This window comes from Peromyscus californicus, unplaced genomic scaffold, assembly GCF_007827085.1.
Source record: "Peromyscus californicus insignis strain IS unplaced genomic scaffold, ASM782708v3 Scaffold_6__1_contigs__length_162567912, whole genome shotgun sequence".
NCBI classification, from domain to species: Eukaryota; Metazoa; Chordata; class Mammalia; order Rodentia; family Cricetidae; genus Peromyscus; species Peromyscus californicus.
This window is the reverse complement of record NW_026294584.1, coordinates 52,387,897-52,529,516: the sequence shown is the minus strand read 5'-3', so window position 1 is coordinate 52,529,516 and position 141,620 is coordinate 52,387,897. Positions and strand designations below refer to the sequence as shown.

At 46.9% G+C, this 141,620-nt stretch overlaps 4 protein-coding genes across 12 annotated transcripts; 2 read left to right on the top strand and 2 right to left on the bottom strand.

The window, feature by feature from the left end:
* Positions 1-10,214: 10,214 nt before the first annotated feature.
* LOC128098780 (40S ribosomal protein S7-like) lies at positions 10,215-10,855 on the bottom strand. Its single transcript, XM_052720198.1, has one exon. It carries the CDS (start codon positions 10,825-10,827, stop codon positions 10,243-10,245), a length of 585 nt encoding a protein of 194 aa, XP_052576158.1. The 5' UTR covers positions 10,828-10,855; the 3' UTR covers positions 10,215-10,242.
* Positions 10,856-21,217: 10,362 nt separating this feature from the next.
* Positions 21,218-44,058, top strand: Mkrn1 (makorin ring finger protein 1). 5 transcript variants are annotated; one of them, XM_052720480.1, is made up of 8 exons: positions 21,218-21,594; positions 30,944-31,072; positions 36,038-36,267; positions 37,121-37,347; positions 40,408-40,622; positions 41,369-41,412; positions 41,973-42,111; positions 42,447-44,058. In XM_052720480.1, exons 1-8 carry the CDS (start codon positions 21,395-21,397, stop codon positions 42,583-42,585), a joined length of 1,323 nt encoding a protein of 440 aa, XP_052576440.1. In that variant the 5' UTR covers positions 21,218-21,394; the 3' UTR covers positions 42,586-44,058. The 5 variants fall into 5 exon arrangements, with proteins under 5 accessions (XP_052576440.1, XP_052576436.1, XP_052576438.1 ...); XM_052720476.1 differs by having other exon boundaries at positions 21,221-21,594; positions 41,369-41,479; XM_052720478.1 differs by lacking the exon at positions 21,218-21,594 and adding an exon at positions 21,642-21,804 and having other exon boundaries at positions 41,369-41,479.
* Positions 44,059-53,638: 9,580 nt separating this feature from the next.
* Rab19 (RAB19, member RAS oncogene family) lies at positions 53,639-60,256 on the bottom strand. The gene is made up of 3 exons (XM_052721218.1): positions 60,037-60,256; positions 56,221-56,404; positions 53,639-54,418 (listed from the first exon to the last, which is right to left on the bottom strand). The coding sequence occupies exons 1-3, from the start codon at positions 60,235-60,237 to the stop codon at positions 54,150-54,152; spliced, it is 654 nt and encodes a 217-aa protein (XP_052577178.1). The 5' UTR covers positions 60,238-60,256; the 3' UTR covers positions 53,639-54,149.
* Positions 60,257-67,525: 7,269 nt separating this feature from the next.
* Slc37a3 (solute carrier family 37 member 3) lies at positions 67,526-108,478 on the top strand. Of its 5 annotated transcripts, XM_052720098.1 has the most exons (16): positions 67,603-67,617; positions 74,733-74,833; positions 79,281-79,439; positions 82,107-82,215; positions 85,822-85,914; positions 87,789-87,872; positions 89,868-90,013; positions 91,888-91,984; positions 94,568-94,652; positions 95,424-95,602; positions 97,514-97,655; positions 98,977-99,078; positions 99,630-99,677; positions 100,475-100,626; positions 105,362-105,427; positions 107,199-108,478. In XM_052720098.1, exons 3-16 carry the CDS (start codon positions 79,351-79,353, stop codon positions 107,289-107,291), a joined length of 1,485 nt encoding a protein of 494 aa, XP_052576058.1. In that variant the 5' UTR covers positions 67,603-67,617; positions 74,733-74,833; positions 79,281-79,350; the 3' UTR covers positions 107,292-108,478. The 5 variants fall into 5 exon arrangements, with proteins under 5 accessions (XP_052576056.1, XP_052576058.1, XP_052576057.1 ...); XM_052720096.1 differs by lacking the exon at positions 74,733-74,833 and having other exon boundaries at positions 67,526-67,617; XM_052720097.1 differs by lacking the exons at positions 67,603-67,617; positions 74,733-74,833 and adding an exon at positions 67,646-68,398.
* Positions 108,479-141,620: the final 33,142 nt, after the last annotated feature.

The window sequence follows — 141,620 nt, the reverse complement described above, 5'->3', positions numbered from 1 at the left end:
AGGGACCAAGCTCAGAGCTTGAAAATAAAGGTTCTTTGCTTTTACATGTGGGATTCTGTTTCCATGGTGGTCTTTTGGGGGTCCCTGTGATCTGAGCATAACAGTGCATGCCTTTAATTTTTACATATAGCACTAGAAGGCAGAGGCAGGTGGATCTCTGAGTTTGAGGCTAGCCTGATCTACACCGTGAGTTCTAGGTCAGCCAGGGTCTTCAGAGTGAAACCTGGTCACAAAAGAAAAAAAAAAAGTGGAAATCACTAAAATGGGATTTATTCAACTTCAGCTGGTTATTGAAAATGGTGAAATCCAGGAAAGTGCCCAAGTCCATGTTTAGACTCCTAGAGTGAGATCAAAGTTTAAGCAAAAGGCTAAGGATATGCACAGTTCCTGTCAGATCTCATCCTGGAAGGTGGTTGGACAAGTTTTTGGAGATCTGCCGCAATCTCTCTGGGAGACAAGTTCCCCGTCCTGCTGGTGCCTTTTCCTTCTCTCAGCATGAGATCCTGGAGAAATTTCCATTTGTTTGGGGTCCTTTGTTTCAACAGTCTGATAGTGAGATTGAGAGACAAAAGTATCTCTTTAAAACCCCTTCATTTGCAGGTGGCACATGCCTAGAGGCAGGTGGATCTCTGAGTTCAAGGCCAGCCTGTTCTACAAAGCAAGTTCCAATACATCTAGGGCTACACAGAGAAACTGTGTTTCTAATAAAACAAAAGAATATCTTCATTTCTGTCAGGCCAGTTACAGAGTGAGCCTAGTGCTGGCATTATGACTATCTATAACCAAGTCCAGCTTTAGGCTGTGTTGGGCATCCTTTGGGGAATCAAACAAATGACTTTGGGCATTTCAGACGAGGACTCTACTCACTGGGCTAATTCTCTGATACTGGTTGTTTTTCTTTTTCTTTTCTTTTTTCCTTTTTTGGTTTTTCGAGTCAGGGTTTCTCTGTGTAGCTTTGCGCCTTTCCTGGAACTCACTCTGTAGCCCAGGCTGACCTCGGGAACTCACAGAGATCCGCCTGCCTCTGCCTCCCGAGTGCTGGGGTTAAAGGCGTGCGCCTCCACCGCCTGGCAATGTTTTGTTTTAGTTACGGGCTGGAGAAATGGCTCGATGGTTAAGAGCACTAGTTACTCTTCCAGAGGACCTGGGCTCAGTTCCCCAGGTGAGACCAAAACAGGAGCAACATACCTTGCAAATGAAGGAGCCCACTGTGTTAAACCCCCATACTTTACAAAGCAGGGCTTCTATTTGAGAATCAGTTTCTGTTTCTTAAATCTGATGTAATCTGTGAACTATGTGATCCATTCACCTGATGTGTAGCCTCGTCCTCCTCTTCCATTGTATTTTTCTACGGTCCCTAAGAGTCCGTTCTGTTGCCCCTGTAAATATGCTTACAGCGGTTAATCTTTCAGCTCTCTTTCAGCCCCAGAAGGGGCTGCTCTCTCAAACCCTGGTTTATGGTGAGACAGTTGGCTAGCCAGCCCTGGGTGCACCCCTGAAATAACTGTGGAACTGGTTTTTCTGCTGGAAATTTTTGGGCTTAAAATCTGCACCCACACTGTGGCTCACAACCATCCAGAACTCCAGTTTCAGGGTATCCAATGCCTCCTCTTCTGACCTCCCTGGCTTACATGTACTGTACATACATGCATGCAGGCAAAACCTGCACACACATAAAATAAATAAATCTTCTAAAGAATATGACAGTTATCTTGTTTATTTTATTTATTTATTTTTTAAATTACACTCATGATATTCATTAGTCACACTCATGATATTAATTACATTTGCGGTATTCATTGATTACATTCGCAGTATTCATTCAACAATTATATTTATGGTATTTATTAATTATTTAATTGTATTGATTTATTACATTCATGACATTATGTCCTGATACTACTGTCCGTTTGTGGGGTTTTTTCATCACACAAAACAGAGATTCTGTACTTAGGGAATCATTGCTCTATATTCCTTTCTTTTCCATCTTGAGATAACGTCTAAACTTTCTGTCCCTATGAATTTGTATATTCTATATATTTCAAGTAATATAATTCTATAGTATTTGTCCTTTTTTAATGTAAAAACATTTTATGTACAACTGCAGGAGAAATAATACACAGATAGCTTGAACATAAAAACAGGTTATAGCACAGGGTTATTTTAAACAGTAAAATCATTTCTCTGGCCGGGTGGTGGTGGTGCACGCCTTTAATCCCAGCACTCATGAGGCAGAGCCAGACGGATCTCTGTGAGTTCGAGGCCAGCCTGGTCTACAGAGCAAGATCCAGGACAGGCACCAAAACTACACGGAGAAACCCTGTCTCGAAAAACCAAAAAAAAAATTTTTTTTCTCTGTAGAAAATAGTAAAAATGAGTTATCTTGTTTATTATGTATATGTGTGTGGGTGCAACATGCCAGTCACCTGGGGTCTCTGGATCTGGTGTTAGACCCCCCCCCCCCCCACTTCCTCTTCCTGTGGCCAGAGAAGAAAGGCCTTCATCTGCATTTGCCTCTCACTTTACTGATGAAAATAGATGTAAATTTTCTCTCATCTGAATTTTCAGAGCCATTCCTGGGTCAGTCTGATGCTTTGAGCGACCCTTTCCATTCAAAATGTGTCAGAAAGCAAAGGAGTTTGCTTTCTTCCTGTACCACCTTGACAAATGTGTGACCATATTCAATGCCCCCGAACTATAGACCTAACAGTGTTATGCAACTTATATTCCCCACAAGGGAACCCTGTGATGAATTATATAGCTTGTTGTTTTGTTTTGCTTTTTATTACATTGATTTATTTTTGTATGTGCATATACAGGTCAGAGGACAATTAATGGAGTTCTCCCTCATACCACCATGTGAGGCCTGGCAGTTGAATATAGGTCATCAAGCTTCATGGCCAGGGTTTTATCTCACCAGCCTCTATTAATATTCTTGTTCGTGCAGTTAGGGTCAGAGTCTGGGCCCTGGCAGTCCTAACATGCTAGGTTCAGGTACCCGTTAGCTATTGGCCAGCTGAAGAGACTGAACGCTGAGGGCAGAGAAAGGAGACTTGATCAATATGGACACGCGGGAGAGAGTAACAGAGACATTCGGGAGCTATCCCCACCCCCTAAGGGATCAGGACGTCAGTTGGGGTAAGGTTTAAGTCAAGGGTCAGAGGTACACATAAATAAGCAGTCCCGTCAGTTGGGGTAAGGTTTAAGTCAAGGGTCAGAGGTACACATAAATAAGCAGTCCCGGCCCCGGTCTAGGCGTGGTCTCACCTATCTTGTCTCAGCTTGTCTTTCTGAAGATGTTCTGACAAGCTGTCAAATTGCATGAAATCTCCTTCCGATTGGCTGCCTGGCTTCAGCCTTTCCCTTCTCCCAGCTGAGGTTCTGGGAGCAGTTCCTATTTCTTTCTTGAGGTCCACGTGTCAATCCCACAGCCAAAGGGCGGGCGCAAGCATCTGTTTAGAACAAATCTGTTCTAGCCAGATTATACTCTGTGCAATGATCTGAACCTTGAATTCGTTTGTTTTGTTTTGTTTTGTTTTTGTTTTTTTGTTTTTTTTGTTTTTTGAGACAGGGTTTCTCTGTGTAGCTTTGCGCCTTTCCTGGAACTCACTTGGTAGCCCAGGCTGGCCTCGAACTCACAGAGATCCGCCTGCCTCTGCCTCCTGAGTGCTGGGATTAAAGGCGTGCGCCACCACCACCTGGCTTAACCTTGAATTCGTAAAAAATGTGAATTAACTTTTGAATTTTATATGTGAAGTCTTTGCCTACATGTATGTCTGTCTGCACACCACCTACAGAGAGAGGTCAGAAGACGACATCAAGTCCCCTGGAACTGACTTTACAGATGCTTGTGAGCCACCATGCTGGGATTTGAACCTGGGCCCCCTGGAAGAGCAGTTAGTGGTCATAACTACTGAAACATCTCTCCAGCCCCCTGAACCTTAATCTTATATCCCTCCATGTGTGTGTTTCTGCGGGGCAAATGGCAACTTCTTCCTTGGTAGTTTTTCTCATGAGACTTGGTTTTAAGGCATAGGCCTGGAAATCAGGCCTGTGAGGTACAGGAACGACACCAGCCAGGGTCTGAGGCCTATGGCAGGTTTCCCCATTTTACTGTAGCTCCGTGGCCTTCAGCCATGTATTCGGTAAACAATTCTTTAATTTATGAATTTATTCTGCAACTAATACAATGTCTTTTGTGTAACCACTTCCATAGAGCAAACATGGTATTTAAGGCAATGTAAATCTGTGTTCCAGCCAGAGTCATTGGTATTTGGTTTCAGAAAAGGAAAAAAAAAAAAAATATATATATATATATATATATATATAATTTTATATATATATATGTAATTTTATATATATATCTATATATTTGTTTGCTTCCAAGTGTGGTGGTTCATGCCCATAATCCCAGCACTCAGGAAGCAGAGGCAGGCAGAGCTCTGTTGAGTTCAAAGGTTCAAAGCCAGCCTGGTCTACATAGTGAGAACTCATCCAGGATTTCATAGAGAAACCCTGTCTCAAACAAAACAAAACAAAAGGCAGGCATGGTCTTCTGTGCCTTCCATTCCAGTCTCAGCACTTGAGGCAGACAGATCTCTATGAGTTCAAGTCCCTGTCCCAAACACTAAACAAAGCAAGAATTACGATTCCATTTGTCTTTGGGAGAAGAAGGGCGCGTGCCACAGTAGGTATGAAGGTTAGTTGACAATACCCGAGTCAGTTTTTCCCTTCAGCTCTGTGTGTCCTAGGAACTGAACTCAGGATGCCAGATTCCTCAGCAAGACCTTTATTGGCTGAGCCAGTGAGATAGTGAGATGAGTGTATGCCCAGTCTGCTTTGTGGTACTGACACGAGCTTTAGGACTAAACATAGGAAGAATTAGAGTAGCCCAGAGGTATTCGTGAAAGAAAAAAACAAACAAACAAACAAAAAAAAACAGTCCCTTCAAGCTCTCTCTGGTTGATCACTATCTCAGAGATGTTCTGGTTCTGTGGGCTGGCTGGAAGACGAAGTCCTTACTGCAAGAGAGAACAGGCTTTTGCCCTGAGATGCCTGCTCTTGGCCCAGGTTGCAGCCTCAGCCAGCAGAGATAATTGCTTTTCTTAGGGGGACTGATCAGTTCTTCTGTTTCTGGAGTCCAAGGTAACTTCACGTTTAGGGTGATGAGTCTGTGCAGTCAGCCTAGGAGCAGGAGGACACGCAGAGCGGAGGTTTTTAGATAGACACTCCTTGAATGACTAACATGGCCACACAGAGTCAAGCAGGCATCTGAGCCCAAAGTAAGGAAGGTGTCAGGGGTGAGGGAACAGGGACATAGTTCTACACTGTCACCTCAGCAGCCTGGTGAGTTCCCTTAATTTTTTAGAACCCTCAACTGAAGCCGAACCAGAATTCATGGCATAGGTGTAGGACAGAATTTTAGGACTAGACAGTACGAACCGGAGTTGGGGTTCTATTAAAAATTGAAGACTGGGGACTAGAGAGATGGCTCAGAGGTTAAGAGCACTGACTGCTCTTCCAGAGGTCCTGAGTTCATTTCCCAGCAACCACATGGTGGCTCACAACCACCGGTAATGAGATCTGGTGCCCTCTTCTGGCCTGCAGTCACATATGCTGTATACACAATAAATAAATAAATCTTAAAAAAAAAAAAAATTGAAGACTGAACTGGCATGGTGGCATACATCTTTAATCCTAGACTTGGGAGGCAGAGGATGCTGATCTCTGAGTGTTTGAGGCTAGCCTGGTCTACATAGGGAGTTCCCAGATAGCCAGGGTTATATAGAGAGTCTGTCTCTCTCTCTCAAAAAAAAAAAAATGCTCAGGAAAAGAACAAAAACATACTCAGGCATGAGCATGGGCTTCTCAAGGAAAGAATAAAGACATATTTAAGTGTGGTTATGGGTTTCTCAAGGGAGATTCCTAGTTAAGTGTCTTAGCATCAACTCTATGTTCGAGTTTCATTTCTGTTGCTAGGATAAAATAACTTTACAAAAAACAATAAGAGCTAGGTGTGGTGGCATGTGACTTTACTCTCAGTACTCTGGAGGCAGGGGCAGGTGGGTCTCTGTGAGTTCAAGGTCAGCCTGGTCTAAATAGAGTTCCAGGTCATCGGGGCTACAGACTGAGACTCAGTCTCTAAAACAGAACAGGAAAAAAAAAAAAAAAGAAGAAGCCGGGCGGTGGTGGCGCACGCCTTTAATCCCAGCACTCGGGAGGCAGAGCCAGGCGGATCTCTGTGAGTTCGAGGCCAGCCTGGGCTACCAAGTGAGTCCCAGGTAAAGGCGCAAAGCTACACAGAGAAACCCTGTCTCGAAAAACCAAAAAAAAAAAAAAAAAAGAAAGAAAGGAGTTTACTTTGACTTGAAGTTTCAATTACAGTCCATTATGGTGGGACAATCAAGGTGAGAACTTCAGCTATCTATATCATATTCATAATCAAGAGCAGAGAGAAATGTATGAACATATTCATGCTCTCTTGCTTGTGCTCAGCTCAATTTTTCTACCCTTAAACAGTTCAGGACCCTCGGCCTAGGGATGGTGCTGCCCGCAGTGGAATGTGTCTGCCCGATTAACTTTAAGACAATCCCCCCACAAATATGCCCAAAGGCCAGCCCAATGTAGACAATCCTTCATTCAGACTCTTTCTAGGTGATTCTAGGTTGTGTCAAATTGACAATTAAAGCTAAACATTACAATGTATATGTATCATGTTGATGCTTTTCAAGTTTATCTCAAAAAATAAGAAGCCTAACATTTCTTCTTTCCTGCTCGGCTTTTGATAAATGAGATTTATAGAATAAGAGCCTTGCATGTGACTGTTGTTTCCTAAGGTAAAACCAGGAGCCCCTAGGCTTAGACAAAGAGTTTCTGGTGAAATTCCTAGAGAGTTGCAGGTTTATAGCTGAGACCAGCTAACAGCTTCAAGCAGTTGTTAATTGTGCTGGAATTCTTGCTTTTCTGCTAGTGAAAGGCTTCAACCAGGTTTCCGGGTGAAGGGCTCTTCTCTTCACTTTTCATGCCCTCATAATTTTCCCTGTCTCTCTATCCTGTCTCAGAGATAAACACAAAATTGAAGGCACAGATGTCAACAAAAAGTCTCCATGCCCCCATACGGGTTGACTCTCAAGCCTGTGGGGATCGACCTGTCCCCTCACCAAGGAACTTCACAGTCTCCACCTAAAGTTCTCTCACAATTGTTGGAGACCCTCTCATCTGAAAAACATCTTTTCATGGCAGCAGCTCTCAGCATTCTGCTGAGTCCCTGTACTCGGCTACAGAGTGGTTTTGATGTGTTCTGCTCACATGAATGCCAGCAGCATCTCTCAGACACACAGTGGAATTTACTGCCGCACTTGGGAGGACAGATGGCGCCTCCACACAAAAGCCAGGGCCACCCTACAGCCCCAACTTTTCCAAGAAGAATGAGAAGCAAGAAGGTTTTTGTTCCTTTCTTACGGTTCATACCCATCCTCGCTCCCATGTGGTAGCTACGTAAAATATCAGCGCTACTTTAAGGAAATAAGAAAATTATTTAGCCTAGCAAGGCACAGTGGTGCAGTTTCATAGGATTACCAACCACGGACTACAGAAGCATGGCAGAATTGACGGCAGCAAGACCATGCTGCCAGACCTCTCACATCACAGTGGCAACAGAGATGGCCAGGTTGCAACCAGGGCTGGCTTATAACCTGCAATGGTACACCCCTGATGCCCTTCTTCTACCAGCCAGGCCTCACTTCTTATTGATTCTACAACCTCCTGAAAGTGTGCCACAATCCGGGGACCAAGTGACCAAACACATGAGCCTAATGGAGGGGTGGGGTGGGGGAACACTTCACATCCAAACCTCAATAGCAACGAAACCTGTGTTGCTACAGCTATTTTGCTTTACTGTTGGTGAAGGTAGGGTGTGTCAAGTTCCTGAGAATTTTCTCTAAAAGTCAAGGGATGGTAGGTCAGATTCAAAAGTTGATAGTAAATAGCTATTCACCGGATGAGAGCTCAAGATAATTTTGGTTGTGCAACCTAGAGCATTCCACCTCTCTACAGCCTAAATGTTCGGCTTAGCCAAGGTCAAGCAGTGAACGGGGTCTAAAGATGATGGCTTCTGCACAGATCTGCCTTCACCGGAAGTCTGGGAAGCACCCTTTGCAGTTTCAGACTGTTCCAGAAGTGGAGGCCAGGACTCCAGACCAGAGGGACAGAGAAAGAGCTGCATAGCCAAGGGGTTGAGGACACAGAACTTGAGCAGAAACACATGCTGACGGGTATGGGTGTGGGTTGCTAGTGATGACCCAAGGCCTCTCCCATGGTATGTAAAGAATCTACCACCGAGCCACACCCAAATGGGACTCACCTAACACTATGGCAGTGAGGGACCAGGAGTAAGATTTCCTGATAGGCAGACGGGAAGAGCTATGACTAAGTAATAAAGGTGTTGAACTTCCGAGACGGCAGGCTTCTTCACCTTCCTGACTTGAGACAAAAACCTGGTAGCCTGTCAGCCTGTCGGGTGGTAGTGGTGCATGCCTTTATCCCAGCACTTGGGAGGGACAGACTGGTAGATAGATATCTGTGAGTTCCAGGACAGTCAAGGCTACACAGAGAAACCCTGTCTTGAAAAACCAACCAACATGGGCTAGAGAGATGGCTCAGAGGTTAAGAGCACTGACTGCTCTTCCAGAGGTACTGAGTTCAGTTCCCAGCATCTGTACCATCTGTAATGAGATCTGGCTCCCTTTTCTGTATACATAATAAGTAAATCTGAAAAAAAGAAAAACCAACCAACCAGCAAACAAACAAAAACCTGGTAGCCTAAAACAGAGGACTCCTGGGCTTTTATTCAGGATGATGTTTGGCTCAAGTTCAATGCTAGGTCAGCACATGTTTACACAACAGTTGTGAACTGATTATCCACCAACCCTAAATTAGGGAAGGAAGACCCTTCAAAGACTCAAAAAACTTGAGCCCCGAGGAGAGACTTGATTTCCAGCATAGTGTCTCTCTCTCTCTCTCTCTCTCTCTCTCTCTCTCTGTGTGTGTGTGTGTGTGTGTGTGTGTGTGTGTGTGTGTGTGTGTGATTTCGTCACTTCTAATAAAAGCCTTTCTTCAGTGATTGATTCTGTCTGCTGTGTTCAGGAATTTTCCTGCTGCTCCCTATCATGTTTGAGACTTTTTTTTTCCCTCTGCCTTTTAATTCTGTAAGTGGTAGAGAAGACAAACCTGACCAAGACCCCTGAACTGTAACAGTAGCAGAAGATGACTTTTTTTAACCTTTATTTTTATTTTATGTGTATGGGTGTTTTACCTGCATCTATGTCTGTGTATCATGTATGTGCCATGACCACAGAAGCTGGAAGAGAGCATGAGCTTTCCCTGAGACTAGACAGACCAATGATGAGCCGTAAGATGGGTGCTGGAAAAGCAGCCATTGAGCTTAACCGATGAGCCATCCAGCACCAGAGGGTGACTTTGAACTTCTGATCCTCCTGTCTCCTTTTCCCAAGAACTAGGGTGATAGGCATGTGCTACCATGCCCTACCATGCCCAGCTTATGCACTACTAGGAACCAAACCTGGGACTTTAAGGATGGTAGATAAGCATTTCACCAACTGAGTGCCCTTTTATTTTTTATTTTTTTTTAAAGGTTTATTTAGTTATTATGCATACAGTGTTCTGCCTGCATGTATCCCTGCAGGCCATAAGAGGGCACGAGATCTCATTATAGATGGTTTGTGATCCACCATGTGGGTGCTGGAAATTGAACTCAGGTCCTCTGGAAGAGCAGCCAGTGCTCTTAACCTCTGAGCCATCTCTCCAGCCCTTCTTTTGTTTTTTAAATAGTGAAAGAACTGTGACGTGTTCTAAAGCTGTTTCAAGACAGACTGAATCAAGAATCACTGGGGCAAGTGGTTTTCCATACAGAAAAAGAGTGAACTCTCTATCTCATTCAAAGAATGTCAACGGGGGGGGGGGGGGGGGGGGGGTGGTGGGGGGGGGGGGTGGGTGGGGGGTGAGGGGATCTTGGGGGGGTGGGGGGGTGGGGAGGTGGTGGTGGTGGTGGAGAGATGGTTCAACATTTTATTTATTTATTTATTTCCCGGAGCTGAGGACCAGGGCCTCTTACTTGCTAGGCAAGCACTCTACCACTGAGCTAAATCCCCAACCCAGGTTCAACATTTTTTTTTTTTTTTTTTTTTTTTTTACTATGAATGACACTTTATTCAGTCATTTTCTTCACAACTGAAACTCTGGGAATTCAAAATTAACATCTTTGCCTGTGAGCTTCTTATACACACCAGAAAAAGTTTCAACCTTGTGCTCCACGTTGTTCTGCTGGGCTTTGTCTAAATGAACCTTTATGAGCCGGCTGCCATCCAGTTTCACGTGGATCCTCTTCCCCACAATCTCACTTGGGAAGACCAAGTCCTCGAGGATGGCATCGTGCACTGCAGTGAGGGTGCGGCTTCTGGGGCGCTTCTGCTTATTTTTCGTGCGGCTTTTCCGAGTTGGCTTGGGCAGAATCCTCCTCTGAGCAATGAAGACCACGTGCTTCCCACTGAACTTTTTCTCCAATTCACGAACCAGCCGGACTTGGATTTTCTGGAAAGACTTCAGCTGAGGAACTGGTACAAAAATTATGATAGCTTTCCGGCCACCACCAACTTCAATTTCCTTGGCCGCGGTGATGTTCAGTTCCCGCAGCTGCGCCTTGAGATCGGAGTTCATCTCCAGCTCGAGCAGCGCCTGGGAGATGCCAGACTCGAACTCGTCCGGCTTCTCGCCATTGGGCTTCACGATCTTGGCGCTCGAGCTGAACATGGCTCGTCCTTACGGAGTGCCGGCTTAGAAAAAGCAGGTTCAACATTTTAAAGCACTCACTGCTCTTCTTCTTTTTTCTTGACAGGGTTTCTCTGTGTAACTGCCCTGGCCGTCCTGGAACTCCCTCTGTAGACCAGGCTGGCCTGGAACTCACAGAGATCTGCCTGCCTCTGCCTCCCGAGTGCTGGGATTGAAGGCATGAACCACCATCACCAGGCTTTCTGGCTCAACCTTGAACTTGTGATCCTCCTAACTCCACATCCCAGAATGCTGTACTACAGGTGTGGGCTACCATGCCATCTTTTATGGCATGCTGGGGATTGAGCCCACCTCCATGTATGGCAGAAAAGCACGCCACCAACCACGCCATAACCCAAGCCCTCATCTCTTCTGAATGGAGCCATAGCTTTGCTGATGGTCTGGAGGAAGGGGTACTTGAGAACCCTCAGTTCCTTTAGAATACAGTTGAAGGGAAAATGCGCAGCAGACTATAGGAGGAAACAGCCCAAGCACTTGGGAAAACTTGACATTCCAGCAAGGCTAAATATGAGCAAACCCTACGACACGGTAATTCCACTTCTAACTGTACACTCAGCAAAAGGCATGCATGTAACTAGGTTTGATGGCACACACTTTTAATCCCAGCACTCAGGAGGTTGAGGAAGGCAGATCTCTGCAAGCTCCAGGCCAACCTGGTCTACATAGCAAGTAGCAGACCAGCCAGGGTTATGTGGTGAGACCCTATCACAAAAACAAAATAAAAGGCATACGTGTGTGCTTTAAAAAAACATATGTAGGGGTCTGAAAATATGGATCAGTGATAGAGTCCTTGTCTAGCATGTGTAAGACTAAGTTCAGAGGCAAACAAAACAAACTAAAAATACATTTCAGTTATTATGTGTATGGGAGTTTTACCTGTATGTCTGTATACTACATGTGTGTCTAATGCCCACAGAGACCACAAGAGCACAGCAGATCTCCTAGAAATGGAATTACAGACTGTTGTGAGTCACCACGTGGGTTCTGGGGATAGAACTTGGATCCTCTGCAAGAGCAGCCAGTTCTCTTAACCACTGAGCCATCTCTCCAGCTCCACAAAAACAATATTTAAAAAAGAAAAAAAAATTAAAAGTACAGATGGATGAGGAAGCAGCCTAGTAGGTGAGGTGGGTTCCTCAAACTCACGGAAAGAGCCAGAAGTGACAAGAAATGAGGGAGACGCAGTTCATGCCGACTCATCCTTTTGCCTTCCCTGTCGTTGACGATAAGGGTTCCCCTCTGCCTTCTTGGAAGAAAGCCACAGTCAGTGACACTTCGTGCTGCTTCTAATTGGATAAAGAACGCCCTGACTGTTGACTCTCAACTGCCTTCTGCTCACAACTTCCGCTGGGCTAAGTTGGCACACTTAGGAGTAGCATATCCTTATCACTCCATTTAAGTTGTGGGCATTAGGGCCAGGAGGATGGCTCAGTGGGTAAAAGCACTTCCTTCCCGCCAAGTCCTTGCGTGTGCATGTGCACACACACACACACACACACACACACACATAAAATAAAAATGAATTGTGGGCATTGATATTTATTCATTGTGTGTGTGAGAGGGTGTTCATGTGGGTGGGTGCATATGTGTGTTCAGGTGCACATACATATGTGTATTATATATGGAGGCTAGGTTCAACCTCTGGTGGTGTTTCTCAGGTGCCTTCCACCTTGGACTGTGTGTGTGTGTGTGTGTGTGTGTGTGTGTGTGTGTGTGTGTGTGCGCGCGCGCGCGCGCGCGCGCGCGTTTGCTAAGTTCTATGTGAGTGTGTGAGGACAGACAGGTGCAATCACAGAGCACATGTGGAATCAGAGGGCACCCTGATATGGGTGCTCACTTTTCCACCTCGGTTTACACGGAGCCTCTTCACTATTGCGTCTACCCTGCTACTTGGCCTGGGACCCTTGGACTCTCCTGTCTCGGACTTTCCTAATCAGTGTGCTCGCAGAGGCTTTTACGTGGACTCTGGGGATCCAAACTCAGGCCTTCAGGTTTGCATGGCAAGTGGCTTGCACAGGCTGAACCGTCTACCCAGACCGCCTTGTTCCGGCCTGGATCTTGCTGACTGGGCTAGGCTGCTGTCCCGCAAGCCCCTAGGGCAGTTGTGTCCATTTTCCCGGTGCTGGGAATACAAGCAGGCACCCCACCCTCTGCTCCTTTATGTGGCTTCTGAGAATCAGACTTGGGCCCTCTTGCTTGCTCAGTAAGCACTTTACCAACAGAGTCATCAGCTCATCCCTGGGCACTGGCTTTACACAATCTTACACACACACACACACACACACACACACACACACACACACACACACACGCACGAGTTTGACATTTATCCCTTCTGTGTGTTATATGCCAGCCCAGTCCAGAAGATTGGAGTCTGTTTTGGCTCAGCCAGAGGCAGGATTTTTTCTGCCTTTACTCTACCTATCCCCATGGAGACCAAGGCAGCAAGAGGCAATGAGTATGAGAGACAGGAAGGCCTGGCACACCCCAGCCCACCCCTGTCAACTGGGTGCTGTGGCGCTTGACAGGACCCCTTTCCTCCCAACCTTCCGTTTCTCCGCCTGTACAACAGGAAAAGTGGCTCCGTCTGACCTCAGCTTATGCTGAGTTTTGACATCCAGAGACGGTGGTCCAGGCTCAGCTCCCAAGACCTTCCAGCTGATGACGACAGCCATGATGATGACATCAGGCAGATGTGAGAGACATGGATGCTTAGGAGTCGTTCATAAAACAGGTGGGGTGAAAGAGAAGACAGTAGACTAGGGAGCTGCTGTCTGTCTCCCAGGCAGCTCACAGCAAAGCTCACCTTAAAGTCAGAGTCTTGTCTTTTGTTTGTTTTGTTTTTTTGAGACAGGATTTCTCTGTGTAGACCTGGCTCTCCTGGAAATCCTTCTCTAGACCAGGCTGGCCTTGAACTCACAGAGATCGACCTGCCTCTGCCTCCTGACTGCTGGGATTAAAGGCGTGTGTCTCTATGACCGGCTGAGTCAGTGTCTCTTTAAGGGCTGTTTATAACTTCTGGGCCTGCTTATCTGGAGCCGACTACCTAGCACGCTGCTGCACCTGTGATATCATCCTTCCCGAAAGGCAGCCTGGCTCCCCATCTATGTCTCACACCGGCTTTATGCCAAAAACCCACTTCGCTGGACGTGTTTTGTGTGTTACAAATGCTATTTACTTATTTAATGCTGTGGATGTTTTGGTTTTTTTTTTTTGAGACAGAGCCTCCGGTAACACAGGCTAGCCTTGGACTTGCTATACAGCTGAGGGTGGCCCTGATCTTCCTGCCTCCTCCTGAGCTCAATCTCTGACTTTCACTCCAACTCTAGTCCCACTTCAAACGACTTCAAGGACAGCTCTTGGGTCTGGAGTCAGTGGAGAAGATTCCTCAAGCATGGGCTGTGGTGGATGGGGCAGCAATCTGCCTAACACAGGGACTGGGCATCCTATTCACCACCCCAGCCCCACACCCACGCCAGCCAGGTCATAGTTCCACCTCTCAAACTATTAGTCATCAATATTCAGTTCAGCATCTACGCCAATATGTAATCTCACCACTTGGGAAGGGAAAGCAGAGGGATCAGGAGTTCAAGGTCAGTTCAGCTACATAGCAAGTTTAAGGCCAGCCTGGGCTACATGAGAGAGATCCTGTCTCAAAAGAACAAAGAACACACACACACACACACACACACACACACACACACACACACACACACACACACATACACACCACTACCACCAGAAAAATGTTTACAAAACAATCAAACATACGGCTTTCAGGGTGTGGGTGTCACTCACCTGCAATCCTTCAAACCACTGGAGGCAGAGGCCGGCTGATAATGACGGTCTGAGATCAGCCAGGACTACATAATGAGTTTGAGGTCAGCCAGAGCTACACATTTTCTAGATTCTGTCTCAAAAAAAAACAACAACAGAGAAACCCTGTCTCGAAAAAACAAACAAACAAAAAAAAAACAAAGACAGAAGCAACAACAACAAATCTTTTTTTTTTTTTTTTAGGTTTTTCAAGACAGGGTTTCTCTGTGTAGCTTTGCGCCTTTCCTGGAACTCGCTTTGGAGACCAGGCTGGCCTCGAACTCTCAGAGATCCGCTTGCCTCTGCCTCCCGAGTGCTGGGATTAAAGGCGTGCGCCACCACCGCCCGGCATCAACAAATCTTAATGTGGTAATAAAAGGCTGGAGATGTAAATCAGTGGCAAAGGACTTACCTAGTCTGTGTGAGGCCCTGGGTTCAAGTCCGGGTACTGAAAAAAAAAAACTGTAAAATGAGCCATGTGCAGCAGTATCTGTCTATAACCCAGCATTCAAGGAGCTAAGGTGGTGGTTGGGGGGGGGGGCATGAGTGAGAGCTTTTCTGGGCTAAGATAAAAAAAATTGTGATAAAATATACACAATATCTTTTTTTTTTTTTTTTTTTAATTTTTTGAGACAGGGTTTCTCTATGTAACAATCCTAGCTGTTGAACTCACAGAGATCCACCTGCCTCTGCCTCCCCAGTGCTGGGATTAAAGGCGTGTGCCACCACTGCCTGGCAAAATATACAAAATTTATACTGTACCATCTAACTTTATGCCACCTCCCTGCTCTGTCTCTCCTTAGTGCCAGTTATCAAAACCAAGACCTCAAGCAAGCTGGCTAAGGAAGCATAGGTGAACACCCTCAGCCTGAGGAACTGCACACACACACACACACACACACACACACACACACACACACACACACACACGGAAGACTCTGCCGGGTGGTGGCATCTACCTTTAATCCCAACACTTGGGAGGCAGAGGCAGGTAGATCACTGTGAGTTCAGGACCAGCCTGGTCTACAGAGCTAGTTCCAGGACAGCCTGGGCTACACAGAGAAGTCCTAACCTCCACCCCCACCCCCAGAAAAAGGCTCATGTTTTGGGGATGACTGTAGTGCCCTGGCCTAGCATGAGTGAGGTCCCGCCAAAGGGAAAAAATTGAAATGGGGCATGGTAATTTGCACCCGTAATCCCAGCACTTGAGAGGCTGAGACGGACTTGATTTTAGTTCAGCCTGAACTAGGAAGTGAGACCATGTTTCCACACAACAATAACAAAGTTGATTATCTCAGGTACTTTATTACCTCATTGAAAACCAGACTAACACAGAACTCTCCTGTGTTTATTTATATCTCAAATGCAGCATTAAAACTAGTCTCCACTACCAGACTGACCTTACAGAGATCCACTGGCCTCTGCTTCCCAAGTGCTGGGATTAAAGGTGTGATCTGCTATGTCCCACTCGGATTGGCCAATTTCATTTTATTTTTTTGTTTTTCAAGACAGGGTTTCTCTGTAGACCGGGCTGGCCTGGAACTCATAGAGATCCCCCTGCTTCTGCCTCTGGAGTGCTGGGATTAAAGGAATGTACCACCACCGCCCAGCTTAAATTGGCCAATTAAAAAAAAAGATTTATTTTTTAATTAATATGGTGAGTTTTTGTTTGTTTGTGTGTGTGTGTGTGTGTGTATGTGTGTGTGTGTTTTGTGTGTGTGTGTGTGTGTGTGTGTGTGTGTGTGTGCATGAGTGCACGTGCATGTGGAGGCTAAAAAGAGCATGGGATCCCCTGGAGCTGGAGAGTCTAGGTGATTGTTGGCAGCTAGATGTGGGTGCTGGGAACTGAATTCCTGTTCTTAGGAAGAGCAGCAAGTATTCTTAACCAATGAGTCATCTCTGGAGCCAATGAACTGAGCAAGTTTATACAGAAAGTCTGTAAGCTTTCATAAAGTAGGGTGGGACTTTATGACCCAGAACAGCTGTAGGAGGAACGGCACTTGTTTGAGCTGTAGGTAAGAAGCGGCCCTAGGGATAATGACGGAGCGGGGGTTCAGGAGTCAACATGTACCCAGTGTAAGTGAAGGCCTGTGGTTATGAACACTAGAGAGAGAAACCGATAGAAAGCAAGGGAGGGGCTGGAGAGATGACTCAGTGGCTAAGAGTACTTGCTCTTGTAGAGGAAGGACCTAAGTTTGGTTCCCAGCACCCACATGGTGACTCATAACATCTGTAACTCCAGTTCTCGGGAATCTGACCTCCATGGACACCAGACATGCATGTGCTGTACATGCAGGCAAAATACACATAATAAAGTTTAAAAGCAGAAAGAAAACAGAAAGGGGCAACAAAGATGAGAGCATGGGAATCTGGAGGTCATGTGACCTACATGTGGCCTTTACAGATACCGAGCCTCAGTTACCAGTTGGCTAGAGACTGGGAGGCAGGTGCCAAGTTGTCTGATAAATAGCTGGTCAGAACGTGTTGATTTCTCTCAGGGTTGATTTATTTTTCAGAAGTTTGGGTGTTGAAACCTTGCATGGGACCTGGGAATATCCCAGTTAGAAGGGAGGATGAAACCCTGCTGGGGTCCCCAGGGTCTGCAGGACCAAGTCCCAGCAGCTGCTGGCTGCAGCTTGCTCCTGCTGGCGGAGGGCTTTCTGCTCTGCAGGGCTGTCTCTAGTTCCCTCCCACACTCTCCTGGGTCCTACACTGTTCACCTGCTGTGCTGGCAAGGGCCCACACCGCCACCTCCAGCTTCTTTAAAAGTCAGTTTGTGATTGTGCCTGTGCTGACACCCTCACTCCCCAGTCCAGGTTCCTGTTGCTCTGTGAACCCCCACAGCACCCAGCAGCCGTCTCTCAAATTGCCAGTCCCCAGATCTAATGCTTCGCTTGCAGATAGGGCTCTTAGCTTCTCAGTCAGCAGACTGGTTCATTCTTCGGAAAAAATCAATACATGAAGATGATCTTGTCATCTCTGCACTCCGTATCTGTTCATTTGCTCACGGAACACACAGTGGGTGAAGTCCACATGAAGTGCTGGACACTGTCCTAGTCTGCATTCAGTGCATGCCTTAGACGGCATCATCTTCATAGTCATACATACGTTCTGTCTATCTTTCTACACATATGCAACGTGCAGATACTAAATAGAACGAGATTGGGGGCAGTGGAGAGCTGGCTCACGGGTTAAGAGCAATTGCTCTTCTTGGAGAGGACCTGGGTTCAGTTCCTAGCACCCACATGGTGTCTTACAGCCATCTGTAACTCCATTCATTCCCAGGATCTGATGCCCTCTTCTGACTTCAACAAATGCAGAAACCACCACCACTACCAAAACCTTAAACAGCCAAACAGGAAAAAGTTTATGAAAAAAATAATGGGTGTGGCACAGGCCTATCACCGAAGCCCTTGAGAGGCTGAGGAGCACATGCTTTCTTAATACTGACAGAAATACTTCTGGCGCACAATCAAGCCCGTCCTTCCAACCAGACTGGCAGTTTGAGCAGACACTGGGCTAGAGTCAGAACCCTGGCCAAAAAAAATGGCTCCAGAAGGCGCTTAATGAACCTACTTTGTCTCCAGACTTCTAGGGAAGGCAAAGGGTTATGGGATTGAAAAAAATGAAACAAGCAACAGTGTTGCCATGGGTGGAGGACAGGAAGTGGGAAAATCCCAGCAAAGGGTACAAAGTTACTGTTGTTAGGTAGGACAAGTAAGTTTAGACATCTAACCTACTAAATGAGCTGTATAACAAATAGCATAGTATTTATTAGAAATTTTCTACAAGATTAGAGTTCAGCTTCTTTTTTTTAACAATTTAATTATTCACTTATTTAGGTTTCTGTGACAGGATTTCACTTTGTAGCACAGGTTGGCCCAGAACCTACTGTGTAGCCTAGGCTGGCTTTGAACACATGACAATCCTCTTGCTGTGCTGATGCTGAGTTGTAGACATGTGCTCCTATTCATGGCTTGCTTTTTTTTTTCTCTCTCTCTTACTTTACTCAGTTTTGATTACTGGACAATTATCAAGCCGGGAGTGGTGGCACACGCCTTTAATCCCAACACTCTAAAGGCAGAGGCAGGTGGGTTTCTGTGAGTTTGGGCCAACCTAGTTTATGTAGAGATTTCCAAGCTAGCCTGGGCTACATGGTGAGTTTAGCTTCTTACCATACACAAAAACACTTGTAAGATGATGGATTTATTATTAATAATGACCCTTTATAAAATAATTGAATCATGGTGTAAACTTGACATGGACACATTTTTAAAAAAAGAATGCATACAGAATTTAAAAAAATAAAGGAGATAACTTGCTGTCTGTTCACGTCTGCTCCTTTGGAACCCACTACTGTCAAGTATCAGCGTTCAGCATCCTACCCCCATTGGCATCCATGTGGGTTCCTCAGGGCCCTTTCCCAGCAAAGCAGCATGGGCTTGGGTAGGGGAGATTACAGCTAGACAGAGAAAAAAATGTCAGCTGCAGAACCAGGAGCACAGGCTGCACCACCTCTGCTGGGCTTGGAGGATGTGATGATTCTACACAAAAGATTCCCCAGGCCCGAAGCTGGCTGGTTCCAGGCCATCACTTCTGTATTTATGTTGTACTTTTGGGACAAGTACACTTGTTCCTGTATTCAGCTACATCCATCTGTCATCTGAAGAAGGGAAAAATACATCTTAGACCTAAAGTAGAGTGATTTTCTGTTCAACTGTATTATTTTACTAGGAACTTCACAAGAATTGACTTTGAGATATCTTTTTTTTTCTGTGTCTAATAAACTTTCGAATTGATTAAAAAATAAAATAGGGCTGGAGAGATGGCTCAGAGGTTAAGAGCACTGCTTGCTCTTCCAAAGGTCCTGAGTTCAATTCCCAGCAACCACATGGAGGCTCACAACCATCTATAATGAGTCTGGCGCCCTCTTCTGGCCTGCAGGGATACATGTATACAAATAAATAAATCTTTAAAAAAAAAAATAAAATAAAATAAAATAAAAGGGGGTTCCTGTATTCAAAAGTGATTGTGGGCTTCCCATGCCCTGGTCTTTGGTACTTTCTTGTGTTCAGAAGGTCCACTCCTGTCCTTGACAAACTTTGATGCTTTGGAATACATCTTCCTTCTCACAATGGTCTCCTGACTGCTGACACCACGTTCACTGGGAGCCCTCTGTCAGCACTGGGCAGTGTCCTCCGAGACTGATAGTAGGGAGGTAGAAGCAGGGCTCTGCCTTGAGGGGTTTATGCTGGTCTAGTTTTGTAAATATCCCATGAACCCCAGTCTCATTCTCCTATGAAACAGCCTTTCCTGCCTTCTGCAGCCGCTGCAAAAGAGAGGCCTCCAGAAGCCTTGTGCCCACTCAGAGTATCATGAAACAGTTTTTGACGATGCTTGGTAATGGCTCAGCTGTGGGAGACTCCAGCATACAAAGTCTTGACACTAACACCTCAGAGGGCAATGTCCTGTCCCTGTGTCCATTTGCTAGTGCCTGGAATGACCACAATGACATCAGCTTTTCCACTGAATTTGTTGCTAACTTTTCTGCTACCTCTCCAACAACTGTGCAACAAATCTTATAGCTTAAAAAAATAAGGGGGAGGCAGTGGCTAAGGCTTTTTTAATCTCAGTGTTCAGGAGGCAGATTTCTGTTCATTCAAGTCCAGTCTGGTAGAGAGAGGGGGGGGGGGAGAGAGAGAGAGAGAGCGAGCGCGAGCGAGCTTTGGATAGAGAATGCTCTTAAAAAAAGTTCATGTAATGTAGTATTGTAGTATTGGTTTCCTTGGTCAATGCCGTCACGACAGTTTTGGAGAAATCATTGGATCATGACAGTACTGACTTAATCTGTTGGTGAATTCGTAACTTGATGGACTTTTGGAAAGTGGTGGAAACTTTGGGAGAACGGGTTTAGTTGCAGGGAACCAGTTTTTGGGAACATGCCCTTGAAGGCTATATGCTTATTGACAGATTCTTGCAGGGTAGCCCAGGTTGGCTTCAAACCTGTGATCCTTTTCCTTTAGCTTCCCAAACACTGGTATTGCAAACATAGGATACATCACATAATTCATTATTTACTTAATTACGTTATTACTATTATTATTTTGACAGGGTCTATGTAGCCTGGGTTGGCCTCGAACTTGCAGCGATTTTGCTGCCTAAACCTTCAGAGTGCCAGGATTACAGATGTCTGCCACCAATGACTGCCTGGCACTTCCATCAGCATGGATTCTGACAGTCTCCGTGAGATAGGGGCTACTGTCCTCCCGAGAGAGAAGAAAACAGATTCCAACACAATAGGTATCCAGTTCATACTAGGGAAAGAGCAGACACACAGCCAGGCCTTCCCCCGCACCTTCTTCTTCACCAGCCATTGCTTTGAGGTCGGCTCTCGTTTGTGGTCCTTTGATGGCTAGGATCCGGAGCATCCCAGCACACCTGTCTAGAGCGCGCGGCCCCGCCCCTTAAGGGCGGAGCCCGAGGGCTCGCCAATCAGCATCGCCGGGGGGAGGGCCGCGGGCGCCCGGCAGAGCCCGCAGTTCCCCAGGCCCGAGCGCCCGCAGACGCGGCGACGCGGCGCGGGGACCGAGAGGAGCTCGGGCTCCACAGCCTCCCTCCCCTCCCCTCCCTTCGCTGTCTTCTCCTTCTCAGCCGGACCGGAACTATGTGATCCCGGAAGTTCCGGGGCCATTGCTGTGTGGGATAAACAGTAATGGCGGAGGCTGCGGCTCCCGGAACAACAGCCACAACATCAGGAGCAGGAGCGGCAGCGGCGGCGGTGGCAGCGGCCTCCCTCACCCCTATCCCCACAGTCGCTGCCCTGTCCCCGGGGGTGGGCGGAGGGGGCGGCGGCAGCGACGGCGGCGGCGGCGGCGGCGGCGGCGGCGGCTGGACGAAACAGGTCACCTGCAGGTAGGACGTTGCGTGGCGCGGCGGAGGGCGGGGGCTGCGGGGCTGAGCAGGAGGCGGAGGCGGGCGTCGCGGGGTCCCTGCAGCGGTCGCCCGCCGAGCATCGCTACGTCAACCCCCGCAGAGGTCGTCCGCGGGATCGCTGCGGGTTGTGGACTGCGGGCTCGGGCTGCGGGGCAGTGCCGCCACCTCCCCTCACCCAGCGGCGCTCCGGTGCGTGCTGTGAGAGACCCGGCGTACCCCACCCCGGCCTCCATCGCCACAGGTTCGGGGATGCGGCGCGAGCTCGCCACTGCGAGTCGGGCTCCCAACGACCCTCCGAGGCGCCCTGAGACCCCCCGAGGGTCCCGGCGAGCTCAGCCGGCCCCGGGGCCTCCGCGCCCGGCCATCCGTTTGTAACGTCTTTTCTGCTCTCGGCGCCGCGCACCCCCGCCCCGCCGGGAGCAGCCGCTTTTGTATTCCTTTGTATGTAGTCGGTGGCTGGCGGTTCCGAGCTTTGTCTCCGAACCGAGCGTTCGGAGCCGGCGTTAGCCTCCTCCACCCTCGATTTTATGAACTGCCATTATTGTTACTGTCCCTTTGAGCGGCGTTCCTCTTTGCGAGAAAGGAGATCCTAGGAGAGAGGTTTGGTTCTGGTTTGGTAAGCGAGACGGAATTATTCGAAAAATGATCAGGTGGCGGTTATACAATACGCATGTAAAATTTTTAACCAGCTATAAATGATGGAGGGTATTTGTTGTGTTAGCGATTGGGACGAGGGTGTTTTATTGAGACAGCCTTGCTGTGTAGCCCGGTTGACCTATATATCGTCCTGACTGCCTTAGAATTTTCGGCAATCCTTTTGCCTCAGCCTCTCCCTAGTGCGGGGATTGCAGGCGTGTGATGATACCACACCCGACTATATTGATTTAGCCATCAGGAAAGATTGTAAGCTTTCCTATCAGGTTAAAAAAAAAAATCCAAAGGGGGGAAAAAAAACCACTTTTCACCCCACAAGGACAGTTTATACGGAAATGCAAGAGGCTATTCCTACAGAAGAACTTGCTGTTGGTATTAACTCCGAAACGGAAGAATTTCTATCCTTCGGTCTTAATTTGAGGCAAGTTCCAGCTTTGCAGCCCCGGTTGTACTAGAAATGTAATGTAATCACGCTGGCCTTGAACTTCCATCTTCCTCTGGCCTCCCATTGCTGAGATAACAAGTTACCACCGGGGCTGATATGAAATTTTAAATGCCTTGATTTTTTTTCTTTCATCTACCATCTTCATCTAGTATAGTTCTGAATACCCATTATCATCTTTATCATCCTGTCAAATACCTGCAATAGACCCAACTTTACATTTCTATGTAAAGTTTCAACATTTTCCTTTTTCTTATAATCATCGGTGTGTGTATGATATGTCTGTGGGAGGCTGTCCCCCGGGCCACAGAGCACCTGTGGAGGTCAGAGGGGACACTTTCAGTGCCTTTCACTTTCATGTGGGTTCCAGGAGTCAAACTCAGCCATCACTTATCAGCAAGGGCGTCTGGACACCATCCTTCTTTATCCTTTTGAGGCGTGTGTGTGTGTGTGTGTGTGTGTGTGTGTGTGTGTGTGTGTGTGTGTGTGTGTGTGTGGCGTGTGATGCCGAAGCTAAGGTAGCTCAGAATGGCTTGGGACGCCGTGATCCTTCCGCTTCTATCTCCAGGGTTGAGATTGATTACAAGCATGGCTCCCTGCTTCCCTTTTACTTTATCTGTTTCCTCTTTTCTAGTTCCGCTCCAGACTATCTCTTATAGCCTACATTTAGGGTCTTCTTAAAATTTAAATTTTTTTTATTTTTTGAGACAGGATTTCTCTGTGTAACCCTGGCTGTCCTGGAATGTTCTAACTGCCTTTGCTTCCCCAGTGCTGAGATTAAAGGCCTGCACCACCATGTCCAGTTTAGGGTCTTTAAAAACAAAGTGAGTCTTATTCAGCACATGGTGACCTTAAACTTCCTATTCGGCCAGGAATGACCTTGATTTTTGTTTGTTTTTGAGACAGGGCTTCTCTGTCTGTCCCTGGCTGACCTGGAACCAGGCGGGCCTCATACTCAGAGATCTGCTTGACTCTACCTCCGGAGTGCTTGGATTAAGGGCATGTGCTACCAGCACCAGGCAATGACCTTGATTTTAAGTGCTGGATTACAAGCATGGGCCAAGCCCAGCTCCCTGAGGCTCATTGAGTTAGTGGAGTTTTCTATGTGCTCCTGGAGCAGTTGTTTATGTCTAATGAGATAGTTTCTTTGGAGTTGGAGAGATGGCTCAGAGAGTAAAGACCTTCCAGCTCAGGCGTGAGGTTCTGAATTTGATCCTCAGCACCCTTGTGAAAGCCCTCTCTGTGAACTCTGGGTTCAGTGGAAGACCCTGTTGAAAAGGCTCTTCACCAAATCAGTAATCCAAATCAGACCAAATCAAACTGAATTAAGAAAAAGCCCAAGTTTAATGGGTGAAATGCTCCCGCATGATTTTCCGGCCCCCAGAGAGGGAAGAGACCCAAAAAAACCACGTGTCTTCTGGGGGGCAGTAATACCCTGTGGGAGTGGTCTTGAACATCTCTAGAGCTGTGTTTGGCGGGCTTTGTGAGATGAGGCAGTTTGGAGAGAGAGAGAGAGAGAGAGAGAGAGAGAGAGAGAGAGAGAGAGAGAGAGAGAGATGGGGGAGGAGAGTTGAGGTGAAGCTTCCACAAGAACACCTATATCTAAAACAATAAGGTGGAAAACATCTGGATTCCTCCCCTAGCCTTGCGTACAAACGACAATTTTCTTGAAATATCCCCCTGGCTTGGGGAGGCTAAGACAGAAGAAAATTGAATTCTAGACTAGCCTGGCAAATGGGACAGTTTATATGCCTGCCCTAGGGTACATGGGGAGGTTCAGTCTCAGAAAATATGGTCCAAGATGGTTTCTCTGTATCTTTGGAATTCACTCTGGAGATCTGCCTGCCTGTGCCACCACTGCCCAGCTGAGGTAAACTTTTTGAGAAAACAATGTGAAGAGCTTAAAAAGGATACAGGCGTAGGATCAGCAAGATGGCTTAGCTTGGGTAGCAAGAGTGCTTGCTGTGATTCCCCAGAACCCACAAGATGGAAGAAAAACTTGTTTTCCAACCTCTACACATGCACCGTGGCACATCTGCTACCATGTACACACATGCAATAAGTTAGAAACAAAACAAACAAGATACAAGCTTAAAGTTGTTTTTGGGTTGTTTTTTTGTTTGTTTGTTTGTTTTGTTTTGTTTTTAGAGACAGGGTTTCTCTGTAGCTTTACGCCTTTCCTGGATCTGGTTCTGTAGACCAAGCTGGCCTCGAACTCACAGAGATCCGCCTGCCTCTGCCTCTGCCTCCCCAGTGCTGGGATTAAAGGAGTGCGCCTCCACCGCCCGGCCAAGCTTAAAAGTTTTACATGATGGCCCACGGCTGTAATAGTGTTTGGGAGGTGAAGGTAAAGCATCAGGAATTTAGGATCTCACTACATAGCACTCGCTGGCCTTGAACTCCCAGAGATCCTCCTGCCTCTGTCTTTTGAGGACTAGTTAGTATCAAAGTGTCTTCTCCATAGCTTTTGCTTAGACTAGTTATCTTAAAATTTGTAAAGTCTCTTGTGGTAGCATGTAGAGGCCTTCATGGTTACACACATCTGTTCTCCAGCTAGTGAGTAGGTTGAGGCAGGATGATATCTTGAGCAGCCTACTAGAATCCACAGGTTATTCGATATGCTTTAGGCTTAAGTGCTTTGACATTGTTTTTTGTGCTAGTTGCCATCGTGACCTCTCTTAAAGTCTTTCTCCTTTGAACAGAGGAGTAACAGCTATGAAATCTTTGTTTTAGACTGAGCTTTGAGAGAAGCAGAGTTCTGTTTTATCTTACCTGCAGGGTTTTCCTCGGTGCCCTGCATAGCTATAATGCTACAGTTCCTGTTGATACAGTTAAAATTAGAACTCTTATATGACTAATAATTTTCTGCCTTTATTTTAAAAAAAAGTACACAGGGCTGGAGAGATGGTTCAGTGGTTAGAGCACTTCCTTGCTGCTCTTACAGAAGATCCAGGTCTGCTTTTCAGCACCCACAGGGTGGCTAACAACTGACTATAACTCAGTTCCAGAGGATCTGACGTCCTCTTCTGGCCCCTATGGGTACTGCTAGCATACAATGCAGATACAGCATGCAGGCAGAATACCCACACATAAAATAAAAATAAATAAAATTTTAAATGTAAGAATTGTTTACCTACAAACATTCCTGCATCCACTCTGATTTTTTTTTTTTTTTTTTTTTTGGTTTTTTGAGACAGGGTTTTTCTGTGTAGCCTTGCGCCTTTCCTGGAACTCACTTGGTAGTCCAGGCTGGCCTCGAACTCACAGAGATCCGCCTGGCTCTGCCTCCCGAGTGCTGGGATTAAAGGCGTGCGCCACCACCGCCCGGCTTGAATTTTTTAAAAGTACACTTGAAGTTGCTAAAGGGAGAGGACCTGTTAGAACATGCTTATCTTTCTGGGACTACCTTGTTCAGACTTTCAGCAAATAAACTGCGTGTGCATTGTGCGTTCACTGCAGAGATGTACCTTTACTGTAAATATTTCAGTATGTTTCCTGAGAGAATGTGCTGCAGTGTGGGTGTCTGCATATGAATACTCGTGCTCTTGAAGGTATCAGGTTCCCCCTTGAACTGGAGTTACAGTGAGCTGCCTCAGGTAGGAACCAAACTGCAACAGCCCTTTGTGCTTTAACCACTGAGCCATCTCTGCACCCAAAGGAAGGCTATTTTCTATACCTAGGGAGTATTCCTCTTTAAAGTGACTTGCTTAGATAAGAATGTTGGTTTTGTTTTTTAAGATTTATTTATGTACTTCATGTATGTGGGTGTTTTGTCTGCATGTACAGCTGCATGCCAGAAAAGAGCCTTGGATCCCATTGGATTGCAGTTACAGACGATTGTGATCCACCATGTGAGTGCTAAGAATTGTGCTAGTGCTTTTAATGGATGAGCCATCTCTCCAGCCGCTGTTTTTTAATTTTTGAAAAGATTATTTTAATGTATGAGTGTTTCCTGAATGTATGTCTCTGTACCATGTGTATGCCTGGTGACCACTGAGGCCGGCAGAGGGCTTAAGAGCCACTGAACTGGAGTTACAGATGGTTGTGAGCCACCATGGGAGCTGGCCGTCTAACCTGAGTCCTCTGCAAGAGCGGCCAGTGCTCTTAACTACTGAGCCAACTCACTAGCCCAGTGATATTCTCTTTGTTTTGAGACCGGGACCTTTACTGTGTAGCTCTGGCTGGCCTGGAACTCTTCCCTCTGTTTAGTCCAGGCTTGCCTCTATCTAATTCACAGATCCTCCTGCCTCCGACTCCCAGTCAGTGTTGGTATTAAAGGCATAGACCTCCTCGCCCAGCTCAGGGTTCATTTTTGTTGTTGTTTTTTGTTTTTTCGAGACAGGGTTTCTCTGTGTAGTTTTGGTTCCTGTCCTGAATCTCTTTCTGTAGACCAGACTGGCCTCGAACTCACAGAGATCCACCTGTTTCTGCCTCCCGAGTGCTGGGATTAAAGGCGTGCGTCTCCACCACTCGGCTTCACAGTTTGTTTTTAATTGCTCAGTCTCGCTTTCTCCTCAGCTACTATTAATGCTCCTGAAATTATCCGTGTGTTTTGTTTGTGCTGCCTAAGAAACAAATACCTCTGCTGAGAAACTGTTATGCTGTGTTGTGCTGCCACCAACAGGCAGGCTTTCATCTTTTAGAGAGATGCTGTGAGGTCAGTCCTTGGTGCTAGCTGCCTTGGGTGTGGGATGAAGACAGTTAATATATATATTGGTTTTTTGAGACAGGGTTTCCAGGCTTTCTTTTTTTCTTTTTTTTTTCTTTTGTTTTGTTTTTCGACACAGGGTTTCTCTGTGTAGCTTTGCGCCTTTCCTGGAACTCACTCTGTAGACCAGGCTGGTCTCGAACTCACAGAGATCCACCTGCCTCTGCCTCCCGAGTGCTAGGATTAAAGGCGTGGGCCACCACTGCCCAGCTCGAAGACAGTTAATATTTATTTATTGGCTTTTTGAGACTGAGTCTCACCATAGCCTTGGCTGACCTGGAAGTCACTGTGTAGACCATAATGGCAAGATTTATCTCTATTTTGTGTGTGTGTCCATCCATCCATGTGAATGTGGTTACGGAGCCAGATGTACACTGTCAATCTCAGTTTTCAGGAGGCCAAAGCAGGCAGATCTCAGTATACATAGTGAGATCCTGTCTCAAGAAGAAAGAAAAAAGTATCGGGATGGGTGGAGAGATGACTAGGTTTAGAGTATGGATGGTCTTGCAGAGGAACCGGGTTTGGTTCATTCTTTTTTCTTTTCTTTCTTTCTTTTTTTTTTTTTTTCTTTTCCTGTGCTGGGAATTGAACTCAGGGCTTTACATGCAGTCAAGCACCTTACAACTCAGCTGTATTCCCAGCCATTTGTTTTTAGTTTTTAGGATTTATCTTAATTGTCAGTTTGTGGGTATGTGTGCATGAGTGTAGGTACCTGCAGGGTCTCTGGAGCTGTAATACTGACAGTTGTGAGCTATCTGACTTGGGGCTGGGGATTCAACTCAGGTCTTCTGCAAGAGTAGTGTGTAGTAGTTTGTTTGTGCTCTTAACTGCTGAGCCATCTCCAACCCCTTGTTTTCCCCTCTAAAATAAAGAGGTGTACGCTTACGTTTTTCTTTTTTCAAAGTCTCATGCAGCCCAGCCTTACTCTATACTCTGTAGGTACCCAAGGATGACTTTGAATTTTGGCTTCCACCTACCCTGGTGTTGGAATTGCACAGAGTACACCGACCTGCCCAGTTTTAGCTTTTGTGGAAATCTTACTAGTCCTTGAACCCAGAACTTTGTGCATGCTAGATTAAACCCTCTGCTGGCTGGGCTACATACATCCACAGACTTTGTGTGTGTGTGTGTGTGTGTGTGTGTGTGTGTGTGTGTGTGTGTGTGTGTGTGGTGTCAGAGGGCAATTTATAAGAGTCATGTCCCCATGTCCATCCCTGGTATCAAACTGATGCCATCAGTCTTGGCACCACGTTATCATATCATCCCTTCCCCCCCCCTTCTGGTTTTTGAGAAAGTATCTCCTCATACACCCAGACCATCCATGAATGCCTGCATCCACCCCCTCAGTGCTGGGATTGTGGACTTATACCACTACAATGGCAAAAAAGTACTTCCATCTTTGGTTTTGGGGGAAATTCTTGGAAGTACATTGTCTTTTCTTTGCCTGTTGTCTGTTAAAGGTTGTACCATCTCATGATGTCTGAGATTTACAAAAAATGGATTTCACTGTGTGGGCTATTTATAATTCCTTTTTGAGTTCTGGCTGACCTGAAACTCACTAATATAAACCAGGCTGGCCTCAAATTCACAGAGACACATCTAGCTGCCTCTGCTGGGATTAAAGACATGCACCCTCACCTGGCTCTATAATTCTGGTTATGGTTCGTATTACAGAATGCTAGTGTCACTCAGAAGAGGCATGTAATTACATAAAACTAAACACTCAGGTGAGCTGAGACTCAGCAGTTTTCCCGCTTCAGCCTCATGGGATTACAAATATGAGCCAACCACATCCAGCTTTGTTTCTAACATCATTATAAATACTTTTTTTTTTTTTTTTTTTTTTTGGTTTTTGGTTTTTCGAGACAGGGTTTCTCTGTGTAGCTTTGCACCTTTTCTGGAACTTGCTTTGTAGACCAGGCTAGCCTTGAACTTACAGAGATCTGCCTGCCTCTGCCTCCAGAGTGCTGGAATTAAAGGCGTGTGCCACCAGCCCGGCTGATAAATACTTTTAATAGTTTTTTAAAAGGGAGTTCTATAGAGTTCAGGCCCTTTAAAGCTTGCAGAAAATAAAACTATAGTTGACTAATTACACCTGAGTTAGGTCAGGTTAGACTTGAGACAGTTGAAATGAAGCTAGTTATGTGCATAATTTTACTTCCTACTGAGTTCTCGTTTGCTCGTTTGTTTTGTTTTTTTGAGACAGGGTTTCTCAGTCCCTGGCTGTCCTAGAACTCTCTGTAGACCAGGGTGGCCTCGAACTCAGAGATCCACCTGCCTCTGACTCCTCTAAGTGCTGGGCTTAAAGGCGTGCGCCACTGTGCCTGGCCCTACTGAGTTCTTAGGCTTTATTATAGCCTGCAATTCTAGGGTGTAGGATCTTGGTAATTGAAACAGTTTCCAACAAGATGTGGATGCTTTTTCTTCTCTTACCTTCTGCTTTTGCAGGTAATCTGTGTAGACTCAGACACATTTGAATCTAGGCTGTTTTTTCTTCATTTTATTTTGTTGTGGGGATCACAAGTCTTATACAAAGCTCACACTCTAACACTGAGCTGCATTCAGCTCTCCTGTATACCCTATAACATTCAATTCAGTGGGATGTGGAATGTGTTGAACTGTCTCCACTGCTCTTCTCTCCACATAGCTGTGGCCCACGGGTATAGCAGAGTCCCGCGAGGCCAACCACATTGACACCCAAGAAAGTCACTGTCTTCCTCCGGCATGCCTGCTCAGAGATGAAGGGGATAGGAAAATGGACTGTGGCAGAAGCAGTGTGTAGATGGAAGGCGGACCTACAAATAACTCTTTTCACGCCCTCACCCACAGTGCAGGACTAGGTAGGGCTGGTCGGCTCTTAGTTCAGAGGTCTAGCAAATGCTCAGGTGATGGTGCTGCTGTTTGTTGGTATCTAGAAACTGCTAATCATGCCTGCCTGTAATCCCTTAAAATTGCTGGCCTAATTTTGCTTGTTTTCATGTTTTAAAGAATTCAAATTGTTTCCTTGACAAAGTCAAATATAAATGGTAGCCCGACACTTAGAAAGTGTCTCTGTGGTTTTGTTATCTTTGATGTGCTTTGCAGATAATCATGGTTAGGAGCCGAAGTTAGTGGAAATACGAAGCTAACCCTCTAGGGCTGTAAACCGAGGACAGTGGTCAGAGTTGACCTTCAGGGAACAAGATAAACGTTTAAAATCTGTAAGTTGGGGGAGCTGGGGAGACAGTTCAGTCAGTGATAGAGTGTTTGTGTGTATGAGGCCCTAATTCATCCCCTACCCCCACCCCCACCCCCCAAAAACAGGAATCCTGTGTAAGCATACATCTTTCTTTTGGGGCAGGCGTCTTGATCCCTATGCTGTCTACTGCAGACCCAAATGGGTCTTCCTGGCTGCCCGGCCTAGACTGATTTCATGTGTTTATTCGATAGTTGTGAACATACAAGGAGAATGTGGTGGTAATGAATTCTTTGAGAGTTCTTTAGTCTTTTAATCTAATCTAGTTTTTTGGTTCTTTGTCTTACAGATATTTTATGCATGGGGTTTGTAAGGAAGGAGATAACTGCCGATACTCTCATGACCTCTCTGACAGTCCATATGGTGTAGCGTGCAAGTATTTTCAAAGAGGGTACTGTGTTTATGGAGACCGCTGCAGGTAAGGGTTTGTTTATAAACTGGCTTTTTTTCAAGGGTGGGCTGAGGAAGAAATGAACATTTATAATTCTAGTAGCTTTGTATATATAATTCTAGCAGCATTATACAGAGTACTCTAAAATACTTAGGCTTTGAAAAGAACTGTGGTGGCCATGCCTTAGACCCCCTCCTGGAGACTGAAGTGGGAGGAGAGTGAGTTTGAGGCTGCCTTACGGTGATATACTTGCCTAGAATGTCAAAATTCCGGGTTCAGTCCCAGGTACTGCTGAAGAAGAGAAATAATAGTTCCTAGGAATGTTAATACACTGGCAGAAATCAATCTAGGGAAGTGTGGTGAAGGTAAATTTGTATGTGTTGGTCTGTGCCTATTAATCTCAAGACTTAGGAAGCTAAGACACAAGGATTGTCATGGCCAGCTTGGATTCTATTGCAAAAAACTCTCAAACAAACAAACCAAAAATGAAGCCCAAGCCGATGTCTTGTGAGTTTGAGGCCAGCCTGGTCTACATAGTAAGTTTCCAGGCCAACCAGGACTATATAGCATGACTCTGTCTCAAACAAGGGGAGGAAAACAAGGCAAAGGTTGGTTGGTGTGAAGTTTGTACTGAGAGTTAGTTTTATTTAGTTGTCCTCTTAGTGTGAAGTATGAGTGAGATGGGTTTTAGGCATTTAGAGTGGGGCATTAGTCCCTTACCTACCCCTTCCTGTTAAGTTCTGGGGCTGAAACCCAGCACCTCATCCTCACCCGTTTGTCTAAAACTATTTAACAGCCTCAGCTCAGGAAACAACCTAAGCTTAGGGAGGAGTGCTCTAGGGAAAATGCTTCCTGGAATACCTCTAAAGTATTTGCACACCAACAGGGATTTGTTACTAAGCAATCTCTGCCAGTAGGCATGGTATTGCTGTCATAATCCTGGCACCTGATCTGTTAGCAGTTGTGGGTTCTATGTAGAAATTGAATAAGGCAGATCTTCCCAGGTCAGAAGATGTCTACGTGTATTATTTATTGCCTGCTGTTAAATTAATAACTCTTTTCCTTTCCGCTCCTTCCTTCCGTCTGTCCTCTCTCTTCCTCTCTCTCTCTCCCTCTCCCTCTCTCTCCCCCCACTCCCAATAAAGCTCTAAAATGTTAAAAAAGAAAAAAATTAATTAATAACTCAAATGTAGCGAGTTAAGACAGTGAGCATTTATTGCCTCTCTGGAGGCCTTCAATCAGAGTGGTTCTAGTTCAGAGAATTTTAGGGGATGGTAGGACTTTGGCCAGGGTGACGGTCATCTACTGGCTTGACAGATGGGGAATCACTTGTGATATGGCTCCTCAGAGAGACATTGGTTCCTTGCCGGTGGACCTTTCCTTCGGGCTGCTGTCATGTCCTTAAAGCTTGGCAGACAGCTTCCTCCAGTGCTGGCAGTCAAGAGGGCTCAGCGAAAGCTACAGTGCCTTTATACAGTGCCTAGTCTCAGGAGTCACACACTGTCAACTCTCACAAATGTCTGGACAAAATAAGTCCAGCTACATTGAAGGGAAGAGGTAGTGGGCTCCACTTTTGGAGAAGAGTCTTGGATATGCTTGAAATTCCCACACTAGGTAAGACTTGTAGCCATGGCCACGTACGAGTGGATGGATGGATATAGATAGATAGATAGATAGATAGATAGATACATACATACATACATACATACATACATACATACATACATACATATCACACTAGGTAAGACTTGTAAATATCACAGCTACATATAGATGGATGGAAGAGTGGATACATGGATGGATAGAGAGATAGAATGATGGTATGGTATCTGACTGTCTATGTAACACTTGTAGTCAGTATCACAGCCACATATAGATGTGTCCAGACAGACAGGCGCACACACACACACACACACACACACACACACACACACACACACACACACACTGATAGTCAGCTATTAGGTTCAGATGCTTACCTGTATTTGTAAGGATTGGGCAAAAAGTAAGTCCCTCCCCCATAACGAACTATAAGGGGGCAGAAATGGATCCCTTGACATCTGAGCCTAATGGTTAGTTTGTTGTTACGGTGCTAAAAGGAGGAGCAGGTGTTGTCGGGATACCGCCCTCTGGGATGAAAGGGCAGCTTCTGTAGATGCCATAGACAGGCTTCTTGTCGGAAGCTAGTTCTAGTCGATTGAGTTATGGCCCACAGTGACTTGGGGAGAGCATGGGCTATTGAGGACAGCAGAGAGCTGTGGAGAGTGGAGCACGGGGCAGACTGAGGGGACGGTGTGGCTAAGGTGAAGCACTCTACTCAGGGTGGCCAGCAGAGGACAACTTAGAAACTTTTTAGAAGAGTAGATCCTTCCATCACGTGGGTCCCAGGAATTGAACTCAGGTCATCAGGGTTGGTAGCAGGCACCTCTATCCACTGAGCCATCTTGCCAGTCCACACTGAAGTTCTTTATATAGGAAGTTATGCTATATTGAGACAGACTATGAAAGAAAGCTTGATACTCAGTTGCTTCCTCAGCATTATTTCATCACTTAGCACACCATACCAAAAGAATCAGCAATTTTGTGACATCCTGTTATAAATTAGTGCCTGTAATCAGAGAGTTTCTTGTCGGTGGCTCTTGATTCTAGTAGATGTAAGAATAGGCTGGATTGGCAAACTTTCTCTACAGGATGGAGTGTACAGTTTTTGGTGACTCAAAGGCATGTATATGGTTTCTTATGCAAAACCAGCCGTAGATAACACATAAACTAATGGATACAGCAGTATTCCCAGTGCAACTTTATCTTGGGTGACTACAATTTTAATTTTATGCAACTTATATTTTGTTAAGTGATATGTGTTGAGCTGGGCATAGTGGCACACACCTTTAATCCCAGCACTCTGGAGGCAGAGGCAGGTGAATAGATCTCTTCAAGTTTAAGGCCAGCCTGGTCTACACAGTGAGTTCCAGGACACGAAAAGCAAAACCAAACCAAAATAAAATATTAAAACCACCAGGCATGGTGGCTCACGCCTTTAATTCCAGTACTCAGGAGGCAGAGCCAGGCAGATCTCTGAGTTTGAGGCTAACCTGGTCTTGGGAAAAAAAAAAAAAAAAAAAAAAAAAAAAAAAAAAAAAAAAAAGAAAGGTCAAAGCCATTCGTACTTGGATATGGGTAGAGGACTATACATAGTGTGCCAGTCCATGCTCTTCAAAGACACCCCCCCCCACACACACTGCTGTATTCTTTATTTTTAATATAGTTGAATTGTATTCTGTGTTCCCAAGTGTGCTTGTCTGAATGTCTTTGTACCATTTGTGTACCTGGTTCCATGGAGCCATCCTGCTGGCCTTGGCCTTTCTTTCCTTGCTCTGGTTTATCCTTCCCGGTATGTGCTCCGTTTTCACTTCAGAAGAAGCATAGTCTATGCAGATCTATAAGGGAATAATTGTCTCACTAGGTACATTTGATAATGTAGCTCTTATTTATTATTTTGGAGACAGTCTTGACTGACAAAATTTGCTCTGTAGACCAGGTTGACCTTGAACTCAGATATGTCTGCCTTTGCCCTCCAAGTGCTGGGTTTACGACACTGGGCCCGTCTTACATGTATTCATGATCATTCTGTTTATTCTTGAATATAACCTCATGACTAGGATTTTTAGTTTTGCTTATTTGGATTTTTCTCCATTTTTTTGAGACCTCAAAGAGGTGGCAGAGACACTGGCTGCTCCCCTGCTTAACTTGTGTCCATTTCCAAACAGTTTCCTTTCTTAAAGAGACCATCCTTCATCCATACTGATTTCACGGTAGATGACACAGTTCTTAGTCCTTATGTTTACTACTAGGCAGTGAGAAGAAACATTAATTGCTTGAACATGTTTAGCTTTTGTTTGTTTGTTTCTTTTAGTCAGCCTTTTTTTTGGGGGTAGACGGTAGGACTCAATTTGTAGTCCAAGTTGGTCTCAAATTTGCAATAATCCTCCTGCCTTAGCTGACCAAATGCTAGGATTATGCAAGTACCCCTTATTAAATTTTGTTTTGAGGGGCTGGAGAGATGGCTCAGTGGTTAAGAGCACTGACTGTTCTTCCAGAGGACCTGGGTTCAATTCCCAGCACCCACATGGCAGCTCACAACTGTCTGTAACTCCAGTTCCTGAGGATCCGACATCCTCACACAGACATATATGCAGGCAAAACACCAATGCGCATAAAATAAAAAAAATGAATCATTAATAAAGTTTTGTTTTGAGGCAATGTCTCAGCAAGTTTCCTAGGCTGGCCTCAAACATGGACTCCTCTTGCCAAGATAGCTGACATTGTAGGTGTGTACCACCATCCAGTTTTACTTGACTTTGTAAAGTTTGCTAAGTCTTGATCTCATGCTTTGATCAGCAGTATGACATCACAGTGAGGCCTTTAGACACACAGTCATGGGCTCCACTCTAGACTTAAGTTAGACATCTGGCTGAAGGCATAGCTCAGTACTTGACTGGATGCACAAGGCCATGGGTTCAATCCACAGCACTACAGGGTTGAAAAAGACAAGGCCAGGTATGTTGATATGCCTGTAGTCTCAGTGTTTGAGGGGCTATGGCAGGAGGATTCATTCGAAGCCAGAATGAGCTACATAGTGATCGGGAGGCTAGCCTGGGTTACCTAGCCAAACTGTCCATCTGAAAGTTATCTGGGGCTGGAGAGATGGCTCAGCGGTTAACAGCGCTGGCTTTTTGAGAGGACCTGAGTTTGGATCCCAGCACCCACGTCAGGCAGTGCACAACTGCCTGTTAACTCTGGCCCTAGGATCTAAATGCCTCTTCGAGCCTCTGTGGAGCTCACACATACTTGTTCAGAGACACACATAAATACGACTAAATCTTGACAAGTTTTCAGGTGTTTCTCAGTCATGTTTGTGTTCACACTGACTTTGAAGAGTCCAGGGGCTCTATGTAGCTGAACAGTAACTGCCTACTTTTGTGTGTGTGTCAGATATGAACACAGCAAGCCACTGAAACAGGAAGAAGTGACTGCTACAGATCTGAGTGCGAAACCGCCCCTTACCGCTTCCTCAAGTCTCTCTTCGGGAGTTGGATCACTCGCGGAAATGGATCCAGGCGAAGCGGAGTCAAGAAACCCAAACTTTGCAACTGTCGGAGCAGGTTCAGAGGACTGGGTGAATGCCATTGAGTTTGTCCCCGGACAGCCCTACTGTGGCCGTAGTAAGTATTGTGAGGACCCTGTCAAATGCAGCCAGAGGACTAAATGACAGGCCACCGTGAACTCAGTTTCAGTTCTCCTGCTTCTAGGGTTTGATTTAACCGACTGTCAACACTTTAGAGTGGGTTATTTAAGGTTTACAGATGAAGTCAAAGAAATTTTTTGAACTCCAATAAAGTGAATTCATGTTTAAAAACTGAAGTGTCTCCGAATGCTGTCCCCCGCCTGCTCCTGGTGGTGCTGGGCTCAAACCCTGGCTTTGCACATGCTAGACAAACTTTGCTTTACCGTTCAACTAACACTCAGCCCACTGCCAGTCCTTTGTTTGGTTTGGTTTTTTGACATAGGGTCTCTGCTAGTTCAGATTCCTCAAGTAGTGAAGGATGACCTTGAACTCCTGATTCTCCTGGTTGGTTGTTGTGCCCCACTAACCAATACTTACTAATATTACATTTCACTCAAGAAATTCACATGCAGAACCGGGCTTGGTGCCACACACCTGTCATACCAGCTTTGGAGAGGCTGAGGATTGCTGAGTTCAAGGCCAGCCTGGATATTCAGATCTTACCTGGGCGGGCAGGGGTTGGGGGAGAAGCTGGAGAGTGGGGGTGCATGCCTGTAATTCCTTCACTAGATATTCGGAGGTAGGCAGATAGCAAGTTCGAAGCCAGTCTGGACTGTATAACCTTGTCTCAAAAAACCAAGGGGAGAAGCAAGTGACTATTTAGGAGGCTGACTGTAGGTTTCATTGAAGTGGGGTTTTTTTGTTGTTGTTTTTTCATTGTTCTCTGTTACCTTAGTTCATATTTGTGCCTTATGTATTTGGACCTTTACTACCATCTTAAACATTTTCAGCTGCCCCTTCCTGCACTGAAGTACCCCTGCAGGGCTCAGTGACCAAGGGAGAGTCAGAGAAGGAGCCAGCTGCGGTGGAGACAAAGAAGCAGCTTTGCCCCTATGCTGCAGTGGGAGAGTGTCGCTATGGGGAAAACTGTGTGTATCTCCACGGAGACTCCTGTGACATGTGTGGCCTGCAGGTCCTGCACCCAATGGATGCTGCCCAGAGGTCACAACACATAAAAGTAAGTGCTCAAAGAAGCTGTTACTGAGTATGAGGAACCAATCAGTGGTGATGTGTTTCTCCCAGGGTTTTGTAGGGTCTTGTCAAAGAAGTCCAGCTTCCCACCGAGCATAGTGATGTACCCTTGTCATCCCGTATTGTGGAGGCCAAGGAAAGAGGGTCTGAAGAGTGACTATAGCAATACACTTCCTAAAGACAATGGTTTTTTTTTTTTTTTGGTTTTTCGAGACAGGGTTTCTCTGTGTAGCTTTGCGCCTTTCCTGGAACTCACTTGGTAGCCCAGGCTGGCCTTAAACTCACTGATATCTTCCTGACTCTGCCTCCCGAGTGCTGGGATTAAAGGCGTGCGCCTCTACCGCCCGGTAGTCTGGGTGTTTTGTTTGTTTGTTTCTTCATCCTTTTTTACTTAAAATTCTTTTGAAATGCATATTTCATTGCTTTTTAGTATATTCATAACATTCTCCAGTCATTACCACAGTTCTAAGGTCATTTTCATCCCCCAGAGAAACATCATACCCACTTATAGTCAGCCTCTGTTCCACTTTTCCTTGAGCTCCTGGCGACAATGGCTTTTTTGTTTCTCTGGGTGTTTTGCCAATTCTAGATGATCTGTGTAGCCGAATCACTCAGTATATTGACTGTCAGTAAGCACGATTTCCCAGGGTTTTCCCTGTTGGCGTGCATATCGGGGCTTCGTTTCGTGGTTGCGTGCTGGTTGTATGGCCATTACACACTGGTAGGTTTACATGTAGGCATGTTTCCACGGAGGCCGGAGGTTAACATTGGTGTCTTCCTCTCTTGTTCTCTGCCTTAATTTTTGAGGCAAGGTCTCTCGCTCAACCTGGAGTTTACCAATTGGATTGCCTATCTATCTCCATGTCTCAGTGCTGGGATTGCCAATGCACATTGCTGTGCCTGACTTTCATGCATAGAGAGTCCAAACAAACCTAGGTGCCTATGCTTGTATGTACACCGAGCAGTTTGCCAACGGAGTAATCCTCCCAACCCCAATACTCTGTTTTTTGTTCATTACTTGATGGACATTTAGATGGTTTCATATTGCTTTTTTTTTAACTTTACTTTTTTTAGTAGGTGTGGCTGCTATGGTGCTATGAACATTTCTATTTTGTGAACATGTGTCTTTATCTTAGATATTCTTTAAGAATTATTTTTACATTAATTTACTAATTGTGGGAAGGGTTGCATGTCATCTTGTCAAGCCTGGCAGTAGATGCTCTACTAAGCTGTACATCAGGCTGGCCCTGCGTCGGTTATCCTTTGGAACTGTAATCACTGGGTCAGCTAATAATTCTGCTTAGCACTTCTGAGTATCTGGCTGGGTTTGTGTAGTGCTGCCCTGTTTACATTGCCGGAGGTGATGCACAGAGGTTTATCATTTTGTGTGTGTGTGTGTGTGTGTGTGTGTGTGTGTGTGTGTGTGTGCGTTCACTACATGCATGTAGTGCCAACAAAGGCCAGAGGTGTCAGATCCCCTGGAACAAGAGCTATGGAGCTGCCTTATGGTTTCTGAGAATTGAGCCAGGTCCTTTGAAGGAGCACCTGGTACTCTTAAATGCCAAGCCTTCTCTCCAGACCTACACTCAATTTTCTTATTTCATGTGTGCTTGCACAGGCCACAGCCCTTTGTAGAAAAAAGTCAGAGGACAGTTTTGAGGTGCTTTATGTGTGGGTTGCTAGGCTTGTGTGGCCAGTGCCCTTTGATAAGAGCATCATTCATACAGTCTCAGAGTGGGGATGGGCAAAGAAAATAGGTGCTAAGAACTCAGACTATTACTCAGCAGTTAAATAAACAGGGAACCTTGAAAATAGATAAGTCAATTAAGCTAGTCTCAGAGCCACAGCTTTGGCAGACCACACAATAATGGTTGTCCGCATAGAGTAACTGTTAGGAGTATGGGGTTGTGAAGGATAATGAGCACATTCTGATGATAATGAGTGGAGAGGTGGCCTGGCCTTCTTGAGAGTACCTGAGTTAATACCTAGTACCCACATCTTGTGACTCACAGCCATCTGTAACTCTAGTCCATTGGTGCACACACACACACACCAAAAAAAAACAAACCAAAAAACTTTCATATTAAGTGATAATTGTTGTACTTCTCTGAAAGTACCAGAAATTATTTAATTGTATATATTAAATGGCTGAGTTGTATGGTTTGTGAATTTTCTCAGTAAAGTTGTTTTTAGTGTTTTCTGTGTGTGTTTAATTTGAATTTTTTAGGGGCAATGTCTCTTGGTATTGCCCTTGCTGACCTGGATGGAGCTCATTGCATAGATGAGGTTGGCTGTAACTCAGATTTGTGGGGTTCTTCCTGCTTTTGCCTCCTGATTGTTGGGATTACAAGTATGCACCACTGAGACCACCCTCCTTTAAAGGGATACAGAAGTAATGCCCCTTCGTGATTGTCACCTAGTACATGTTCAGATTTGTTTCAGTACCGTTCATCTTTTTTGTTCTTGTCATTTGCTTTTTGTTTTTGAGTCAAGGTCCCTCTACATAACCCTGGCTGTTCTGTAACTTAGAATGTAGACCAGGCTATTCTCAAACTCAGATCTGCCTGCCTCTGCTTCATGGGTAAAGGGACTAAAGGTGTGCACCTCCACACCTGACTACCTTTTATTTTTCTTTGGGGACAAGGTCTCATGTAGCATGGGCTAGCCTGTAGAACTCTTGCCTCTTCTGCCTCCACCTCCAAAGTGTTCAGTATCTGGACAGATTTGAAATGAAGGCTTTCTATTTTCCATGCAGAAACTGAAACATCAATGAAATTGGTAAAGTCTTTGATGGGGAGAACTGTAGGTGTAGAGCTCTCCAGGTCTAGGGTACAGGGGATCGGATAACCTTTCCAGATCCCAGAAGCTGAGCCCCATGGGGACTATAGTGATGTGAGGCACTCCAGTGGCTGCCTGGATCTGTGCTTGTTGACAAAGCCTTCTTCCATGTCAGACAGGGGACAGTCTCGGTGGGTTACTTTGACTATGGCATCTCTCAGGACTGCAGCAGCTGACTGTGCCTCTTGTCTCTCCCTCCTCCCTCCAGTCTTGCATTGAGGCCCATGAGAAGGACATGGAGCTCTCTTTCGCTGTGCAGCGCAGCAAGGACATGGTATGTGGGATCTGCATGGAGGTGGTCTATGAGAAAGCCAACCCCAGCGAGCGCCGCTTCGGGATCCTGTCCAACTGCAACCACACCTACTGTCTCAAGTGTATCCGCAAATGGAGAAGTGCTAAGCAATTTGAGAGCAAGATCATAAAGTGAGACCCCTCCCCAACCTTCGTTTGTGCTTTCTGTTTTCGGGAAGAATGTAGTATCTTGTGCCAACGTCCAGCCAGAAGGACCACATTTAAATGCATGTATTTTATCATGAACCTCGGTGTTCTAATTGGGATTTCTCCTTTGTACTCCAGCTAGCTGCTAGGTTAGCACGTCTGTCTGTTTTATTTGAATGAGGAGACCCTTGTATCAGTTAGTAGACTCTTCGTGCTTTTTGAGGAGATTGTGTTTAATGGATTAGACAGTTTAGGCTTCGTGAACAAACGTATCTAGCTCTGAATGTATGTTTCCTGGCATTTTACATTTTCCACTCTCCTATTCCATTCATTAAGCTAGCCAATAATCCACCATCCTTTAAAAACTGTTCTCATAACTGAACAAAAGCCACACAATCCAAACAGAGCAAAGTTACAAGAAATAAATTTATTTAAACGAAAGGAGTCTGTGTGAAATGTCTTCTTTTGGTTTTGTTGGTTTTTTGTTTTTTGTTTTTTTTTTTAACTTTCAAGTTTTGTTTTTGTTTTTTGAACTGGCTAGCCATTGAGTTGATTTATGAAGGAGTTTGTCTTCCCTCCAAAGAAAGGGTCAGGTGTGACTTTGTGGGACCCCTTTCTGAAAATGCTTCCGTGCTTGTCAATTGGTCGGAGTCTGAGGCGGTACACCAGTGTGTGCTGCGTGTGGGCCTGGAGAGGGGAATTGGCACTGCAGCCTGTTCATTGTTTCCCAGGTCCTGCCCCGAATGCCGGATCACATCTAACTTTGTCATTCCAAGTGAGTACTGGGTGGAGGAGAAAGAAGAGAAGCAGAAACTCATTCAGAAATACAAGGAGGCCATGAGGTATGAGCAGCCTGGCTCCCTTGGATAGATAGATGAGTGCAGCACTGTGTGCTCCTACCTCCTTCCTGCCCTCTCTTTACTTCCCAGGATGCTTTCTGTTGTCACCCAGCACTGCTTGCCCAGTTCGTTCTTGCTTTGAGCTTTTAACCCAGTCCTTGGGTGTATGCCAAGGGACTGTTCCAAGGAAGCCTCTACTCTGGCTGGAGCCTGTGGAGGGATTGTAGCTCATTCCAGGTCTTAAGAGTTGCCTGATGAATTCTTGTGTATTGGGATTCTAAAAGGTTTTCACTCAGGGTTAATGCTGGTCAACCATATCTATTTAAGCAGAGATGTTTCTAGTCAGTGTTGAGAGCACATGTTTCTAAGAACACATCTTTGGGGGGCTGTGCACAGACATCTTGGTTCTGCCCCTGTTTAAAGAAAAGCCCCGGTGATAAGTCGATACAGGCCTGAAGTCCACTGTGAATAAGGGTTGCGATATTTTCCTTTCCAGCAACAAGGCGTGCAGGTATTTTGATGAAGGACGTGGGAGCTGCCCATTTGGAGGGAACTGTTTTTACAAGCATGCGTACCCTGATGGCCGTAGAGAGGAGCCACAGAGACAGAAAGTGGGAACATCAAGCAGATACCGGGTAACTCTCACTGTTTTTTTCAAGGAGGGGAATCTCACACTGTCAGCTGAGTCCTGCACATACTGGGGTAGGGGAGAAGGACACTCAGGTCTGGGAGGGAGGCTAGAGGAGAGGAGTCCTAACCTCAGAGAAGCGGGAGGGGTAGGAAAGGAGAGTGCTCAGAGCCCTAGCCCAAGATGTTGGCTGCAAATGGCCAGAGGGGAGGCTTTGGTAAGGTGGACTAAGCGAGAAGTCTGGTTCGCCATGCCCGCTGGGCCACACGGTTGCCTTATAAGCAGCAGGGTAGAAGACACTGCTCGACAGTGCCACCCCTATCATGGCCTTGTTTCTTACAGGCCCAACGGAGGAGCCACTTCTGGGAGCTCATTGAGGAGAGAGAGAACAACCCCTTTGACGACGAAGAGGAGGTTGTCACCTTTGAGCTGGGCGAGATGTTGCTTATGCTTTTGGCTGCAGGTGGGGACGACGAGCTGACAGACTCTGAGGACGAGTGGGACTTGTTTCACGATGAACTGGAGGGTTTTTATGACTTGGATCTATAGCAGCTTTGCGTGGCGTGTGAACTGGTCTGCGGAGCCGCAGTGTGTGTGGCTCCCCTAGGCAGGCCTCTCAAACTCCAGGTGCTGTCGTGATCACTACCCAGGGCCTGTTCCTACCCCTCACCTTTCCCTAAGAGTGTGTTGTTTTCTCTGTTTCAAAAGTTACAAAAATAAATCTTAAAGTTAGTTTTTTTTGTAACATGAATTTAACTGTCAGACAGTTAGTGTAGGTTTGTTGCGCCATCTGTTTTCAGCCAGGTTGTGTTCGTGGACTTTGCACACTCGTTTTGAGACCCCAGGTTCAAAGGAAAAAGCACTGAGTGTGCTTTGGGGTCCAAGGATAAGGGGCAATTGGGGAAAAAGGGACCTAAGTTGGCAAGTCGCTCTCTGCGCTAGATGTAGGAGGGCTCCTTGAGGTTTCTGTGAGATCTGCACCTTTGTGGTTTGTACCTGTCCCTACCCTGTAATCCCATCACACGTGCTTGTCCTGTGGTTTGGGGCTCTTGTTTCATTGCACGCAAGGACTACTACTACTGAGTAACCAGAACCCGGTACAAATGTGTTGAGGTTAACATGAGAAAAATGTAAAAACACATGAAGGATGCAGTGGCGTTCTATCAATGCAGAGTTGGCAGTGAACTCCCAAGGATCGATGGACTTGGTGGTGAGCGTGATTGAGCATGTGAGCAGCTTTCCATCTGCATAGGTGCAGTATTCTTAGCCTTAGTGGGCAGACGTGGATTAGTGGTTTCAGCCGTGTGTGGCAGGTAGATGGTAAAGGACCAAGCAGTGTGTCTGTAGTTGTTAACATAGCAGTGCTAGTGGTAGCTCTGTCTGTCTGTCTGCTAGAGAAATGGATCAGCCATAGAGGTTAAATGACCTGCTTGTCCCCTTATCGGTAAAGCTAGGTCTTGGACACACCGTTGTATTAAGTGTTTTATGGTCTAGCCTTTTCAGTTGAGGCACTTTTTGGAAAAACCTTTGTCCTCGTTTGAGGGGACCTGTTGTGAGAGTCTGTGTTTGTTTTGTGGGTATCTGCCTCATTCCATCCCTGAGCTTTGGAAGTAGACAGGTGGATGCCAAACTGAGGTGTTGATTGTTCTAGAGGGATCGTTTGCAGTAGTAAGAAACCCATTTCCCACTAAAGAAAGGGGAGGGTGTGGCCACCCACAAGACAAGCAGAAGTTAAGTTGCTAGAGTTCCTTGATGGGAATTTCACCTTTGCATTTTGTTGCGCTCTCTTTCCGGAAATAACTTGAGATGCTCGGATTTGTCCCTCTGCCTTGCTTCCCGGAACACACCCGTTCTTTCACTTAAGAAAAACAAGTCATCGTGGCCGAGGTCTCTGTACTTTGCAGCTGCCCTTTTGTAAGAAGCACTTTTCCCAAATAAAACCATTTAAAAGAAAGCTGGTTTTCTTGTTTGTCTAATGACCTGTTTTCAAAACCACAGATCTGAGAGCTGTCACATCTTTACTCTCAGTCATGTAGATTGGCTGGGGAAGGTGGGTCTCCGTTTTTGGTTTTCTGAGACAGGGTTTCTCTGTAGTTTGCCTGTCCTGGAACTCGCTCTGTAGACCAGGCTGGCCTTGAACTCACAGAGATCTGCCTGGCTCTGCCTCCTGAGTGCTGAGATTAAAGGTGTGTGCCACTACCGCCCGGCCCGAAACTGGGTCTCTTTTTCAAGACGCCTCCCTCTGGAGAACCTGAATGCTGGCTGCCATCACCCAGCTGTTCTACTCTTCTGGGATCTACAAGACTATCCAGACTGCCTGCATCCCCAGAGTCACCGTCTCTTTCCCGGTACCATGTGCTTGTAGTGAAGCTGCACCACGGCCCCTGGCTCGGTGGGTGTTTTGCCTGCGTAGAGAGCTATGTACCACATATGCAGTGCACACCAAGACCAGAAGAGCGTGTTCGATCTTTTGGAACTGGAGTGAACAGTTGTGAGCCACAGTGTGGGTGCTAGGACTTGCGCCCAGGTCCTCTGAGAGAGCGGCTAGTGCTAGTAACGGCCGAGCCACCTCTCTAGCCTCACTGTGTCCCCCTGGCTGGCCTGGAACTTGCTATGCAGACCAGGCTGGCCTCGAACTCAGAGTTGCTTCTGCCTCCACAGTGCAGAGATTCAAGGCATGTGCCACCGTGCCCAGCTACTTGTCATAACTTGTTTGTCTGTTTTGAGACATTGTTTTATGTATCCCAGGTGGGCTGTGAGCCTCCAGTGTTGTCAAGGATGGCTTTGAGCTAACTCCTGGTCCTCTTCCCTGTACCGCCCATGTGCCATCCTGCAGAGTTTATGTGGGGCTTTGACTGAACTTAGGGCTGGGATGCTAGGCACAACTGGACATCCTGTTAACTTTTGGGACAAGCAAGGCCTCCCTTTGGAGCTGAGGCTAGCTTTAAATCAAATGCATGGTGATATTCCTTCAGCTCCCCAGTTTCCCAACCAAATTTTCTTATTTTTAGGTTGATTTATTGTATGTGTGTGCATGTTTGGCCTGTATGTCTGTACTGTTTACCTGTAGAGGTTAGAAGCAGGGGAGGGCATCGGATGCCCTGGAAGTGGTATTACAGATGGTTGTCAGACACTGTGCGGTTTCTGGGACTTGAACCCAGGTTCTCTGCATGAAAATAACAGCCATAGAGAAAAGGTCTCACAGGAGCTCATGTAGGCTGGACTAGCCTCGAACAGAGTTCCACCTGCCTCTGTCTCCCAAGTACTGGGGTTAAAGGTGTATGCCACCATGGCTGGTTGTTAGTCAAAATACCTGTATTTTGGAATCGAACCTGGATATGTTGGAAGAGCAGCCAGTGGTCTTAACCACTGGGTCATCTCTTCAGCTCCACTGTCAATGTCTCTAGCCCATCTACACGTACCCCAAATTTTTTTTAAAGCTTAAAGTTCAGGGCCTGGAGAGATGCCTTTGTGGTTAGGGGCTCGTTATTGCCCTTGCAGAGGTCCCAAGCTTGGACCCCGCCCCCATGTTGGGTAACTGCAGCTCCGGGGCATCCAGGACTCTGGACATCTGCACTCACTTGTACACTAACCCACATAAGACACACACACACGCATAAGTAAAATCTTTTTTTAATGAAGTTTTATTTATTTATTATATATACAGTGTTCTGCCTGCAAGTATGCTTAGATGCTAGAAGAGGGCACCAGATCTCATTACAGACGGTAGCGAGCCACCATGTGGTTGCTGGGAATTGAACTTAGGAACTCTGGAACAGCAGCAAGTGCTTTTAACCTCTGAGCCATCTCTCCATCCCCCGTAAAATCTTTTTATTCAAAAACAAATTAGAGGGGGCACTGACTGCTCTTCCAGAGGTCCTGAGTTCAATTCCAGCAACCACATGGTGGCTCACAACCATCTATGATGAAATCTTGTGCCCTCTTCTGACCAGCAGGCAGACATGAGTTTCTTTGTGTAGCCCTAGCTGTCCTGGAACTGACTTTGTAGACCAAGCTGGCCTGTTTCTGCTTCCCACGTGCTGGGATTAAAGGTATGTGCCACCACTGCTTGGCTAATAGATCTTTAAAAACAATAGTAGAGTTCAGTCCCCAGTGCCATAAAAGGAAATGCTTAGTGAAAAGGTGAGAAGACTAGGCCGGGCGGTGGTGGCACACGCCTTTAGTCCCAGCGCTCAGGAGGCAGAGCCAGGCGGATCTCTGTGAGTTTGAGGCCAGCCTGGGCTACAGAGTGAGCTCCAGAACAGGCACCAAAACCAGGTTTTGAGGAACCCTGTCTTGAAAAACCAAAAACACTATACCAGAGGTTTGGGGGCTGGGAGGAGGCGCGATACAGGTGAAGGAAGACAGGTCGTGACCATTGGTGCTGTTTACCAGCTTCTCATTCTTTTTTTTTTTTTTTTTTTTCGAGACAGGGTTTCTCTGTGTAGCTTTGGAGCCTGTCCTGGAACTCGCTTTGGAGACCAGGCTGGACTTGAACTCACAGAGATCCGCCTGGCTCTGCCTCCTGAGTGCTGGGATTAAAGGTGTGCGCCACTAGCTTCTCATTCTTATTGAGGCCTTAGACTCAGGAACTGTTTAAGTCCAGTCAGCATGAATGTTGGGGATATCAGTTACGCTGAACCACGGGTTTGCATTCCTGTTGATTAAATAAAATTAACCTTGGGTCAGGAGGCTGAGGTAGCAACTAGTTGACAGAAAGTAATCCTAGAGCATCGAGGGCATCTGGAAGAGATAGAGGGATTTGGAGTGTCATGGCTTTTTTGTTTGTTTTGGCGAAGACACCAGCAAGGAGGGAAGGTTAGCTAGCTGCTCCTCAACCTCTCTGAACTAACAGGTTTTCACCCCAGCCTTTGAATCTTGAGTCTTATAAGTAGGACACTAGAGGTTTAGTTAAAGCTACCTTTAGCGGCAGTGGCAGAGCCGCAGACAGCCTGCGGGAACAGAATTCCTGCCAGGCCAGCAGGGTCTACAAAGAGAGTTCCAGGCCAGCCAGGGGTACAGAGTGAAACATTGTCTCAAAAATAAAAGTGAAAACAGAACCTGTAGCAAAAAAGAAATAGGATTGGAGAAATGGGTCAGCCATTAAGAGAACTTGTTCTTCCAGATAACCTGGGTTCAATTCCCATCACCTCCATGGTGGCTCTTGACCACCCCTAACTAGTTTCTGGAGATCTAACACTCTTCTGACCTGGTGCCCCAGGTACACACAAGGTACACAGACATACAGCAGGCAAAACACTCATACACATGACAAGTTCTGGGTTCTGGACAGATGCTAAACAAACTTGGGTCAAAATCTGTGTGGTTTCCAACCGACTTTGAGAAGCCAGAATGTCTATCGGGCTTCAAATCTCTGTAGACCATCTAGGGTTTTATTATTGTTCTCTCTCGTTCTCTCTCTCTCTCTCTCTCTCTCTCTCTCTCTCTCTCTCTCTCTCTCTCGGTGAGACAATATCTCACTTTGTAGCTCTGGCTGGACTGGAACTAACAGATCCCCCTGCCTCTGCCTCCCGAGTGCTGGGATTGAAGGTGTGCACCACCACACCTGGCTAACAATCTGGCCCAGCTCAGCTGAAGCGTGGAGCTGTCTTCAGCTTTATAATTGGGTTTCCTGGACTGCAGATGCTCACTCAGTATATCCTATATTGCAAACCACTAATAATGGGCATTTCTGGGATTAGAGGCAATTTCTCATTTTAATAAAGTCTCTACAAGGGCTGGAGAGGTGGTTCTGTGGTTGGGAGCACTGGCTGCTCTCCCAGAGGACATGGGTTCAATTCCCAGCACCCACATGATACCTCACAACTCTCTGGAACACCAGTTCCAGGGGATCTGATACTCTTACAGACATACATGCAGGCAAAATAAAGCATAGAAAAAAAGTTTAAAAATAATAGTTTATGAAAAACTCTACAAGCTGTAAATAAAGGGGAAAAATTAGAGCCATGGGAGAGATCTGCTCGAGCCATTACTCCATGTAAATGTTGACTTTTTTTTAAAGACTATATTTGAAATTTTTATCACATCTTTGTGAGTGTGTATGTGTGTGTGCGTGCATGAGTGTGCTTGGGCAAGGGAGTCTGTTCTCTCCTTCCACCAAGTAGGTCCTGGGGACTGACCTCTGGTCCTCAGTCACGGTGGATGAGTCATCCCATCAGCTCAAATGTTGGCTCTTGAGACTGTTCAGTGTCCAGCCCCATGGTGAAGGACTAGATCAACATTCTCAGGTGTGAGGAACTGCATTTTCTTCCTTATTGCCCTTGTAGACAGATCTTTGTTCACCAGTTCACACAGCCTAGCCTCACTGGCCCGTGGAGCCATGTCAGATGGTATTTTGACAGGCTACTCAGCATCAAAGCCAAGGTTTCTCAAGGCAGGCACTGATGCACACCTCTTCCAGGTTCTGCTGGCCACCAGTATTAGTAAGCTGGAAACCCACTTGCTATACCACAGCATCCTCAGGGACGATTTATGAACCATGAAATATTAACAAGTATTCCCTCATGCATTCCACACCCCTGGACAAATAAATAATGAAACGTTTTATATCTTTATTTTTCCAAAGTATTCTTTGGGGATCTTGATTTTCATGTAACTCCCTGGTTGCCAGATATACAATACTGGGGATGTGTGAAAATGGCCATAATTTTATTCTACCTAGCCAGTCCAGTGCTGAGTCCATGAGGCCAAGTCCACTGGGGTTGGTTTTACAGGCAAGTCAGGAGCCTAAGAAGCTTTGGGAAAGCCTGCCCTACTCTTTATAGCAGGCAAGACTTTTGTGCAGATAATCCACAAAATCCCTCTGTTCTATACATCTGAGTTCCTTTCAAGTGTGTGCTTGAGAATTTCAACAGTAGCCCGGACTGGTTAATAAGATGTTGTCGGTATTGAGGTGGACTCTTCTTACATGTGTAACCTGTAGGGAGGACTGTTTGAATGCAGATCACTCCCCAAAGTGTATAATCCTAGAAACTGAGAATTTCAGGGTACTGTTGGGAATTGTAGAGCAAGGAAGAATTGGTGTGCTCCCACAGGGTGGCTGATGGTGTATGCTTTCTCTCGAGGTGTAAATTACTTTGTTGTTTTATGTTTTGTTTTGTTTTTTTGTGGGAGGTTGTCCATCTTTTTTGACATAAGGTCTTACTATCTAGTGCTGGCTGGCTGGCTACACAGTAAGTAAACTCATACAGTAAACTCACCATGTAGACCAGTTGGCCTGGAACTCACCGAGATCCACCTACCTCTGCCTTCAGAGTACTGGGATTGAGTGCTGCTGAGCATGGTGTGACATGCCTCTAGACCTACCATGCCAGAGGTGATCTCTAAAGTCCAGGCTGGTCTTGTCTGGTGAGTTCCAGGACAGAGAGGGATACATTGTGAGACCCTGTCTCAAACTAAATAAACAAATAGATAAAGTACCAGCGGTGCTTGTCTTTTGAAGTGGGGTTTCACTGTGTAGTCCTAGCTGGCCTTGAATTTGTGATCCTCCTGGGATTAGAAATGTGTGCCACATAGCCAGTTGGTGGTTGCAAATGCCTTTAATCCCAGCACTGGGGAGGCAGGAGGATCTCTGTGAGTTCAAGGCCAGCCTGGTCTCAAAGCAAGTTCCAGGACAGCCAGGACTACACAGAAAAAGTCTCTCTGGGTGGGTTGGGGGCATGTGTGCCACAACACTAGCTTTAGTTTTTAATAGTTTGATTGATTGATACAGGGTCTCTTATACCCCAGGCTGTCCCTCTGACTTGCTGTGTAGCTGAGGATGATCCTGTACTTCTAATTGTCCTTTTGTTTCCCAAGTGCTAGAATGATAGGTATGTACTACCACACTTGGTACTGGTGCTTGAAGCCCAGAGTTTGTGTGTATTACTTGGTCAAGTAAGCTGTTGCAGCCCCTGGGGATGCATTATGAGTGTACATACATGCCATTGTGTGTGTGTGTGTGTGTGCATGCTATTGTGTGCATTTGTTATATATATATATACATGCCATTGTGTGTGTACACATGCCAGTGTGCATGTGTGTATGTACGTGCCATTGTATGCATTTGTTTGTTGTGTATATGTGCATGCCATTGTGTGCATTTGTTTGTTGTATATATGTGCATGCCATTGTTTGCATTTGTTTGTTGCCTGGTCTACAGAGCGAGATCCAGGACAGGCACCAAAGCTACACAGAGAAACCCTGTCTCAAAAAACAAAAAAACAAAAACAAACAAACAAAAAAGACTTTTTTAGTTAGGCGTGATGGTGTACATCTGTAATTCTAGAACTTGGGAGATGGAAACAGGAGAATCAGTAGTTCAAGGTCCTTTTTGGCTACACAGTGACTTCAAGGCCAACCTAAGATACATGAGACTGTCTCAAAAAAGTGTTTATTTACTTATTTAATCCTTTATTCATTCATTAATTTGGAATGTTGATGCTTAAACCCAGGGCCGACTGTATGCTAGGCGAGCACTCTACCGCCAAGCCATGTTCTCCCATCCACCTCGCCTAGTTTGTTTGTTTGTTTGTTTATCTGGTGCTTTCAGACATAAATAGACTTCAGTTACCCGATCTGCATAGCACCACAAAAGCTGCCTGTCATTTAATGAACAAGCTACTTAGCATCACTTTTCTTTGTCTGTAAATTGGGAGAACAGTAGGTCTCAAATTGGAAGAATAGTAGGTCTCTCAAGTGACAGTTCTGAAAATGAAAAGGAAGATGAGTAGTCCTCCATAGTTCCTTCCCAGAATTCCCAGGAGAGTTGTTATAATAGAAGAAATGACAGAACTGGAAGACTACCGTGCTGGTCTTGAAGAAATGACTCAGACAGGTCCCTTAAGCGGGTTCTAAAGCAGTGGGTGAAGTATTGGTGTTCACAGACAGCCACGTTAGCGGCATGGAGAGAGGTCTCGTGAAAGACAGTGTGCTTTCTGCTGGGGAGATTCTCTAGTCTCCACTTGGAAGTATGGACCCCAAGCATCTCCTGCACGGGGACATGCTACCTGACCTCATGTCACAGCAGTTGCCTAGTGTCCCCCAGGTCGTGATCTTGTCCAGGACGCTTGGCACTAACCATCCAGCCCTGACACCTGACCTTTAGCAAACTGTTCCATTTGTCCACCGACATTGCTATAATGAAATACTTTGTAACTTACAAGAAAAGTGGTTTATTTAGCTCACAGGTTAAGAGTCCTAGTGCTGGCCCTGGGGAGAGGCCTGTTTGCTATGTAACATCATGGTGCGAGGCATCACAATGCCAGACTTTTGTTGGAGAGGGAGATCACATGGTGGGTCAGAAAGACAGAGTGAGGGAGAGGGACCAAATTTGCTCTTTTTGTCACAGCTCTCTCTAGAGAGAACTAACTTGAGGCTCATGTTAAAGGAAGGAGCCTCAGGATGTTGACACTGTTGGCAGAAAGCAGGAACTGGATCCTTTAGGGAGCATGCCCAGTACAAGGAGGTTATGTCATCTGTGGCGTGGCTGGAAGGAGATCTTGGGAGGCTAAGCCCTCCCTTGCATCTCCAGCCTCCACCACACAGCCCCCCTCCTGCTGGGAGGAACTGTGCACCACAGGCCCAAATTAAGTTCTCAGGTGCTTTCAAAGCTGATGAGTACCCAGAATCTGAGGGAATGCCCCTAGTAACTTATGTTTTAGGAAGATGTTGAGTGGGCACAAAAGACAGTTCAGCGGGTAATGGCGCTTGTCACCAAGCTGGACAATCTGAGCTCAATCTCTGGCACCCCTGAGTAGGAGGGAACTGACTCCATGGATATACCTTAATACTTGCACGTGCATGCACACGCGTGCATGCACACACACACAAGTGTAAAAACAATACATAAAAACAATTGTAATTTTCTCAGAGGAAGCTTGAGTGACAGTGTAGAATGCCTCCTGCTTAAGCAGGCCAGAGCTGGGAGAGACAGGCTCTCTGCATGGCTCCTGTCCTGTCATGGTGGACCCGTTACGAAGGTCAGCATTGAAGTTCCATCCTGTCTCGGCACGTCGGCTAAGGTCGAGTTCCCACCCCTACCTAATGTCCTTAGGAGAAACAGGACGATCATTATAAGGCTGACCTTGGGGAAGTCGGGATGAGATGGGGAAGGGCAGAGATGGCCTGAAGGACTGGCTTCCCCCACAGGATGTGAGTGCTTTGAAGAGTGCCCCCTCCATCTCCTGCAGGAGCTAGAAAGAGAGCAGGGAAAGGGGAGCCAGGCCATAGCAGGGTGAGGGGCTGGGGAGGCCCCATGTGGGCTTCCTTCTGCACTGGACTTGGAAAACTAGGAGCCTGTTGACTCCCCAGGGGTCTCACCCGACGTCTGTCAGTCACAGAGGAGCAGCTGAGTACATGCTGCCCTCTGGGGGCTCAGACTCCGGAAGCTAAGGGACCCCTTATGTGCTGGGTGTGACCCTGATAGTACCCCTTCCTTGTCTCCTTTACAGTTGAGTAGGTTTAGGGTTTGGTTTGGTTTCCAGTATTGGGGATTAAACCCAGGGCCTTGAACATGTTAGGGAAAGCACTCTATCACTCCGTATCCTCAGCCCTTTGTTTTGAGTTAGGGTCTTGATAAATTGCCCAGGCCGGCCTTGAACTTGTTCTGTAGTCAAGGTAGGCCTTGAAGTTTTTAAAGGTTTAATTATGTGTGTGTGTGTGAGGGGGATACTATGTACATGTGAGTGGCAGGTTCCTGTGAGTGCAGAGGAGGGTATCAGATCCACTGGAGCTAGAGTTAAAGGCTGCTGTGAGCTGCCCTGCACAGGTACCAGGAACCACTCAGATCCTTGGCTCAAATAGTCCCTGCTAATTACTGAGCCATTGCTTCAGCCCTGGTCTCAAACTTTTGATCCTCCTGCCTCAGTATCTTGAGTAAATGAGATAACAGGCCTGCACTACCAATCCCTACTCTATCATATAATATCATATCATATCATATAACATAATATAACATAACATAACACAACAAGACCTAGGCTGGCCTCATTCAGTAGTGTAGCCAGGATGACCTTGAACTTCTGACTCTGGTCTCTACAGGAGCTGGGATTACAGTCTTCCGCCACCATGCCTGGCCCTCCTCTATGTTTGTATCAATTTATGACTGTTTTTTCATCTATTTATTATTTGTGTCTGCAGTGCTGGGCATCGAAGCTAGGACATTATACATGCTCACCAAGTGCTCTCCCCTCTGTTTGTAGTTCTGAAAGTGGGGGCCGCTCCACCACACGATGACGGTAGCAGGTGTTCTTTAGCCACATCTTATGGAAGGCGACACAATACTGGTTTGCAAAGAATCTATAGAGCAATTTTTTTTTTCTTTTTGAGACAGGGTTTCTCTGTACGCTCCTGGCTGTCCTGGAACTCTCTCTGTAGACCAGGCTGGCCTCGAACTCATAGAGAGCCACTTACCTCTGCCTCCTGAGTGCTGGGATTAAAGGCGTGCACCACCACTGTCTGGAGACAATTTAATTTCAATGCAGCACTGACTTCTGTGTAGTAGATAATTTAATGTTTCAGGAACTCATGGTAAGCATCTCTTCCACACACACACACACACACACACCCCTCCATGGTCAAACACATAGACGGGGTGGAGCCAGTTCCATCTGCCTCCTGGTTCCTGACCATTTGGCAAGATGGCATTTCTGGCCTTGAGCCAACAGCTCTTGCTCCCCGGGAAGAAGACCGGGCTGTGACTGTCAGGAAGCAGTCTGACTTTTCATGATAGGCCTTCCCCCACCCTGTCCTGGGCTGTTTCCAGATCTAGAACGTTCCAATATCCTCTCTGCATGTTGCTGCTCTCTCCTTCCTTTCACGGCTGTCTTTGTACAACAGAGAAGCAGACTCCACTATAAAACATTTGGGGTGTTGGGAGACAGAAACCAGGACAGGGAAAGTCCATCCCAACCCTTTTCCCCCAGGGCCTGAGTCCTTATTTCCCTAGGAGTCCGTGAGGACAGTGGCGTCCCCTTTCCTCAGAGTCTGCCAGGAGGAAGGCTCTGTCTGCAATGCTACCTGGAGACGCCAGCCTCCCACACATATTCAGCAAGTACAGCGGGTGTTCTCGCTGGGGCCCTGGGCCACAAATACTGGGCTGGAATCCTGGGAGAGACCTTGCTGGATGGGCTCCCCGTACAGGTGCAGGCTGTTGCGGGCAATTAACTCCTTCGCCATGAGCACGAAGACTTCATCTATGTTCCTGGACTCCTTGGCAGATGTCTCCAAGACAGCCAGGAGGCCATACTTCTCAGCCAGTGTGCAGGCATCCTCAAACAGGACATGCCGCTTCTCCCACAGGTCCGATTTGTTTCCTGCAGATGGAAGATGTGTAAATATAACAGTAATAAAACCTGTCTTTATCAAACTCTCTCCCTCCCTCACCCTGTCCCTTCTCCGCCCGCTGTCTTTGTACTTTTTTGTTTGTTTGTTTTGTTTGGTTTGGTTTTGGTTTTTGAGGCTTTAGAGCCTGTCCTGGAACTCACTGTTTAGACCAGGCTGGCCTCGAACTCACAGAGATCCACCCACCTCTGCCTCCTGAGTGCTGGGATTAAAGGTATACGCCACCAGCTGGCCTGTCTTTGTACTTTTGAAATTTTTTAAAAATTACATTTATAGGCACAAAAAGCTACACAGAGAAACCCTGTCTGGAAAAAAAATTACATTTATAGCCAGGTGGTGGTGGTGCGTGCCTTTAATCCCAGCACTCAGGAGGTAGAGGCAGGATAATTTTTGAGTTCCAGGCCAGCCTGGTCTATAGAGTGAGTTCCAGGTTGGCCAGGGCTACACAGAGAAACCTTGTCTCAAAAAAACTGGGAAAAAAAAAAAAGAAGAAGAAAAAGACAAAAAGATTACATTTATTTGCTGTGTTGGGAGTGTGGCGCACTCATATACCACAGCGTATGTGGAGGTCAGAGGACAGCTTTCAAGAGTTATTTCTCTTGGGGATTGAACCCAAGTCTTAAGGTTTGGTGGCAAGTGCCTTTATCACTCAGCCATCTTGCTCACCCCCTCTGTGTTCTTTGAGACAGGTTCTCATGTAGTCCAGGCTAGCCTGAACCTGGTTACATAGTCACAGCCCATAGGTGGTGGCCCAGGCCTTGCTGATGCTCTCATAGAACACCAAACGTACCAGAAGCTGACGACTTCTCAATTCTGAAATAGTTGTCCCTCACTGCCATGGCCAGCCCTTTGATTGACACCTTAAGAGAAATTCCACATGCCTAAGAACCTTAGAAGGCAGACATCAGCATAACCTACCACAAGAAGTTGCCTCCCAAACTTTTTTTTTTCTTGAGATAAGATCTCAGTGAACTTTGACCTCACTGATTCAGATAGACTGGCTGGCCAATGAACTTGATGGATCTCCCTGTTTCTAGATCCATGTGTGCTGCAGCACCTGACTTTGACCTGGGAGCTGAGGATCTGAACTCATGTTTTTACGGCAAGCGCGTCATTAACTGAACCACCTCCCCAGGCCCCCCCTGAACTCTCCAGTTACCTGCCTCATCATCCAGAGACCTAGGGTCACATGACCAATTTCCAGTGAATCTTTTAGTTGGTTTTTAAAGGTTTCACTTAGGAGTTGGCACACCCATAAGTAGTCATTCATTGGCCGGTCACATTCATCTGAGTGGCTCCCGAGACAGGGTTTCTTTGTGTAACAGCCCTGGCTGTCCTGGGGCACTGTGTAGACCAGGCTGGTCTCGAACTCACTGAGATCCGCCTGCCTCTGCCTCCTGAGTGCTGGGATTAAAGGTGTGCGCCACCACCGCCCAGCCTGTACTCAGTCCAATCTCTATTTAGTTTACTTTATGCTTTGTTGTGCACGTGGGATTGAGTTAGTTATCACCAGGAAAGTTTTTACCAAATTGTGCTGTGCTTAAATATGCCTAAAACAAACTACTTGGGGTCAGACTTCTGAAGTCTGAACCAACACCAGCTACTTAGTCCTGTCGAACTCAACTGCCTTTTGCCTCCCAGGGATCATTATTCTGCTGGCTACAGTGGCCACACTCCCAACCTTTTAGGATTTCATAGTCCACTACTGAGGAAAGCAAGTTGAGCATGGGCAGAGGCCGGTCAAGAAATGCTAACTGCTGGGAAAATGCCCTACCGATCAGCATGATGACCAGGTTAGCTGCTCCATATTTCTCTATCTCATGAATCCAGTGAGGGACAGACTCGAATGTGGACCGCCGCGTGAGGTCATAGGCGATGATAGCTGCATGGGCACTTCGGTAGTAGCTTTGGGTGATGGTACGGAAGCGCTCCTGGCCCGCAGTGTCCCACACCTGCATCTGCGGGACCGAAGAGATGACAGGAGCTAGAGCAACACGGACATCCCTTCATCTAAGTCATCTTACAAATCTACAAATCGTTTCCTGTGGGCTGGCAAGATGGCTCAGTGGGTAAAGGTGCTGCTGCCAAGCCTGATGACCTGAGTTCAATCCCTGGGACCCATATGATGGCGGGAAAGAGCCAGCTCTGGCAGGTTTGCCTCCAGCTGTCACACACACACAGTGGCAGGCATGCCCACACAGGCACACACAGCAAATAAATATACTTTTTAAAAGAACAAAGCCGGGTGGTGGTGGTGCACACCTTTAATCCCAGCATTTAGGGAGCAGAGGCAGGTGGATCTCCGTGAGTTAGAGGCGTGTGCCTGGTGTCTACAGAGGTCAGAAGAGGTCATCAGATACCCCTGAACTAGAGGTTATAAAGTGGAATGGATTGTTTTTTGTTTTTGTTTTTTTGAGACGGTTTCTCTGTGTAGCCTGGATGTCCTGAAACACACAGAGGTACACCTGCCTCTACCTCCCCGAGTGCTGGAATTAAAGGCGCAAGCCACCTCAAGGCTGGAATGCATTGTTATGAACTACTATGTGGGTGTTGGGAATCAAACCTGGGTCCTTTTTGAGAGCAGCACGTGCTGTTAACCACTGAGTGATCTCTCTATCCCTGTGTATAAACTTTGTTTTTGTTTTTAAGATAAAGTCTCACATGGCCCAGTGGCCTTGAGCTCAGTATGTAGCTGAGGTTGGCCTGAAACTCTTGATCTGCCTGCTTCCACCTCCCAAGTGCTGAGATCATAGGCATGAGTCTCTATGACTGGCACTGCTCACTGGCATGTGCTCATGCTGTTTATGTAAAAACTGATCTTTTAGCCTGGCCTGGTAATCACAGCTACTCATAAGGCCCAGGCAAGAGGATTTTGCTTAACATGTACAACGTCCTGGTCACAATTCCGAGTATCAGAAAAAAATATATGTCTGAGGCTCAGGGGCCATACACATGCCATGGTGCATGTGTGGAGGTCAGAAGACAGTCTCGGGTCGTCAGGCTTGGTGGCAAGGGCCTTTACCTGCTGAGCCTCGCCAGCCCCTGTCCCCTTTTATCCGTTAGAGAAAAATTGCTAACATGTCACCGAACAGGAGAGAATAGAAAAATGAGTCTTTAATCACTGCGATTCAATAATTATCAAGATTTCCTCCTTCAGGATCCCCCTGTGTTGCTCTTTGATAGTCATTCTCTTCAGCTGGCCGTACATCAGCACACAGACACGGTGTTCTTGTTAACAGCTGGACTTACATCAGCACACAGACACGGTATTCTTGTTTGCAGCTGGACTTACATCAGCATACAGACACGGTATTCTTTTTTTTTGTTTGTTTGTTTTTTTTGAGACAGGGTTTCTTTGTGTAGCTTTGCACCTTTCCTGGAACTCGCTTTGGAGACCAGGCTGGCCTCGAACTCACAGAGATCCTCCTGCCTCTGCCTCCCGAGTGCTAGGATTAAAGGCGTGCGCCACCACCGCCCAGCGAACAAGGTATTCTTGTTTGCAGCTGGCTGTACATCAGCACATAGATACAGTAGATATTTTCTTTTTAGTTTTTTTTGAGACAGGGTCTCATGAGGTAACCCTGGATGGCCTGGAACTCATGAAGCAGGCAAAGGTGCTGGCTGTAAGTTTGTGGTCATCCTCCTGCCTCTACATTTTGAATTCTGGACTTACCACTACTCCAGGTTACAAATAAACACTCATTTACATAATCACAGTACCAACAACTCCCTGCAGTCATCTAATTATCTACACCATATTCAAACTTTCCCAATGATCTCAATATCTTCTTAGTATTTATTTATTTATTTTGAGGCAATGTCTATGTAGCCCAGGCCAGGTGCATACTTGTGATCTCCCTGACTCAGTCCTTTCAGTGCCAGGATTACAGGGATGTGACAGTATGTCCCACTACTTACAGTTCTTTGAGAGTAACAGTGGGGGTCTACATATAAATCTATACCTGAGTTCTTTTTCATTACATTTTATTTATGGTGTGTGTGTGTGTGTGTGTGTGTGTGTGTGTGTGTGTGTGTGTGTGTGTTTGCACGCGCAAATGCACGCGCATGCACCATGATACACAAGTATGTGTGGGTGCCTGCAAGCATCACAGTCAGCCGGGAAATGATCCAGGTAAGGGAGGTACAAATGAAGCTCGGTTCAGCCTGACTTAGTTAGCCAGTGCTGGGCCAAACTTCCGGAGTCTGACACCAGGCTGTTTATTTTAGCCGTTATTTAAGCACAGCACAATTTTGGAAGAATGTTTTCTGTGGACAATTAACTCAGTCCTTTGTGTACAACAAAGCTTAAGACATGTTTACATGAGGCTTTTTATGAAGTACAAATGGCTTCTTCCATAAAGATGGGCTCTGTTGACTTACAAACAGTGCTCAAGATTTAGGGTCTAAGAAGAATGACTGAGGTAAACATAACGCCTGTGGGAGTCAGGATTGGCCTGGCCTAAGATAACAGAGAACTTGCCAGGCAGTGGTGGAGCACACCTTTAACCCCACCTCTTGGGAGGCAGAGACAGGCGAATCTCTGAGCTCAAGGCCAGCCTGGTCTACAGAGAGTTCCAGGACAGCAAAGGCTACAAAGAGGAACGCTGTCTTGTGGGAAAAAAAAAATTCACTTAGGCTGTTTAATCAAGTACAAGTAGCATCTCTCATAAAGGATGGGTTTAATAGACTTAGAAGCAATGCTCAAGATTTAGGGGGAAAGTCTGGGATAAACAAAATATAAATTCTGGGGTATCTGGGTGATGCCTGACTCTACAGATAGCAAAAGATCACCAGTTTGCAAACTACATTTTTTTCCCAGGAGGAAGAGAGGGAACATCTCTTTCCCTGAAGAGATAAGACTGAGCCTGACTTTTCCTAGATTCTCCGGTGCTTATCTGTGTAGGCAAGGACCTCTTGCCCTCTACACGTGTGTAGGTCAGGGCAGAGTCCTTCCTACTAAGGCCCAGGGAAGGGAATCGGGTGATGAGACTTGGTGGCAAGCTATCATGCTGGGTCTGACTTTGTTCTTACAAAATTTGTGAAGTAAGTTTTTTCTGGTCTGTGGCCACTTTTTATATTTGGTCACTGGTCTTTTGTCTGTTTATTTTTGAGACAGGGTCTCACTATATAGCTCTGGCTAGCCTTGAACTCACAAAGATCCAATTGCTTCTGCCTTCCATATTTGAGGATTAAAAGCATGCACTACCTCATTTAACTCTCTATTTTTGAGGGTCCTTACTATGTAGTAGCTCAGCCTGGTTTGGCACTCAATATGTGACCCAGGTGGCCTCAATCTTCTTGCCTTAATCTTATGCTGGGATTATAAATATGTACCATCACACAGTTGCTGGTGTTTTTCTTAGACATTTATGAAAATTCCTTTCATATCAAAGAAGCTAGTCTTTCTTCATATTGCAAATATTTCCAGTCTGTCATTTCTCTTTTGACTGTTTATCATATTTTTGGTTTGTAGAAATTATGACCTTTAGGTAGGTGTAGCAATACCTCTTTTATGGCTTCCGTGTTTATACCTTACTTAAAACGGGGGCTCTGACTCAAACAATGGAGCTACCCCTAATACTCCTCTGACCTTCACTTTCTTGCCGTCTATCTCGAGGGAGCGCACCGTGAAGTCCACCCCAATGGTATTCTGCTGGGACTCGATGTAGACTCCAGATTTGAAATGCTGCACCACACACGTCTTCCCCACATTGGAATCTCCGATGAGGATGACCTTGAACAAATAGTCCACGTTCTCATCTGCTGCTCTGGCTGAGCTGGAGAACTGCATGGCTCTGGCTTCCTAGAACAGACCTAGGGAGGAAAGGTGGCGTTCAGTTTTCTCTGGTGAGCGCCTACCAGGCTCCTGCACTGGGCTCCGGTAGAAGACAAGCTGGGGTAGTGAAGGATGCCAATGACTGTTGAGGCGTAGAGAGTTGCCCCATAAGCCCCCACCCCAGGTGTATGTGGACACAGCTTCAGAAAAGCCCTCACACAGATAAGGCCATTCTTTGATGGGAACAGAGTGTAGTCAACTTTGCCGAATCAGAGACCCGAGGAAATCCCATTCCTGAAGATGAGGTGCCCAAAGAGCAGAATGGTGAAGGTAATGCCTACCTGGCATGAGTAACTCCCTGGCCTTCAGTCAGGTGGAAAACATGCCCCCAGCCACTAGAAGCCTAGCTGCCCAGTCAACTCATGACAACTGACAAAATTGGACTGGGAAGCCATCTTAAGGAAGAGTACACAAGTGTGCTGTGCCTGAAGAGGCCAGAGGTCTTGGGTGCCCTGGCACTGGAGTGACAGGCAGTTGTGAGCTTGAAGTAGATGTTGGGAATTGAACTTAGTGCTTTTCACCTTGGGGCCATCTTGCCAGCACTCACGTAGCCTTTTTATTCTGGGTAGCGTTCCATTTTTCTCAAACAGAAAATTAGAATTTTGAGGATATTTTTAAAAACTTTAGTTAGAAAGATATGGCAGGGCCAGGTGTGGTGGCACACAACTTTAATCCCAGCACTCAGGAAGCAGAGGTAGGTGGATCTCTATGAGTTCAAGGCCAGCCTGGTCTACATAGCAAGCTTTAGGATAGCTGCATAGTGAAACTTGGTGGATGGGTGGGTTGGGGAGAGAGCTCCATGGGAAATTCTAGCATGGAAAAGAAAATAGTTTAGAGGGTTTTGTTTGTTTGTTTGTTTGTTTTGTTTTGTTTCGCTTTTTTGAGACGGGGTTTCTCTGTGTAGCTTTGGAACCTGTCCTGGAACTCACTCTGTAGACCAGGCTGGCCTCAAATTCACAGAGATCCACCTGCCTCTGCCTCCCAAGTGCCGGTACTACTGCCTGGCAGCTTAAAGGTTTCTAATGTTGGTACTTGCCAAACTTAGTGATTATCAGAATTAGCTGGAGGAGATAATTAAAAATATATATTCTTAGAACCTACCTCAGATCAATACATCTATCTATCTATCTATCTATCTATCTATCTATCTATCTATCTATCTATAGTAATTTATGGGGCTGAAGAGATGACTCAGTAGTAGTTAAGAGCATTGGTTGCTCTTTCAGAGGACCCAGGTTTGGTTCCTAGCACCCACATGATGCCTCACAACATCTGAAACTCCAGTTTCAGGGGTCCAATGCTGTCTTCTGGCCTCTATGGGCACTGCATGCATGCAGAGCATGGACATATATACAAACGAATCATCCATACACATAATATAAAAATAAATACATTAAAAATTTTATATTTTGGCCGGGCGGTGGTGGCGCACGCCTTTAATCCCAGCACTCGGGAGGCAGAGCCAGGCGGATCTCTGTGAGTTCGAGGCCAGCCTGGTCTACAGAGTGAGATCCAGGAAAGGCGCAAAGCTACACAGAGAAACCCTGTCTCGAAAAACAAAAACAAAAACAAAAACAAAAAAAAAAATTTATATTTTATGAGTGTTTACATAAAAAAAGTCAGTGCCATGTGCTTGTAGCCCTGTCTCTGGGGAGGTGGATACAAAGGATCCCTGGGGCTCACTGGTCAGCCAGCCTCGTGCACTCTGAACTTCAGGCAAATGATAAGTCCTGTTTCCAAAATCAAAGTGGATGGGACTAAGGACGATACATGAGGTTGACCTCCGGCTGCCACATGATATGTACACATACGAACACACACAGATAAAAATTAAAACAGAGGCACATGTCCCCAGGTGAATCTGATGAGGTTTGAGAACCATCAGCCAATAAGTACATCAATCACCTGCATCTACATTCCCACTTTCAGCAGCTCTGTTCGGTACTCACCTGTGCTTAAATATCTTCAGTCTCAAGGAGCTCGATTTCTCCTGAAAACAACTGTGCACTGGGGCAGCTCTACATTCCAGGAGCTGAGGCCTGTCTCGGATTCCTATTTGCCATTCTCAGAGCTCCCCTTGCTCTGTAACAACATGTTTAATTCCTAGTCCACATGATAGCTCAGCAGATATTTCAAGCAGCAAGCATATTCCAGAAAGGGCAGGTACTTCGGCACTTAAACCATCACTCACACATTTTGTTAGGTCTCCTTACCAAATATCTCATGAGACCAAAATCCCCAATATACTTTGGTGATTGAATTTGAGGTTCAGTAAACTGTTCCTGTCATAAGACACCCTCACTTCTCATTCTTTGGTTTTCTGATGCCATAGAAAAGCCCATGCCAAGCCAGGCAGTGGTGGTGCACACCTTTAATCCCAGCACTGGGAGGCAGAGCCAGGTGGATCTCTGAGATTTCGAGGTCAGTCTGGTCTACAGAGCGAGTTCCGGGACAGGCACCAAAACCACACAGAGAAACCCTGTCTCAAAAAACCAAAAAAAAGGGCAGGTGGATCTCTGTGAGTTCGAAGCCAGCCTGGTCTACAGAGCGAGCTCCAGGAAAGGCGCAAAGCTACACAGAGAAACCCTGTCTTGAAAAACCAAAAAGAAAAAAAAAAAAAGAAAAGAAAAGAAAAGCCCATGCCTATATTGACAGACAAATAAAAATGCATATAAATGCTCCCATCTATTTTGGCAGACAAATAAAAATGCACACAAATATCTAGCCTATACTTTGGTAGAAACCAAAGACTTTAAAGAGGCCAGTGACGGTTTGGGCCCTCTGGGTGCCCCTGAGATCACACATGGAGAGATGATCCCGCAGAGATACAATCAAACCACTATTTTACTCTTCTGCGTCTTTTCAACTAAAGAAAGCCATTCTACTTCCGGCATCTTACCATGGTAACTGGAGCTGAAACCTTGTTTCCAAGTCTCCATTCTCTTCTTTCCCCTCAAAGGGCCCTGGCTTTCACAAAAGCCCCCCTTCAAGTTAAAATACAAGCCCTGCAAGGAGAAACCGGCAGAGTCCTCCCAGACAACACCGTTCCACATCCCCGCAGCCTCCACCTGCTGGGTCCACCTGTTGCTTACCTGTCCCCGCTCTCACCTTGCTGGCTAGCGAGCAGGTAGTGTTTGCTTTTTCTCCTGGTTTCCTTCGCAGCCCTCGGTGCCCTTCTTCCTCCTGCCTTGCTGCAAGGTGGGAACTGTAGTTCCGGTCCCTGGCGTCGGGTTTGGTGGCCCGAGAAAGCGAAAGGGAAAGAAGGGCAATCCCTCCCACCTGCAAGGAGCCTGAAGCCCTAGGTGAGGTGCCGGCTAGTGCCGGGTCTAGCGTACACAGCTGGTTTACGTGCCAGAATTGGTCCGATCAGGAGAAAGCCCAGAGAGGAACTACCTTTCGCTCAACTGACACCTGTTAAGCTGCCCTGTTCCGTTTTCCGCTCTGCATCCTTCATCCTACATCCTGCCTGATACGCTTGCTTGTTTTTTTTTTTTGGTTGGGTATTAACTGAGATGACATCGACTTAAAGAAGGACATTGATCTGGGTCTTGAGTGACTTGTTTTGAGAAGTCACTGGAAGAAAGGAGGTGCTCAAGTAGCTTAAAAAAGTAAATCAAGGGCCCATAAGATGTCTCAGTGGGTAAAGGTGCCTGCTGCCAAGCTTGAAGGCCGGAGCTCAATCCCCAGGACCCAACTAAGTTGTTCTCTGACTACACGTACATGCACAAACACATGCACACAGGAAAAATAAATAAATGTAAAAAAAAAAATCTCCAAACCAAACAAACGAAAAGCCCCTGAATTAAAAGAACATAGAGCAGTTGGGGATTTAGATTCATGATAGAATACTTGCCTAAAACAATAAATAAAATAAAGATGCCTTCCTGCATACAGGGGTGTGTGTGTGTGTGTGTGTGTGTGTGTGTGTCTCAAAAGGTCTACCACACGGCAGAGACTAATTTTTTTTTAAAGATTTATTTATTTATTAGGTATACAGCATGTGTGCCTGCAGGCCAGAAGAGGGCACCAGATCTCATTACAGATGGTTGTGAGCCACCATGTGGTTGCTGGGAATTGAACTCAGGACCTCTGGAAGAGCAGTCAGTGCTCTTAACCTCTGAGCCATCTCTCCAGCCCCTGAGACTAATTTTTAAGAGTGAGAAAACTTAGAATTGATTAGTCCTCGATGCTGTCAATAGGAGCAAAGATCTGAGATGATTTTTTCCCCTATTTCCACCCAAAGAGTCTATCAGTTCTAGACTGCATCAGTTAAGCACTTCTCAGAGCCTATTGTAAGAACTAAATCTTCAAGCTGGAGAGATGGATCAGTGGATAAGAACTTGCTGCTCTTCCCGACGACTTGAGTTCAGTCCCCAGCATTCATGTCATGGAGCCCTGACACATGAGACGATTGTCCCCTGTTTAAGAGCACTGTGTCTCTGATGCCTTCAAATAACCTCTAAGTTGAGACTCATCTTACCCCAAATTGCACCCACACAAGGACTTTCAGGAGTATCTCTTTGAAGCAAGGTCACTCAAAGCTGGGACACTGTCGAAGGCTGCTGCTGCTGCCTCTGGTTTTGAGAGTCACTCTAACATGTGTGACTTGGAAACTGGATATAGGTCAAGATCTGCCACAAATGCGTGGGCTGGGGCAGGAAACAAGGCCCTGCAAAGTCGCTGTCATTGAGGAGAGCTGCAAATGTTTCTTTCTTGCTTTTGGTAATGATTATTGTTAAAAACAAAGTCAGTTGACTCAGACCCAGCCCACATTGCACACTGGGAGAGCACCTGGAGGTGGAAATGGAGTGTTAAAATAGCCTGCTGGATGCCTTTCCACCTCATTTTGATTTTTTTAATTAATTAATTTAAATTTTTTATTTATGTGAATGAGTTGTGTGTGCGTGTGTGTGTGTGTGTGTGTGTGTGTGTGTGTGTGTGTGTGTACGTGTACCTGAGGAGACCAGAAAAAGGCATAGGATCCCTCAGAACTAGAGTTATGGCAGGTTGTGAGCTGCCTGATATGGGTGCTGGGAACTGAACTTGGGTCCTATAGAAGAACAGCAATTGCTCTTAACCACTGGACCCCAGCATCTCATCTCCCTTTCTACTTTATTTATTATTTATTTATTTGTTTGGAGCTGAAGACCGAATGCAGGGCCTTGCACTTGCTAGGCAAGCGCTCTACCACTGAGCTAAATCCCCAACCCCTCTATTTCATTTTTAAATCCACGAAAGAAAAAACCGAAATGCGTACAATTTGGAAGTCCACTCACTCGTTTTGCTTTTCGCCTACCTGTTTGTAACGGAGGCACTTCCATTGGCAACCTAGATGGATATGTTCCCTCCCTTACCTGAGTCTCCCTTCTTTTTTAATTTGTTTATTTATTTTAATTTATTTTATTTTACTGTGTAAGGTGTTTTCCTTGCACATACGTCTGTGCACCATGTGCGTGTCTGGTGCTGGAGGAGGTCAGGAGAGGACATTAAATCCCCTGGAGTTATAGACAGTTATGAGGTACCATGTAGGTGCTGGGATTGAACTCAGGTCCTCTGGAAGAGCAGCCAGCTCTTCATCCCCTCATTGTCCTTTTCCTGTGCACCCTGAGCTGTACAAACATTCTGATGTCTCTCTCTGTGTTGGGGTTTGGGTGACCCTAAGGCCACTTTAGCTCCTTGCTTCTACCTCTCCTCTGCTGGGGGATCTTGTTACTGTGGCTTCAGTTTTCCTAACCAGAAGCCTTCAGGCTTTTAGTAAGTCTTGACTAAAAGTTGGTGTGCAAGTCAAAGGAAGTTTGACCAACTTCACCAATGCCATAAGAGTAACTGTGAAATGAACCTGGTTCAGGAGTGCCCCAGAAAACAACATTTGCCATGTTTGACCACTGTGGCAGGAGTTCCTGCAGAGCTTGGCAGCTGGTTTGACTCCCAGAGTGTTAGCACCTGGGCCTGGAGCTACCTTTTGTGACTGCTACCTTTTGTGTCCGAGACCTTCGGTTTGAAGTATGTAAATCTTGTATGAGAGTTCCTGAAAGGTTCAAAGCCTATGCAAAACTTGGTTGTGGGAGGACTCAGAAACTGAGCTGTCCTGTAACTAGGAATTGCTTTGGCATTTGTCTTTTTGGGGAGCTTGAGATAAGAGGTTTTGGTATGTGGAAGTTGACTTGCTAGGGTGTAAACTGTGTAACAATAAAAAAGCCTCTGCAAAGTTACAGTCAGTCAGTTCTCCAGGGGCTGAGTTCATAGAGTGACCTTGTTTCTTCCACGAACCCGAGTGAGCCAAACGTCTGACACAGTAGACCACATGGAGGTGTTTCTGGAGCATGCTTAGATGCCTGTTTTGTTTATCATGATTTTGGGATTCCTGCTCTGAGTGTTTAAAGTATAAGGAAGCGCTCTTCTTATTATCTGGTCTTGGACAACCTGCAAAAGGAGATTTGGTGATGGCAGTGGCATCTTTCTCCTCTTCTTCCTTTCTTTCTTTTCTTTTTTTTTTTTTTTTTTTTTTGGTTTTTCAAGACAGGGTTTCTCTGTGTAGCCTTGACTGTCCTGGAACTCACTTTGTAGACCAGGCTGGCTTTGAACTCACAGAGATCCACCTGCCTCTGCCTTCCGAGTGCTGGGATTAAAGGTGTGCGCCACCACAGCCTGGCCCCCTTTCTGTTTTTATTTATGTGTTTATCTATGCGTGAGTGTTTGCCATGTGTGTGCAGTGCTCATGGAGGCCAGTTGAGGGCGACGGGTCATCTGGAGCTGGAGTGGTTGTGAGCCACCATGTGGGTGCTGGGAACCAAACCTGAGTCTCCTGGAAGAGCAGCCAGTGCTCTCAACTGCTGAGCCATCTCTCCAGACTCATTTTAAAAATGGACTGATTTATTTATTTAATCATCTCTCCAGCCCTGCTGCTGGGAATCTTAATATGCATGGTTTATTTTGGTGGTGTGTTGACAGGGTGTATGCGAATACTGACAGGTAAATGTTCCTACCTATATGGACAACTGCATTTAATTAAACAAAAATCTAAGGCAGAATAAAACCTCCTTTGGAAAAAATGGTTAGCCTACCAGTTCTTCTCAAATTAGATCGCTCACTCATTGCCCTTTTCAGCTGACATTTCTGGCCATCCTCCCTGCCGGCAGGAGTCCAGTTAAACCCAATCGGCCGACTCCGCACCTCGCAGGTGAAGCGGCACTGGCGGACTACAGCTCCCGGCATGCCCCTGTGTGCTCGGTCACGTGAGCGTCCGGAAGCTCTGGCCACATCGCGCTGGGTGAGGTGGCGGCGGGGGCGGCGGGCAGCGGAGTCTAGCGGAGCCGGTACTTCGGCGGGTCTCAGGTGCGAGCCTGCGTGCATCTGGGTGCTTAGGGCCCTGGCCCGGCTGGGTGCGCGGGGACTTCGGGCGCGGGAGGCGCGGGCAGCTGGTGGGTGTGGCGGCGCGGGCACGGCTAGCCGCTGGACCCCACCGGACCCCACCGGAGCTCCCGATGCCGCCGCCGCCGCCGCTGTGCCGTCCTGAGGCTGTGTGCACCGCAGGGGGAGGAGGACACCCGAGAGCGAAAGTGGCCAGCCCAGCCCATGTGGACGCCCCGGCCGAGGGGGACTTGTACCCCTCGGACCACCGGTCCTTTGGCCTTGGATCATGGGACATTGATCTGAAGAAAAATGAAATCCAAGAAGAGGGCTCATGGTTTAGCAAGAGGAGGGCCACGTTTTAGATAGGGTGGGAGGCTTTTGGGTAGGATGCACCGAGGTCAGAGAGGAAGAACGGACTTCGTGGAGAAACTAGGCTTTTGTTTTCCAGTAACTACCAGAACTCAGTTGAGGAATTCGGCTGTTACTTATTCGTCATTCTTTGGCTCTTCTTATTTGCAGAATGTGGCCTGTCCTTAATTTTGATAGGGACAGTGGAGATGTGTCCACTTAGTTTTAATGTTTCCTGAAATATGTTAGGCGATGTCGTGCTAACTTACTGAAACGTTTAGAGGGAGCAGATGCCAGGGCGAGCCAAACCAGACTCGTAGTTGCTGGCCTCTTCAACCATTGCTTGCTATCTTCACACACGTTTCTGTGTTTACGGAATCATCGCCGATGAAAAGAGCGCCTTCACTTCTTTGAGGTTAGATTATTTCTCCGCCATTTGCCAGATGTTTCCTGTATGACAGACTCGGCCCTGAAAACCCAGTAAATCGTTTCATTTAAACCTTAAGTGAGGAAATTGAGCCTCAAAGAAGTAAACTAAATGAACTTGGACTTTTCGTGTCAGAGCAATGTGTGGTCGCACTCTGCTTTCAGGAGCAAGATCAGTGTTCGTTGTCTAAGGTTCTGGATGGGTGCCTGTTCATCAGTGAGATGGCATGTCATTGCAGTGACCATTGGCATGGTTAGTGCTTTGTCTGGAGGAGGGAGGAGAAAGCAGTTGTCTTTGATTGATGTGTCCAAAAATAGAAAATATGTGATCGTAGGAACCTAGGATGTGGTTTTAGGGACCATGAAACAGATAGCTAGGTCCTTAAACATCTGTGATAATGAGTCAGTTTTAAGAAAAAAGGAGCCGGGCGGTGCCTTTAATCCCAGCACTCGGGAGGCAGAGGCAGGTGGATCTCTGTGAGTTCAAGGCCAGCCTGGTCTACAGAGTGAGTTCCAGGACAGGCTCCAAAGCTACACAGAGAAACCCTGTCTCAGAAAACAAAAAGAAAAAAGGATTACTAGATTTGCTGTGTGTGTGTGTGTTTGTTTGTTTGTTTGTTTGTTTTGACAGATGTCATGTAGTCCAGGTCACCTCCATCTCCCTGTGTAACTGAAGATGACCTTGAACTTATGATCTTCCTAACAAGTGCTAGGGTTGCTAGTGTGTACTACCATGTCAGATGGGTGTGTGCTGGTCAAGCAATCTACCACTGAACTAGACCCTGCTTTTAAGTAAGGTTCTCAAATCAATGTGCACTCTGCCTGTTTTTGAGACAAGGGATTGCCTGTTTGTAATCCAGTCTGGCCTCAACTTTGGGATCTTTCTGCTGGGATTATAGGAGTACATACCTGGGTAGGCTTGAGTTTTTGAAAAGAGAAGAGATGGTACCGGTAAATAGCTTCTAGATAGAGGAGAGGTCAGAAAGATACTTTGTAAGTGCTGAGTGTTGGCATGCACAGTACTGTGAAATCGCCAAACTCAACGATCCATCTCGGGTTTTTCACCCCACCAGTACTTTGAGTACATATAATCATTTTACTTTGCACACATAAGAACTAAATCCTTGAAGGGTCAGATGATTGCCAGTTCTGTATGTTTGAGGGTTTAAAGGAAATCACATTTGTTTATAAGTTGGACTTTTCTCATCCTCAACTACATACCAGTGAGTTTAAGCTGTGGTAATTCTAATTATGTTTTACGAAGCCTGGGATGTTTTCTCTTAACTTTCCACTTACACAATATAATATGGAGTCTAGTTAGGTCTGGATTTGAATGTTTATTTTGTTCCTCAAGAGAGATTACTTTCTGATACATGTTTCTCATCTTAAAACTACCTGGAGAGCTATGATTATATATGCAAAGACCCTATCAGGGTGCTGGGCGAGGGTGGCATAAGCCTTTAATTTGGGAGGCAGAGGCAGGCGAATCTCAGTGAGCTCAAGGCCAGCCTGGTCTCTGTCTACACAGAGAGTTCCAGGACAGCCAGGACTACACAGAGAAACCCTGTCTCAAAAAAAAAAAAAAAAAAAGAGAGAGAGAGAGAGAGAGAATAATTGGCAAAGTATTTTCTTTTTTAAAATTGGTCTAAGTGCTCTGGGAGGTCCTGGGGATACAGCTGTGGACTTAGGACAGAGAAAGACACCTTTTTTTTTTTTTTAAATGGAGTTTATAAATGAACAATAAACTTGTAAATCATTAAAGAAGTAGAAATGGGAATAGAAACCTTTTTATTTATTTATTGGTACAGGGACTTGAACTCGGGGCCTTTCATATGCTAGGCAAGTGCTCTGCCACTGAGCCATATCTAGCTCTATTTTATTTTTGTTTTGAGGCAGGATCTGAGTGTCGCCCAGGCTGTCATCTGTTACTGCACTTTGTAGTCCAGACCACCCTTGAAATTGCACCTTCCATGTTGGCTTTATCTCCATGCCCAGTGTGTCTATTGTTTTGAAATGAAGTCTTGTTATGATGCTGACCTTGAACCTCTGGGTTCTCAAGCAATCTTACTTCCACCTCCCTCATAGCTGGGGCAGTGTGCTGCAGTATCCTGTTTGTTCTTTTTGAGGGGACTTTTTTTTTTTGTCCTCTAAAGATAGGGTCTCACTGTGAAGCCCTGACAGGCCTGGAACTAACTTGCTTTGTAGACTAGGCTGACCTCAGACACACAGAGATCTGCTCACCTCTGCATCCCGATTGCTGGGATTAAAGGTGTTTACCACCACACCTGGCCCCAAGTATTTTTGATGAGTGGTCAGAGTAGCCTCTGGGGAGGTGACATCTGAGTAATGAGCCAAAAAGAGGGAGGAGCAAGCTTTTGTAAAGAACCAAGAGAAAAGCACAAAGGCCCAAAGGAGATGGCTTGGTGGGTTCAGGGACTGGAGATGGGGGTAAGGTTAGGGACAGGGACGAGGGGGTGGAGAGGGGGGAGGAGGGGAGGAGGCCGGGGGGGGGGGGGGGGGGGGGGGACGACAAAGAGTAGATTGTGGCCTGGTAGAGAACTGGAAGCCCTTCAACCTCCCAGTGGGGGACTGGTAAAACAGATAGAGATTTGTTCACATAATGGGAACTGTACATGCTTAGAAGCAGCAGGTGGGTAGGTGCTGGGAAAATAGATTGCTTCTGCTGGTGAGGAAGAAAAGGTACTGAATTGTGTGTGTATGTGCTTAGAAGTATGTTTGTCTAAAGGGGCTCTGCTTGGGGTGAATGCAGAGATGCAGAATCTGCAGGAACAGGAGAGGAACTAATCAGATAGGGTGTTTGGAGAAGGGGATGGGGGTGAGAGTTTTGCTATTACTATCTACCCTTTTAGATCTTTCAATGTTCTGCTGTGTGCTTTGGATTCGAGGTATCTTCCTGCAAAGCATTTGTTGACGTTGTGATCAGCAGGCGCTTGTGATCACCAGGCGGTTGTGATCAGCAGGGGGCGTTGCCATCGAGTGTGATTGCATCGGTAGGATGCTGACTTCATCACCGGCTAAACTCCTGATGGATTCAGTAGGCTGCCCGGAGGCCAGTCTTGGTGGAAGTGGATCATGGGCGCCTGCTTTGAAGGGTTTGTCTTGACTTTGCCCTTCGCTTCCTTAGCTGCTGTGAGGTGAGCATTTCCCCCTTGCCATGGGCGCCTGCTTTGAAGGGTTTGTCTTGACTTTGCCCTTCGATCCCTTAGCTGCTGTGAGGTGAGCATTTCCCCCTTGCCATGGGCGTCTGCTTTGAAGGGTTTGTCTTGACTTTGCCCTTCGATCCCTTAGCTGCTGTGAGGTGAGCATTTCCCCCTTGCCATGCCCTTTCGCCTTGATGTTCTGCCATCGGCCCAGAGTCAGTTGAACCGAGTATGGAGTGAGGCCTCTGAAGCTGTGAGCCAACGTAAATCCTTCTCTTAAGTCTTTTGCGTCAGGTATTTGTCTCAGTGATGGGCAAGCTAACGTATCTGCCTTGCTCATCTATTACCAATTGGAAAGTAAAATACAACAACTTTCCAGCATTCCAGCTCAGTCATCTATGCAGGCAGACCAGACCAGCCCCAGCTGTTCCCTACCCCTTGATCATGCTCTTTTCTTACAGGGAACTAAGGCTGGGAGGGTTCTGCAAAGACTTTGTTGTTGTTTTTATCTGTCTTTTGGAAAGCCATCAAAAGGTCATGAGCAGAAGTTGATTCATCCACTTTTTTTTTTTTTTTAAATGGGGCTACAGATGAACCTGGGGCCTTGTATATCTTATCCTTGCAACATAATGGTAGCCTACATTATTCGTAGCAACATAATCGTAGCCTTGATTTATGAGTTTTGGGGACAGAGTCTACATAGCTAAGGCTGACCTCAGAATCAACAGTAGTCCTGCCTCAGCCTCCTAAGTGCTGTTTACACATGTGTGTGCCACCCTGCCTGGTGGTGGGATTGATGTTATAAAATGTAGTGTGTGAAGAATCATTTGGGGGTGCTGTGAAGTAGAGGGAGCAAAATCCTGTTAGAGTTGGCAGGTGGTAGATGAAGGTAGATTGTCTCAGGGTGGTGGCAGGGGAGTAATTGGGGTGTATTTGGAGGTAAAAAGGACTGCATTTAGTAAGGAGCTGGGTGTGGAAGCTCAAGAGAAAGGGGAAAAAGGAGAATTAATCCTGTTTACTTTGTCCACAGGAGGGATGGCAGTGTTATTTCTGAAGTGAGGAATAGATCTGGAGGAAATAGATCCCATTTTAGATCTGTGGAGAGATACCATGTAGTCAGTTGGGACCCTGGAGTGTCAGGGTTAGTGGCCTAACAGAGAGGCATTGGTCTAAAGCCACAGGACTGGGTGACAGAGCAGAGAAAGATCCTGGGAGTTTAGAAAGGGAAGGGAGAAAGCGCTGTCTCGGAGGCTGAGAAGGCGGGGTTGTTAGGGAAGTGTGGGAGCCTTGCCAGACAGTGCTGCTTGCCCCTTTGAGGTTTGTGGTTTGAATCTGAAGTCAGCCGGTGGCTCGTGTGATTTTTCTCTGACAGAGCTCAGCTGTGAGGATACAGGGAAGGAAGTGGGCCAGGCCTGGGAGAAGAAAAGACTCACTGGGGAGATGGCCTGTAATCTGGTAAGGAAGTGTGGGTAAAGGGGAGGAACGTGGTTTGAGTGAAGTGAGTGTTGGGGCTTGAAGTAGCCACGGCAAGCACTCTGGAAGGCAAAGCACTCTGGAAGGCAAGGGTGGGAGCTGGTGACAGCCCGAGTTCGCCCTTGGAGTGAAGTTTCTCGGGGACACAGGGAAAGGATAAGTGAAGAAGATGGAGGACTGCAGAGGGGCTTAAGGGGGTGCTTACCTCTTCCGGTTGGCTGCTTGAATGCCCGAACGCAAAGGGGAAGGAAGGGCCTGTGAACAGGAGCTGCCCAGTGTGGAGGCCAGCGCTGGCAATCAGAGAATTCCAGAGGGAAATGGTGGTAAAGCTGCTCTGGGACATGGTGGGCATGGACCCTTGTCTTTTCGAAGCAGATAGCCTGTGAGGGGAATGCTTGCTTCTTGAGAGGCATAGAGCCAGCCAGGCGTCTATAAGGACATGGGACTAGTTAACTCTCTCCGGGGTTTCAGAAAGCCTGATGGGAGGGTGGGAAAGACCATGCCGGGGGTGGGGGTGGGTGGGTGGGGTGGTTGGTACTGTTGTTATGGTTTCTCCTCTACCAGCCTCCCTTTTCCATTGTGCTCTGGCCTTTGATCAAAGGGTTACTAATACAGAACATTTTCGTTTAAAAAATATCTATTTGCTTATTTATTTACTTATTGAGATAGGGTCTGCTGTCTAATAGCCCAGGCTGGCTCAGTGGCAGTCCATCTGCCCCAGTCTCCCAAGCACTGGTATTATAGTACTGCTTCACCATGCCCAGCACAAGATACCTTTAAAGGCTTACTGTATTTGGGTTGGAACGAACTGTTAACTATCTCTATAGAAGTGAAATGGTGGGTCTTACTTGTAATCCCAGCACCAGGGGAGATCAGCTGAAACAGGTGGATTGCTTCAAGTTCCAGGCCAGCCTGGGTTACAGAGTGAGACTATATTTAAAGAAAAATACAGTCGAATTTTAGAAGTAACAATGTAACAATTTAGGGAAATGTTATATCCCAAAGCAGCATAGCATAGGGTGACATCATCTCCAGATGTGTGGCAGGGTAAAGCCATCTTGTATCAGCATTCCTAGTGCACTTGTGTTCTATTTTGCAGAGTACACACACACACACACACACACACACACACACACACACACACACACACACAGGCGGCCATCTTGGTCACAGGCGCCTTTCCCTGCTGAGCCATCTTGCTGCCCCCACCTTTATAAATTAACTTTTTATGGTGTGTATGCATGATGTGCATGTGTCTGCTTAGGCGTGCCACAGCGTGCATATGGAGGTTAGAGGACAGCTTTGTGGGGCTGGTTCTCCTCTTCTCTTTTATGAGGGTTCCAGGGATGGAATTCAGGTCACCAGGCTTGTTCCATCAGTGCTCCTGTCTGCTGAGACATCTTGCTCACCCCTAAAGTACGATGTAATCTTATATATTTTCTTTTTTTTTCAAAAAATACTGTTCTTAATGGCCTTGTAGGGTAGGAGAAAAGCCTCATTACAAAAATCACATTGCTTAGTGATTGTGAACTCACTTTAAAATGCATTGGTTTTTGGATCTGATTGATATCTGTGTTTTGTTTTGTTTTTATGCAGTGCAGAGGATTGAACCCAAGGCCTTTGTATGCCAGGCAAGAACTCTTCCACTGTGCTATAGTCTCCATTCCTGAGATCTTTTCTTTTTATTAGTTATGTAGCCCTGGCTGGCTTGGAGCTCCCTGTGTAAAGCAGACTGGACTTGAACTCACAGAGATCTGCACACCCCTGCTTCCTGAGTGTTGGGATAAAAGGTGTGGCCCACTAGCTTGAGCTACTAGCCCCTGCACAAGACCTTATTATTATGTTTTTATTTATTTATATTTTGTGTGCTTTGGTATTTTGCCTTCACGTGTGTCTGGGTGAAGGTGTCGGGTCCCCTGGAACTGGAATTACAAACAACTGTGAGCTGCCATGTGGGTGTTGGGAATTGAACCTGGGTCCTCTGGAAGAACAGTCAGTGCTTTTAATGTCTGAGTCATCTCTCCAGCCCCAGGACCTTATTTTTAATTTTTTTTTTTTTTAGACATACTTTCTCTGTGTAGCCCTGGCTGTCCTGGAACTCACTGTGTCTATAGCCCAGGCTGGCCTCAAACTCAGAGATCTGCCTGCCTCTGTCTCCCGAGTGCTGGAATTAAAGGCATGGGACTCTACGGCTAGCAACTTTTACTTTGTTTATTTATTTTAAGGTACCAGTGTAGAAGGTTGAGGGATATTGACCAAAGGTTGTAAAATTTCCTTCAGCTAGAAGGACTAAGGTCAAGATCACTATTGTGTAACATGGTAATTGTGGTAATAACAATGTATCTTGTAGTGTTTCCCTTCACAGAAGATGATACCTGGTGGGGCAGTGCATTTGTTAATTCCCTTGATGGAGCATTCCACAAAGTATACATATTCCAAAACACGCTGTATATGACAAGTGTATACTGTATTTTGTGAATTAAAAAAATGTAAGAAAAGCTAGGGCTGGCTCCTGGGTAAAAGTGTTTTCTTTGTAAGTCTGATGACCTGAGTTAGCTCTCTGTTAACCCTTGGTAGAAGGAGAGAATTGACTTCCAAGGACCTCCACATAGCTTAGCATGCATGCTCAAATTCTCACTCTCATACACAATAATAAGTAAATATACACATAAATAGTAAGGAGAGCTAATTCTTAGCACTGTCAACTATTACATAATAGTTATGTATTCAGTAATCGGTTGAGAAAATACTAAATGACAAGCTACTATGATTTCAAAAACAGAAATTTGGCTTTAATAAGTGGGGTATGATAGTACCTACCTGTAATCCTAGTACTTGGGAGGCTAAGGCAAGAAGATTGCTGCAGTTTGGAGGCCAGCCTGGACTACATAGTGATTTTGAGTCTAGCCTGGACTACAGAGTGAGATGTGTTCTTATACTTTTTTAAGTTGTGCTTTTGTGTGTATGAGTGTTTTGCCTACATGTATGTCTGCCTAATACCTGCAAAGGTCAGAAGAGGGCATCAGATTCCCTGGAAATGGAGTTACAGAGTGTTGTAAGCCACCATGTGGATGCTAATGCTCTTAACTGCTGAGCCATCTCTCCAGCCCCTAGGATGTGTCTTTAGGGGGGAAAAAAAGTAAGCTGGACATGATGGTGTATGCCTTTAATTACAGCACTTGGGAGGCAGAGGCAGGTGTATCTCTTATGAGTTCAAGGCCAACCTGGTCTACATACTGAATTCCAAGCCAGCCTAGGCTACATAGCAAGACCCCCCCACCTCCCACCCACCCACCCTTTTTTTGTTTGTTTGTTTTTTGTTTTTTGAGACAGTTTCTCTGTGTATCCTGGTTGTCTTGGATCTCACTTTGTTGACCAGGTTGGCCTTGAACTCACTGAGATCTGCCTGACTCTGCCTCCCAAGTGCTGGGACTAAAGGCGTACGCCACCCCCCACCCCACTTTTTTTAAATTATAGCTCATTTGGTAGAGTGTTTGCCTAGCACATAGGAGGCCCTGCGTTTGATTTCCAGCACTCAAAACTGATCATGGTAGTGCATACCTGTAATCTTAGCATTCTTGGGTGGCAGAAGCAAGAAGATCAAGTCATCCTTGACTACATAGAGAGTCCAAGGCCAGCTTAGGTAGGAGACCTAGACCCTGCCTGGTTAGAAAGAGAAGGAGGGAAATATGTAAATAAAATAAAGACATAAATTGGGCTTTATTAGTTGTACCAGAACTGGCTAGACTTGAAACACACTGACACGCCCATTGTGTGTTCACGGCATTGGACATGATGAAAGCAGCATGCACTGATATCCAGCCTTGGCAGAGACATGTGTTCAAGGCCCCTAGTTCACATCTGCATGGAAGCCATCTCTGGGCTATGGAGGATATATGCTCACAGTGTTCTTTTTTAATTATTGTAATTACATAGGACCAAATGGTATAATAGTATTCATTTCAAATGGCAGTCTGCCAACAGCAGGTGACTGTTTAAATCTGTTTTCCCCGTGTTCTTATTAAGACTTTTTGCTTTCATCTCTATGGCTTTGGATAAGGTGGTTTATTTAGAAACTAAATCCACGTGGCCTCAGATATCTCAGTAGATACATACATACATACATGTATCCAAGTGGCCCTGAATTATACAACTGTTACTGCTAAAGCGATGGTAACCTCAATTTGTTGAGTTTTAATGTAGTTATTCATTTATTTTTATCACACTTAGTCGTGGGAGAGGGGGATGGTGCACGTGTGTGGAGGTCAGAGGACAACCTGAGGGAGGATGTTGGTTCTCCACTCCCTGTGTGGGTCCTGGGGACCCATCTCAGGTCATCAGGCTTGGTGACATGTGCCCTGACTGACTGAGCCGTCTTGTTGGCTCTAGCTATATATACAGTGTTCTGCCTACATGTGTCCTTGCAGGCCAGATTTTATATGGGTGGCTGTGAGCCACCCTGTGGTTGCTGGGAATTGAACTCAGGACCTCTGGAAGAGCAGTCAGTGCTCTTAACCACTAAGCTATCTCTCCAGCCCCAAATAGCTGTTTTCTTTGCTGCTTTTTTTTCTCTCGGGCACCCCCAGGCTGGCTTAGGACTCACTGTATACCAAGGATGACCTTGAATTTCTGAACCTCCTGCCTCCACCTCCCCAGTGCTGGTATTACAAGCATGTCTGGTTCATGTGGTGCTGGGGATCAAACTCAGGGCTTCCCGTATTGCAGGCGAGCAATCTGCCAAGATCCAGAACTGTAATTTTAGTAGCAACACATGATAGCTTTTGTTTTTGTAACTTCTGGAATTATAAACAGTTTGTTTATTTTGTCAGAAATTTTGGTCTTACTGTGCTCATAAATTTGTTAGCATTTTTCAGAAGGAATGATTTTTTTTTTTTTTTTTTTTTTTTTTGGAGACAGGTTTTCTCTGTGTAGTTTTGGTGCCTGTCCTGGATCTCACTCTGTAGACCAGGCTGGCCTTGAACTCACAGAGATCCACCTGGCTCTGCCTCCCGAGTGCTGGGATGAAAGGTGTGTGCCACCACTACCCAGCCTCAGAAGGGATGATTTTAAAGTGAAATTCGCTACATTCTATTTATTTGGGGCTAGAATAGTTTTCTTTTTGGGGGGCTGGGGTTGTTCAGTGACTTGCTTTGTATACTGGACTAGTCTTGACTTTTGATTCTGCCTCAGTCTCCTGAGTACTAAGATTACAGATGTATGCCACCATGCCCAGTTAAACTAAAAATATGTATTAAAATAGTTTTTACTTTATTTGTATATGTGTTTTCCTGCATGTATACATGTGTGCCTGGTGCCTGAGGAGGCCAGAGAAGGTGTCAGATTTCCTGGAGCTGGAGTGAACCTCCTCCACGTGGGTGCTGGGAATTGAACCTGTGTCCTCTGGAAGAGCAGCCAGTGCTTTTAACCACTAAACCACCTCTATAGAGTTTTTTAAAATTTATTTTTATTATTTTAAAGTGCGTGTAGGTATGTGTGTCTGCATGTGAGTATGTGGACATGAGCACAGGTTCCCATGGAAGCCAGAGGCAGCAGATCCCTTAGAGCTGGGAGTTACAGACATTGTGAACTATATGTATGTAGATGCTGGGAACTAACCTCGGGTGATCTGGAAGAGCAGTCCATGCTCCCAGCACTGAGCCAAACTCCTCAGCCCTGTGCAGATATTTCCTTATTTTAATCAGCATTTCTAAGATTACTTGGAACTTTTGTTTCTTAACGTTAATAGCTCAGTTCTTCCGAGTTGTCTATTTACTTCCTTTGCTTTTTCTGTAAAAATGAGCACTTTTCTCCGTTTGCACGGCTGTTCCTTCTACTGGGTATATTCGTTTGTTGAGGTTCCTTCTCCTACTCCAGGACTAGCCAGTAACTACAAAACCTAATTTTCAATACAGTTTTCTGGTACCAAGTAGTTTATGAGATGAAGTTGTGATTGTTTGTTGGCTGGTCATAAATATGCTAATTCAGATTTTACAAAACTATTTTGGATAGTTTGGATTATCATTCTCTCTGTGTTTCTCTGTCTGTCTGTCTGTCTGTCTGTGTGTTTGAGACAGGTCTCCTGTAGCCCAGGTTGGCCTCAAACTCACTTTGTAGCTGAGGATGACCTTGAGCTAGCTTTCGATTCTTCCTCAGCTTCCCAAGTGTGGCATTGGAGTCCTGTGCCATTAGGTCTGCTTTCTTGTTTAAAATGTCAAGAATGTGTCTTTGTCTTTCCAGAAAGAAGAAGTGATGTAACTCGATCACTCTGAAGACTTTGAGGTCAGGGTGACGAGGGAGCAGGAAGAGCATGGCCTGGCCACAATTTCTGCAGAGGGGGGCTCTGCTCACCGGCTTCAGCCATCACCATGTCGCTGTGTTCCTGCTCACTTTCTTCAGGTAATGGCTTCCTGACTCTCTGGTCTTCTGCCTTTGGGAGTGGTACTGTCTCAGAGAGTCCAGTATGATGGTGACACCGGCTTCCAGTGAAATAGATACCTTCCATTGGTACTGCATTTGTTTTGTTTTGCTTGGCGCGGAACTCGGGAGGGCTGCAAGCTTGCTGAGCGTGTCCTGTGTCACTGAGCTGTGACTGGCTCTCAGTTGTGCTTTTTTCCCCCCTAAATATTTAATGACACCCTCATAAGTCAAGTCTTTTGAGGTAGGGTCTCATTGTGTAGCTCTGGCTGTAGTAGAACGTGCTATGTAGACCAGGCTGACCTTAAACTTACAGAGATCCACCTGCCTCTGCCTCCTGAGTGGCGGGATTAAAGGTGTGCACCACGTCCCCCAGCCGCAGTTGGACCTTTTTTTTTTTTTTTTTTTTGGTTTTTCGAGACAGGGTTTCTCTGTGTAGCTTTGCGCCTTTCCTGGAACTCGCTTTGGAGACCAGGCTGGCCTCGAACTCACAGAGATCCGCCTGGCTCTGCCTCCCGAGTGCTAGGATTAAAGGCGTGCGCCACCAACGCCTGGCGCAGTTTGACCTTTTTAAAAAATGTTATGTGTATGGGTGTTTTGTCTGCATGTCTACCACATGCCTGTAAGGGTACCACCTACAGTGCCTGTGGAGGCTGGAAGAAGAGGTCATTGGGTCTCTTGGAACTGCAATAACATCATGTGGTTGCACGGAACTGAACCAGGCTCCTCTGCAAGAGCAGCAAGTGTTCTTATCCACTGGGCCATCTTCCAGCTCACATAATTCAATTTTAAAATTTTATTTTAATTAATTTTTGTGGAGATGAGGATAAAATTATAGCATTAGAGCATTTTATTTGTGCTTAGCCTTTACTTAACCACTGAGCAACTCATTTGATTTTGTGACTTTTAATTTTTTTTTTATTTATTTTATTTTGTGGCTTTGAGGATAGAATTCAGTCCTTGCACATAATTCTAGGCTTAGCACCTGAACTTAATTTCCTCCTTCATTTTTATTGAGACAAAGTATATATATTTGTTATTTCAAGGCTAGCCTGAGGTGCAAGTGCGCGTGCATCGCAACACACACACACACACACACACACACACACACACACACACACACACACACACATACACACACCCCTCCTGCTACCTCTGTCCTTGTGTTATAGATGTGCATTCTGATATCCCCATTGTACTTTGTTGATGACTTAGGATAATAGTTCTCAGGGTCATTTTGTTCTCCAGGGGTAATTTGACAGTTTGTGACATTTTGATTGGCCTGATGGAGGGTTACCGTTTTCATTTAGTGTCAGAGACCAGGGGTGCTGCTAATGTCCTAACTTGACCCAAGAACTCCTTGACAGAAAATGTTGTAACAGTTGAGAAACCCCAGTCTGATATCAGGTGCTTGCTACTGAAACGGGAGCTTGTAACAAAGACGTGCATTCAGGAGCGCGTTCTAGAACGGCAAAAATGAGAAGGATGTTGTCGGGAATTTGGGTAACTCCTGTGAGACCTGAGGCTTAGCAGCCCCTAACTAGTCAGCATGATTGGAGGAACTGTCTGCGTTTGTGATTCTAGAGCTCTAAGTGACCTCTGCAGTAACAGCATAAACCAGGATATTTAGGGGTAGGAGTTTATTATATGTAGCCCTCTTATTCAACAGTTTTGCTGTTTTCTCAGATCTTATTATTAATTTTGTTAATTTGTTTTTTGTGGGGTGCCCTTTGCCACGGTGTGAGAGTGGAGGTCAGAGGACATGGTCCTGGAGCCTGTCCTCTCCTTATCCACGTGTGCCCTGGGGACTGAATTTCGGTGATTAGGCTTGGAGACAGGGCCTTTAGCCACTGAGCCATCCCACCAGCTCTGTTAATCTTTATTGATGCCACTATACCTGTTGATTCCCCCCTCCGAGAATAAATTAGGAAAGAGCTTCTGTAGTCGTCTAAGAGTTGCTAGGTCATTTTGACAGCCTGGCTTAGGGCTCCCTATTTGTGTGAGATGGGGGTGGCAGGGAATGACTCATGCTTTCCAGAACTGGCACCGGGCCCTAAGGTAGGTGTGCCACATCCAGTGCCAAGATAAGTTATATACAAACAATGAAATCAAAAGGAAGACAAGTATTTTTCTCTCTCTTTCAAGACAGGGTTTCTCTGTGTAGCCCTGGCTGTTCTCGAACTTGCTCTGTAGAGTGGGCTGGTCTTGAACTCAAAGATCTGACTGCCTCTAACTTCTCAGAGCTGGGATTAAAGGCATGCATTAGCACCACTTGGTTAGTAGAGCCTGTCTTTTTAAACATTTATTTATTTTTATTTTATGTGCATTGGTGTTTTGCCTGTGTGTATGTCTGTGTGAGGGTGTTTTATCTTCTCGGAACTGGAGTTACAGACAGTTGTGAGCTGCCATGTGGGTGCTAAGAATTGAACCAGGGTCCTCTGAAAGAACAGCATTGCTCTTAACCACTGAGCCACCTCTCCAGCCCCAGCAGAGCCTGCCTTAATTAGCAGCTTTTACCTTTTACAAAGCAGCAAATGCTTTTCCTGTTTGTAAAGCTTCCAAACTTGCGTAAAATGAATGTGCAGGTTTGATTTTTGAGTGCTGTTTTCTTTGCTTCTCATTCAGTTCTGTTCTCTCTGTGTTTTGCAGCTATTCTTTGCTCCATGCGTCAAGAAAAACATTCAGCAACGTCAAAGTCAGCATTTCCAAGCAGTGGACCCCAAGTGCTTTTAACACATCCTTTGACCTGCCTGCAGAGGTACGCAGAGTGCGGGGATGGAGCCAAGAAGGGCTTCCTCCATGTCCACCCTTAGCAGTTCTTAAGTTCTTTTCACATCATCTGATCAGGACTCTGAAACAACTTACTGTGTCCTCGGGTACGAGCTCCAGAGGTTGTAAGTTCAGAACCTTCGGATTCAGCCTAGGTACCTAGCCCGTCACCTTGTGTCTCACTGTTGTGAAGTCACACAGTTCTGGCTTCATTGAGATTTCACAAGTGCTGTGTGCATTTCTCCCTTTGATTGATGGATTGATTTTTCATTTTTAGTTTTTGTCTAGTCTTGCACCCTTTCCTTTCCCTCCCTCCCTTTCTTCTCTCTTCTCTCCTCTCCTCTTTTCTCTGTCTCTCTCCCTCCTCCTCCTTCATCCTCTTTCTTTCTTTCTTTCTTTCTTTTTTTTTTTTGAGACAGGGTCTCTCTATGTACTTAGTCTTGGCTGTCCTGGAACTCACTCTGTGGACCAGGCTGGCTTCAAACTCAAGGAGATCCGTCTGCCTCTGCCTCCTGAGTGCTGGGAGTAAAGGCATGCACCAGCCATACAGCCAGCTACTTTTTTTTCTTTTTTTAAAAGTAACTCTCTTTAAAAAAAAAAAGTTGTGTGTGTGTGTGTGTGTGTGTGTGTGTGTGTGTGTGTGTGTGTGTGTGCTGTGCACAAATGCACATAGGTGTACATACATACCCAGAGACCAGAAGAGAGCATTGGATTCTCAGGAGCTGGAGGGTACGAGCTGCCCCATGTAGGTGTTGAGAAGTGAAATCTAGTCCTCTGAAAGAGAAGTAAGTACTCTTAGCTGATGAGCCATCTCTCCAGCCCCTCTTCACCCATTTTCTGCCAAAATTTTGCCCTTCCCTTTGGGATGAGGTAAAATACCTTTTTATTTTATTTTCTTTCTTTCTTTCTTTTTTTTTTAAGAATAAATTTTATTCCTTTCTTTGTGTGTTTTGAGTTTGTTCAGGGGTCGGTTCTTTCCACCATGTGGGTCCTGGAGATTGAAGTCCTAGCCAGCCCCTCGTTTCTTTTGTTTAGGCGAAACATCTTTGGCGCCTCCAGCTGTGGTTTAGTGACACTTGAGCCCCCAGTGTGGGAACCAGGTGCAGTCTGTCCCGCATCCACAAAGCTGGGATTTGTATTTTGGGATTGTGGGTTGGCAGGGCCCCTAGACCACCCCGGGTCTGATAGGTTAGTGGAGCACTTAGAGCACTCAGCATGTGTGATTTATTGTGGGAAAAGGAAAGGAAGTGAAATTAGCAAACGGAAAGGTGCCCAGCGTGACGCCTGCGGGAAACCAGGTTCCCTCCCAGAGCCTGTGACAGCATTTGTGAATTGCTGTCTACCTGGGAAGCCCCTTGGAGATTCATACCCAGGGTTTTTATTGGGGTTGGACATACAGGCCCCCTCTCTGTAACACATAGTAAAATTCCGGGATCTCAGGAAAGCAGTGTTCAGGTTGCTGGGTGCGGAGAGTGAGTGCTTGCTGGGAAATGGTAGGAACCTGCCCCAGTCTGGTTAGGGCCGTCTGATGCTTAGGGGTCTGCCTTGTGAGCAGGCTTTTCTAAGAAGAGCCACCTTAGGCCCGGGTTGACTCTTTTTGGCGGTAGCCATTCACATTATTAGCCCTTATGTAATAATACTGACTCTTTTGCTTGCTTGCTGGTTAATCCATCCATCCATCCTGGTGCTGGAGATCGAATCCCAGCCCTGTAGGTATTTATTTTACTCTAACTGACGGCACAGTAGGTGTTACTATCCTTTTTCTGCAGAACTGCTGATTTTGCTGTTTGGATTGATTGATGGGCTCTACAGAAATCAGCTTCTGGCATGCCCTGTAGAGAGAGCTTTGTGTTTCTTTACAGACCCATTCTGTTGATAGCCACACTCTGACCCAAGGCAGAAATTGGGAAATGAGTTTAAATGCAGCTTTTTTCCTGAGTTACACCACCAGTCCTCAGGATTTTACCTTCTGTTAAAGATACAATATTTTGGTGCTGGAGAGATGGCTCAGTGGTTCAGAGCACTGACTGGTCTTCCAGATGACCTGAGTTCAATTCCCAGCACCCACATGGCAGCTCACAATTATCCGTAACTCCAGTTCCAGGGGAGCCGACACTCATGGCCAAACACCAATGCACATTTAAAAAAAAAATACAGTATTTTGGGGCTGGAAGGATGCTCAGCAGTTAAGAACGCTTGCCCTTGCAGAGGCCCCTTGGGTCTCATCACCCGGGTCAGGCAGTTCACAGCTACTGGTAATTGCATTGTCAGGAGCTCCGATGCCTCTGGCCTCCATGGGCACCTACACTTACATGTACACACGTGCATGCTCCCACCCCGCAGTGGGGTAGAAATAAAAATGAATCTTTGATTTTTAAAATTACATTTATTTATTGTGTGTGTGTACTGTGGGCATGTGCATGCCACAGCACATATGTAGAGAAATCAGAGGACAGTTTCTGGAGACCACTTTCTCCTTCCACGTTGGGTCTTGGAGATTGAACTCAGGTGGTCTGGATCACGCCTGTGAACTATCTTGATGACTTTGAAAATAAATCTTAAAAAATAATACTGCCAATAGTAAAGTTTCTCTTTAAAAGTCTAAAGTAGGCAATCTAACCTCTGCCATAGCTCTCGAGCAGAGCTGTGTCCTGCCCAAAACTCTCCTGTGTTCATTTGTTGTCAAGTCTTCCTGTAGCTCCAGGTAGCAGCTGATCCGGGAAGCTGTTTTTGTTCAATTTTTTTTATTAATTAAAAAAAAAATTTATGTGTGTGAGTGCTATGCTTGCGTGTGTATACTTGTGTTCCTGATTTCAATGGAGGCCAGGAGAGGGCATCAGGTCCTCTGGAATGGATTTATGGATGGTTGTGAGCCACCATGAGGGTGCTGGGAATGGAATTTGGATCCTCCGAATGAGCAGCCAGTGCTTTTAATTGCTGAGCCATCTCTCCAAGTCAGGGAGTTGTTTTTTTTTTTTTTTTTTTTTTTTTGGTTTTTCGAGACAGGGTTTCTCTGTGTAGCTTTGCGCCTTTCCTGGGACTCACTTGGTAGCCCAGGCTGGCCTCGAACTCACAGAGATCCGCCTGCCTCTGCCTCCCGAGTGCTGGGATTAAAGGCGTGCGCCACCACCGCCCGGCCAGGGAGTTGTTTTTAAAGTATATAAAACATGGCTTTCCTGGGTGGAGGTGCATACAGTTTCTGATTCCTGAATATTTAGTACAGTCAGAACTTACTTCTTCTAAATGCCTGCCTTTGTACACGCTGCCTAGTCTTCTTACTGAGCTGATGTGCTCACCAGCATCTCAGCGTGTTGACTTAAGAGAAGGGTGGACTAAGGAGCATCCTCAATGCACTAGAAGTAGCAGCAGGTCCTTGTCAGAGCTGGCCCTTTGAAAGCATGCAGCTTTTTACACGGGGACTCTGGGGCACGCCCCTTTCCTTGTGTGCACATGTGTGCCTGTGTTCTTACTAGAGGTCACCCTGCTCTTCGCTGCCAGGGTTGTGTGGGATGGTGGTGGATGCAGATGGGTGGGAAGTGGTTGAGAGGAGTCGGTACTAAGGTCACAGCAGATGACTGGTTCTGTGTTTCTGCAGCTCTGGAGCAGCAACCATTTGTTCCCCAGCACAGAGGAAGCCACTCTTTTCCTTGGGACACTAGATACTGTTTTTTTGTTCTCCTATGCTGTGGTAAGTTTTAAGATTAATGGAGTTTTTGTTTGTCTTTGTTTTTTAAAAAACTACTTAAATTTTTGTTTTGTTTTATTTTTCAAGATAGCCCAGGCTGGCCTCGAACTCACAGAGATCTACCCGCCTCTGCCTCCTGAGTGCTGGATTAAAGGTGTGCGCCACCACACCTGGCTGAAAATTTATTTTTTTATTGTGGTGCTGAGAATCAAACCCAGGGCTGTGCCTAGACACATGCTGTCCCGTGACTGACCTCCCCACTCCCTCATCAGATCTTTTTAAAAAATTATTATTGTTTTGTTTTTGTATGTTTGAGGCAGGTTCTCTGTGTTGCCCTGGCTCTCCTAAAGCTGGCTCTGTAAACCAGGCCGGCCTCAAACTCACAGAGACCCTCTTGCCTCTGCCTCCCAAGTCCTGGATTAAAGACATGCTGTACCACACTCGGTAGATAGATTTTTTTTATTATTATTTATGTGTATGTGCATTTTGCCTACACGTATATCTGTACACCACATGTGTACTTGGTGTCTGTAGAGGTGAAACAGGCACCAGATCCCCTGAAACCAGACAGTTTTGATCCACCATGTGAGTTCTGTGAGCTAAATTCTGGAAAAGCAACCAGTACTCCTAACCACTGAGCCATCTTTCTAGCCCCAAATGGCTCTTTTGTAGACCTGCCTTTCCTTCTGCGGCTTCCAGGCCTTGTGCTTTCAGGAATACAACAGCAATTGGCTCCCTTATTGGAAAGCGAATGGAGAGTTTTCCATTGGCCACTTACTCACAAATTGCACAGGCTCTTGGGGCGTGTGTAGACCACTGAGTCTGATGCTTGTCTGCCGAGCCTCCAGTGTGGAGGGACAGACACCTGTGACGCTTGTCACCTGAGGGTTCTGTGTTATTAAGGCACTCAGTTTATTGGAAATAGTTGGTCCTACGTCAATTTAAGTTTGAGGTCAAGACAGTTACTCATTTTAGACATTTGTGGCAGAAACCTAAGGTGTGTTGCCCTCAAGGTCTGGACTGATCTCAGTATTTACTTCCTGCTGGGCACTGGCAGGAGAGTGGAAGGTCGGCCACTTGTGTCTCTCATTGGTCATTGCCCTCCCAGCCTTCCCATCCTCCTTGCTTTGTGATCTCCAGAAACCTAAAGGGGCACAGGCAGTTGGGGTGCATCGTAACCTGTAGCTAGAGTTTTCCTGCCTGGCCCACAGTCAGGACAAATCTCTGACACCCGCCAGTCAAACAGCTGCTCATACCCAACCAAGTAAACACAGAGACTTATATTGCTTACAAACTGTATGGCCGTACCAGGCTTCTTGCTAACTGTTCTTATATCTTAAATTAATCCATTTCTATAAATCTATACCTTGCCACGTGGCTTGTGGCTTACCGGCATCTTCACATGCTGCTAGTCATGGCGGCGGCTGGCAGTGTCTCCCTCAACCTTCCACTTCCCAGAATTCTCCTCTCCTTGTCCCGCCTACTTCCTGCTTGGCCACTGGCCAATCAGTGTTTTATTTATTGACCAATCAGAGCAATTTGACATACAGACCATCCCACAGCAGTAACCTCTGTCCTGTGCCTTGCGCGTGCGGGAACATTTCTTAACCCCAAGTGCTCATGGCTCAGAGAATCCTGCAGGAAGGCTCAGAGCCACTGCTTAATCCAGCTCACCTAGAAAATGGAACATGTCCGGGGGCTCACCTTGTCCTCTCCTGCAGAATGTTGGCAGTACAGTGTTATAGACAGTTCACGCAGAGCTGTGAATAAGGTTTGGTTTTTCCAGTCCCTCTCTTTAGTTTGCCTCACTGGTCACGTGTGCTTCCAGTTCAGACCGATCCCATTTAGAGGCATCACGTGAAATGCTCTCTTTCCAGGGCCTCTTCATCAGTGGCATCATTGGGGACCGACTGAATTTGCGATGGGTTCTGTCCTTCGGCATGTGTTCCTCTGCATTTGTGGTAAGTTGGAAGATTGTTATGGTTATAGTGCTTATTACTGGGCTGTCCAGATGGCTTAGGGGTTCAAGGAGCAAACCTGGTGACCTAACGTCCGTCCCCTGACCCCACAGTGGGTGGAGAGACACGCCTAAAAGTTGTCCCCTGACCTCCGTGAGTGCACTCTGGCATGCGTGTACCCCACTCACACGTGCGTATCATAAACACACTAATCGTGACTAAAATTTAAAAATAAGCAGTGGCTACTACTTTGATCAGATAGATGTTCTAGGCTCTTAGTCAGCCCTTTCATCTCCATCCGGAGTGCAGGAATGAGACTGGTCTTCGTGTTGTCTTCCTGTGTGTCTTTCGCTGAGGCGCATCTTCATAAAGCAAGAATCCTGTCATCCTTGATTCTCATAGCCTGGATAAACAGCACAGTGTTGGCTCTCTTCAGCCTGGTCTCAGGCTGCCTGCCAATCATGCTCGCTTGCCTGCCTGCCTCGGCCGCAGACAGACTAACACATTCTGATTCCCTGACCCGGCCACTGTTTTCTATCCAGCACTTTTGTTCTCATTCTTCTGGCCTCAAATGGCCCTCGTGTGGCCAGGAGACACCCTTGGCTCTGCACCTCTCTCTGACAGGACTCACTCATGGCCTCTTCCAGGCTCTGGCTCACATTTTCCCCCTTTGTCTGTGCGGAGGCTTCAGTCTTGCTTTCCGGAGTAAGCCCATAGACCCCAGCCTGGGACAGCCTCAGCCTGCTGACTCTTTCTCCTGTTTTCTGATCCGGATTCTCCAGTGTTTCCCCTTCCTCATTTGCAAAGGGGATGTGCAGATCCCCTTCTCCCGCGGGTTCGGTGAGGGTCTGGTGTGTCTGTCTGTCTGAGGGCCGTTTGGAATGGCACCTGACACACGTGAGATGCTGTGCGCGGCAGCCTCCGAGTCAGCCATCGTTACTGCCAGTGAGGGTTCTTACCGATTGAATCAACTCCTGGACTTCAGTCAGATTCTGATTATTTTGGTTTTTCAATGTCTGCCATATTTTAAAGTTTTAGAAATCAAAGCACTTTATTTATAAGCCAGTGAGCTGCACTTATATACCTACTTTTTTAATATTTAAAAACATTCAGATGTATATATAAACCCTGTAGGTATGTAGTCTCATCTCTGCAAACAAGCATGGTTGAGTGACTACCTCTGTCTCTTCCTGCAGCTGCTGGGCAACCATTGACCATTTTTCTCTCCTTGTAGTTTTGCTTAGTCTAGAATTTACAACTGAGATCTGACAGTATTCTACTTACCCATGCCAAGTCCTCTCAAAATAGACTTCGACTGCAAATAAAATGTCCCTTTGAGAAAATGCCTGGAAAAAAACAGGCACATGATAGAAGCTGTTGAATAATTCAGCAGATGATAGATAGGATTCACTTAAGTGAGTGAACTTGGTAGCTGCCATAGCAACATCTGGCTTACATGGGACAGTCCTGGTGCTCAGTGCCTGGTTCTGTCCTGACCCAGCATGCACATGTGGGTTCATGTAGTGCTTTGGCCCTCTGGAGATTGCCATTCCCAGAGGGGTGAGGGAGCAGATGGAAAATGGAAGATTCAAGTTGAAGGAAGTGTTGTGTGTGTGTGTGCACACGCGTGTGCCCTGCAGGTGTGCTCATACAGAAGCCATTGGAGGACATTGTGGGTTTTGCTCTCTCACTCTCCACCTTGTTTTCTTAAGGCAGGGTCTTTCACTGAACCCGGAACTTGGCTGGCATCCAGTGAGCCCCAGTAATTTTTCTGTTTGCATCCCACGTAGCACTGGGCTTACAAGGGTACATTAAGACTACACTCAAGTTTTAAAAGGGATTGAAACTTGTATCTTCATGCTTTCATAGCAAGCATACTCACCCATTGAGCCATTTGCCCACCCCACAAATACATTTTTTGTGTATCCTGAAAAGCAGTTGGGTGTATTGCAAGTGTCTGTGTGACGCCACATGTCCCCTTTTCTCCTTCTCTTGAAGGTGTTTGTCTTCGGCACCCTTACGGAATGGCTGTACTTCTACAACAAGTGGCTCTACTGCGGCCTGTGGATTGTGAACGGCCTGCTGCAGTCCACTGGCTGGCCCTGCGTGGTTGCTGTGATGGGCAACTGGTTTGGCAAAGCTGGGTATGCCGCTCTAATGTTGGGTCACTGAGTCTGCTCAAACTCTGTGAACTGGGTGCTTTAGAGCACGCCTCATCTTGTCTCTGTTTTAGACAGAGCAGTTCTGGGATAGGAGGTCCACGGCAGAGTGTGTTGTGGACCTCAGTGATGGTCTATAGACACCCAGTGAGGCATATTGCTAAGGCCGTACTTCCCAGTTCATTCTTCTTACGCCTCTCTCCTTTAGAAACTGTAACAGTCCCATCCGAATGCCATCTATTATGCATGTTCCTTTGAGTTTAGCTTCCTTTGTCGGATTTTGAGACTCTGTGGTTTCCTTATCATTGCATTAACAGTAAGGAAACTCAGCCTTGAAGGTTGGGGACATTGCCCAGTAGTAGAGCACGTGTGTAGCATGTAGAAGATACTGCTAGCACAGAAGAAAAAGGTATCCATGTGACGTGTCTAAGGTCACTAAAAGAGGGCTCCAATTCAGAAGTTGCCACGATTTGGGGCTTACAGCACCTCCCTACCCCTCAACCTTCATGTTAGAGTATGGTGGACTTGGCATGTGTGCTGTGGGTGGGCTGCAGGAGGAAGGAAGGTGCCTGCTGATGAATCCTCCAGGCCATCCCTGAAGAAGGCATGCTGAGTGCACAGGATGAAAAGTCGAAGGATCCAGGCTTGCTTTGTGGTTTAGCTTTTTGTTTTGTTTTGTTTTTTGTTTTTCGAGACAAGGTTTCTCTGTGTAGTTTTGGTGCCTGTCTTGGATCTCGCTCTGTAGACCTGGCTGGCCTTGAACTCACAGAGATCCGCCTGACTCGGCCTCCCGAGTGCCATGATTACAGGTGTACGCCACCATGCCTGGCAAGAAGGGGCCACAGCGTGTGATGTTATTGACAGAAGGAAGCTAACTTGGTTTGCAGGGGCCTTGGGCTGTGTGATGGACACTAATGCTCAAGTGGAACACCCAGCATGGAAGTCTTTCAAGAATGTAATGCAAGAAGGGAAAAGATGATAAAATTATGAGTACTGAGCGAGAGTGGGTGTGTGCCTCGGCAGCCCAGCTGCCAGTGGTCCATCTTAGATGTGGAGAGCCTCTGAAGGGACCTTCCATCTCCAGGTACACAGCCAACTAAAGTCCGTGCAGATGGGAGGAAGCCTGTGGGGTGGGATCTTACTCTAGAGCCCAGGCTGGTCTTGAACTTGTAATTCTCTTGCTCTGGCCTCACAAGGGCCTGGCAGACTGATGTTAAAGAAGCAGCTGCAGTGAGACAAATCGGGCCAGTACTGCTTTAGACTCTGACTTCTTGGGAACCTTAACAGTAATCCACGGAGTCCGCTGAGATTGGGAGTGCTGGGAAAAAAAAAAAATCCCAGTTTTCGTAGGCCAGATTCTTCTGAGTCATGCACTTCGGTCCTGGCTTGCTTACTTGCCCGCTCCATGACCCCCTTGATGGGTTTTAGTATTTTTATAGTATTGGAGATTTTCATCTATTTTTGTGTTTGTTTTTCTTGAGACAGTGTCCTGCCATGTAGCATGGGTGCCTTGAACTTGCTGTAATCCGACCCTAGCCTTCCAAGTGCAGGGATCAGAGGCGTAAACCACTATACCTGGCTTCTTTTCTTCAATTCTTTTTTTTTTCTTCAGTTCTTAAGACTTCACTATTGCTATGCAAGTGCTCCACCTCTGCATTCAGCATCTAACCCCTATATGAAAATTTAATATCATTAAATCTTAGAAGAATCTGATTTTATCATTCTGGTATATTTTTCAAAACTTTAAATGGAATGTTGATTCTTTGTAGTGCACATCTTTACTGTTTTGGCCATTTTTCATTTTGTCTGCACATAGAACCCCTGACGCATTGTCTTGGTTTTTCCATTGTTGTTCTTAGCCGAGGAGTTGTCTTTGGCCTCTGGAGTGCCTGTGCTTCGGTGGGCAATATTTTGGGAGCGTGCCTGGCTTCATCTGTTCTGCAGTATGGCTATGAGGTGGGTGTTTCTTTCACGGTTGGTATGTGTACACTTGCTCTTGCTGTTTAATCCAGGGTGACCTTGAACAACTACTTATCCTCTTTCCTCTGTCCAAGTGCTATGATTACAGGCATGCGCCACCATGCCTGGCAAGAAGGGGCCACAGCGTGTGATGTTATTGACAGAAGGAAGCTAACTTGGTTTGCAGGGGCCTTGGGCTGTGTGATGGACACTAACGCTCAAGTGGAACACCCAGCATGGAAGTCTTTCAAGAATGTAATGCAAGCTGGGGGCTGTGGCGCATGCCTTTAATCCCAGCACTCGGGAGGCAGAGCCAGGCGGATCTCTGTGAGTTCGAGGCCAGCCGCCTGGTCTACAGAGCGAGATCCAGGACAGGCACCAACACAATATGGAGAAGCCCTGTCTTGAAAAACCAAAAAAAAAAAAAAAAAAAAAGAATGTTATATAAGAAGGGAAAAGATGATAAAATTATGAGTACTGAGCCAGAGTGGGTGTGTGCCTCGGCAGCCCAGCTGCCAGTGGTCCATCATGGGTGTGGAGAGCCATCTCCAGGTACACAGACAACTAAAGTCCGTGCAGATGGGAGGAAGCCTGTGGGGGTGGGGCATGTTCAGTCAGCTGAGTATTTGGCAGACTCTGAATAGGGTGGTGTAGTGGATCCCCAGCAGGCTCAAGTTGAAGTAAGCCTGTTCACGCCGAAAGAGGAATAAAGACAGTCACCTTCTTTCTGACCTCTGAGCCTTTGGGAATATCATCACAAGATGTTGCCAATTATTTGCATTGTTTTAACTACTTTGAATTCCTGAGGAATCAAACGGCCAAGAAGCCCTAGGCATCCATCCCAAATATCCTTAGGAGTCTAAGTGATGCCAGAAGTGAAACTCTCCCAGAACATGGCCCTAAAGCCAACAGAGCAAGAAGCTGGGCGCACTGGCTCTGTTATAGTGCTGGGTGTGTAAGTAAATAAGAGAATGACAGAAAGACTATATTGTGTGTTTACTAGTTTGGTAAAATACAGGTTGGTAAGCTGTTGTGATCCTGAGGTTGGGAAGCAATGGCCATGGCTGTTGTTGGCAGTGTCTGTCAGGTTACGGCGGCTCTGACCAGGCTGGTCCACCTCAGGGAAGTGTCGGCACCCGTGAATGTGCACACCCGTGTACATCAAGTGTTATCTGTAGTTACCACAACACAGTGTATCAGAGCCAAAGCTTGACGTTAAATGTCAGCTGACAGGAAAGTATTTAAACTCTGATGCACCTGCTGGAGGATGCCGTCCATGCAGCTCTGACTTTGGGATCAGAACCTCTAACTAAAGAGATCAAGACACTGGGAAGATCTCACAGACAGCAGGCAGGCCAAGCGGTGTGCCCAGAGATGCCATTTGGAGAAAGGAAGAGTGATAATGGTTGCATTAGCTTGTATGTTTCCTAACGGTCCCTGGAGAACAAAAACTATTTGTATGTTTCCTGACGGTCCCTGGAACAAAAACTATTTGTATGTTTCCTAACGGTCCCTAGAGAACAAAAACCATACGGCAACGTTTATATGTTCGGCAATTGAGAGATGGATGGGTTGGGAAGAGATCGGGCAGAAGGGATTTACTCCACACCATAATCTTATTTTCTTGACTAGATTGCCAGTTAGAAACCTAAGTGATTAAAAGTAAGTTGCTCCTTCAGAGAGTAGGTATTTTGGTCCAGGTGAAGCCCATCATCTGTCACAATCACCTTTTTTCCCTAGACTTTTTTACGTGTCACACCTGGATTGTACTAATTGGTTCAAGTGTGAATTTCACTCACCCTGTGCTGCTCCTGGATCTAGCATCTGGAAATACGCCTTTAATTTTGTTGTCCAGTTGTTTAAAAATTCTGTCTCATTGTCTGTATCATTAAGACGGCTGTACAGCCTGGCCATTGAGTCTTTCATCCCGACCTCCGCCTCCCATGGCAGTTCTCTTCCCTGTGGTCCTGGGCAGAAGCCCTCCCCAGACATGCCGGGAACGGCCATCTCATCCCCAGGGTGCCAGCATCTCTGCGGCTGTTGTGCCCAGGAGATGATTCTCCACCGTGTCCCTAAACAACATCATCTCATGTGTCAGCCTGCTTTTACCTGATTCCTCTTGAGTCCTCTATGTTTCCACTAGGGCTGGGTCTTCCTGTTCATTTAGCTTCATGCCACCTTTTCGTATTGTGTTGGGTATTGGTAATCCCCTCAGCTGGATATAATACCTTCGAGGGCAGATGTTATGTCTTTGTAGGAGTTTGGATGATGAAAAGATTGAGATTTGGGGGCTAATCCTGATTTTTCAATCCTAGTAGTGACACTTAGTATCCAGGGGACCCTCACGGTCCTCTGTGAGCCTCACCGTGTCCTTAGGAAAATGCAGTGAGGAGTCACATGTAAGAAAGTTGGCATGGTGCCTAGCCTGGAAGCCCCGGGTACTGAAGTCCTCCCCGTCCCCTGCCTTTCCTGTCCGACACTCCCCCCCCCACCCCACCCCCCCGTGTGTGTGTCTAATGACCACAGCTGTGACGACCCCTCTGTGTGAGAACCACCTCAGCCATCTCTCTCCTCCTCCAGTATGCCTTTCTGGTGACCGCGTCTGTGCAGTTTGCTGGCGGGGTCGTCATCTTCTTTGGACTACTGGTGTCACCAGAAGAAATCGGTGAGGAGAAGCCATCTCTTCTGTTCAAAATACCTTACTGTTAGGAGTTGAGGGAAGTCCAAGGACAGGAAAGGAATTCCTGGAGGAAGGCTGCACACTGCTCTGAGGGCATTAAAGGAACACTTTCGCCCTGTGCATCCTGTCCAGTCACAGCCAAGTCTGTTACCACTGAGGTGTTTGAGGGAGTGAGGCTCATATGAGTGCAGGGAGAACCGAACGTTTGTAGACCATTTGTGTAACTGAGACACTGGCTAAGAATGTAACATCTTAGCCAGGCGGTGGTGGCGCACGTCTTTAATCCCAGCACTCGGGAGGCAGAGGCAGGCGGATCTCTGTGAGTTCGAGGCCAGCCTGGGCTATAGAGGGAGATCCAGGAAAGGCGCAAAGCTACACAGAGAAACCCTGTCTCGAAAAACCAAAAAAAAAAAAAAAAAAAAAAAAAAAAGAATGTAACATCTTGAGATCTTGAGACTGGATTCTTTTCCTTTAGAAACTGATCTGGTTTGATATTTTCTTGTGGTTAAATATGGAATGTGTACAAGTGAAGCCACAGGAGCAGAAGGGTGTGCAGCTCTTTGAGCTTTTGAGTGACAGGCTCTGGGGCCTTAATTGGCTCTGCTTGTCCTTGGTCTCTAGACCTTAGCTGGGTCTTCTACACAAGGAAAATAAAAAACAGCATCAGCTCTGTAAGCGGTGATGTATGCGAAGCCTGACGCAGGCCTAGGTGCACAGGTGGTGTTCTGTAAATGGTCACTGTTGGTGCTGTCCTAGGTCTCCCAAGTATTGAGGCAGAAGAAAGCTCAGAGGAAGATTCACACAGGCCCCTCATTAGTGGTGCTGAAGATGAAGATGGATATGAGCCAAATTATTCCATCCAAGAGGACGGGGCTGCCACCCAAGTGACGGCAATAAGTTTTCACCAGGCTTGCTGCCTCCCTGGAGTCATACCGGTAAGGACTCGCCTGTCTCCTTCCTCGGCCGGCCAGGGAAGCCGCCTTCATTTGACCGGTGTGTTTTGAGATTGTGTAGCATCCCTCCGCTTCCCTGATAGCCATGATGACTGAGTATTTGTAACTCTGGGGGAACTGAAAAATCTTAGTTTAGTCCCTTGACTCTGTAGCACACAGAAGCTGCAGATGGGCATGGCCAGATGTGACCCGTGAACCTGCCGACCCTGATCTAGCATGCAACTCCAAAGGCAAAAATGACAAGTTTTTAAATATGTGTCTTGAGTCTGTTGAATTTACGGTTCGCTATCTGCCTCATTTGTGACTTCTGGTCATCCCAGGGAGTAGGGAGTCACCCTGTCCAGGACAGACACTCAGTATCTTGGTAACGCATCCCAGTGTCTCCACAACTTCGCAGTCAGGAAAACCTCCGTCTGTCTGTCTTGATGTTTTGGGTGCCCTACCACTGGAGTGGAAGTTAAGAGGCCTAGTTTGTGTTTCCAGCTTGCCCACTAACTTTCTGTGAGACCTGGCTAAGTCACCCAACCCATCCTTGTGACTCAGTTCCCCTTCCTGTGGGATGGAGATGACACCCGTCTTGCCTGGGTCTAGAACACTGGCTCTTTGTGTAGTCGGCGAAGCACCTGCTCTTGTCACCTTGTTTCATGATGCTTATGCGTTTCCCCCACCCCCACTTTTGAGTCAGTCCCTAGGCCGTCCTGTTCTGTCCCTGGCAGCTCCCTTCCCTGTTCTGTCCCTGGCAGCTCCCTTCCCTGTTCTGTCCCTGGCAGCTCCCTTCCGCCTGTGCCTCTGCTAAAAAGCCTAACCCTCCCAACAGGAAGTCCAGTGTCAGTCCAGTGTAAGTGTAACACACCCCTGTGGTGCTTGAATCAAGACTAGTGTTAGGGAAGCTCCGCTGCTTGTGGCCCTGTTCTTAGGAAGAGCCTGTCTGAATTTCAGTTATTAAAGTATTTGGCTGGTCGTTGCTTTGGTTGAGACAGAACTTGGGTTTGTTGTGACCAAACAAGAAGCTCATTTGCTGGTTCCTTTGCACTTCCTAAGCCATTGTTCTCTAGCAGGCCGGGGCGGAAAGGCAGGCTAGTGAACCCCAGCCTTTGTCTTTGTGGCAGGCTGGGGGCAGAGAGCTCTGCTGCCTGAGATTTGGCTCTACGGGGTGGCTGCTGCCCTGCCAGGGAAGCTCTTTTAAAACAAGGGGCACCTGGGGAATAGCTGACGCTCAGGGGCAGGAGTGTGCTAGCCAGACACCCTTTGAAGTCAGCCCTCTGCCTCCGCCTTCCCTTTGATGCTAATAGTCAGGGTTTCCTGGTAATAATGTGTTGGATACAGGAGTCTCAGCCATCACCCACTTAAGGCAGCTCTCTTTCAAAAGAGAGCCAGGAGGCCAGTCCTGAGCACATCCCTTCCTTTTTGACCCACCAGAGATTCTCTCCTTTGTGGGATGTAGGGCTTTTCGGAAGCTCTAATATGAAAGCGGTCCTCAGGGGGATGGATGTCTTTCTGTAACTCTCCATAGTTTATTTACAGCATTAGCTTGGTAGGAAGAGAACCACGAAAGTCTGACTGCTTGCAGCATGAGCTGAGATGTTTGCTAGGCTGATTTGTCCGTAGCTGATGTGGGTAGGCAGCACAGACACCGTGGATATTTTGTCTGAATAAAGAAATGTGGGTACAATGCGCACTGCTTTGTGGGTTCCAAACACCGGCTTGCTTTTGCCAGAGAAATGATAGGAGAGAAACTGGGGATAGTTAAGAAAAAGCTGTATGCGATTTTTTTATTTTAAGGACTTTATTAGAAAGCAGTGGGAGTAAAGAGAAGAGGGCTTCCGGGTCAAGTCAGGGAGGTCATCATGCTGTGCTGTTTGCTGCTTGGTGATAGCTGTGTTTTTCTTGCAGTACTCCCTGGCCTACGCCTGCCTGAAGCTGGTGAATTACTCCTTCTTCTTCTGGCTGCCCTTTTATCTGAGCAACAACTTCGGGTGGAAGGAAGCCGAAGCCGACAAGTTGTCCATTTGGTACGATGTCGGAGGCATTGTAGGTACGCACGTGTGCGCCTCCTTCCGTAGTTAGGAAATGTTGCTTCATTTGAAGTTTTACTGCTTGCTCCACAGCCGTCTCTCCCAACCCATCCTACCAGTAAACCCGCAAACTTGTGTGAGAACAAAAAGTCCATAGAGAGGAGGGCCAGTCTGAGACGGCTGTGATTCATAGGCTGTCTTTTCTTAGTCTTGGGTTGATGGATCAGTCCTTTTGTCTTGGGAGCACTCGGGAATCTCTTTAAATGCAGCCCTTTGTATGCTTTCAGGGGTGGCTTGGCTTTGAAGCTGATTTTGTGAGAGATTCAAGATGGAGTGGGAATGTGTTCGTTTTGGCTTCTTCCTACTGTCCCACTGTCTCTGGCCGAGGAAGCAAACACAGCACCTTCCTGGGTAGATTGTCAGATACGAGAGGAAGGAAGAGCAGGAATTTTCCTTTTCTTTGTGTGTGTGTGTGTGTGTGTATTTGCAATTGCCCTGCTGTATACAGCGATTTAGTTTATTTTTCCAGGCTAGGGATTGAACCCTGGACTTTGTACTCACTAGCAAATATGTATAATCCTAGTTCTGTAACAGATTTTACCAGTGGCTTTGTGGTATAGACCGAAATACAAACAAGGAAATACTAAACTTTTAAATAAGACCAATAGATTACACACTATGGCCCCACCTTACCGTCTCTCTCTGTGATATTTACACACAGATACAGTAAGTCCAAGCTACCCTGAGCACATGAACTGCGCAGTAGGTCCTTAGGTGGCACACGGACATTATATCTGAACTCAGCTGTTGGTAGTCTAAGGTCCAGAGCCAAAGGTGATGTAGACACCCCGAGACCTGCCATATTCTGTGCCTTCCTAAAGTAAAGGTACCTTGGTGCAGAACGAACAAAGTTGGTTTGGAGATGCAGCTCAGGGGCTCTGTTGATAGCTCGTGAGGTGTCTTCCTAAATTTGGTGGTGTTGAGGCCGAGCCTCCCAAGCTCACACTGAGCTGCTTTCCGGTTTATGATCTTCCTGCTCCAGCCTCCAGGGTGCTGGGAGTACAGGTTCACTTAGTTAATTCATCATCTGCTTTAAATTAAAATGGAGAAAATCCAGGATCACTTCACTCTTTATTTGGTAGGGGAAATAGTAAATATGGGTAATAGTGGTTTTGATGGTTTTCTTTTTTCTCTCTTTGATGATTGATTTGAGGTGTCCTGTCCATGGGCCATCACCGTGTGAGAACCAGCTGTGTCTTTGGTCCCTGAGGAGCTTGCCTCAGAGAGCTTGGCCCAGGCACCGCTGCGTTCCGCTGACGTATCTACTCTTTGTGCTTCAAGGTGGGACTCTGCAAGGCTTCATCTCCGATGTGCTGCAGAAAAGAGCCCCCGTGCTGGCCCTCAGCCTCTTCCTGGCGGTTGGGTCCCTTGTTGGGTATAGTCGTGAGTATTCCTCTGCAGCTGCCTTGATTCCTGATCTCTTGAAGGTAGACCCTTGCCCAGAGTCAGTGGTCAGCCGTGGAGAGAGCCGGGATGAGCTCGGAGTGCCTGGGAACTGTCATCACGTGGTTTTATTTGTGTGGAGAGGAGACTGGCATCTCTCCTGCTTTGTGGATCTGTTTGAAAGCTTGCTTGGGAGTGTATTGCTTTGTTTGAGGGGCGCTTCCAGAGGGACAGCATTAGAGCTGATAAAACCATAAAAGGGGGCAAGGTTTCAAAAGCGGGAAGATGGTAATTAGTAGGCCTTGGGGTGTGTGTGTGTGTGTGTGTGTTCTAAAGACGGTGGAATCGTTCTCTGCTGTTAGACATCTCATTAGTTTGAGCTGCAGCCAGAGGCAGACAGGACAAAAGCTGAAGAGGCAGGCGGGGAGAGTTGTCCGTCTTTGTTGTCTCTGGAGGGATTGTGAGGTGTCGGACATGCAGCCGCTGTGCGCTGTTGACGAGGCACACACACCTGCTTTTCCGGTCACCGTGCTGTGTGTCTCTTCTCACAGGCTCCCCGAACAACAAGTCCATCAATGCGCTTCTGATGACCATCACAGGTATGGTAGGCCCTTCTGTTCACTGTGCTGTTCCTCTGGGAGTTCGGAGAAGGCTGTCTCCCGCAGATGGACTGACACTAAAACCTCCGCTCTGTAGAACTCAAGTGATAGAGAGGTCGATGCCTCCTTGGCCATCTTCCCCCTCTGTGACAGAAGCTGTCCCTGTGAACAGATGTCCTAAACATTTGGATTCAGAAAGTGACTTAGGAAGGTGTCACATTGGAATTCCATCCACCCGCTTATGGAAGTCCAGGGCAGTTAGCTTTTTCTCTTGTGCCAAACTGGGTCAGTATTTTCCTGAGCACTAGGTAAAGTAGTTGGGCACAATTAAGGAACCTGTTATTTTAAAAAGTTAGTTATTTTTTTGATTCAGCAAGATGTGTGACTCTGATTCCAGTATGATGACCCAGTTTACAAGAGCCAAGCCACACCCAGCCGTGGGTTGGCCTTCTGAGAGCCGTGGCAGATAGCATCCCTGTACCTTTGAAACAGCGCCGTCTTGGCCCTCTCTTTCCAGTGTGTTCATTGACTTGAGTGGCTCCAACATTCAGAAGACTGTGTGTTCTGTTGTATTGTTCTTAACCTTAGGGGCCATATATATACACTACAGTGTCACACCATTCAGGAAGGGAGTTTAGAAAAGTAGATACCACTTAGTTTGAAAATGCTGCCTGAGGGCACTTCCTTTATTTTCTGTTTCTCCCCAACATGTTCAGACATTGGGGTGATATTGTGTCTTACCTGGCTAGAGTTAGGGATTATATTTTAACATGAACCTGTTCTCTTTATGGCTTCAGGGTTTTTTATTGGCGGACCATCCAATATGATTAGCTCGGCTATTTCTGCAGACTTGGGTCGCCAAGAGCTGATCCAAGGGAGCAGTGAGGCTCTGGCGACCGTCACGGGAATTGTCGATGGAACTGGGAGTATTGGTGCTGCTGTGGGCCAGGTGAGAACAGCATGCGCTTGCTGGCTCCCACGGTAGGTGGCGCTCTTGTGCTGCGAACCACTGGGCAGAAAGCCCTGAGACCTAATACGGAAGGCATCTCACATGGCCATAGAGTGTGTAGCTACCTCTGAGTACTGTCTGTTTCTCCATGCCTAGACATCTGTGACTGGTCCCAGAGGGTGACTGTATGTATCCCGTAGCAGAGTCGTCTGGGAAGCAGAACTCCAGAAGTCTGCAGACGTGCAGAGATGGAACCTGTCGAGCTGTAAATTCCCGTGTGGATGCTGGAGAGGCTCTAGGCTGGTTGTTTGCTAGTTTGCCTGATTAGCGGGGTCAATCACTGATAGCTAATGCTCGTGGTCAGGGAGGAAGAGTAGACTGCCCTGATGTTGTCCAGCCACGGAGTGGATGTTCATCCGAGTCTGCTCGCCGCAGTAATGCAGGCTCCGTGAGGGCAGCATCCTGGTTCGGTTCCCCTGTAGCCTTACCCGGCCGGCACACAGGAGACAGGCTGGTTCCAAAGTGCTGTACAGTACTTAGGATATTTGACCACGGAGGATATGTATGTCACTAAGGGACAAAAACATAAAAAAGTTAATAAGGGTAGAAGAATTCCTTCTGCGTGCTCTGAGGTAGAAACCAGACAGGGCCACTGTCAACCCATCCAGAAGGCTCCGTGTCTGAGGGGGGTGGCGAACAAGCATGTTACTTTATACACTTAGGTGTTTTCGTGTGTGAGCCTATGTGTGGGGGCATGCATGCCATGCAGCTCATGTGTGGAAGGCAGGGCAACCTGCCAGAATCTGTTCTCTCCACTCTATGGGTCCTGGAGCTGGAACTCAGGCCATCAGGCTCGGACGAGGGCCTCCCCCCGGAGCCACCTCCCTGGCCCCATTGCATCGGGTGTTTAGATCTCTCTCACTAGTGCTCTCTAAGTTAGTCAGGTAGGTAATTGTAATCAACATTGCAGTCATTTTACTTGGAATTTTCTTTTTTCCTTTTTGAGGACAGTTTCTCACGTAGCCCAGTCTGACCTTGAGCTTGCTGTGTAGAATAGCATGACTTGAGTTCCCGACCCGCCTCCCGAGGACTGGGATAATAGACTGTGTTACCGTGCCTGACCACTTGGTTTAGTCCCGTCTGTCTCACATGTCAGTGTTCCGATCCTAACGGTAAACTCGGGTCACTGTCCGACTGACCTCCGCAGTCAGGCAAGTGGGTCAGGAATAAATCATTCTTAACTGTGCTCATCCCTTCTCTTGGGGATTTTTGTTTGTTTTATTTTTCCAGATGGTCCTGGCTGTCTTGGAACTCAGAGATTTGTAAACCAGGCTGGCCTCAGACTCAGAGATCTGCCTGCCTCTGCCTCCTGAGTACTGATATTAAAGGTGTGCACCACCATGCCTGGCCTCTTGAGGAGTTTTGAATGGTTTGCCATTGCCTCACAAACTCTGAAGGCTAAAACTCCGTCAGCCTTGCCCTCAGCCGTTCCCCGGGCTGCTCCAAGCGGAAGTGTTGCCTCCGCCTTCCCTGGACTTTTCAGGAATTTGTTGTTTTTCTTCCTGGTTGCCATAGCAGTTGGTCCATGCCTCCAGGAAACACCTATCGCACGTGATGGCCAACTTGCCGATCTGGATCTCTGGCCTCTGTACCAGACTCTGCGTTCCTTGAGAAGCAGATTGTTCCAGACTGAGTGTGATGGTGTGCACCTGTAATCCCAGCCCTCAGAAGCAGCAGAATTGCTTTGAGTTTAAGGTCGACCTGGGCTGTGTAATGGCAACCAGGCCGTCCAGGGCCAAAATGGATCAAAGATCTAACTTTAGGAGCTAAAATTCTGAAATTCTTCAAAGAAAACATAGGGACAAATTTGATGAAAAAATACATAAAAATGGCTAATATAACACACGGGAAGAGTCTAATAGCCTTAGTAGGGAAATACAAATCAGAACCACACTGAGATTGACCCTCCTTCCTAGTGAGGATGGCTATAATTAAAAAGCAGGAAATAGAGGCTTGGAGAGCTGGCTCAGTGGGTAAGAGCACTGGCTGCTCTTCCGGAGGACCCTGGTTCAGTTCCCAGCAACCACATGGTGGTTTACAACTGGCTGTGACTCTAGTTCCAGAGGATCCAGTACCCTTTTCTGGCTTCCACAGGACCAGGCACTCACGTGTTTCACATCTGTGTGTTCAGGCAAAATCAGAGCCTTCCATTGCTGTTATGAGCATAAACAAAATGGTGGAGCTTTTGTGGAAAATGTGGATATTCTCCCCCCAAAAAAATTAAATATGCAAAAAAATGTGGGTATTCTCCCACCCTCCGCCCCCCCCCCCGCAAAATTAAGTATGCAATTATTATATGATGTAGCATGGCACTCCTGCATTATTTCCCCATCTCCCCAGCTGAAAAGAAGGACTAATATTTGTATCCTGGTGTACGTTACAGTGTTATTCATAGTAGATAAGAGGTGGAAATAGGCATCCAACAAATGAATGGATTTTAAAAAGTGTGCTATATCCATTCAGTGGAATTCTGTTCATCCATGAAAAGGAATGAAATGCTGATGTGTGCTTACTGTATGTTTGAACCTTGAAAATTTGCTAAATGAATGCAAAATTAAAAAAAAAAAACAAATTATTTACATGAAATATCTACAACAGGCAAATTCACAGCTTTAGAAAGTAAATTAGAAGTTATTAAGTCAGGTATGGTGGTACGTGCATGTAATCTCAGCACTTGGAAGACTAGGACTTCCAAGAGGATTGCCACAAGTTCAAGGCTGTCCTAGACTAAGGAATGAGTTTGACCAGCCTAGGCTAGAGGGTGAGACTCTGGCTTTGGGGAGAAGAAAACAACAAAATAGAACTTGCCCGTGGCTAGGGTTGTGGGTGCTGTGATTCACAGAGCTTTGGTTATAGATAAAAAAGATGTGGGAATAAGTAGCTGTTGTGGTTGTACATCATTGTGACTGTAATTGATGCTGCCGACCTGTGTGTTTAAAAATGGTTACTATTAGGGAGCGGAGAGATGGCCCAGGGGTGAAGAACACCCACTGTGTAATCAGGAGACCGATCGGGATCCTAGCCTTTAGGTAACAAGCTGGGAATCCTAGGCTTACCTGTAACCCCAACTCTGAGAGAGCCATAGACAGGAGGACTGCTGGGATTTGGTGACTTCCAGCCTAGCTGAGAAAATCTGATCCCTGTGTCCAGGAAAACCTCAAAAGAATAGGCAGTGTGGTGGAGGGGGACACCTGATACCGTCTTCCAGCTTTTACGCTTGGGCACAAGCTCACATACCTATGCATACATGGACACACATACACTTAAAAAAATGTAAAATGGTAATTTTATGTTAGATATTCCTGTAATGGGGGGAGGGAGAGAAAGCTGGGTTAAGTGCTCTTAGCTTCTTTTCAATAATTGGAAATAAAGAGAAAAGCCAGGGGGTTGGGCATTTAGCTCAGTGGTAGAGCGCTTGCCTAACAAGCATAAGGTCCTGGGTTCAATCCTCAGCTCCGAAAAAGAAGAGAGAGAGAGAGAGAGAGAGAGAGAGAGAGAGAGAGAGAGAGAGAGAGAGAGAGAGAGAGAAAAGCCAGGCGTGATGGTGTGCGCCTTTAATCTCAGCACTTGGGAGGCAGAGGCAGGTGGATCTCTTTGAGGCCTGCCTGGCCCATACAGTGAGGACAGCCATGCTACACAGAGAAACCCTTTCTCGAAAAACCAAAGCAAACAAAAGAAGTGAGGGAAGAGTTATATTGTGGAAGGTTGGTAACGTAGTAACCCGGTGAACAGATCGCGTGGTTGAGAAGGAAGCAGGGCATTTGAGGTCGCTCTCATTGACTTATCAGCTGCCAGCTGCTGAGGCCTACCCAGCAAGACTGTGCCTCAGAAACACTGAACAAGAGAGACAGAAAGCGAAGTGCAGCCTGGGGAGCTGGCTTGTTCTTAAAGCATCAGCTCTAGGACCTTCCACCAGGAGATGAGGAGGGAGCAGGAGGCACCGAGGATGCTCTTCTTCCTCTGAAGAGCAAACCTCTGGCGTACAGCCCCTTCCGCAGTTCTGTACAAAATGAGCCGGTGATAAAATGCACACGGAACCAGGGCGGCAGGCCAATCCCGTAGACATTACCAGCACTCAGACTGACAGCGTGAGTTCCAGGCCGGCCTGGGCATGGTGAGACCCTGTCTCAAAATGGGAATATGTCTGTGGAAGAGCTTTGTAAACGACAAGATGTTATTGAAACCCCAGCTCCTGGTTTTCCAAAGTAGTCCTGTCTAATCTCCTTTTCAACTACTTTATCTCATTGATTTCTATTTTATGTGTATGAGTGTTTTGCCTTCATGAGTGTGTGTGGTTATCTGGTGCCTGCAGAGGCCAGAAGAGGGCCTGGGTTCTCCTGAGTGACAGGTGATTATGATTAAGAGTAGCCAGCGCTGCTAACCATGGGGCCGACTGACTCAGCAAGCTCCTGACCCCCGTTTTCTTGAGGCAGTCTTACATAGCCCAGGCTGTTCTCAAAGTGGCTATGTGGTAGAGGATGACCTTGAACTTTTGACCCACCTTCTAAGCGATGGATCACAGCCATGCCCTACCATGTTCAGTTATGTGTTGCTGGGGGTCAAACCCAGGGCGTTGTGAACGTTAGCTAAACACTATCAAATAGAGCCATGTCCCCAGCCCTCATCTGGTTAATTTATAGAGAATTCTATCATAATTTCCTTTTCTCTTTTTTAGTATCTGGTGTCTTTGATTCAAGACAACCTAGGATGGATGTGGGTTTTCTACTTTTTCATTCTCATGGTAAGCGTGTGCTTTTCTTTAACCATTTTTCCTGTTTAGGTTAGAACATTTGATTTCATCACTACTTGAAACCAACAAAATTGCTGATTCCTTTTAAAGACTTTAGGGTGAAAAGTAGCATTTGATTAGGCTGGGAAGACTCATTTCTTTTCTCAAGGAGCCCAAAGGCCCTGAGTTTGCCTGTCCGGACCTGAGACTAATGAGTGTTGCCATTTACAATTGCAGAGAAGCAAGAGGCTTACTCATACCTCGCCAGCCATTAATCAGTGTGCTCCTCTGGGCTGCTGACTGGCTGCTAAACAGGGCTGGAGAATTCTGCGGCAAGGCACCAGTGTTACAGAGAAGGGAGCTCTAATTAACACCGTCCGCAGGGGCAGGTGTTCAGCTCCAGAGTCTTGGCTGACATGTTGGGCTTTCTGAGAAACAGCCAGAAAGGCCCTGCTTCTAAGATACTGCTTTCTGTTGAGAAGGCCTGTGACATATTCTGTTGTATTGTTGAGGGCACAGTGCTCATGTCAGGTCAGCTTGAACTCGTCTGCGGATGACTTAGCCTTGAAACCAGGCATCCTAATTGGCCACTGTCACCTGACTCTAAGCAGCTGTCCTCCGGCCTGTCCCAAGGAGGAACAGGATAGGTCAACACGAGCAAGTCTCTAGGCTCTCTTCTCCAGCTTCTAATGACTCAGAAGGCAGAGGCAGGAAGATTATGAGTTGAGGGCCAGCCTGGAAGACTTTGTCTTTAAAGAAAAAGTACATTTGCTTCCAGGATCCATTTGTGGGCTAGAGCTGCAGCGTGCTGGAAGGCCCAGAGTTCAGTCCTCAGCCCCGCAAAATGAACGAAAAGGGGATGGCTCAGTGAAAGTCCAGGCTGCTGCGCAAGCCCTTTAACCAAGTTCGATACCCAGAATCTCCATAAAAAGCCAGATATGGTGCACCTCTGGGACCCCAGAACTCCTCCTGCGAGAAGGAAGGCAGAAACAGGAAGATCATCCACCAGCTTGCAGGCCAGCCAAGCTGTAGCAGTAGCACGGTAGCAGAGATGTGAGCGCCTACCTCAGCATGGTGGAAGGCTCGGAGCCAACTGCTCCGAGATGTCCTCTGATCCCCACACACGTGCTGTGGTGTCTGCGCACACACACACACACACACACCTGCACACATGTGGGTGCTCGTGCTCTCCCACCACTAAGTAGTACATTACAAAACAAATAAGAAGCCTCATAAAGACCTGCTAACTAGAAGGAAGTACCTGCTGATGTGAGACTACCAGAACTATTGAAGTGAAAACCCAGATCTGCCATAAGGAACCCGACGTTTGCCAGGTGTGGGGACGCACACCTTTAATCCCAACCCTTTAATCCCAACACTCAGGAGGCAGAGGCAGGGGAAGCTCTGTGATTTTGAGGCCAGCCTGGTCTACAGAGTGAGTTCCAGAATAACCATGGCTGTTATATAGAGAACCCTGTCTCAAAAAAATAAAAAAAAAGAAAGGCGAAGCCCAACTTTCTTCTGGGCTCTAGTAACTTGTTTTGCCCATGGTAGTGGCATACTTCAGTTATTTATTTATTTATTTTTGACAGCTGATGTGACATTGTGTGTTTGTGGTTTTAACTCTAATTTTCAAAAGTTGTTTTCTAATTCACCGAAGACAGACAGCTTTCTTTCTGTGATGTCAGAATGTGTTTGCTCAAATCCATCACTAACGTTCAAATCATGATGCTCTACCAAAAGTAAGTTGTTGATCATTTCAAAAACGTTTTTCTCTCCACAGACAAGTTGTACAATTCTGTTTATCTCACCGTTAATAGTGAGGGAAGTGTTCGCTCTTGTGCGAAGGAGACAAGCTCACATACTGAGTGAGTGAGTGGTGCCCACGAGAGAACGGACTGGGACACTCACGGGGGCCTGCAGGCCTTCAGTTCCAGCGTGTGGCGTCCTCCCAGCCCCGACGGAACCTCAGCTCATCAGGCGTCCTGCAACACTGCCCACTGCCCGCGACACTGTCGAATTATTTTTGTACACTACAGCAGTTAGGGACGTTTTTTATTATATTTGTGAATGTACCAAAAGGAACCTGCCAACCTCTTCATCGGGCTTGTCAGCTTATCCCGTTAACCGGACATGTTTTGGTCCTGGGCCCTTGTTCGTCAGCCTTAATTAAGGGCTCAGTGAACAGGAGGCAGAGTCATGCAAGTTGGTTTGAGGAGAAGACCGCCGGGTGATACTCTGAAAGCCAGTGTGCAGAGAGGGCGTCACCATGAAGACATGAATTAGAACTCAGGCCAGATGAAGCTGCGGCCCCGCCTTGGACAGAATGTACCTTTACCGAGGCTGGAAGATGATGGCACTGTGCTTGTGGCTGGGTCACTCTGTGGCTTCTGGAAGTCCTCATCCTCTCCAGAATGGTTGTCAGCTTGTTCTCCGACTTCACTGACATTTGAGTGACTCCTAGGAGCAGTCTTCTGTTCATGAACTGTAAGTTATCTCGAACATTCCAGTGTGGAGCTTTCAACCTCAGATTTACAGTCTGGGAACGTTAAGACTCTCCGAGAAGCCTTGCTATGTAGCCTTATTCTTGGAAAATTGGTCTCTGTCACGGCTGGGTTCCTGGAGTTACCTCAGAAGAAGACTAGGATTGTCTCTACAAGCAAAGACTCTTTGTTGCAAGGCTGTGCAATGTATGTATTGAATCATGTTAGTGGATTGTAAGGGCCTGAGGCCTGACCTTTTTAGAAGGTGGTAGTGTGTATGTCTTCCAGACTGAATTTTATATGAATCAATACTTTAAGGTCATTCTGTACATACATTTTAAATTATGTAAACAAACTAGGAGGAAAATGTGCAATTTTGAGGGACACCCAATTCACATTGGGTTAGGGAATGTTCTTGCGTTACACTCCAAAATACGCGTTGACAGACTTGTTATTTAATCTGGAGGACTTCTGATCACTTTACGATTGAGTCACTGACATAAAGGGAAAACACAAAACATAGGAAGGGAGGGGAGAAAACCAGCTTTTGTAATAAATGTCCAGCAGTTTGGTTATTTAATCTCTGCCCAAGCTCTGCATTGCCTCTCGTTTTTCCTTTCCGTGGTACTGGGCTGGAGCGTGCCCTGCACACGCCCAGTGTGTGTCTCTGTGGCTGCACTGTGCTCCCAGCCCAGCTCTACACCTAAGTACGGCGGGTGCCTTTGGCTGCCCAGCGTTACTTGTCACTGGCCAGCAGACACTTAGCCCACAGCCTTGCCAGGGTACTGCCAGGCCTCATTGCCGTGAGGTGCTGGGAAAACCCGCCCTCCCCCTCTGCAGCAGGCTGCTCGGTGTGGTGCCTGCAGATGAATGCTGTTGTTACTACTGACCCTCCTCTTCAGCAGGGTCGTCTTCCTGTTCTCACACCAGCCGGTGCCTTCTTTTCCAGCTTGTTTCCTCTGCCTGAGCACCCCCTTGACTTCCCTGTGCTTCTCCAGGCTCTTTCTGAAACGGAGTTATAAACACTCAGAGCTGCATGAAATGATGTTTTACTCCCTTGGTCTACTTCTGCCAACCTGTGAAGGAAGTAACTGTAACAAATGCTTAGGAGTTCACCTTACTTTGTTTCTCTGGAAGAAAAGGTCAGGGGCTAGGGAGCTGGCCGAGTAACATGCTTGCTGTAAAAGTTGAACAGCTGAGTTTGGATCCCCAGCACCCACATGAAGAGCTGGGGTAGCGACATGTGCCTGTAATCATCCCAGCCTCTGGAGGTGGAGACAGATCTAGCTGAATTAGTGAGCTCAGGTTCAGGGAGAGAACTTTGTCTCAGAAGAGCGCCAAGGCTGGAGAGATGGTTTGGCGGATTAGAGGATGCTGGTGGCTCTTCCCGAGGACCCAGGTTCAGTTCCCAGAACCCACGTGACAGCTCGCAACCATCTGTCTTAACTCCAGTCTCAAGGGATGTGTGGTCATCTTCTGGCCTCCACAGGCACTGCGTGCCCATGTTGCACTTAAATACCTGTAGGCAAAACACACATACACATAAATAACAAAGCTTAAGAAAGGCGGGGGAGGTTGACAGAGGAAGACAGTGCTGACCCCTGGCCTCCATGCGCGTGTGCACCCACACACCTCTGCTCACATACTAACATCAAAAGTGGGGGGAAAGGCCACGGTGAAAGCTGGTCTGGAAATGGATCTTCTGTCAGTTAAAAAATAATTCGGAAAAAAAAATTGTAAGAGGCTTTTATATAGTAAGATAAAGAATTATTGGATGGGAAACATTTTGCCCTTCAAGTGTGTCACGTTCTGGAATTTAAAAATAGTACTTACATATTCCTTAAGTAAGAACTTAGGAAAAGAAAGAAAATGCCTTCCTGACAGCTAGGTGGAAGGATGAGAGTGTGGCAATCTGTTTCCACGGTGCTGCGCCGGTGCCCAGGGCCTCTGTGCTGGCTACACGGGTGCTCTTCCACTGAGCTGCACCTCTCGCCCAGGGTGCTTCCTGGTTACCCCGGTGGTCTTGGAATGAGCTGTGATCCTTCCTCCTCTGCCTCCCGAGTGCTGGAATGACACAGGAACCACCACGCCTGGCTACAGAGGCCTTCACTTGTGCGGACTAGTTTTTCTGACTAACTTCCTGTTTTCCTTTCCTGTTGCCTTCCTGGCTCTACCACCAACTTCCTCCTTAACTACTGAGCTGGGTAACTAGGCAGGATGCTTGCCAGGGCTGCCCTGCTCTGCACCTGCCATTCAGCTGTACTCATCAATGACGTCATCAGTGACGCCTCCTCTTACCACCCACGTGGACAGCAAGCATGTGGGCTCACTGGGAGCCTCCTGCCTTAATTCCTTCGGGTTTTAAAGCCCTTCCCTTGTATTTGACTCTGGTCAATCTTTTCCCAGGACTTTGTTTGCTTGTTTGTTTTTGGTTTTTTTTGAGACAGGATTTCTCTGTGTAGCTTTGGTGCCTGTCCTGGATCTCACTGTGTAGCCCAGGCTGGCCTTGAACTCACAGAGATCCACCTGGCTCTGCCTCCCTAGTGCTGGGATTAAAGGCGTGAGCCACCACCACCCAGCAACTTTTTTTTTTTTAGCCCCTTTCTTATCTTTGACTTCTAGAGCATTTTAATTTCTTTTTAATTTTTGGGTTTATATGTGTATATGTTTGTTCATATGTTTGGTGACTGTGTCTTCTAGGTTCATGTGTGTGTATGCATCTCTGTGTGTGTGTGTGTGTGTGTGTGTGTGTGTGTGTGTTTATGTGTATGGGTATGTGGAGGCCAGAGGCTAACGTTTTCCTTGATCACACTCCCATCCTATTTATTTAAATTGATTTTTTATTTTATGAATATGGGTGTCTTGCCTGCATGTATGTGCATCATATATTTGTAGTGTCCTTGGGAGCCAGACGAGCCCAGAAGTCTAGAACTGGAGTTGCAGACAGTGGGGAGCTGCCATGTGGGTTCTAGGACTCGAACCCAGAGCAGCCAGTGTGTTTTACTGAGCCATCTTTCCAGCCCTACCCATCTTACACTGGCTCTTCAGGCCTTTTTCCTGTCCCCACATAGGCCAATCTGGCAACTGCTTGCATTAATTGGTTTGTCTGGTTTTGGTTTTATGAGATAGGATCTCTTTGTGTAGCTGTGGCTGTCCTGGAATTTCGTTAGACCAAGTTGGCCTTGAACAGAGAGCCGCCTGCCTCTGCCTCCCAAGTGCTGAGATTCAAGGCAAGCACCACCTCTGCTTGGCACATTGTTTTCAGTGTGTAGGGCATAAATCTCTATGGGAATATGAAAGACATCTATTCTCTTTAGAACAAAATGCATGTTTTTTTTTTAAATATGTGTGTGTGTGTAGGTAGGTATGAGTGTTCTGTCTGCCTGCAGGTAAGAAGAGGGCAATCAGATCTCAGTATAGATGGTTGTGAGCCACCATATGGTTGCTGGGAATTGAACTCAGGTCCTCTGGAAGAGCAGACAGTGCTCTTAACTACTGAGCCATCTCTCCAACCCCAAAATGCATGTAAAACAAACAAACTATAAAAGCGTGCGTGTGCACGCGCGCGCGCGCGCGCGCGCACACACACACGTACACACACACACACACACACACACCGTTTTGTTGCAGCATCTTCTTGCAGGCTCATCCGTAGGACTTGGCACACTTTAAACCCCGGTAAGAAGACTGAGCCTCTTGTTGAGGTCTCACCCCGTTCACCGAATCTCTCCGAGAGTCCCCTATAGAGCTGCCGCGCACACTCGTCCCTTCTTGTCCTAATCTGTTCTTCCCTCAAATGCCTCTCTCACTCTCAGCGTCCTCAATCTTCGCTTTCCTTCAAGCTCATCCAGCTCCATTTAGTCCAAGAACCCTGTGCGAGCCTCCCCCACCTTGGCTGCTTCCTCAGGCAAACCCACCTTCCTTGTATACTTGGTGTGTGAGGCTCTTGGGATATATCATGTCCCTTTTCCTCCAAGGCGAGACCCTGGTGTGCTTGGTGCTAGGTAACGCTGCTCAGGTTGGAAAAGTTGGAAGGGAAATGAGAGTGGAGGGCGGGCAGAGCAGGCCATGGCTCCTGTACTTGCAGACTGGCCCTGCACTGCTCACAATAGCTCTGCGGCCATAGCCGCCTACACCATCAGGTTGTGTGGCTTTACACTGCTGTCCTCCTCAGCTCTCAGGGATGACATTACTCAGCAGCAGGGAGACAGTTTTGGGCTGCAGTGGTGCTCAGGCAGCCTCTTCGGTACCTGTTATTCTCTGGGCTGCCTCTTCTCTCCAGCCTCTCAGGCTTCCTCCCTCTCTTCTGCCTTCCGGTCACTCCTGCTGGAGCCTTCCAAAGCCCTTATCTTAGGCACAGTCTGGCAGGCCTGCTGTATCCTGATTGTACGCCTGATTGTATCCTCTGGTTGCTTCTTGTCATTTCCTCAATTCAACAGTGAGTGTGGCCACACGTCCAAGGACAGGGCAGCTGTCTAGCAGGTTCTCTGACTTCCTGATTCACCTTTCCACACCACCTCTTTGGAACTTTTAGATACTATCTTAGTTATCTCCTACCCCGCCCTCTACTGCCTGGAGCATTTCTAGCGAGATTGCTTGTTTTAGCATGTATCTTAAATCAGATTAAATGTGAAATACTAGTGTTAGTGTAGAATAGATGGGACAAAGCTCTTAGCTGGGAATAGATGTACTAATTATACATAGCATTTATTTTTAGTTATATGTTACTAATGGCATTTTAGAAGCAAGAACCTCTACAGAGGTTGTTCCAGGGAATCCAGTGTTCTCTTCTGTCCTCCATGGGCATCAGGCACACACCTGGGGCACAGACATATCTGTAAGTTGTGTTGGTTGGTTTTTGTCAACTTGACACAAACCTACACATCTGGGAAGATGGAATCTTAATTGAGAAAATGCCTCCATCAGATTGCCCATACATATAATATGGGCAATATATACATATACATATGTATGTATTATGTATATGGACAGTCTGATGGAGGCATTGTCTCAATTAAGATTGCCCATATATATATATATATTACATATACGGACAAGCTGATGGAGGCAGATATATATGGGCAGGTGGTCCTAGATTATAGAAGAAAGTAGTCTGAGCCGACCAGTAAGCTGCTCTCTTCCATGGTCTCTGCTTGGTTCTGCCCTGACTTCCCTTTATGATGGACTATGACTGGGACATGGAGGTTAAATAAACGCTTTCAGTCATGGCATTTTATCATAACAATATTTTAACCTATAATATACATAGAGAATTTTTGTTTTTTTATTGCTGCCCCATTTTACCGTTGAGTCTGCACCGCAGGCTTTGTGGTTCAGAGGCTTGCAGTTGAGAACCCAGAGAAGATGCCTGTGCTGTCTAGGGTTGCAGAGCGATACGAGAGAACCAAACTCAGTGTTTTCCATCTTCCACGTGGCCTGGCCTTCCCTCCAGCTGACTCTTGTCCTAGGCTCCCTTCCAAAGGGTGGTTGTGGAGTTCACTCATCTTTCCCCAGGCCACAGTCTCTAGCAGAACCAACAATTGTAAGGCTTTTTGTGAAAACTCCCTGCAGCCCGGCCACCTGCCATTGGGGCTCAGGACTTTGCAGAGCTTGCCAGCCCCCCCCCCCGGGGGGGGGGGTGTATGGCTTTGCTGGGTCTTAGCCCCACTCTGCAGTAGTTTTCTGCTCTTAGTTTGGTGTGTGTGTGTGTGTGTGTGTGTGTGTGTGTGTGTGTGTGTGTGTGTATGTGTACAAGTGTACTTAACTTGTTTGTGGAGTCCAGAGTTTGATGTCCAGTGTCTTCCTCTGCTGTTCTCTGCCTTATTATGTAAAATCTTTTGTGCATGGATATTTTGCCTGCAAGTGTGTCTGTGTACCATGTGTGTGCCTGGTGTGCAGGGAGGCCAGAAGAGGGTGTTAGAGCCCCTGGAACTGGAGTTACAGGCAGTTGTGAGCCACCATGTTGGTGCTAGGAACTGAACCTGGTCCTCTGCTTTTAATTGCAGGACTGTCTCTCCAGCCCCATCACCTTCTGTTCTGAGACAAGATCTCTCACTGAACTAGAGCTTACCATTTGGCTAGACCAGCAAGTCCCTGAGACCTAACAGTCTCGGTCCCCATCCCCAGCGCTGGGGTCACAGACACGTGCCTGTGGCACTGGGTGTTTATAGGAATTCTAGGATCTGATCTCAGGTCCTCACGTTTGCTCAGGAAGCACTAGACCCACTGAGCCATCTCCCCAGACCCTTTGCTGCTGCTGCTTCCTCCTCCTCCTCCCCCTCCTCCCCACCCTCTCTCATTTTCAAGACAGGGTTTCTCAGTGTAGCCCTGGCTGTCCTGGAACTCACTCTGTGGACCAGGCTGGCCTTGAACTCAGAGATTCACCTGCCTCTGCCTCCGGAGTGCTGGGATTAAAGGTGTGCACCACTGCTGCCCCTTTGCTGCTTTAAGAAGTAACTCTTCACTATCTTTCCAGATTTTTCTGTTTGCAGAGAATGCTAGCCCCCAATAAACTCCTGCACTGAAGTTGCCCCCCTCCTCTGTGCTGCTGGGCAGGATAGTCGGTGAAGGTAGGATTACTTCCTGTGCATGGCTTACCCAGGTCTGACTCTCCTCTGCCTCCTGCTCAGTTACCTCTCTCTCTATGAATGTTTCATTACCTTGGGATGAAGTTCTTGCTTCTCAGATATCTTTAGTCGGCCCTCAACTGCTTGTCATTACCCCTGTTTGAAGGAGATGACCTTGAGGCCAGTGAGATCGCTCAGTGGGTAGAGTCAGTCACTTGCCACCAAGCTTGATGGGCTGTTTGATTCCCCAGGACTTACTGGTGGAAAGAGAGAACTGACCTCTGCACATACTCACAAAGAAAGAAATTAATAATACAATTTTTAAATGAAAGAACCTTCCCCCCAACCTTTGTGCCCTTTCAGACAAAGAGTAGCAAGATCATTTGAAACTGTTTAATAATCCCTTTTGTCTGTGTGGCCCAAGAAAGTTTTCGTCTCGGACCATCAGCGTTCGAGAGCTGCTGGTAAAGGGCCGCCTGCTTTGAGAGCAATACTGTGGATTTAATGGGGTAATTGTACTTAGGGAAAATCTTTCACCCAAGACTTCAAAGGCCTTTGTTTTGTGTAGCAACTGTTTGTCCGGAGCCCCAGAGAGTGCCATCAGAAGGCCATAGTCCTAGGTGTGTGTGTGTGTGTGTGTGTGTGTGTGTGTGTGTGTGTGTGGTTTGTGGTTTGTGTGTCTTCCTGAGCTCAGTATGTAGTCTGAAGAACCTAACAGTCTTGCAGTTGACTCCACCAGAGAGCAGCCACTGTGGGACAGGTGGAGGTCTAAAGAATGGGCTGGGAGAGGAAGCTACCCTGCAGAGTGCGTAGCCCAGGACCCTTCCCAGCAGTCCACCAAGTGACCACAGCTAGTATTGCTTGGTTCAGATGAGACGATTCTGTGGCAACCCTTGGGGGGCTTCCTGTGTTTCGTAGAGCTTCGAGAAGCAAGCCTGTGCCATGACTGGGAAGGAAGATCCCTTTGAGTTAAAACAGGACTAGAGCTCAGTCTCTATCGTCAAGTAGAGGCCATTGAAAGAACCTCTGGATGAAGGGCTGGCTCAGGCTGAGGACAGGCTGGCAGGAATGGCCCTAGGAATGCCAGTGCCCCACCCCCACCCCCTGGAGACCGGAAATGTACCAGCTGACTGTGCTAGAGGGCTGTAGTTTTTCTGTGTAGATGTAATGGTCTTATTCAATAAGAAACACAGAGCCAAATGCAGAGTTAAAAGCCCAAGAGGTCAGAGCAGTAGCTAAAAGCTGAGACCAAGACCGCCTTCTTATCCCTCACTGCTGCCGCCACCACCATCCTTCCCCTCTGAAAGAGACCTACTTCCTGTGTGTCTGTCTCTTTATTGACTTTCTGTTCTGCCTTCTCATTGGTTGTAAACCCAACCACATAACCTTCTCGTCACTGCCGGTCTATACAGACCTCCAGGTCTCTATGGTTGGTATTGAGATTAAAGGCGTGTGTCTCCAAGCTGGCTGTGTCCTTGAACACACAGACTCTGCCTGCCATGTGATCGGATTAAAGGCGTGTGCCACCACCGCCTGGCTTCTGCTATGGCTTGCTATTAGCTCTGACCCCCAGGCAACTTTATTTATTAACATACAAATAAAATCACATTTCAGCACAAATGAAGTATCACCATAGTTCTGATTGTTAAGGAGGCTCCTGTGTCATGGTTTATGTTTCACCTCTTTCCTCCCAGGTGAGCAGCTCTTGCCCCACTGAAGCTCTTCCCCTGATGCAGACCTGCTCTGCCGCGGGACTCTGCAGGGGAGACACCACTGCACGCCTCCCTTGGCAGCACCGCACATGGAACGTGTTCTGTACGTCATTGTTACTTTGGGTCAGTTTGAAGCATCCCGGCTCCTGCTCCGTTCCTCACGCTGGAAGTTCTCACTCCTTCCCCATCCTTCTCTCCTGTTCTGCTGGGAAGGCATCTCCCCGGAGATCACCACCTCGGGTCTTCTGTCTAGGAGAAGAAGCCTGCTCAGACATTAGGTGTACTCCTCTCCCTTCAGCCTTTAAGTCGCCACACATCCGGGGTTGAGGTGGGTGGTAAGAACCCCTGGGCCACCCTCCCTCCCTCCCTCCGCCACTGCAAGCCTCCTGCCATGCAGAGTGCGCTGATTTTAAATGGGGGTGGGGGCCGCTTACTCGGGCTTCCTTGTTTCTCGCTAACTATTCCTTCTGTCCACAACCGGGAGTCCAGTTTAGAATTAGGGACTTGAGGGCTAAAGGGAGCTTAGTCTACGTTCTCCTTGAGGTCAGTCCTTCATTTTTAAGCTTGCTGTTTTATTTTATTGAGACAGGCTCTTACCATGTAATTTTGGCTGGCCTGGAACTCACTCTGTAGACCAGGCTTTGAACTCACAGAGATCCTACTGCTTCTACCTCTTAAGTGCTGGGATTAAAAGCATGTGCCACACCATTCCCGGGTCCTTTGTCTTTTAAAAAAAAAAAAAAAAAAAGCAAAAAACATCCAATTAATTAATTTAGTGTGTGTTTGTATGTTTGTGTGCATGCACATGTACAGGGTATGCACATGCTGGAGTGTTTGTGTGGAAATCAGAACAGTTTTGGGGACTCCCTTCCTTCCTTCCCTCCAGGCTGGCTGTTTTCCTGTTTCTGCCTACCGTATCACTTGAGGAGTGCTTGGGTTTAGATGTGTGCATGCCCCCACATGGTGGGTTCCAGGGTCGTCAGGTTTACTCACAAAGCCGGTTCCCCAGCTCCGTTTTTTTGTGATTTGGTACAAGTTCTCAGGGTATAGCCCAGGCTGCCTACAAGCTCACAATCCTCCTGCCTGCGCTTCCTGAGGGCTGAGATCACAGACGTGAATCGCTCTGCCTGTCTCCTTCATGTCCTTTTACCAGTTGGTCCTGTGCTTGGGAATTGTCCTCTCCCAGTAACAGGGTGTCCAGTCCCCTGGGAAATAGCTTTAACTGTAAGAAAGTTCATTGTCCTGTTGAGTGAAGTGGCCCAATTTCCTCCTGTTCTTCATTCTCCTTCTCTGTGTGAGGTGTTGTATTCGCTTGTTTTTGACAGTTTCTCTTACGTAGTAGTCCAAGCTGGCCTCGAACTCTGAATTCTCTTCCTCTCAAGTATTGAGGCTACAGGCAGATGCTGCGGAACCTGGCTGTATTTTCTCTTGTTAAATGGAAGGCTCGAAACTATTTCCCTGACTACTGCTCTGTGAACAGGCCAGGCAGTACCAGCTCTTCGGATTTGAAATTGCTGCTCCCTTCTCACTCTTTACCTGCATTTACCTTCCCAGCTCGGTTCTGCATCTCCTGCTAACCCCAAGGAAGTCCTAGACAAGGTCTCCTTGCCTTCAGTGTTGGCACTCGCTTTCAGTCTGGTCTTCGCCCATTTGTACCGTTAGAAAGTCAGGACCACATCTTAGTGTGTGTGTGTGTGTGTGTGTGTGTGTGTGTGTGTGTGTGTGTGTGTGTGTGTGTAAGCTGCGAGAGTAGTAAGTGCTCTTAATTGCTGAGCCATTGGCCAGCACCACCACTCATTTTGAGACAAAGTCCTGCTACGTAGCTCTGACTGGCCTGGAGTTTTCTGTGCAGACAGGCTGGCCTCAGATTCAGAGATCAGCCTGCCTCTGCCTCCCACGCACTGGAGGCATGAGCCACCATGCCCAGCATTTTCCTGTTTGCTTAACCCCTCAGACCAAGCAGCACCTTTTAGGCCTAGCCTCAATTTGTTATGAGATTTCCAGTTCTTAAATCTCCTGCAGGGCTGGGCATGAGTGCAGTTGGCGAGAAACCTGCAGATCGCTAGAATGCCTGACTATGGAGTAGCCGATTTCCTCAGAGCCGTCTCCACACTCCCGAGTCCCTGGTGGTCCTAGTTTCATAAACTGCTTGGAATGTTTTGGGGTGTCCTTTAATGTCAGGGTATATCTAGATTTGCCCCAGCATGGGGGACCTCAGGCTTAGTCAGGCAGTTGCTCTGCTACTGAGCTCAGCTTGCCCTTGCTTAGGTATTCAGCAAGTGATTGACTTATTTCTGCCCTTCACAGTGCTGAAACACTCACATTTGCCTAGTTTCTCTTTAATTCTCAGGGGCCACACAACCTGCCATTCTCCAGCCTCACAACCTTGAGGATCATTGTTGGTGTATTTCATTTTAGGTAGTCAATCTTTAAGTATTCTGATTCCTTTGCCAGGGGATCGGGGAAGCAGGAAGATCTAGGTCCTCCCAGGCTGACCTTGAACTCACTGTTCCCCAGGCCGTTCTAGAACTCCAGCCTATGCACCCAGGGCATCATCTTCCATTTTGATTCTGTCTGGAGGAGTGGCAGCAGCCTTTGGTGGATCTCTGCTCCAGCCTGCACCATGTTCAGCTCTCAGAGTAACCATGTGCTCAGCACTTTAGTGCTGACACCCTTCTCAGACACAGAAAGTGAGTGGCTCTCCTGGCGAGACAGTCACGAGCCTTTGCACAAATCTTCATGTCACCAGGAAACATCGACACCCAAGGACTACGTTCCTCTCCCACTGCTGGATCAGGTGTGAGGTATTGAACACCCCGATTTCTGTTTGAAGAGAGTCACGTGCCAGATATGGTATAATATCTGTAATCCCAGCACTCAGGAGGCTGATGCAGGAGGATTCCCATGAATTTGAAGCCAGCCTGAGCATATAAAACTGTGTCTTCCTGCCTCAATGTGTGTGTGTGTGTGGGGGGGGGTGTTACATAGGACATGACCTTCTGTAACTGGCTTCCTTCTCTTAGCATATTTTCCAGATTTATTTATGTTGTACCCAACGTGATGGTGCACACCTGTAATCCAGCATGTGGGAAAGGGGGAAAGGAGGACATGGAGATCAAGGTCATTCCCAGCTCCATACAAGTTTGAGCACTAGTCTGGGCTAATGAGACCCTGTCTCAAAACAAAAAAAGACTTATCTATGTTGAAGAATGTATCCATACTTCATTTTTATTGTACAAGAACTATTTTGTAGCATATGCTACATTTATCTAGCCATCATTTGATGGACATTTGACTTGTGTTTATTTTATGTAATTCATCTACTATAAACTCTGTAGTAGCAACTTTTTTCTTTAGTTCATTCCCAAGGTTGCATAACTGTCACTGCTATTTAATTGTTTTTTTGTTTTTCGAGACAGGGTTTCTCTGGGTAGCTTTGGACTACTATCTAATCTTACATTTTACTACCTCTAAAGAGAACCTCATCACTCAGTGATCACCCTCCATCCTCCCCTCTCCTCTGCTCCTGATGAGTACTGTTTGACATTCTGTATCTATGGGTTTGCCTGTCTGACATGTCATATAAATGGAGTTCTACAGCACATGGTCTCTTGGGACTAACCTTTTTCACTTACATTTCAGGATTACTATGTTCTACATTTGGTGTCTGTTTATCACAGAACTAGCTGTATTAACTATGTATTTTTAATTTTCTATATTCTTTTTTTTGTTTAATTTTTATATTCTTGATGTCTGTTTATATGTGGCCTCACTGACTAGAAGTTGATCTTCCCAGAGCTGGTGACTTCTTAGAGAGCAGCGGGCTGGTCCAAGAACACCTTGTGTGTGTCCAGAGCTTACATTTGTAACTCACACTCAGTTGAACCGAACAGCATACACCAGTTCAAAGGTCATACTCATTCAAACTGGGACAGCAAACATCAGCCATATCTCAGAGGTCATGTTATTAGCATGGGGTAAAGCAGGGGAATCTTCTTCTCAGTGACTAATGCTACACAGTCTGTAGCTATATATACATATTATATGTGTATGTTTATACACACCTAGAGTTGACCTCCTGTATTGTGGGTTACATATCTGCAGTCAGTCTACTCTGGGTTGAAAATATTTGCATCTGTAGGGACCAGTAAGATGGCTCAGTGGTAAAAGCATTTGCTGACAACCTAAGTTTGATCCCAAAGGCCTGAATAAGTAGAAGGGGGACTCAACTGTGACTTTTCCTCTGATCCTGGTATAAACAAATATACCCACACAAACAAATATAAAAAAGGTTGTATCTGTGCTGAAATAGTACCTTTTTTTCTTGTCTTTGTTTTTAATCAATATAGTTTAACAACTATCAAAACACTTACATTGTACTGGGTATAAGTAATGTAGTAATGATTTAAGATGCATGAGAAGAGGAGCTGGAGAGATGGCTCAGTGATTATGAAGCTTGCTGCTCTTCCAGTGGACCTGAGTTCAGTTCCTAGCACACACATCAGGCAGCTTACAACCACCTGTAACTCCAGCTCCCGAGGATTTGATGCCCTCTTCTGGCCACTGAGGATACCTGCACTCAATTGCCTGTATTCACACACACACATATACACACAGAGAGACATACACACACAAAATTTAAAATCTTAAATTTTTTTTTTTTAGATTTACTTTTATTTTGTGTGTCTGGGTGTTTTACCTTCATGCATGTCTGTGCACCGTGTCTGTGCCAGAGGAAGGCACAGACATACAGACATACAGGCAGAGGAAGGCATCATATCCCCTGGAACTGGAGTTACAGAACTCCAGGTTTGCGCTTCCATGTAGGTGCTGGCAAGTGAACCATGTTCTTCTGCAAGAGCAACTGTGCTCTTAGCCCCTGAGCCATCTCTCTAGCTCCCAAATCAAATATTTTAAAAGAAGCTTTAAGTATGATAAATGAGCTGGGTGATGGTGGCACACACCTTTAATCCCAGCACTCAGGAGCCAGAGGCAGGTGGATCTCCAAGTTTGAGGCCAGCCTGGTCTACAGAGTGAGTTCCAGGACAGCCAGGGATACACAGAAAAGCTGTGTCTTGAAAAACAAAAACAAAAAGAACCTACTAAATTGCAAGAGGCTCCGCAGGAGGAAGTCAGCAGGCCTCGGTCCTCACACTTCCTTGTGTTGTGTAGTTTTAGGGACAGGTAGGTGCATGCAGTGTGGTCTGTGTCCTGTTAGCAAGCATTTCCTATGAGGAAGCAAGATTACAGAGGTCAGGAGACGCCTGCAGAGAGACCCACAAACCACCCTAAAGACACACTAAGTCAGTGGGACAGGATCACCCAGCTGGCTGGGAGTCAGGCGGGAGCCGAGCCTTGGAGAGCAAGCATGTTTCTACGAGCGAAAAACAGTAAGCCACGGACAACCATCCCGAGTTTTTGTTTGTTTTGTTTTTCCTTCAAAGATGTGGGCAGTTAGGCCTGGATAGGCATGTGGGATGTGCACAGGAAGTACCTTAAGTGACCTGGCAGATGGAGAGAATCACCTGAAAACCACAGCATGGTGACAGTGACCATCATATTGGATCAGAGCTTTGAAAGTACAGACTGGCAGCTGTATACAGCAACATAGAGGATGGCTTCAAAAGGGCAGAAAACATGGGCCGGGGCGCGGCTGGATACTAAGTGCACATGCCCGGCCCGGGCGTGGCTGGGAACTAAGTGCGCATGCCCGGCCCACATAAAAGCCCTGTGTTCAACCCCAGTGTCCAAAGTACAGAACCAGGCCTGTAGTTCAGACGGGAGTAATAAAGACCAGGATGGAGAGATGGCTCAGAGGTTAAGAACACTGACTGCTCTTCCAGAGGTCCCGAGTTCAATTCCCATCAACCACGTGGTGGCTCGCAACCATCTATAGTGGGATCTGATGCCCTCTCCCTTCCGGCATGCAAGCATTCATGCAGATAGAGCACTCATTCCAAAACAGTAAAATAAATAAATAAACTAAAGACCAGGATGAGGGCAATAGTAACAGGATAATAAAGGGAATGAGGGAGGAAGGGGATGGGACCGGGGTAGAGATACACTTCAGAACACTTGCTCCTTTTCTGAAGGACCCGGGTTTGGATCCTCTACCTCCAGCTCCAGGACTCTGACACCTTCCTCTAGCCTCCTCACATCCCCGTGTTGACTTAGGGAAAGACAGTCTTCCCTAGTGTTCACAAGGGACAGCCACAAGAGCATACACCCTGTACACTAAAATCTGCAGAGGCTCAAATCCCTTAACAAAATGGTGGAGTAATGCTAGGTATGGTGGCACAGGCCAGTCACCCCAGCACTTGGGAAACCAAGGCAGGAAGACCGTACATCTTGTTGACAGAAAGAGACCTTGCCTCAAAAAAAAAAAAAAAAAAAAAGGGAAAAAATTGCATACAATCTACATATATTCTCCCATTTATTTATTTATTTATTTATTGTTTTTGTTTCTCAAAATAGGGTTTCTCTGTGCAGCCCTGGCTGTCTTGGAACTCACTCTGTAGACCAGGCTGACCTCAAGCTCACAGAGATCCTCCTGCCTCTGCCTCCTGAATGCTGGGATCAAAGGCGTGCACCACCACCGCCTGGCATAGGTTCTTATTTAAATTCCAGTAACTGAGTTGAGATGGTCTCTGTGGCACTTGCCCCCCTATGGTTTCTGAAGCTTAAAGTTTCCTTGGGTTGCATGGAGCTAGAGAGGCTGAGAAGGTGCCCAGGTGCTGCATTCTGGAGAGCTGTTTGTGGGGGCCCACTCTGATTCAGTTTCCTTAGAGAATCTAGAACTTAAATACTTCCTCAGCCCTTAGTAAAGTAAGTGGCCAGGTGATTCATCTGGAAAATTCTACCAGGTCTGCCGTGCCCTGCCCTGGATTGGCTTCTCAGCAAGCTGCCTCAGTTCAATCCAGAAGGAGGTGTCTCTCAGTGACGACTTCCTGGTCTCCAGGAGACAGAAGCAGAATAGTCAGATGTTTTTGTCTATGGGCTCACCCTGTTCACATCCCTCTTTCTTAACAATGCTCGCCTTTTGGAGCCAGACTGGGAAGGAGACAAACAGCTAGGGATGCCAGGGTGCTGACAAGAGCATCCGTGTCCTTGGCAGATCTCAGAATAGCATTGGCAGCTCATGGTGACTCATCGCCTGCAGGCCTGCTCGCCCGTGCTCCTGATCCTGTGTGAATGAGGGCGCCTGCCACTTCCTCCTGTGCCTGGGGCTTCCTGCCTTAAAAGGGCACTGGGTGCCTCAGCAGAGGAGTGGTCTGCAATACAAAAGACAGACCAGGAACCTACTGAGGGTCTAGGCCAGAGGCAGGCCTGTTTGGAAGAATACCTGCTCTGCTCAGCATTGGAAAAGGGGGCTCTACCTCTGGCCTGGCCTGCCCAGCCCCATTGAGCTACGGGTCAAGGATCTCTACGTGTTCCTCATGGGCACATTCTGGCCCTCTTAAAACATTTGGTTAATTGGCTTTCTAACCCCCCCCCAACACTTTATAAAACTATTTTTTTCTCTTCCCTTGTGTAGCAAGAATTCTATTTATTCACCAAACCCCAGCTGTTGGGGTTTGCTTCTGGGGCTAATTTCTCAGCCTTTTCCGGGTAGCCTTTGTGTATCACTGGCTGGAGAAGGGTGTGTTGTCACTGTAGCCCTGAGGCTCCTGTGTGGATCCAGGCCACTGTGTTTTTCTCTCTTTGACCAGCAAACACGACCATCAGCACAAAGGCCACCCAAGACCTGTTGTTCTTCTGAGACAGGTTAGGGTTCGATTTAATCTCCAGCTGCCTAGACTGGCTTTGAATGTAAATCCTCCTGCTTTTACCATTCGGATGCTGAGATGACAGTGTGGGTGTCACCACACCCAGCTCCCTGTCCTACTTGGAAATGGTGACCTGAGACAGGTCACAGGTCTCGGGGTCTGTAAAGCTAATGCCGTTCTCGGATCAGCACCCAGCTCCTGCTGTGCGCCCCATTTTGCCTGTGGAAACAAGTCATCTCCTTCATCTGTGACTTTCACAACATGGATTTTTTTTTTTCTGGGATCCACTTGAGCTAAAACTGGAGTGTCCTCCTTCCTCCGTCACGGAGGGAGCTCTCTGCCTTCCCCCCTCTGCCTGTGACTGTCCTGACCGGTCTCCCAGGCCTGTTTCGGGACATTTTATAGAAATGCAGATTTGGGGACTTGTCTGGAATGACACAGCGCTGTCTGGGGGAGGATGTTCATCTGTAGCTCCTGAAGGTCCTCACGTCCTTGTTGCTACAGGACACACATGCTCTGTAGAGAAATCAGTTTTAGTGGCAAGAAACCAAATATACTTATCTCCAGAAAGAGAACACAGGGCTGGGGGTGTCGCCTACTTGATAGATGCCTGCCTAGCCTGCACAGAGCCATGGTCCCCATCCCAGCACCTTATCCACCAGGCATGGGGGAGAAAGCCTTTATCCCAGCACCCAGCAAGTGGGGCAGAAAGATCCAAGGTCGTCCTTGGCTGCATAGGAACTTCAAGGACATCTCAGGTGACATGAGCCCCTGTCAAAAGCCATAATAATAATAATAAGCCAAGCTTTGTGGTGGCACAGGACTTTGATTCCAGCACTTGGGAGACAGGAGGCAGTGGCAGGCAGATCTCGGGGAGTTAAAGGACACCTTGGTCTACATAGCAAATTCTGGGTCAGCCAGAGCTGCATGGTTGAGACTCTGTCTCAGAAAGGAAGAAAATGAAACACAGGGGAGCTGGGTGTCCTGCGGATCCTGTCCCCAGTGAGGAGCTCCAGAGAAGGCTGAATGGCTGGCAACGATGCTGTGCTCTGTGCCGAAGTCAAAATTCCCAACGCATCCCTGTCTCCAGAGCGTAGCTAATTCCAAACCCACCCCATAGATAGACGACCTACTACTAGAAACGTGTTCCACGGCGGCGTTGTGAAGCCCAGGCATCCTTATCTAGAGTTCACTAGAGTGGGATAACTTGGGAACTGAAACGTGAAGCGTTTAAGTGGTGTTGGTCTCGTCAGCGCGATCTTAGAAAGCGGTGGGATGGAGGCGAGCTGTGCGGCAAGCACACTGAGGCACAGTTCGCTTGTCCTCAGCATCGGTCCCCAAAGTCACAGACGTGGTTGGCAAAGTTAGGGTTGGACTGACTGTGACATCTGTCGTGCTTCTCTGTCTGTCTGTCTGCCTGTTTTTTTTCCAGGAAAGCTCTTAGAGGAAACCAACCGCTGCCGATAGAACCGGGTGTTTTGTGTCGGCGGGAGTGTGTGTCACTGAATTGTCACCACCCTGCTCCGCTGGTGCTTGTGACCCGCAGCTCTGTTGTTGCCCCCCTGCCCCACCCCCAGGACCATTTCTGTTCGAATCTGCCCCGTGTCCTGTCACATAGGTTTTTTTCCCCCCCTTTCTGGTCTGATGCTGGAGATCAAGCCCATAGCCTCGGGCATATTAAGTATGTGCTCTATCTACCATTGAGCCGAATCCCTGGTTCCCATCTCCTTTTCTTGCCAACTCCTGATTTGTGGGGCAGGAAAGGGGAATGTATGCCCCTTGCTCTCTAGAGGTGGGCCCCCTCACCCCACAGGCGATAGCACACCTGCCAGGTGATGGTGGCATGCAAGGTCTGAAGATACAAAGAGAGAAAGCCTTGGTCACTGGACTTAGCGTTCAGTGCTGGAAGCACGTGGACTCTGCCGTCGCCTGTCATTGCCTCGGTCCGCCTGCTGATTCTGAGAGGTGGCTTCTCACATCCTGCATTTGGTGCTGCACTGACGGTCTCCCATCCTCTTCATGCCACTGCTACCAGAGACTTGAACATCCATGCTACTGGCAATCCTCCTCGCCATCTGTCTAGGTCCCCTTTTAAAGCGTTGCATTGATTTATTTCTGTGAACGGGGGTGGGGTGGTGGTGGGGTGTTACCCAGGCTGTGGTACATAGATATGGAGGTCAGAGGACAACTTGCAGGTGCCAGTTTTCTCCTACTCTGTGTGGTCCTGAGATTTGAACTCGGGTCATCAAGCTTGGCAGCAAGTGCCTTTATCTCCTGAGCCATCTTACTGGCCCCAGGCATCCATAATGATGGTTGCAGGCAGTAGGGTCATCCACAGAGGTGTTGGACCTCACCGTCACACGGGACTGCCTCTCCTCTAGTCTTTCCTCTCTGAACATGTCTCATGGGGTTGAAAGGCTATAACGCGGTCTTTCGTCGTCTTTTCCTTTGGCAGACATCACTAATTGAGCGCCAGGGTACTCAGTCTGACTGAGCCCAGATACAGGCGCTGATGATGTTTGGCCTGTGGGTTGCATCATGTTCCCGTTTGGGCCTACCCCCTTTCTCCTCTATTCCGCATGCGCGGCCTACGGAACCTCTCTTGGGGGTCTCTCCCCTCACTTACTTGTTGTGTGTGCGTGTGTACATCCCATGGTGCACATGTGGTGCAGAAGTCAGAGGACACTGTCACTGTGTGGGGTAGCTCTCTCCTCCCACCATGCATGCTAGCTCAAGGTCTTTCACCTCACAGTCCCGCTCGTGAACTCGGGTGACCAGGCTTGGCAGCAAGTGTCGTAACTGGCAGGGCCGTCTCACTGGCCCACTTACCATTTCTGTACCAACCCCCAACCCTGTCGTCGGCCATTTCAAAGACAGGTCTGCTGTTAAAAGGAATGCAGTCTACATTTTAGAAATTCTGAGTCTCAGTCTCTGTCTTAGGGTTTCAGTTACTGTGAAGAGACACCATGACCACAGCGACTCTTATAAAGGAAAGCATTTAATTGGGGTGAGTTACATTTCAGAGGTTCTGTCCATTATCATCATGGTGTGACATGGTGGCGTGCAGGCAGACATGATGCTGGAGAAGGAGCTGAGAGTCCTACATCTTAATCTGCAGGCATCAGGAAGTAAACTGAACTAGGCATATCTTGAACTTAGGAGACCTCAAAGCTCACTCCCACATGACACACTTCCTCCAAGTCCACATCTACTTCATCAAGGCCACACCTCCTAAGAGCGCCACTCCCTATGCCCCCCCATAAGGGGACCAATTCCATGCAAACTACCACAGTCTCTCTGTCTCATGCCTGCGCCATCCTGTTTCTTGTCCAGGAGAATGAGAACATTTCCCATCTCTTCACTTTCTCCCACCCTGTCTGGTGCACTCTCCGATCCCTTGCTGGTCTCTGTATCTCCTTGGCTGCCTCTCCATCTGCTGCTCCGTCACTTTTCTTTGTCCCCTACCTTTAGTCTTCCCACGCCCCCGAGAATTCGCTCTGCCAACCTAAGAAAACAGACAAAAATCACAGCCTTCTCTTCTCATCCTCACAGCCTTGGCTCATTCTCACCTCCGTCCCCTTGAAGCCATCGGCTCCCGTGGAGTACTCCAGAAGAACTAAGTCACTGGCCCCGAGCCTTACTGGCAGGACATCATCCATCCAGTGGAGTCACCCACGGGTCAATGGGACTTCGGGCATAGCCTGGCCTCCCTGGTGGCTCTTCAGGAGCCCTGGCAGGTGTCTCCTCTCTTCTTCCATTTCACTCAGACACCTGACTAATCATTCTCAAAGCCACGTTGAGAACTGCTGTTCTGCCCAGATATAACTTGGCAGGCACGCTCCCCTGGGTCTGTCCCCTCTAACATTCCCAACTGCTTCCCTCAGGGTTCTGTCACTGTCCACAAAAGGGCTTCATGATCAGTTGCCTACTTGGCCCTTCCCCCACACCCTTGCACTACGGACATCTCTGGAGTGTCCTCAGTTTCCCCATCTGTGAACACTGAGCTCAAGTTCCTTACTTCACAATTTTGCTAGTGCTCCCCAACCACGAGTGGTCTTCTTGGTTTTTGAGGCACGTGCATTATTTTTGGAGCCTCTGTTTCTGCTGCCCATTCTACCCCAGTCTTTGGTGTCCATGAGGAGAACATAGTTGTTGTTGTTTTAGAGACAGGTTCTTAAACAGCTTAGGCTGGCCTTGGACTTGCTGTATAGCTAAAAATGACCTTGCTCCTCCTATCTCTTCCTCCCAGATGTTGGATTACAGATGTGCACCATCATGTCTGACTTGGAACATGCTTTTATCGTGTGTCTGTCATTTAAAAGTCTTAGTGTAGATGAGGTTCATGTACATTGCTCTGAGCTGAAGGTCCTACACACCTAGCCCACAGCTCATAGAGCAAACCCTCGTAAGTTTTCAGAGACACTCTGTAGGGTTTGTTGTTTTGGTAACCAAATATATAACACAAAATTTGCCATTTTAACCAAGTATGCAGTGGGACTGGTTGCATGAACAGCATCTGCCACCTCAACATTATTTCCAGAATGTTTTTTAATGGACATTGTTATGTAACTCATTCCACCACAGACATGCATGGCTGGAAGTCAGAGCAGCTGCCATCAAGCTAGGAAGGAGGGTAGGGCTCAGAGACCTCTCCCTCCCCTCCCTGAGGACACTCAACCATTGACAGTTGATGAGTGGGCATGGAGGAATGAGACTCTCCAGTGAGACAGTCGTCCAAAATCACCCATACTCCTGCAGGTAACCCTAATAAACTCACTTGTCCACCATGGTGGACTTAGGTAGAATCATTTCTTTGTATGTTCTCTAGGCAAAATTGTAGTGGGTGGCTGTTTGAACCATGCCCCAAAGCACTGCCCCTAGTGAGGTAGCAGGTGGCTGTTACACCTGCCTATGACTTTGAGGTACATGCCCCTGGGGCGTGGCTGCTGGAGGACCTTTAAGACTTGGGATGCATATACACTCTCTCTCTTCCACTACTTCATGGTTTTGGATGCTGGTATGGACCAGGGCAGAACTTGCCAGAGAACTGTGTTGGACCATGCCTCACCCTTCCAGGATCCTATGACAATTTCCTTTATTCTGTCTTGTGAGTTAACCCCAGATAAATTCCTTTGCTCATTAAGCAGGCTCCATGGATTGTTTGCAATTCTATCCCAATATTTGGCGCCCAATGTGGGGCAAACTCCAAAGGCCCAGTTGGCCTCCGCCCTCAGCCTCTGTGGCTGCTGTGGCACACTTCCCTGTCTCTTTTAAAATCCCCACCCTGCTCGCAGAGAGTGCTCCCCTCTGCTCCTCACCACCTGTGCTGTAAAGCAGTAACTTCTGCCCTGATAGCTATATTATTATTATTATTATTATTATTATTATTATTATTATTATTATTTTAGATTAGCATTCAAAGTAAGGGACTTCATCATGGCATATTCATACACACAGGTCATTATTCTGTTCTCATGTGATCCCTCCCTGTCCAGGGGGTTCCCTTTCTTCCCCAGTTAGCCCCACCTTCCACTTTCCTCTTCTGTGTTTTCTGTTACCCTCTCTAGTTCCCAGATCTCTTGAGAATTCTTCTTTCCTCTAATGATCCCTCTTTGATAACTTCTCTATGAACTTGCCCCTTCAACATACTTAATATTAATCCAGTCCTATAATATTTATACTCTTGCATTGGCTTATTTCACTTAACACAGTGTTTCCAAGGTTCACATGGTGGCCCATATCAGTGCTGTATTTCTTTTTAATGGGTGAATGCTGTTCAGTCATATCCTTGGAAAATATTTACTTACTTTTATTTTGTGTGCATGGGTGTTTTGCCTGCATGTGGGTCTGTGCACCATGTGTGTGCATTACCCATGGAGGCCCAAAGAGGGCATCATATCCTCTGGAACTGGACTTACAGACAGCTGAGTGGCCACTTAGGTTCTAGGAGTCAACCCTGATCCTCTGGAAGAGCAGCCAGTGCTCTTAGCTTCAGATCCATCTTTCCAGTCCTGTTCTACCACATTTTGTTTATCCACTTGTTGACGGGCCCTGTTGTCTCTTCACCTTTGGTTATGTGAATAAGGCTATAGTGGACAATGACACAAATATTATAACCCTTGTTGAATCCCTGCTTTCTGTTCTCTTGGAACATATCCAGAATGGACTTGCTTGGCTCTCACAGTGCAATGTTCAGCTTTGTTTTTAGGAACCCAGTGTAGAATTGAACTAACTTTGATAAAATCAGAACATATACATAAAAGTCAGAAAACTCCCTTTTTAAAAAAAGAATTAGAAATCTGGTGTGCCTGGGTGCACCCCTCTGTAGGAATATAATTGTGGGCACCAGGAAGCCTGCTCTCTGTAGGTGGGTCTGGTCTTCTACACAGCCAGTAGAAGACGTTGGTGTCCAGATGATAGCTCAGCCTGAGTTCTATCCTTGGGACCTGCGTAGTGGAAGGAGAAACTCAACTCCTACTGGTTGTCCTCTGCCCTCCACACACGTGACATGACCCACCGCACACAGACGCTGCTGGCCGTCCTGCCTGGGCTGTGACTAGCCTTTGCTGCTCCTCTTCCTGCAGGAGGCCTTAGGTGTCTTGCAGTTGCTTCCTCCAGACTGTAGTTACACTCTGTTGTTATTTCTCACACCTTTCCCCTCCCTCATCTGGGCTGGAGTTATCTAAGGACCAGGCCCCTGCCTTTTTCTTCCCTGATTTACCCAGGACCAACACATACATGGTACTTGGTTAGGTTTTGAATAGAGTGGCTGAGGGTTAGGCAGCGCTAACTGGTGTTAACTAATCTCGAGGCTGCAGTGTGATCATGGTAAAACAAAAAGAAAAACAAAGAGGGAAATGAGTGACAGATCCCAGGAACCAAGGGGAGGCCTAAGCACTTCCTCTTTTGAAGTATTTATTCGTTACTGTTCATCGAAGTTAGCTTCTGCCCCCTTTGTGTTGATTTTTCAAGGCAGGGTTTCTCTGTGTAGTATAGGCTGTCCTGGAACTCAGAGATCCACCTGCCTCTGCCTCCCAAGTACTGGGATCAAAGGTGTGCGCTAGCACTGCCCAGCTTTTCTTTCTTTCCCTCCCTCCGTTCCTCCCTTCTTCCTCCCTCCATCTCTCTCTTTCTTCCTTTCATGCTGGTGATGGAACCCAAGGCTTTGCCTCTACCGCCATCTCTGCTCACCCTGTATGTCTGTCACGGTACCTTTCCTCTGCCTGTCTGCTTCCGACTCCATTTCTCTTCCTATGAGGACCTCGGTCAGCCAGTGTGGTGGCTTACTCTTGCAATCCCAACACTTAGCTAAGAAGTTGAGCTGGGAGAATTTCTGGGACTGTGAGGCTAGCCTGGGCTATATAGTGAGGCTAGCCTGGGCTATATAGTAAGTTCCAGGCCAGTCAAAGCTAAAGAGTGAGAACCAAAGAATCCCCAACATCATAGTGTGTGAGGCTGTAGCTCAGTCGGTAGAGTGCTTGCCCAGCAGGAGGAGTTCAAGGTCATCCTCCACTACGTAATCAGCTGGCCTGGGATACTTAGACCCTGTCCAAAAACAGGACCTTACATCTACTAGGTCAGGGCCTACCCCAATTAAGTATGACTTCATTTGAATTTGATTACATCTCCAAAGACCCTTTTCCAAATAAGGTCACATTTATAAGTACCCATAGAAGGAAGGCATGATTCAACCCAGCAAGGGCACAGGCCGAGCAAGCGCCCCTGTAAGGCAGGTTCTTAGTGAGAATCTGGCCAGCTGAGTCCTTAGCTGTCCCGTAGGTAGGCTATGGGTTTTTGAATCCACAGTGATGAGGCCTGACTGCATCACACCACTCTCCACCAACTTCATCTTTTCCATCTGAGATAAAACTCAGATTGGCAGCCTTAACTGACAGGTAACTCATCTAGACCCGGCTAGCCACCAGGAAGTTCTTGGGCATGATTCTATTGAGTATTCACTTCCAGATACGCTTCAAGAAAAGGTTAATTTCTCACTCTTTGCCAAGACACGCACATTACTCTGAGCATTTATCGTTCATGCCAACTGCTGAGGTTATTTTAGAGACGTCATTTAAGTTGACCCAGAAATAACTCCTCCTTTGAAATGTCCTCCGGAATGCTAGCCACTGGGACTTTGATTCAGCATTCCATTATGCAGTTCCTCGTCAGTCTCCTTTTAAAGATGTATTTTAACTATGTATGTATATGTCTGTGTCTCTATATGGGTCTGTGCATGTATGTACGGGTACCTGAGGAGGCTCAAGGTGTCACATCTCCGTGGAGCTAGAGTTACAGGTGGTCGTGAGGCACCTGACATGGGTGATGGAAACTGAACTCAGGTTCTCGGCAAGAGAAGTATGTGCTCTGAGTCTCAGAGCCGTCTGCCAGCCCCTTCCTTCTCTTTTGTTTGAACTCTGGCCTTTTGTCGAAATTCACCGTCTATGTTAAATGATTCCATATATATGTAAATACACACACACACACACACACACACACACACACACACACACACACACACACACACATCTATATCTCCTGCTTCCCACACAGAATGCTATTATGTATATTACGTCATTCTATTAAGCCAGCTGTCTGATAACTGTAGTATATTTTCAGATAATCACTTTTAGATTTTGTGGAGAAAGTGCCAGGCTTCTTCTTACATGGTGATGCCCATCTTCTGCCGCCCACTTTTCAGAAGATGCAGGAGGCAGCAGAAGTCGAAGGCGGGGCCTCAGGTCCTTTTGATTTGCTTGTGCCTGCTCTACAGTCGCTACTGTCTTCTTCCTCCTCCTCCTCTTCCTCGTCTTCTTTTCTTTCTAGCAGTTGAAGAAAGACTTTGATTAGGGGTGAGGAAACACATACACACGGCAGAGAAGACCTACAAAGCCGCTCTATAGTCATCTTCAGTCTGTGTGTCTGCCCGTTGACGGGAGGGATTTTCAATCCGCTCTGTTCATGTTAGTAGGCAGCAGCGGAGGTTCCTTGGAGGACAGGGAGAGGCTGGTATCCTAAGTGGGGAGAGAGGAAGTCGGGGTAGGCGCGGCTGGTCCAGGGAACCTGGATCTGAACCTCTGTGGGCGGCGAACACTTAATGAAATGGTGGTTCTGGGCCACCTCCTATAGAGTGGAGGCCAAGACCAAAGCAGAGGCCACACAAGGCTGATGGCAGCCACTGGAGAACTTCCACGGTGCCACATGCATGCTAACAACTGTGCATGCCGTGCAGCACCGCCAGCGGCCCTGCGTTTCTGCCCTGGGTGGCACAGCACTTGTCTGTCTTTCTTATCCAGATTGAATCTGGGTGAGTATGGATAGTGCATGCCGATAGTCCCAGCACTTGGAAAATGGAGGCAGGAGGATCAGGAGTTCAGAGGCAGCCTCAACTACATGAGACCCTGACTCAAAAACAAACAAAATAAAAAAACAACTAAACACACACAAAACGGAACCCTAGATTTACCACAAGCCTTAGTTTTACAGTAAGGTAACAAGTAGTTCTGTGTCCTGTGGTGTGGTTAATGTATAAAGCTGCAGCGATGGGGAGCTGGGTGGGAGAACCCCTTTTCATTAAAGCATAGAAATCAGAGGGGCAGAAAGACTCCAGTCACTGGGAGTCTGCTAGCCATGGGCCGTACAACCTGCAATAGAATTCATTGTACTTCTGGACAAGATGGCTTGAGGTCTTCAGAGCTTTTCTAGTGGGTTGAAAGGGATCATAGGCTCCTGATCTCCAGCCAGAGCTGCTCCTGACTCACAATAAAGCTAGGCTGATTTTTAGAAGGATATCTATTAAAAAAAAAAAAAAAAGATTTTCTGTGGAGAGTGCTGTCTCCTTTGTTCGTTTGGATCAGTTTGATCTTCTCAGCATGTCAAAGTTGTTTTTAGCTCCAGCCACGATTGATTTATGTCTTCTCTCAGTAGGCTGTGTTCCCGGTGGAGGTGGGGGGGGGGACGGACCTCCACCTTCAGGAATGCTTCAGCCGGTACGCTCCTGGGAAAACACACGCTCGGTAGCTGCCACCATCTCTCCCAGGGTTTGTTTCTAACCTCTGCGATGTCTTCCTGTCTTTCTCCTACCGGAATTTTTCGTTTTTCCACCTTTCTTTTAAAAATGTGTTCACTTTTTGGAATTAATGACTTGTTTTGTGGCTCATTTTCTCCAAGGATAGAGCACAGAAAGGTATTTACAAATTGTTTTTAAAAGATTCTGGGTAGGGCCTAGGGATGTGGCTTAGTTCATAGAGTGTTTATCTGATATGCACAAAGCCCTGGGTTCGATTCCCAGAAGCGAATAAACCAGGTGTGGGGGCAAACACTGCAGTGCCTGTGCTCAGGAGGCTGGGACACAAGGATCAAAAATTCAAGGGTATCCTTGGCTACCTATCCAGCTCCAGGACAACCTGGGATACTTGAGACTCTTGCCTCAAGAGAACAAAACTCACAAAAATCTCTGAGTAAACTGGCGGCCAGGTGAAGGAAGATCACAGTAATGGTTTCCAGACGATCACTGCTTCCTAGACTCCCCTAGGCCAAGCAATACTAAGGCAAAGGTGTCTTCCTGGTGACAGATGGGTTTCTCAACCTGTGGGTCACAACCCCTTTGACAAACCTCTTATTTATCTCCAAAAATATTTACATTACGGTTCATAAGAGTAGCAGAATTACAGTTATGAAGTAACAACGAAAATAATCTTATGGTCGCAGCATTAGGGAGGGTGAGAACCGCTGCTATAGACACTGATGCGCCGAGCCCTGCTCCCTCCCTCTGTGGCAGTTCCCTTAGACCTCAGGAAACCCATTGTACTAATGACTTTTCTCATTGCGGTGACCAAATGCCTGATAGAAGGAAGGGAGGAGGTGTTTGGGGGGGGGCTTGTAGCTTGAGGGGAAACATTTCAGCTGGTGGGGAAACAGAGGGTAGGCAGAAAGTGGAGCTAGTCTGTAAAACCTCAAGACCTCCTCCCTGTGACCCACTCCCCGCACTGAGGCTCCACATCCTAAAGGTTCCTTTTCAAAACAGCCCCACCGGCTGGAGCCAAGAATTAACGCATGAGCCTGTGGGGAAACATTTCATGTTCAAACCTCAGCTGCCAACTGACACACCCATGCCACTTGGAGTACGAGTGCACAGCTGACTGTGCCTCCGTGGTCTGAAGACCAACTTCTTCCTAGCATCCTGAAGATGGAGTGGGGTCTTGGGAGGTAGGCATGCAGGTCTCTTGTCCACAGCTGCTGTGGCCTGCTGGGCTACCAGGCGCTCTTGTGTCCCGCAGGGTCGGGTAGAAACACAGAAATGCCACCCTAGTCCATGTCACAGTAGCTCTCAGGGGACTTCTTGAACCACTTGGACAGTCACGCCTCAGGAACAGGTGTCCCTAGATTAGAGTGCACGGTGCCCAGGAACATCTGGAGAGTTAGAAACAACACTTAACAAGATGTCAACCGCCAGGAGTCGATCTGAATGTGTGTTAGGAAACATAACAAGCACAGAAAACTGGAGACATAAACTTTCCTGCAAAAGTAGCCACACGTTGCTTAGTGACGGGGCTGAGTTCTGAGAAACCTCTCCGTGGGCGATTTCATCGGTGCATGGACACTTACACTAACCACGATACGGAGGATGTCACCAGGCAACAGGGTCTCTGGGGACCACTGTCCTCTTTCAGTCCACAGTCGACTAAAGCAGCTTCTCCCAGCACCTGACCGCAATCCAGTTTAAGTCAGGCGTACGTCACAGCGATTTAGAGGGTAATATGGGAGGCAGCCTGTATTTCCCAGGAATCCATACCCGCCTCAGGGAGCCCCGAGGCAGAGGCTCTGAGCACCTTCCACTCCATCCTTTCAGCCTCCCTCCTCCTTTCCTTGTTCCTCTCCCCCGGGAGAAGATGGAGCACATGACAAAGGGTCCCAGAGTTAATAGTCACAAAAGAGAAAGCTGAAGTCCCGAGACTGGAATGTTTCCCTTTCATTGGTGGTGCGTGGAGCCTGAACAAGAACTGGTGGATGCCGACGGGAGGGGCCCAACGGGATGGGAAGCGGCATACTACAGCATTTCAGAGATTCCCAACAAGGAACGTGTTGATTCCGAGAGGAAGGTGTCTTTACCAATTTCTTGCTACTATAACAGAATACCTCAGACTGAAAAAATATCTGTCTCTCTATGTCTATTTCTCATAGTTCTGGAGACTAGGAAGTCCACAGTCATGGTACCAGCTTCTGAATTAATGGCGGCTGGGTAACTGTGTCATAACATAGTTGAAGTCATTGCATAGCAAGAGTACAAGAGTACTCAAATTCAGGTCTCTTTCCTCTTCTTTCTATTCTTCCTCCCCCCCAAATCCTTATATATTGATATATTTGACCACATACTAAAACAAAAATGATAGGTTTAGTCAACAGATAAATGTTGGATGAATCACACTATGTTGTTGTTAAATATATCCATTTGTTTTAAAGATTTGTTTTTGTTATTTGTGTGTGTGCCTCATATGTTCATACATGTGGAGGCCAGAAGAGGGCATCAGATTCACTGGAGTTGGAGTTACAGGTGGTTCTGAGGCTCCTGACATGGATAAAGGGAACCAAACTTGGGTTCTCTGCAAGAGCAGCGAGTGCCTCTGAGTCATCTCTCCAGCCCCTGTCTCTTCTAGTCTCCCTGCATTTGATCCCTAGAATCCACGTGGGGGAAGGAGAGGCCTGATCTGCTAGCTGTCCTCTGACCTCTGCACCCCACTTCTCTTGTGTGTCTATGTGTGCGTGCATGTCCACATGTGTGTGCAGTGCATGTCCACATGTGTGTGCAGTGCATGTCCACATGCGTGTGCAGTGCATAGGCTGATGGAGCATGCAGGTTCATCCCCTGTGGGTCTCCACCTTTTTAAAACTTTAATTTAGGGTTACTCACTGAACCTGAAGCTTGCATGCCTCCTCTCCCAGCCGTGGAGTTACAGGGTATGCCTGACTTCATGGGCGCTGGGGACTTGAACTCAGGTCCTCTTACTTTCTGTTTTATCCACTGAGCCATCCCCTCACCCTTCCTCTCCTCTTCTTATAAAGACATCAGTCTCGGGGGCTGGAGAGATGGCTCAGAGGTTAAGAGCACTGACTGCTCTTCCAGAGGTCCTGAGTTCAATTCCCAGCAACCACATGGTGGCTCACAACCACCTGTAATGAGATCTGGTGCCCTCTTCTGGCCTGCAGGGATACATGCAGGTAGAATACTGTATACATAATAAATAAATAAATATTTAAAAAAAAAACAAACAAACAAACAAACTACTTTTTAAAAAAAAAAAAAAAAAAAAAAAAGACATCAGTCTCATCATAGGGCCCCACCATTAAGACTTCATCTAGTCAGTTACCTCCCAAGGCCCACGATCAGATGTGGTGGTACAGGCTCTAATCTCAGCATTTGGGAGGTAGAAGCAGGAGGATGACACTCGAGGTCATCCTTTGCTAAGAAGTGACTCTGAGGACAGCCTGGACTTCTAGAGAAACGAGAAAGTAAAAGAAAGGAGGCGGCAGAGCTGAGACAAGAAGTCAAAACCCCAAACACTAGTTACAGATCTAACAGATCAAAATAAATAGTCACAGCCAAGAACCAAATCCGCATCATGCAGAGGAGAAAGATGAAGAGTTAAAGCAATTTCAAGGCCATGATCAAAGTCCATGACATTCTTTTTTTTTTTAAATTTTTTTAAATTTTATAATGTAATTTAATTTTACATATCAGTCACGGATTCCCCTGTACTCCCCCGATCCATGACATTCCAACCAAGGATAATTGATATTCCTCAACAAAAGGAACTTGCTGCAGACCAGAGACACAGAATGGGCAGATACTCTGACTGAATGAAGCTAATGTGGACATCCGGAAGATACAGACTACGCTGGGAAGAACTGGGTTCAGCGAGATTGGCATCAGCACATCTCGTTTAAGACTCTGGACTAGAGAGAGGGCTCAGCAGTTAAGAGCACTTGCTGCTCTTGCAGAGGACCCAGGGTCAGTCCCCAGCACCCACATCAAGTGACTCAGTGTTAACTCCAGTTCCGGGGGCAACTGATGCCCTCTTCTGTTCTCTTTGGACTGCATACACATGGTGTGCATAAACTCATGCTAGCACACACATATACACATACATAATAGAGAAACTTTTAAAATGTGTTTAAGGGGAAAAGAATTTAAAAAGAATTGTTGCTGGGCATGGTGGTGTTGATTGAAGAGGAGCAGGGGGAAATCCTGTCTTGTCTTGTTCAGTTATGGGCCTCGAACCCAGAGTCTTATGTGTTAGGCAAGTACTGTACCCGAGAGCTACATCCCCAGCCCCCCACCAAAGTTTTGATGACATGATCTAGACAAGCAGTGATTCAGAATAACCGTCGATTGGAGGAGCCCTAGAGCAGTGGTTCTCAACCTGTGGGTCATGACCCCTTTGGGGATTGAACGACCCTTTCACAGGGGATGCCTAAGACCATTGGAAAACACAGATCTTTATATTATAATTCATAACAGTAGTAAAGTTACAGTTCTGAAGTAGCAACGAAAACAACTTTCTGGTTGGGGGTCACCACAGCATGAGGAACTGTATTAAAGTGTCGCAGCATCGGGAAGGTTGAGAACCGCTGTTGTAGAGGAACATGTCGGGTATTGAATTCCCTGTGTGGACAGCTAGGACTAAAGGAGGTAACTGAGCAAAGATCAGGAGGAGGGTGGGAAGCGTCAGGCAGCTGACAGTGTCATCACTGAGGTCTCACGGCTGTAGTAGTGCGTCCAGCCACCATCCCTCCCTACTGTGGCTAGCACCTCTGTCTTATAGAATGGATTAGCCAATTCCTGGTATGTCTGTGTCTTCATCCAGGAGGGAGTTATTCATTAGTTTGACCCATGTTTACTATTAAATAGTAGGTATATTATAATCTATGAAATAATAAATATATTATGGCTATTTTTTTTCCACTCAAAGTTGTGGTTTTCTTATACAGATTTGGTGTTTGGGGGTTACCTCAGCCTGTGTGGGCTGCTGTAACAAAAACACCACAGACTGGGTGGCTTTCACAGCAAACCCTGGAGGGTGGTGATCCAAGGTCACAAACAGGTGAGACGTGCTTCCGGGCTCAGGCCAGAAGTGATATAAGCCCGCACATGATAGAAGGGGGAAGGGAGCTTGCTTGCTCTCAATTTGTTTATTCAATGTGTGTATACACACTCGCGTGAGAGGACAACTTGTGCGAGTCTGTTCTTAGGGTCCTGGGAATTGGACTCAGGTTGTCATGCCTGTGGCAGGTGCCCTCACCCAGGGAGCCATCTTGCTGGCCCAGGAGCATTTTTTAAATGAGGGCGTTAATCCCACTCACAAAGGCCCCATCATTCTAACCTACTCAACCCCCCAAAGGTCCCACTTCTAACACATTCCCACAGAGGGCTGAGATTTCAACAGATTCAGAGTACAGCGAGCGCCTGTGCTTCCAGAGGTCTGCAAAGAGGAGTTGGAATGCCCATTTCAGTTAGTCAGCATTGCTGAAACCCAGGCTGCTCGGGCTTGAGGATGGAAGGAAGCAAGGTTCTGGGGCCGGCCATGAACTCAGGGGCAGTGGCCTCCGAGTCTCTCACAGCCTCGAAGGAGCAGGCAAGCCAGCATCCCTGATGGATTCTGGCTTTAAGGGCTGATTACCAGCCGGCCACTTCACTGTGCGGGTAGACGGGTACTTGATACCTAGTGATCAGAAAATCACTGTTGATGATGCTGTAGACAGGGAGATGTCACAGACTCACCCGGAAGCCTGGGCTGGGTTAGAGACTGCTCTGGGAGTTAATAAGCCAGTAGGCTAGCATCCCTGCCTATAATCTAGCCACCCACCAGGGACTGGCAGCATAGCACAGTATGGGACCCTCCCATAGCATACACAAGGCCTTGGGGTTGACTCCACACAAAAACACAGTTAAAGATAGCTATTTATTTATTTATTTATTTGTTTGTTTGTTTATTTTCAGACAAATTCTGTGTAGACCAGAAACTCACAGAAATCCACCTGCCTCTGCCTGCTGAGTGCTGGGATTAAAAGTGTGCAGCCCACACCTGGCAACGAAGTTTAACAAAGAAAAGAGGCGGGGCCGGAGAGGTGGAGCCATGGTTAAGAGCACTTGCTTTTGCAGAGGATCTGGGTTCAGTCTCCAGCACTCACATTACATCCCACAACTGTGACTCCTGCCCAGGAGACCTGATACTTCTGACCTACGCGGGCTCCTGAATGCATGTGGTACACATACATACAAAGTTAAATAAATATTTAAAAAGTAAGAAGAAAAGGAAGGAGAAGGGGAGGGGAGAGAAATCAGGTCCCCACAGAACATATAAACATCCACATCACACACACATGGGGGTGGGGGAGAGAAAAATAAAAAAGCTGGGTATGGTGCCACACACCTTTCATCCCAGCACTCAGGAGGCAGAGGCAGGTGGATCTCTGAGTTCGAGGCCAGCCTGGTCTACAGAGTGAGTTTTAGGACGATCAGGGCTACACAGAAAAACCTTGTCTCAAAACAAACAACTGAAATAATAATAAAATAATAATAATAATAATAATAATAATAATAATAATAAAAGGAGCAGGAGATGTACTCAGTTGGTAGAGTGTTTGCCTAGCCTGCATGAAACCCTGGGTTTAATCCCCAACAACCACATATGGGAGTTGTGGTGGCACAGGCTTATAATGCCAGCACTTGAGAGAAAAAGGCAGAAGAATCAGAAGTTCAAGTCCCCTGCCCAGTGTCCCCCTCCCCTACACTGGGCTACATGAGACCCTGTTTCCAAAGAAGAAGGGGGTGGGGGGTAGGAAGGGAGGGAGGGGAAGAGAGAGAAAGTGAGGGGGGATGAATTGAGTTACCAGCTCCCTCCCCACTCTCTACATAACCCTTTGTGGCCAGAAGGACCTAGTTTTCTAATCTCCCTCAGCAAGGGTTACCTGGGTGCCTGCCTAGTCCTCGAATAAACAGACTCACAAGTCCCACGTTCTTTTGTGACAGGTTTCTTCTGTTCAACACCATGTTTTCAAAATCTGTGTCCCTCACCAAGAACCCAAGGTTTTTGTTGAGACAAGGGTCTAAGCTGGCCTCAAACTCAAAGCAATCCTCCTGCCTCAACCCCATGAGTGACAGGATTGTAGACATGAGCCACCACACCTGGGAACTATTTAGACTTTCTTAGCTAAAAGTTGTAAGTCTGTCAGAAAGTCCTCAGTCCTTGTTTCTCTCGGGGCTTCAGGAATGAATGAAGTGCCAGCATTCCCATGGATGCCTGTGGAGCCGGAGAGTCCCCTAGTCCAGTCCGTTCACGGTCAGTGTCCCTCCTTCTCCTCCTCCTTCATCCCTTCTTCTTTCCCTCTTCTTTTCTCTGTCTCTCCTTCCTTCCCTCCCCTTCCTTTCCCCTCTCCTCCCCCTTCCTCCTTCCCTGTCCCTCTCTCCTCCTCCCTTTTCTATACTGGGGATCAAACACAGGTCCTGTGTCACTCACAGACCCACTAGGAGTTCTAGATATTATATGGAGTATTATATACGCTTATTTTAGGGGAAATGGCTCCAAGTACAGTGATCCCTCAGATTAAATAACATTGTGCTTATTGATCCCAAGAACCAGTTGGTTGGCATGAATATTCTGCCTTGAGAGGCAACTGGAGTC

Coding starts and splice junctions, on each gene's coding strand:
- Mkrn1 (XM_052720476.1), top strand. CDS start 21,395: ATGGCGGAGGCTGCGGCTCCCGGAACAACAGCCACAACATCAGGAGCA. Junction 40,623..41,368: donor TTTGAGAGCAAGATCATAAA/GTGAGACCCCTC, acceptor ATTGTTTCCCAG/GTCCTGCCCCGAATGCCGGA. Junction 41,480..41,972: donor AAATACAAGGAGGCCATGAG/GTATGAGCAGCC, acceptor TTTCCTTTCCAG/CAACAAGGCGTGCAGGTATT.
- Slc37a3 (XM_052720096.1), top strand. CDS start 79,351: ATGGCCTGGCCACAATTTCTGCAGAGGGGGGCTCTGCTCACCGGCTTC. Junction 79,440..82,106: donor TTCCTGCTCACTTTCTTCAG/GTAATGGCTTCC, acceptor TGTGTTTTGCAG/CTATTCTTTGCTCCATGCGT. Junction 99,678..100,474: donor GCTTCTGATGACCATCACAG/GTATGGTAGGCC, acceptor TTATGGCTTCAG/GGTTTTTTATTGGCGGACCA.
- LOC128098780 (XM_052720198.1), bottom strand. CDS start 10,827: ATGTTCAGCTCGAGCGCCAAGATCGTGAAGCCCAATGGCGAGAAGCCG.
- Rab19 (XM_052721218.1), bottom strand. CDS start 60,237: ATGCAGTTCTCCAGCTCAGCCAGAGCAGCAGATGAGAACGTGGACTAT. Junction 56,405..60,036: donor TAGACGGCAAGAAAGTGAAG/GTCAGAGGAGTA, acceptor TCGGTCCCGCAG/ATGCAGGTGTGGGACACTGC. Junction 54,419..56,220: donor CCTGGTCATCATGCTGATCG/GTAGGGCATTTT, acceptor TTCCATCTGCAG/GAAACAAATCGGACCTGTGG.